The sequence below is a fragment of the Nycticebus coucang genome, chromosome 18, assembly GCF_027406575.1.
Source record: "Nycticebus coucang isolate mNycCou1 chromosome 18, mNycCou1.pri, whole genome shotgun sequence".
Taxonomy (NCBI): Eukaryota; Metazoa; Chordata; class Mammalia; order Primates; family Lorisidae; genus Nycticebus; species Nycticebus coucang.
The window spans coordinates 68598564-68742742 of NC_069797.1; the positions used below are offsets into that span (position 1 = coordinate 68598564).

The following is a 144179-nucleotide window of genomic DNA, read 5'->3' on the forward strand; positions in this document are numbered from 1 at the left end:
CTTTAAACTATAAGAACAATGAAAAGTTTAAAGTAAACACATGGCAAAAAAAAAAAAGATTTACAAGCAAATACTGAACAGAAGAAATCTGATATACCTATATTAATATTAGACACATCTGCCATTATGACCATAAACTATTATGAGAATAGTATCTCTATGTAATAATTCCAGACTTCAGTGTAGCAAATATATAAAGCATTCCAGTTATGAGATCTCTCAAAATATATAAAGCAAAAATTTGATTAAATTAAAAGGAGACACTGACCAGTCTACCTGCATAATGGGTTGCATGAGAAAAAAAAAAAACCCACTGCAGCACCTGTGGCTCAAAGGAGTAGGGCCCCGGCCCCATATGCTGGAGGTGGCAGGTTCAAACCCAGCCCCAGCCAGAAACTGCAACAACAAAAAAAAGAAAGAAAGAAAGAAAGAAAAAAAAGAAAGAAAAGAAATAAAGACCCACAAAGATCAAAACCAGCACCAGTGGTTAAGAAGACATTACCTTGCTATAATATTTGACCCTCATAGCACAAACTTTGATAGAACTAGGGATGAGATTTAGAGGCTAAGAAGCGATTGAATAGCCCTTAGGATTTCTGCTGGCATATTGAATTTTTCAACTGGTTGCATGTGTTCTATTCTTGCCTATACTAAATCTGACTTTTGGTTACTACTCATGAAGACCAGCCAAGTATTTATAACTTCCCTCCACTAGGTAAAACTTTGATCTCTACTCTAATCCCTCCACCCCGTGCCCAAAACACTGCAGGAGGAAGGGTAATCCTGAAGAAAGAAAAAGAATCAAAGTGGCGACGCTGATTCCTTTCTCACCACCGATCCCTGAACTAAGGGCATACTGGAATGGAAATTGGGAGAGAGTTTAGCATTGCTTCTGAGATAGAAGTTATAATTTGGACGTCACTGGCTTTTTCTTAGTTATTAAAGTGACTCTTAATTAACAAAATAAAACTGTTTAAATATTTGAAATGATCATAAAGCTTTGATAACAGCTTGAAGTATCAACCAGGGCAGGTAGCAGATGCAGCAGAGTATTCCAGAAGGAATAAATGAGTCACTTTATTAATATAACTGCTCATTGTTTGTGTTACTAGTCCATAAAGCCACATCTTGTGCTTGTTGCTTGTTGTTTGTTTGTGACAGAGACTCACTCAGTAGCCCTCAGTAGCATAAACAATCTTCAAGGCATGATGGATCTTTCTATAAATCTATTTTCCAGAGAGGGTGATTTATAACTATTATAACTATAGACCAAAAAAGATAAGATTTCTCTTTTTTTGTGAATGCAGGTGGACTTGAGAGGGCAGAAAAGAAAACAGTGGAAAAAATGTTCTACAACATGAGAAAAACCAGACACCAGGGGCTGAACAAATGCACGACCTTCAGTGTAAGGGAAGGGTAACGTCTGGGTCTCCACACCGCTCTCTAGCCTCACCCCTGCAGAGGAGTGTTGTCCATCTGGTGGGTCCTTTTGTCTGACACTGAGCTGATGTTACTGGTTGGTGCACAGGTCTGTTCCTCTCTCCCATTTTCATAGACTCCACCCCAATAGATAAATATTCCCTCCTCTGTCATTTCTCGCCCACCTCTTTTCCACATGTCCTCAACTGCACCCTAATGATTCTCCAGGTGTGCAACCTCTCATCCACTTCCCTGTACTTTCCCCTTACTCCTTAAATATTCTACGGAAAGTATCTGCTGGGATGTACCCTCTGCTTCACCTGATGTGCTAAATCCAAAACCATTACTGCCATCTCCTCCGAACAAACTTCCCTTTTAAACTTCCCCCTTTCTATTAGTAGAACTGTGACTGTTTCCATTTCCTAAGCTAGAAACGATGTCATCATAGCTGCATTCCTCTTTTTTACACTTCTTTTAATCTGCTATGAAAAACCACTATTCTTTAAAATTCAGACTCTCCTTTTTGGCTTTGGACCTTTGATTAGCACTTGAATAGGAAGGCATGGAGGAAGATCAAGAGGTCCAGACACACAAAAGGACGGAGCTAACAAATCAAAGTCATCATTGAGCAGAGTTTGAATGTGATCCCTGGAAGCCCAGTGATGAGCAGCTGACTTTTGCACCCTGTATTTCTATTTGCAGCATGGGCATGATATCAGCTTCAGAGGCATTAGTGGGGACTCAGTGAAATAATCAGAGGAAAATAATAATGCAGTATCTGCTACCTAGGATGTGCTCAATAACTCAGACTTGTCATTTTTAACCTGAAATCAAGGATGAAAGGCCCAGAATTTAAGATAAGCCAGGAAGCAAAACCAGACAAGAGCCAAGAAGGGACATATAACAAGTAGCCAAGGGAGGTACACGTTTGAAAGTCTGGAAGGATGATAAGAAATTTAAAAAAGTGTAATAATAGAGGCTGTGGAAATAAGGTTATTACAAAAGTCACGGCAGCATTAGAAGATGTCTACAGCATTCCAAAGCACTGTCCAGTCCATTCAGCCAGAGTGAGCATCAGTGAACTGTGGAGAGAGACACTGACCCCTCCGTGTCAGTGGTTCTCAGAGTGGAGTCAGACCAGCACCATCGACACCGCCTGGGCCCTTGTCAATCATGCCAGTCCTCAGACCTCCCCACGGGTCTAATAAATCAGAATCTCTGAGAGTGGTGCCCAGCGATCTCTTTTAACAAGACCTTAGGTAATTCTAACATGTTAAAGAAGAAGCATCACTGGTCTGTAATTTCTACTGGGGTTTAAACCAGTGCAACATGTAAGATGTCCCTGATGCAGGAAGTGGTCATTCCCGACTGAAGGAGAAAGCATGGCTAAAAATAAAAATAAAACATAGTCCTCAACTGGCGAGCATTGAACTAATCCCTATTCTAACTAAAAGTGTTTTGTTAGGTTATAAGTATGTAAAAAAAAAAAAAGAATTATAATTAGTTTCCTTTAAAAAGAAAAAACTGTTTGAGGTAAAAATGCAACTAGAAAAAAACTATAATTCTTAACTCTTCTAAAGAAACACAATTCCCAACAAGAAATCCATGTAAACTAAAAGATTTCTTCTCCCTCAATATTTTGAAATTTTGAGAAAAAGGATAAGTAAAGGCATACATGTATTGAATGTTTAATTTCCCCCTTATAAGAATGGGAGTGGGATTTTTTTGTATATTCTGCTCACACAGTATCCACAGCACCTACAAGCACCAGGACACAGTAAACATTTGAGAAGTATTCTTTGAATGGATGAAAAATTATACACTAGGCTGTGTTCCAGGTGGTCAGTACTCTCCTTTAATCTTCACATTAACAAAGCAGGTACTACCATATGTCCCATTTTACAGATGACACAAAGGCAAAAAGTAGCTAAGAAACTTCTAGTAAGATTTGAACTCAGTGGTAGCTCTAGAGCCCTCATCCATTATCCCTCAGCCAGGTTGACTCTTGTATATAAAGCCATACTAAACTTACACGAGGAAACACATTCCTCTCTGTTTGAATAAACTCCGTAAAGTCGAGAAGTCCAAGAAGGGCATTGCTAACAATTCCCATAAGACCAGGAAAACAATTCATTTTCTTGGTATTACATGCAACTGAAAATCTGTAATCCTTAAAAAAAAAAAAAAGGTACATAAATATAAGTTCAAAATGTTTAGAGTAAATATATTTATTGTATATTCCATATATTACCAGAGTAAAATCAGGGTGAGAAGGAGACTATTAATTTTGCTTTGACACTTCTGCCTTTTCTGAATTGGAACAAGAATAAATCATTTTGTATTAATAATTCAAGTGACTTGTTTTGTAAATAAAATGCATTAATATTTACTAACATGAAAAGATGTCAAAGATTTACATTTTATGTTGCAGGTCTTCAACATTATTCCAATTTAGAAAATACATTTTTAAGTTTTCAAATAATGGGTCATTCTCTATATGGTAAGTTTGTGTTTTTATGAAGGAAAAGAGTATAGGAGATATTTACCAAACTACTAGCTGTAATATAATACAGAAAAACTAAGAAACGGAATTGTGGAGAGAATTATACCTTCTATGTTTGCAGTCCCCAACACCAGGCCACACACCCATACTGGTCCATGGCCTGTTAAGAGCCAAGCTGCACGGCAGGAGTTGAGCAGGGGGCCAGCAAGTTAAGAAGCTTCATCTGTATTTATAGCTGCTCCCCACTCACCCCCTCACCCTGGTCCGTAGAAAAACTGTCTTCCATGGAACCAGTGCCTGGTGCCAAAAAGCTAGGGACTGCTGTTCTTTTTTTTTTTTTTTTTTTCCCTTTTTTTTTTTATTGTTAAATCATAGCTGTGTACATTAGTGCAATCACCTGTACCCATTCTAAGATGCACCATAGATGTGGCCCCACCATTACCCTCCCTCCACCAAAACCGTACCCCTCCCTTCCCCTTCCTTGGCCTTTTCCCCACAGTCTTGAGCTACAGTTGGGTTATAGTCTTCATGTGAAAGCTAAAATTTAGCTTCATAGTAGAGCTGAGTACATTGGATACTTTTTCTTCCATTCCTGAGATACTTTGCTAAGAAGAATATGTTCCAGCTCCATCCATGTAAACATGAAAGAGGTAAAGTCTCCATCTTTCTTTAAGGCTGCATAGTATTCCATGGTATATATGTACCACAGTTTGCTAGTCCATTCGTGGGTCGATGGGCACTTGGGCTTCTTCCATGACGTAGCAATTATGAATTGGGCTGCAATAAACATTCTGGTACAGATGTCTTTGTTATATTGTGACTTTTGGTCTTCTGGGTATAAACCTAGTAAAGGAATTATAGGATCGAATGGCAGGTCTATTTTTAGGTCTCTAAGTATTCTCCAAACATCCTTCCAGAAGAAACGTATTAGTGTGCATTCCCACCAGCAGTGTAAAAGTGTGCCCTTTCCTCCACATTCACGCCAACATTTCTGGTTTTGGGATTTTGTTATGTGGGCTACTCTTACTGGGGTTAGGTGATATCTCAGAGTAGTTTTGATTTGCATTTCTCTGATGATTAAGGATGATGAGCTTTTTTTCATGTGTTTGTAGATTTTGCATTGGTCTTCTTTAGAGAAGTTTCTCTTCAAGTCCCTTGCCCACCCTGAGATGGGGTCACGTGTTCTTTTCTTGTTAATACGTTTGAGTTCTCTGTGGATTCTGGTTATTAGACCTTTATCGGAGGTATAACCTGCAAATATTATCTCCCATTCTGAGGGCTGTCTGCGTGCTTTACCCACTATGTTCTTGGCTGTGCAGAAGCTTTTTAGTTTGATCAGGTCCCAGTAGTGTATTTTTGATACTGCTTCAATTGCCTGGGGAGTCCTCCTCATAAAATATTCACCCAGGCCGATTCCTTCAAGAGTTTTCCCTGCACTTTCTTCAAGTATTTTTATAGTTTCATGTCTTAAGTTTAAATCTTTTATCCAGTGAGAGTCTATCTTAGTTAATGGTGAAAGGTGTGGGTCCAGTTTCAATCTTCTACAGGTTGCCAGCCAGTTTACCCAGAACCATTTGTTAAATAGGGAATCTTTTCCCCACTGAATGTTTTTAATTGGCTTGTCAAAGATCAAATAACGGTAAATAGCTGGATCCATCTCTTGGTTCTCTATTCTGTTCCAGACATCTACTTCTCCGCTTTTGTGCCAGTACCATGCTGTTTTGATCACTATGGATTTATAGTACAGGCTCAGGTCTGGTAGCGTGATACCTCCTGCTTTGTTTTTATTGCTCAGTAATGTTTTGGCTATTCGAGGTTTTTTCTGATTCCATATAAAACGAAGTATTATTGCCGCACCCCCGGCATCAAGCCGTGGCGGGATGGCTCTGTCCGCGTTGTAAAAACTGTGGTAAGGCGGTGAGTGCTCCCCGGAGCGTTGCCCCCAGTCCCCCTGGCTTGCGACAGCAGCGCATAAGTTGCCTAGCATGCCTTTTAGTGAACGTAGGAAGTCATGAGGTGCGGCATAAAAGCCTAAGAAACCTTTACCCTGAAACCTGTCTGTTCAGTTGAATGACTGATTATTGCCTGATTGTTTTGAGAAACTAAGAATAAACACAGTGACTTACTGATCCACAATTAAACACAGCAAGTATGGCTGTGCCGGACTCAGTGGCTCCAAGAGAGCCTGTACAACAGCACGTCCCCACCATAAATGTCAGTGAATTGAAATAGTACATCGAGAGAATGCAGGCACGGCAAACAAGATGTTCCAACATGACACCTCCTGCAGTAAAACTTTACTTAGAAAAACATCTTACCTCACTAATTTTCATATGTAACACAAATCAATAGAGTAGTTTAATGTTTAATAAACAATTAACTATGAATCAAAATATAGTTACTAATTAGAGTAAAAATATATAGAAGTAGTCAAACATTATACATAAAAGAATATGTTCAGCTGTTTTTAAAAGAGATCATAAGAAACTGAGAACAATTACAGAACTAAGAGAAGTTACAAGCCTTGACATTCCTAGATAAGGGGAAGCAACCAGGTGTTACTAATGAAACCACTTCCTTAGAACAAAAACCTTGAAAAAATAAACCACCTCCCTCCAAAGAGCAAAACCTTGAAAATATACAGTGCATCAAAAGAATGTAAATACCACAAACAAGATGTTTCCAACCTGATATCCACCCACCCTTTCCCCCTATCTCTAACCTTGTCTTTCCTAACCTCACTTTCAATATAGTTTAGTTTTCATACAATATCCTTTTATTTCTCATGTTTCCTTCACACTCTAATCACTTATATGATTCATAATACACCTCTAATCATAACAACTATATATAATCATGAAAATAAAACTATGAAAGAAAGTAGTGTTGTATGTTAAAAAACACATTCAACTTTAGATAAAGGAAGCTGAAAAGTAACTGCTGCTTATCAGCTACCTCACAGCTGCCTTTGTTCCCCCTTGCGGGCAAAACACTGTGTAAGATAGATGGTTGAATGCTTACATTTGTAAGACAAGATAAGAACTTGTGACCACCTGCAAGTCATAAAAATGTCTTTTGTGATTTGTAATGCTTTGTCAAAAATGTATAAAAGACACTCTTAAAATTCAGTAAAGTTGCAGCTACTTTCCTCATCACTCGTGGTGTGTAGTAGTCTGTCAAATCACCCTGCGTCGACCTTCCAATCAACCTGAGCCGTTCGCCCTGAAAGCCCTCGGACTGAGACTCATTCGACTGGCGGTCCGCGACATATTATTTTTTTTCAAGATCTTTAAAGTATGACAATGGAGCTTTAATAGGAATTGCATTAAAGTTATATATTGCTTTGGGCAGTATGGACATTTTAACAATGTTGATTTTTCCCAGCCATGAGCATGGTATGTGTTTCCATCTGTTAACATCTTCGGCTATTTCTTTTCTTAGAGTTTCATAGTTCTCTTTGTAGAGATACTTCACATCCTTTGTTAGGTATACTCCTAAATATTTCATCTTCTTTGGCATTACTGTGAAAGGAATAGAGTCCTTGACTGTTTGTTTGGCTTGATTATTGTTGGTATAGATAAAGGCTACAGATTTATGGGTGTTGATTTTGTAGCCTGAGACATTGCTATATTCCTTGATCACTTCTAAAATTTTTGTAGTAGAATCCCTAGTGTTTTCCAGATATACGATTATATCATCTGCAAAGAGTGAAAGTTTGATCTCTTCTGACCCTATGTGGATACCCTTGATCGCCTTTTCTTCCCTAATTGCAATGGCTAAAACTTCCATTACAATGTTAAAGAGCAATGGAGACAATGGTCAACCTTGCCTGGTTCCTGATCTAAGTGGAAATGATTTCAATTTAACTCCATTCAATATGATATTGGCTGTGGGTTTGCTGTAGATGGCCTCTATTAGTTTAAGAAATGTCCCTTCTACACCAATTTTCTTAAGTGCTCTGATCATGAAGGGATGCTGGATATTATCAAAAGCTTTTCCTGCATCAATTGAAAGAATCATATGGTCTTTATTTTTAAGTTTGTTTATGTGTTGAATTACATTTATAGATTTATATATATTGAACCAGCCTTGAGACCCTGGGATTAATCCGACTTGGTCATGGTGTATAATTTTTTTGATGTGATGTTGGATTCTGTTTGTTAGGATCTTATTGAGTATTTTAGCATCTATATTCATTAGTAATATTGGTCTATAATTTTCTTTTCTTGTTGGGTCTTTCCCTGGTTTGGGGATCAAGGTGATGTTTGCTTCGTAGAATGTGCTGGGTAATATTCCTTCTTTTTCTATATTTTGGAAGAGGTTTAGTAGTATAGGTACTAGTTCTTCTGTAAATGTTTGGTAGAATTCTGACGTAAAGCCATCTGGTCCTGGGCTTTTCTTTTTAGAGAGATTTTTGTATAGTTGATGCTATTTCAGAACTTAATATAGGCCTGTTCAACATTTCCACTTCGTTCTGGCTAAGTCTTGGTAGGTGGCGTGTTTCCAGGTATTGGTCGATTTCTTTCAGATTTTATATTTGTGAGAGTAGAGTTTCTTGTAGTATTTGTTAAGGATTTTTTGAATTTCTGAGGGGTCTGTTGTTATTTCATCATTACCATTTCTGATTGATGAAATTAGAGGTTTTACTCTTTTTTTCCTGGTTAGGTTGGCCAAAGGTTTATCTATTTTATTGATCTTTTCAAAAAACCAGCTTTTGGATTTATTGATCTGTTGTATAGTTCTTTTGTTTTCAATTTCATTTAATTCTGCTATGATTTTGGTTATTTGTTTTCTTCTGCTGCGTTTGGGGTTGAAGTGTTCTTCTTTCTCCAGTTGCTTGAGATGTTCCATTAAGTTATTGACTTCCTCTCTTTCTGTTTTCTTGAGGAAGGCTTACAGTGTTATAAATTTCCCTCTTAGGACTGCCTTTGCAGTATCCCAGAGGTTCTGGTAATTCGTGTCTTGATTGTTGTTTTGTTCCAAAAATATGGTGATTTCCTTCTTAATCTCATCTATAACCCATGTATCCTTCAGCATAAGATTGTTTAGCTTCCATGTTTTTGTATGGGTATGCAGGTTCCTGTTGTTATTTAGTTCAACTTTTATTCCATGATGGTCTGAGAAGATGCAAGGAAGAATTTCTATTTTTTTAATTTTGCTGAGGTTAGATTTGTGGCCTAGGATGTGGTCGATTTTGGAGTATGTTCCGTGGGCTGATGAGAAGAATGTGTATTCAGTTTTTTGGGGATGAAATGTTCTGTAGATGTCTGTTAAGTCCAGATGTTGAATGGTTGAGTTTAAATCTAAAATTTCTTTGCTTAGCTTCTTTCTGGAGGATCTATCCAGGACTGCTAAAGGGGTGTTAAAATCTCCAACTACTATGGAAGTGGAGGAAATCGAGTTGCTCATGTCTGTTAGAGTTTCTCTTATAAATTGCGGTGCGTTGTGGTTGGGTGCATAAATATTAATAATTGAGATCTCATCATATTGAGTATTACCTCGAACAGATATGAAGTGTCCATCCTTATCCTTAATTATTTTGGTTGGTTTAAAGCCTATTGTGTCTGCGAACAGGATTGCAACGCCTGCTCTTTTCTGCTTTCCATTAGCCTGGAATATAGATGACCATCCCTTCACCTTGAGTCTATATCTGTCTTTTAATGTAAGATGCGATTCTTGGATGCAGCAGATATCTGGCTTGAGTTTTTGTATCCAGTCCGCCAACCTATGCCTCTTTAGAGGAAAATTTAAACCATTCACATTAATTGAGAGTATTGATAAGCCTTTCAAGAGACCGGTGGACATTTTTCATCCTTTTGCGACTGTGGAAGTTGGAATTTGATCAAAAATTTTTTGGGGTGGGTTTACTTTTGTGGTGGAGAATTATGCTGGTCTTTATGGAGGATAGTTCTAAGAATGTCCTGTAGAGCTGGTTTAGTTGTGGCAAATTTCTTCAACATGTGAATGTTGTTGAAGTATTTAATTTCTCCGTCATAAATGAAGCTCTGTTTAGCTGGGTACAGGATCCTGGGTTGAAAGTTATTTTGTTTTAGGAGATTAAAAGTCGATGACCATCCTCTTCTAGCTTGAAAGGTTTTAGCAGAGAGATCTGCAGTTATTCTGATATTCTTCCCCTTGTAGGTAATGGTTTTCTTTCATCTGGCAGCTTTCAGAATTTTCTCTTTCATATTAACTTTAGTGAAATTGATTATGATGTGTCTGGGAGATGTCTTATTTGGGTTGAGTCATGCTGGAGCTCTGAAACAGTCTGCTATCTGAATTTCGGAATCTCTTGGCATGTCTGGAAAGTTCTCCTTCATAATCTCATGGAGAAGAGACTCTGTGCCTTGTGAAGCCACTTCATCACTTTCAGGGATCCCTATAAGACGAATATTGGTTTTCTTCAAATTATCCGAGAGCTCTCTGAGAGAGTGGTATGTTTTTGCTCTCCATTTCTCTTCTTCTTTGAGGGTTTGGGAGCGTTCGAAAGCTTTGTCTTCAATGTCAGAAATCCTTTCTTGTGCTTGCTCCATTCTGTTACTGAGGGATTCTACTGTGTTTCTCAGATCTTTGAGGGATGCAACTTCTTGTCTCAATGTGTCAAAATCTTTGGTCATTTGGTCTTTGAATCCGTTGAATTCTTGAGATAACTTTTGGAATTCTAATTCGATCTTATTTGCTATCCAGATCCTGAATTCAATTTCTGACATCTCAGCTGTTTGTTTGTGGAAGGGGTCTTGTGCTGTTTCTGCCCCATTGATCCTTGGGGGAGTTGATCTACTCTGATTATTCATATTGCCAGAGTTTTTCTGTTGATTTTGCCTCATGATTATTTTTCACCGTTGCCTCTGGCTGTCCTCAGAGTTGAGGAGGTGTCTCTCCAAGATTAGACCCCAGCGGGATCACTCTATTGTTGTTGGATCTTTGTAGGGAGTGACCCTGTGTAGTTCCTCTGGGGCTGCTCTAGCTAGGGAGTTCTGGTTGTGGAAGCAGCTCCGGTTTGTGACACACCCAGATCCAGCAACAGGGCTGGGGGTGGTGCGCATGGTTCTGGGAGTGCCAGGCGCCCAGTGACTTTGGCACAGAGAGCCCAAGGCTCCAGCAGTCTCTGGCCAGGAGAAGAGCTCTGTGCAGAGGCAGGGAGGGCTCCAAAGGACACGCAGCTACCAGAGTCCCTGTCCAGATGAACGGGCTAGTGTGGAAGCTGGGAGGACACAGGAGGCAGGACGCAGGGTTGCATGGCTCCTGCAGTTCCTGGTCAGGTAATGCAGAGGCCCAGTGGGTGCGGGTCACTGGTTGGGGTCACTGCACAGCTCTTATGGAGGTCCGGGTGGCGCCAAGCCCAGGAGTTTGAGGTTGCTATGAGCTGTGAGGTCACGGCACTCCACCCGGGGCTACAGCCCAAGGCTCCAGTGTGCCCAAAACCATCTCACTCTGCCCCTAAGGATTAAGGCTGTAAGGCAGCTCAGTCCCTGCCTCTAGGCTGCCCAGTCATAGGTTACTTTGACCCGCCCAATCCTTGCTCTGAGACCCTGAGGGCAGAGCTTGCCGGGGCAGTTCTTTCACAATGGCTTCCTGTGCCCAGCTCAGTGGCTCAGTCTGGGGCCCCAGACAATGCCCAAAGTTCTTCACACTCCTGCTCAAGCTCTCCCCAAGGCAGTTCAACTGAGTGCCAAGTCCAAGAACACCGAAACAGTTCACAGGTAAGGCCTTTCCAGTTTGCAGTCTCACTGCTGCTTGTACTTACGGTTACCAGCGTGATTAGGTCAATCGAACACATGCAACCACTCGCCAGTTTTCCACTGTTTTTGTCCTCCTCTTGGGGTCCAGAAGTCCCTTGCTGGCTCCCTGTATCCACAAAGGGATGATTATAGGCAGATCCCACCTGCCAGAGATGCCTGGAGTCTTGTCTCCTCAGACTCGCTGTTCCCAGTTGCAGGGAAGCTGTTACTCGGCCGCCATCTTTAATCCAATCTGGGGACTGCTGTTCTATATTCTATACTGTAGTCATGTTTGAATTTTTCTATTAAAATACATTGCTTTTATAGTAAATAAATGACCCTGAATGATTGAGTTGCCCTTCTATAGTTCAAAGTATTAGAATGTGGCAAAAAAAAAAAAATCATGATAAAACTGTACATAATGGCAAACACACCTTCTGCTCACCAGACACTATGATGTCTCCATTGTGTGAAGGATCATCTGAGCCATTTCTATTGCTAAAGTCATCTACTTCCAAAACTATATCCTGACACAGTAGCGAATGCATAAGATCTTCGATATTTGATCCTATTGGAGTTGACAGGGTAAGGAAACAAGAAAGAAAATCAAGAAAACAAAAGTCAAAGCTTTAAAATAATAATCATTTCCTATATGTCAGGAAAACTCCAGAATAGCCTGGCAAACAACCTCACTCTATGGGGGAGTACACTGATGTACTCTGATGCTAGGACATTGAAATCTAGTCTACCATCCTCAGTGTAACAAACTCCTTTCAGAAATACATTCAGTTGGGCGGCGCCTGTGGCTCAGTCGGTAAGGCGCTGGCCCCATATACCGAGGGTGGCGGGTTCAGGCCCAGCCCCGGCCAAACTGCAACCAAAAAAATAGCCGGGCATTGTGGCGGGCGCCTGTAGCCCCAGCTACTCGGGAGGCTGAGGCAAGAGAATTGCTTAAGCCTAGGAGTTGGAGGTTGCTGTGAGCTGTGTGACGCCATGGCACTCTACCGAGGGTGATAAAGTGAGACTCTGTCTCTACAAAAAAAAAAAAGAAATACATTCATTTATTTTGTAATCCTCATAAAGTTAAAGAGAGTTTATTCATGAGAATTAAGATTGTAATTCTCAAAGAAATAAAATGTTTCTTTAATGACTTTGAAAAACTTTCCCACAGCCCTATAATATTTGTAATAATACATAATTCACATAAAATGCACCTTATCAGTCATGTTTGTTCTAGTAATACAAATCAATCCTAATCCGCTATCCATATCTCACTAACTTTGCAATGATATTTACAATACTAGTACCCTTCAAAACAACTTTACAAAATCAAGTGAACTTGATATTTGCCATCATGTCCATTATTTTCTTTAGAAAATGAGCCCATTAATTTCCTTAATTTGAAGCAAGCTGGATACACACCATTTTTCTCCATTATCTCTCAGGTTTGTGCTCTCTACAGATCTTTGATGACAATGTTTAATGATAAAAATTAATATGAAATTTAAGCCCTATTTCCTACCTGTATTATTAATGACCAGGCTGGTAAGAGACAGCTTCGGGAGTTGTTACAGAGAAAGGAAACACACCCTGGGTGTGTTCCCAGTGAGGAGTTTGATGAACTACTCCAGACATTACCTTCTCTAGAATAAGGGTGACAAAATTAACTCCAAATATCACTGATCTAAGTAAAATAAAATTAAAACCTAAGTCTGAAACTATTTTCCTCTGATTATTTAAGTCACAAATATATTATATAAATGTTAACTATAGAAATTCAATTTACATATATGGTTCTTAGATAAAATGAAACATACAGTGAGATTAATCTGAAAATTGGCTTAACATTTGCATAATGTGTTTACACTGCAAGGTGTTCAAGGGTAACAGAGTATCAAGAAGAAAAGGGGGATCTCCTCTGTGGGCTTACTGAGACAATTTAGGAAATAGTTTTATAGGATACCAGGGGCCTCAAATCGCTCACCTGGGTAGTTTTGAAGGGAAAGAAACCCTATTTTACACTATAGATTTAAGCCCTCAATGTGCACAAAGACAAGTAAAATTTCAACTTTCATCAGTTGTTTTTTACATATTTTTAATTTTAGTGGAACTAAATGCAATATTTAACACAGTATTTTTAGATCCTAGAACTCATTGCACCAGCTCAAACTGCAAATGAAATACTTCCAAGCAATTTTTCTGTCTCTCTAACAAACACAGGAGTATACTCTTTGCAATGACTACTTTCTCAGCAGACCTCCAACTCATCTCTTTCTCCCCATCAGCCTCGTATTTCATAGGAAAAAAAATGGAGTTTATTAGATAGAAACTCTTGCATCTTATCAAATGAAAAAGATTCACGATTTACTAATTCTCTTTTAATTTTTTTTATTCTTTAGACACAGGGTCTTGCTCTATCACTCAGGCTGGAATGCAGTGAAATAAAAATAGCTCACTGCAGCCTCAAACTTCTGAGCTCAAGCAATCCTCCCACCTCAGCCTCTAGAGAAGCTGGGACTAGAGGTGTATACCACCATGCCTGGCTAACTTTTCTTATTTTATAAAGAGATAGGGTATTGCTATATTGCCCAGGCTGGTCTTACACTCCTAGCCTCAAGCAATCTTCTTGTCTCAGCTTATAAAAGTGCTAAGATTACAGGCATAAGCCATTACACCCAGCCAACCTCTTATTCTTTCCTTCTGTTGAAATAGATAATAGGTCTTTGGTCCTATTATCTTCCAATTTTATTAAATTTTATAAATTAAATAAAATTAAATATAGTGAGTCCTTATCAATATTGCTCTGAATCCAATCCCCTCCACTCTCCATAAGACTTTGCTCAATTACTTCACTGTCCTTCAATTTCAATTAATTTCATTCTACTGGCTAATTATTCCCTCATCACTGAAGAATGTTCTCACATTCATTAGAAAATCAACTTTCCTCCTGACTTCACATCTCCTTTGAGCTTCCACTCTTTCTGTTTTCCTCCATAAGCCAGCACCAGTAAGAAAGTTATCTATCTACTATCATATCTTCTCTTGATAAAACTTTAATGACTTCCTTTCTGCCAAATTAAATGGATGCTTTCTGTTCTAAATAGTTATTCTCCCCTTAATTTCTAATCCCCTCATGTTTTCTAGTCTTGGCTCAAATGTGACCATTTCAATGAGAACAACACTAACCAGCCTATTTAGAATTGTAATGCTCCCACAACTCCCTCCCTCCCCCATTCCCCTTTCTACTCCGTTTTAATAGTCTGCCATGTAATTTATTTAGTTTTATATTTTTATTATTTATTATTTTCATCCTTTCCCTTCAACCAGATGTAAACATCACAAGGGCACAGCTTTGTGCTCTGTGTAGAAATTAATAAAACCAAACCTCCTAGAACAATGCCTACTACATAGCTGTCTTCAAATAAAGATATAATAAACCTGTACTATAATTATTGAGTGATTATTTAATTGGTGCTTTTCTTCCACACAAGATAATAAGTTTAAAGGCCTTGTCAGTTTTATTCACAGTAGGATTGGTAAAAACACTCAAAAACATGTTCAGTAAATGATTGAATTAATAGACTTATTTTCTTAACATCTGACCCTTTCTTTCATACATGAATAAAGAAATTTAAAGTGGTCTGATACTCACAAGGACAAAAGAGTTTTCCTTTCATGTCTTAATTTTAAGAAGTGAAGTCTTGTTACAGCACAGACCTGTCTTCTCCAAAGAGTTCCCTTACTGACAACCTTTCTCATTTCAGGAGGACAAAGAGCCTGTTGCACTTCAGACTCATTTCCAGTATCTCTTGTCACATTTACTTTCTCTTGTTTCCCGATGCCAGAATCTACAACCATGTAAGAATCCATTATAATAAGCTGTGTTATTTGCACCTCTTTAAAGACTTTTTTTTTGTAGAGACAGAGTCTCACTATTCTGCCCTCGGGTAGAGTGCCGTGGCGTCACACGGCTCACAGCAACCTCTAACTCTTGGGCTTACGCGATTCTCTTGCCTCAGCCTCCCAAGCAGCTGGGACTACAGGCGCCCGCCACAAGGCCCAGCTATTTTTTGTTGTAGTTTGGCCGGGGCTGGGTTTGAACCCACCACCCTCGGCATGTGGGGCCACAGGTGCCGCCCGCTCTTTAAAGACTTTTAAAATGATGTTAGGATATTTGAGATAACATCTCTAACAAGTTAAGCTACTGATACCCATAATCAAACCCTTTATAGTCAAAAGCTTTCATTCAAACAAACATCATGAATTCAATTGCAGTAAATGAGTAAATTAATGTTTGCAGTTGATGGAAGCCTTCTGAAAAGCACTTATTCTTTTATACAATAACAGTAGCTCTTTACTAAAAGATATTTTTGCAGAGTAAGTTTTAAGCGAAAGTACAAGGATAAATTTATCCAGTTGAGTTTCCAGAAGGTCTCTTCTGTCATCTAGAATTTTCCCCACAGATTTAGTTTATCATTGATGATTTTCATCCCAGTAACTATTTCAAGATGGTATGTGTTAAATAACGGAAAGCCATGAACTTTCCATTATTTCCAAGCTGACTGTTTGAATCCTACTTATACCACATATTAGCTGTTCAGTTTTAGCTAATCAATCAATTTCTCCAAATATCAGTTTTAACACCTGCAGCATACGGTTATTATGGGAATTTAAAAATATATAATCTAAGGACTGAGCACATGGTTGGGATATAATATCCTTCTAAATTCTTTTAATTATTATCATTGCAATTAAATTAAGGGTACATAATATCTTATTTCATTATTTGTGAATATTAACTATAATTAATTTATTTACTAATTAAGAGCACATTCTTATAAGCAATGGCAAGTAAGAGACAAAATGACAATTCATATAACTAGCAGAGAGCTTTGGATGTTAAGAAGAAATATGCCAGTAGCTGACAAGAGAGATAGACAGATGTCAGAAAGTAATCAGCCTAGCACCAAGACTGATCATATTACACATGAAATAATTATAATACTTTTAAAAGTGGACAATGCTGTTTGATATCAACTATATACGCTAGGCAGAAATACACATGAAATCTACAAACAGTGGATACATGGCCATTTTCTCTCTCTCTTTTTAATATTTTCTGCTATACACATATTTTTTATACCTGGTTCATCAATTGCTGATTTGCCTTGTAGGTTCGAGAGCACTTCCTTCAGAGCTGTCATGGAAATACCATAATTCATTATGTCCTGGTCAGAACATTTATTAAGGTCTCTATAAAGATCTAAAAACAAATAGTAATGAATTGATGCAATTAAAATTGCCGATAAGTACATTAAAATACTAATTTATATATATTACTCAAAATAGATAAATTTACAAATGTTTTCTTATTTAAGCATCACAAAAATCCAATAAAAGCTTTTCCTTAAGATATAGTCTTGGTCATTCAAATCAATTACATCATTTCACATCTCCATTTTGTTTCATAAACCTTAAAATCCCGTGTATACTATATAACTTGAGAATTTAGTGTTTTGTTTTTTCCTACCGAGATTATGAATTGATTTCTATCACATGAAAATAGTGTGCTAGTAGAAGTAAGCTGCATGTCCACAGGGCACAAGGATCAAGAGTAAAGTGATAGTCCACCTGTGGATTCTCTAGGGTCAGGAACACGCTCTAATAACTAAGCTCAAAATAATCACTGCATGATGGAAGAGTTTACAATCTACAGAAGAAAATCCACTCAATAGGTGGTTAACGAATCTATTGCTAAGGGAAACTTTAGAAACCACTGAAGTCCAACTTATGGCCTCCACTTTTTGTATTTTTCTGTGTTACGTTCTAAAAATTTCATTGATAAATTTTAAACCTCACACAGTGTAAAGTCTACGTTAAGATGAAAAAGCTATTCATTTTTGTGGTGTAGCCATACCTTTCAAAACTACGATCCTTCCAAGCATAAAGTAAGGCTGTGAAGACTCTAAGGGAAGAGAGTGGCTGATAGCTGGCGTTGTGCATGCAGGAAGACTCGTCCCTGAGGTGTCTGTGAATGCTTCGTGAGGTATAAAAAATAAAAAAATTGAGGTAAATGAGCAAATGAAGGAAGCAGGGAGATCCAAATCAGGGTAGAATCAACACTGGTCAGCAGAACATGATTGTAAGCAATGTGAGCAAGGGACACAGGTCAAAGCCAAAACTCAAAATTGCACAATGGGTGAAGGTATCCAAGGATGGAACACCCATCCCAGAGCTTGGAGAGGTTGGACACAGAGGTGGAAACAATGAGCATAAAATAATTAGAACTCAGAGCTGAAAGCTGCCCCTGGAAATGACAATCGAGATACCAAGAAGCTAAATAAAAGATTCAGAAAGACAGAAGACAGTGATTGGAACTGAGATGTCAAAGAGACTGGGCAAACTACACAAAAAGATGAAATGGCCACCGATTAGACTCCAGGGAAATGAGGGCTAGCAAGGGAAAGTTGATGGTAGACTAAGATTATACAGAAGCAAAGGAATTTGTCCTGATATTTGCTTACACAGGGTCAAAGGCCCGTACAGCGCAGGCTGGAGACCACAGCTGACTACCAATAGGTCCTGCTAACAGGAGCAGACTGGGTATGAAGGATGGTAGCCAGAGGCCTCCCACACATGACCATGACTCTCAGGTATTTTTATCTCTGTATATATCGAGTTAATGCAGCAATCTACAGAGCACAAAGATCTCTATTTGCTGAGTCCAGATACAAAGAGAAAGCTTTGAGGAAAAATCTCACTCCTCTTTGATTAAGAACCCTGAATTTCTTGACTTTCAGTAGCCAATATCTGGTTTGATTTTAAATAGATTTTACATGTCCTGAGCTACACAGTTTAACTATTTTCAAATATCTAACAGTAAGGCTTTTTCAATGCCACTGCTAAACTTGATTTTGAGTTTCAAATACCATTGGTTTATAGTTACTATTTATTATTTAAACTAATTAAATCCTTATATATTTTTGGAAATTCTTATAGAATGATAAGTTGAATAAGACTTTTTAAAAGTTAAGTTTGGGAAGAGTGAAATTAACTTTATATCATCTAAAATGGGACCTGGTCTTTTTTTTCTGCTGCACTTCCTGGAATAAAGCGTAAGTGGTGTGTGTGCTGTTTAAAAAGCCCCCAGGTGAATCTATTTCACTTCTCAACTACCTAGCTTTACTGGTAGCCCACATCAACCCCTTCACTGAATGTGTAAAGAGAATCCTTGCCTCATTTGAGAACCCCTAGCCAATAGGCTATGCAAATAAATTCAATTGCAAAACAAAACTTCAAATTAAACATGAGGACACAAAACACTGAAACATTGGTCATTGAACAACTCACCTTTCATAAAGGAAGCCAAGGCCACCCTGTCATTATCCTCTGTGTCGTGTTAGTCGCTGGTGTATGTGCCACTACTACGTCAGAGTCGTTAAACTGATCCACATTTCCCTGGACATAAGGAGGTTGTTCAGGAAATGGGATAGCCCTGAAGAGTTCTGAAAAGATGCACAAACACAGCCCTGGAGATGATGCTACCATCCATTCCTCCAGCATACAAAAGAAAAATGAGACTGGCTCAGCACCTGTAGCTCAAGCAGCTAAGGCACCAGCCACATACACCAGAGCTGGTGGGTTAGAATCCAGCCCAGCCCACCAAACAACAATGACAACTACAATCAAAAAATAGCCGGGCATTGTGGTGGGTGCCTGTAGTCCCAGCTACTTGGGAGGCAAGAGAATCACTTACGCCCAGGAGTTGGAGGTTGCTGTGAGCTGTGATACCACAGCACTCTATCCAGGGCAACAGCTTGAGGCTCTGTTGAAGGAAGAAGGAAGGAAGGAAGGAAGGAAGGAAGGAAGGAAGGAAGGAAGGAAGGAAGGAAGGAAGGAAGGAAGGAAGGAAGGAAGGAAGGAAGGAAGGAAGGAAGGAAGGAAGGAAGGAAGGAAGGAAGGAAAGGAGGGAGGGAGGGAGGGACGGAGGGAGGGAGGGAGGGAGGAAGGCAGGGTCTTGTTATAATGTAGTTCAGAACAGTGAGAAATACCCAAATATATATTAAGACAGACTATGTTGCCACATAGCATGACTTAATTTTAGTGTCTAATTTTTTTCTTTTCCAATTAATGTTTATTCTTTAAAGAAAAAAACATCCTTTTAAAAATGTATGACTTTGAGATAATGTAGGTCAGTCAATCTTAACCCAGGGATCCAGCATCCCTAATTGTCAAATCACCATTGATTTTACGCCCTCATAGGTAAAGCAACACAAGTACATAGCATCTCATGAAAGACATGCTCACAAAAATATTTAAGCTGAATTGAATTAAGCTTTTATATTCAACTTTCTGGTTTCAAGAAACGTAGATGATAAAGGGAAGAGTTAAATGACAGCATGAAGAATCAATCAGATAAAGAAAGAACTTGTAATATTCAACGGGAATAACTGAACTATTCCTAGTTTGAACAAACTAAAAGATATTTGGGGGGAAATTTAGGAATTTGGCTATGAAATTAGATGATTATAAGGAATAATTGTTAATTTTGTGTAGTGGGACAGTGGTTATGTGGGGGTATATGCCCTTAATTTTTTGAGATTCTAGCTGAAACAGCAACGAAATGTTGCATGTATTTGGCGGGGGGGTCGGGGGGAGACAGAGAAAGTAAAGATGGTAAGATGTCGGCAGCTGTCAACTCTGGATTGTGGATGTACAGAGTGTTCATTGTACCAATATTTCTACACTTCTGGACTGTAATATATTTTAGTGCTTCTTAAAATTCTAGTGGGTAACGGGGGCATTCTTCCTTTCTTTCTTTGGGATACCACATCATCCTCTTGCTCTTTTTCTCATCTCTCCCCACCTCACTCTCTTGACTATCTCTAATATAAAATAAACTTGTACTTTTATAACCTAAAAAAAGTAAAATAAAATTCTAGTAGGAAATAAATATAGATGTATCCTTCCTTAATATAGGAACTAAAATATTATATTGAACTTCTTCCAGAGAATTAGGTATTTAAAAGGATAATATGGGGTGGTGCCTGTGGCTCAGTGAGTAGGGCACCGGCCCCATATACCAAGGGTGGTGGGTTCAAACCCAACCCCGGCTGAACTGCAACCAAAAAATAGCCGGGCGTTGAGGCAGGCGCCTGTAGTCCCAGCTGCTCGGGAGGCTGAGGCAGGAGAATCGCGGAAGCCCAAGAGCTAAAGGTTGCTAGGAGTCCTGTGACATCATGGCACTCTACTGAAGGCGGTAAAGTGAGACTCTGTCTCTACAAAAAAAAATTAAAAGGATAATATGAATCCAGCTAGTTCCCACTGAAATGGTATTATTTCTAAACAGACTGCAGCCTCTCAGGGGTGTACAACCTTTTGGCTTCTCTGGACCACATTGGAAGATTTGTCTTGGGCCAGGCATTAAATACACAAACACTAACGAAAGCTGATGAGCAAAATAAAAAGAGGCCCGTGCATAAATTCCTGAAATCTATCACCACAGATAAGCAGAAAATTCCTTACATAATCCATATGTGGCCTGCAGACCACGGGTGGGACACCCCTGCATGATCAAAGCAGCCCCAGTTATACCTCGTAGTAACATGTAGCAAATTTCTACATCGTCATGTTCGTATCAGTATGCTAGTGACTCAACAGAACGCAAAGATGGTGACAGTCAGTGACACTGCTCTCTGAAACCACTCTATGTTTACAAAAATCATAGCCTTGAAAACAGATTCCAAAAAGTTCCCTAATTTTTGCTCATAAATATTTTCTCCCGCTTTACCAATGAACATAATCTTAATCAAAATACCCCCAATACAGGATTATCATTTGCCTATTTAAAAATCTATTTTATTTTGCCTAGCTTATCTTTTATCTCCCCCCTAACACTGAAGTTAACTAAACACATATCAAAATGATTCTGAGATTCAAATGGATTAATTATTGTGGAGAATGACTAGTTCTATTCTATACCATGTTACTTTATTTTTCAGGAGTTTTCAGATGAGTCCTTCAGTGTATTTCACCTTTTACCATATATAGTATCCTATTTTTCAAAATATATTATTCTGCATTTAGAATCCCAAATCAACTAGCCAATATAATTAAAAATTAAACTTTGTGAACAAAAATATTAACAAAAGTAGCCTGATACTACATTATGGAGTTTAATGTGTTAAATATGGGAAAATATATATTATATACCATACCAATAAGCTCTCTCTTTTTATTCTCCATTTTCAAAGAAAATTCTTGCGCAGAAGGGCCCGAGTTTGTTGACACACACTAATCTCTTTTTTAATCATTCTGTCCTGTTTATTGAGAAAGAGGGCAAAGTAAATATTGCAGAGCAATAACTTGGGGGGGGAACAAAAAATAATAAAGTTCAATTATACAAAGACTATGAATGCTTTGAAAGCATAGTTTTCAGAAGCACCAATTAAATGCTTTTTATGCCATTGCAGTAAGATGTCCAATCAGGATTTTTTATAAGAATATGAAGTATTAATGAATATCAACTGTCCTCTTAGCTGGTATTTCTCTCCAGACTTCATGGCTAGGATAGAAATGAAGGCATTTTCACTCTGGCCTCAGGAGTCACTTTTCTTATTTGAAATCTTAACATTATAACCACCTAAACTAGGTCTGTGAAGATGATATTAGTAATGTTTAAAAATGCACTTTACCCTTTACTTGTGAAAACAAATTTAACAGGAATAAAGGTCCTCGTTGGTCAGCAATTTGCCCATAAGAGGTCTATACTTACACTTTGGCACATTTATTTGACATCAAGGTAAAGCAAAACTGAATAACATGATAGTCATTCTTAGAATCCCAAAGACTTGATTTCTCTTCTTTAAATTTGTGGGTTCCCACTTATGAAGTAAGTATGTATGATACCCACAGATTAAAACCAAAACCATCAGTTGGCTAATATGACTGAAGTAATTGATTTGTAATAGTAATCCTTCTCCTTTGTCTTCAGTTCAAAATTTCAGAGATGGGGCAGTGGCTCAAAGGAGTAGGGCACTGGCCCCAAATGCTGGAGGTGGTGGGTTCAAGCCCAGCCCTGGCCAAAAACTGCAAAAAAAAAAAAAAAGAAAGAAAGAAAACAAATTTTTTCAGAGATGATCATTTTGTATCATGACTATCGTTACTTAAGACCATTTGGATAAATAATAATGGTATATACAAATTACAACCATCAGAGAACTTGCTATGTCCCCCTCCCACCGCCTTTTGTTAAAATAATGATAAAGGCAACAAATAGCAAAATAATCCCTAAATTTTATCTTGAGAAAGTAGAAACATTGAAACAACAATCTTCACTTATGGATGCAATCTTCACTTCAGGTCTGTCTGAATAGTTTCATAAGCAAACCACAAAGATATTTTCAAAAACAAAACAAAACACAAAAAACAGGAACACAGGAGAAAGCAGATTGTTCTGATGCTCACCTATTCGCAAGAAGTAAAACTTTCCAAAATCTCAAAAGGATCTTCAGAGAAGTGTCAGTCTGACAAATGAACTAGCAATATTCATCTACATTTCTGACTCTATTCCTTCCTTCCTTCCTTCCTTCCTTCCTTCCTTCCTTCCTTCCTTCCTTCCTTCCTTCCTTCCTTCCTTCCTTCCTTCCTTCCTTCCTTCCTCTCTCTTCTTTCTTTCTTTCTCTCTCTGTCCCTCTTCCTCCCTCTCTCTCTCTCTCTCTTTTTTTGAGACAGAGCCTTAAGCTGTCACCCTGGGTAGAGTGCTGTGGCATCACAGCTCACAGCAACCTCCAACTCCTGGGCTCAAGCGATTCTCCTGCCTCCACCTCCCAAGTAGCTGGGACTACAGGTGCCTGCCACAAGGCCCAGCTATTTTTTGGTTGCAGCTGTCATTATTGTTTGATGGGCAGGGCTGGATTCAAACCCACCAGCTCAGGTATATGTGGCTGGCGCCTTAGCAGCTTGAGCCACAGGTGCCGAGCCTTGTCTTTCATTTTTATCACACTAAAATATTATACAGCGAAGTTTAAAATGTGAATTACTCACCAGAACTACAACATAAAACATACAGTAATTCAGAACCATCTGAATAAGATAATAATTTTAACAATGTTAGTCAATCTGTTTGGCATTGGCTACATACTTTATGTCTTAAGGACCTTATACAGAATAAAAATTAAAAACAAATTTTAACTTACAGTCAAGAAAATAAGAGAAAAAACTTAGATGCATTTTGGATTCACTGGTCTCTTTTTGTCCAACACAACAGCTAAGAATCCTCCAAAGACTTCTTTTAAAACAGTTTTTATTCCGTTGGTCTCTTGAAAGGTAGTGGTCTGTGTGCACAAAGCCTGGTGATGCATTTTGTTGTTTTCTCCCCCACGTCTCCTTGCCCAGTTACCCTCCTGGGAGTGTACTGACACTGAGCATGTTAGGTTTTATTTGCTTACTGTTCTAGTTTTCTTGCGTATGCACAAAAGATTATATTTTTTAAAAACCTAGATACTGGATAAAAACATATTAGCTATTAGATTTGAGTTATTCTTTTTTTTAGAGGCCTTGCTCAGTCAGGCTGGAGTGCAATGGCCCAGTCACACCTCACTATAACCTTAAACTCCGGGTCTCAAGTGATCCTCTCAGTTTAGCCTCCCAAGTAGCTGAGACTATAGGCATGACCCATCACCCTTGGCTAACATGATTGTTATTATTATTATTTTAGAGATGAGGTTTTGCTATGTTGCCCAGGCTGGCTTCAAGGATCCTCCCACCTCAGCTTCCCAGAGTGCTGGAATTATAAATGTGAGCCACTGCAACCCCCATATGAGCTTTTAATAATTAAAAATTCAATAGCCAAGCCAAAATATAACAAGTTAAAAAGAAGTTAAACAGAGACAGAGGAAAAATGACAATAGCTTATCTGAGAAATCAGAATAATCCACATGAGAAAGCTTCAGAAACTTCCTGGCACTTTTGTTAAACGGCTCCTGGCACTGACTGATCCTTATGTGTTAGAAGTGTACAAAGGGGGTTAAAATGAATTCTCCCATTTGCTACTAAGAGCAAACCTATAAAATTGGTGCTATATTTTCATCTATTCTATAGATTTGAGAAGTGAAACTTAAAAGTGAAGTTATTTGCAGATGCTTAAAGGCAGAACCAAAAGATGAATCCAGAAGGGTGTCTGTACTCCAAGAGCCCTAGCTGTGAACTACCACTAAAAAACCATGCTAATCAAAACAATGATACCTAATATTCATTTTAAAAGTTTAATAACATAGACCAGTTAACAGAACTTTAATAATTATGTTGCATTTTTTTCAGCTACAACTAAAGTGGATATTCTTAGAAAGGTAAATAACTACCCTTTCCCAGCCCTGAAAATCTCTTTACAGGATTTTTAGCTGTAATCAATACATTTCTTCATATGCACACAGCAGGTGGTAACCATTCCCCTAGCTTCTGGCGAGTGCTGGCCATGCCACGCTTGGCATTCTTTGGATTGTAGCCACATCACTCTAATTTCTGTGCTGTTACCACACAGCATTCATTCTCTCTTTCGTGTTTTGTGTCTTCAATGGTACAGTGCCTCTTTCCTTCCACTCATTTTGAATTTAGTTTGTTCTTGTTATTCCAGTCCCTTGAAGTGCAATGTTAAGTTCTTTATTTGCAGTCTTTTCACTTTTTTTGTGTAAGCATTTATTTTTATAAACTTGTCTTTTAAAACTGTTTTTGCTGTTATCTCACTGGTGTGGGTATTTTGTATTTCCATTCTCATTTGACTCAAGAATTCATAAAGGGAAGGACAGAGAAAGGGTACAGCACTATCCTCCGTATTTCTCAATTGCACTAGCACAAGTGACTCTGGCTCAGTAGAGTTCGGCCTGGCTTCCCCGAAGGCCTTTCTGGCCCCACCTCTGCTCAGCGACCTGACACCCCTCCCTTTCCGGGAGTAGTTGGGTTCTCCGTCAGCACAGCCTCTGCTGCCATCTGGTGGTCACGGGGTTCCACCCATTACGTATCTGTCCCAGCTCTACAAACGTACAGACACCTGCAGCTTGCATTCTGCCACTTCCCCCTGCAGGATTAGAAAGAGTGTGTCTCATGGTTACTGAGACTTAAAAAAAAAACTGACCCACTAGACAAAAATATCAAAAATCTTACCTTCCATAAAAAATCCAGGGACCTTCCATACACTTCAGTGCTCAGATTTTTCTCAGCTGTCTTCTGTACAGATTTTGTGTCCTGAGTTGCATGGGAATGTCCATGAAGGCCAAAGTAAGATCCTGGGTTTGCATCTTACAGTAACAATATATACTCCATGTAACTATTTTAATGGTCATAATTCAGATAGTACCCATGGGATTTTTTTTTTAAAGATTCTTTCTTTGAAATTTCAAATGCAAGTAATGATATACAGATTTGTGGACCTGCCACACCGTGTTTATGAGTAGTTTGTATTTATCGCTCAATACGTAGGCTTGTAAATAATGACTGATACCTCTTTCCGAAAAGTGAGTAGTCCCAAACTAGGAACCTCATTAAGAAATGATTTAATAATGCATATAAATAACTTTACAAGAAGTAGATAGATCACAAAATAATCAAAAGATAACCCAAGATTAGCTTGAAACAACCCTGAAAGAAGAAAAGCATCCAAATAGAGACACAGAAACCATTAGAAGAAGTTTGCAGATAGTCTCTCAAACTCTGATAGGGTACATTTATCAAAAACTAAAAATGAAAAGACCTACTATCTGAGCCAATCAGAGTTAAGAACTTAACTTCCTTTGTGTACAAAATATGAAACTTTACCTGTGTATGGACAAACTTGTGTTAAAGATACCTTTCCACTGATACCTTTGGGTAAATAACCTGAATGTTTTCAACCTAAATCTATGCATTAATTCAGTATTTTCAAAATTTTCTCTTTCCATCCCAAGAGATATATGACAAAATCTGGGGACATGTTTGGTTGTCACTAGTTTGGTGGGAGTGGGGTAGTGGCATCTAGAGGAAAGAGACTAAGGATGCTTTGAATATCCTATGATACACAGAAGATCACCCCCCATAAAAAATATTCAATTCAAAATGTTAATAGTGCCTAGTTTAAGATACCCTGCATTAAATAATGGTGTCATTTTGGTGCAAAGCAGATTTCCTAAGAACAAATCTAGAACACTTTGGACATTAAAGGGATGATGGTAAAAGGTTATTGTTCTCTAGTAGAACATTACTGGATATCCTAGATTTTGATATATTCCCTCTGTGGAACCATGTCTTACCAATGCCTCCAGTGTACTAGCCATTTCTTACTCATCTAATCCACGAAGTTATCAACAGAACAGACCAGTATCATATTTTAAATAACCGGACAAAGAGTGAGAAAATGTTAAATCTAGCCTAATGCCAAGATTTAAATGTATTCTTTTGTCCATTAACATAGAACGTTTTTAATTGGAATGAATTCACCTGCCAAATCAGCAGCTGAATACTAAATGACATAAGATGCTCTTAATTTGCTCTTGCTGTGGTAGCACATCTGGTTAAGATTCCTAACTAGAAACTATTTGGTTGAATTTGTACTAATGTCTTCCTCCAGAATCTGATTTTTGCAGGGGCAAGATTATCATATGGAATTGAAAATATGATAAAGACCACCTCTCACTTGCATCTTTAGGTCTTTAAGGGTGGCACTGATTTGTTGCATTCCCTCCTCATTCCTTCTCCCAAAATAAACTTTTATTTTCTATCTTGGCCGAGGCAGTCTTCCCATTGTACTGGATTGAATAGTCTTCTCAAAATTCTGGTTCTTCCTGGAACCTCAGAATGTGACCTAATTTGAAAATGGGGTCTTTGGACATGTAGTAAGATGAAATCATACTGAAATAGGGTGGGCCATACGTCTAAAATGACTGAAAACTTTAGAAGTAGAGACAACATGACAGATTTACAGGGATGATGACCATGTGACAAGAGTGGAATTAAGCAGCTGCAAGCTAAGGCACAGCAAGAACTTCCAGCAAGGAAAGAAGCATGAAACCAATTGTTCCTGAGTGCCCGAAAAGCAACTAACCCAGCCAACACCTTGATTTTGAACTTTTAGCCTCCACAACGAAAGAGAATAAATGTTGTTTAAAGCCACTCAATTTATGGCACTTTGTTACAGCATCCCTAAAAAACTAACATATCCACTGTGATAGCTATTACTCTACTGACAAGGAAACAATGCAGTGGTTTGCCAACTCCCAGGTATGTCTATTCCAATTACAAATTCATGCACATCAGAGGAGTCTACAGACTCGTAGACTCATCATGAACTAGATTGATTAAGGCTAGGGTTTTATCATTACCCGGGGACCTCAAATGGCCCCTACTCTGACAGAGGGACCATGAGGATGCCTTGCATCTCTGGGTCTCATAACTCTGTATCAAACAGACCTTGAAATGTTTGGGCATTCTCCCTTCTCCAAGGTATAGTTTACCTCAGTTAAAGTTTATAGATTCTCGTTCAAGATCAGACTGAGCAACATAGTAAGATGCCATTTCTGAAAAACAAAAAGAATTAGCTAAGCACAGTGGTGTGCACCTGTAATCCAAGTACTCAGGAGGCTGAGGTGGGAAAATCTCTTGAATCTAGAAATTTGAGGCTGCAGTGAGCTATTTGACTGTGTCACTGCACTCCAGCCTGGGTAACAGAGAGAGACCCCGTCTCTTAAGAAGTTATTCCTTTGGAGGAGGCATGAGAAATAGATACCATATACATGTGCCATGATATTTCCGGGTTCCTCCAAGGACCCAAACTTCAATTAGTTACAGGTACAAAAACTTGCCTCAAATCCAAAAACTGGGATAACTTTTTGTTGAAGCAATTGCCCTCAACCTCCCGATCATCCATTACTTGATTGCAAAGATGGAATGTTACCCCTGCAGTCACATACTGCCTAGAGTCATCTAATCTGTTAAGTAGCTCTGTAATTGCAGGTCAGAGTCTTATAGCTGTTGTCAAAGACAAATCTGGTCTGATATTAAGGCAGTGAAAATAGTTTTTTTTTTTTTTTTTTGAAAATAGATTTTATGTGGTAACTATCAATGTTAGCATTAGGGAAAAGAGCTGAGTTCTTCCCTGATTTCTGCAGCAGTGATTTGGGGATTTTAAAGGGAGAATACTGGAAGAGGGATTGCAGGGAGACTTTGAGTCAGACAAGTACAACAGTACAAAGGGTTCGTCAGTGTAAATGGATGAGGCCAGCAGTGTTTGTTAGCTGACAGTTACCAAAGTTAGGATTCTACCCTCCCACAGAGACTGGGAGAGAGGCTGATCCTTCTTGACTGTGTCTTATTTTTTAATTTTTTTTTTTATATTTGGCTGCTGGTATGTTTTTTTTTTTCCTCCAAGTTAATGTGGTAGTACAAACAACCACGTCACAGTATTTGAATTTGTTAGATGAAGTCCCTCTCGTAGTTTGGTCCCGTACCCAAAAGGTTTGCCATACACCCCTGGATTGTGCCCCTTAAGGGAGAGCACACTAATCCCCCACCACAAGGAATGGTTGTTACGCCTTTGAGAGGAAAGCTTTGAGTTGCAAGAGATACATATTTACAACTATAAGCACTTTTTAGTAAATGCTCTAAAAAGGGAGAACAGAGGCCTATCAGGTGTTGGCTAGATCACAGTAAAATTTCCCAGGGCATAGAGCTTTCTCAGAGAAGTTTTTAAGTGGGGGGTGGGGTGGGGGAGATTGGTGGTCCTAGTAGGGACACCGCCTTATGCTGCCAGAAGCCATGCTAAAGTTGGATCAAGTCTCAGTGCAGGGGTTTGGACAGAGCTGTTATGTACCACCTGGTTTCTAGCCATTTAGCGGCACATAATCTCTATTATTCAGGATTTTCTCATCCCCATCGCTCTCTGTGAGCCCAGGACTATAATGGCATTGCCTATCATCAGCTCAAAGGGCAGCCACGGCTGACTCTGGAGATGTGGGTGTGCCCCTCCCTAGGACCTTCCTTGAATTTAGTCATCTACTGCATTTCCCAGCCTCGCATACTAGATCCACTCAAGCAGGGCTGATTTTCTGAGCCCTTTGATTGTTTGTTCCATCATGTACTATGGCTTTTTAGTATTTATACATAGCATTGTGTAGGCCATTATTTTTTCCATACTTCTAGAAAATATATCTCCTGGGGTTCTTACCAGGATGTTAAAAATCCTGCAAGCCACGAGAGTATTCCCTAATAAACTCTCACTACCTTTACACTCAGCACCACTTGATCCAGCACCCTGGAAGTCCAGTCCCGTGTATATCCTCCTAGCGACTGTAGGTTCATGTGACAAGGTCCTGCAGCTCTTGTGTGGTTTAGTCCCTTTCTTCCCTCAGCAAGACCAGCACAACGTTGGCCAAATTTATTTTATTATTTATCCCTTACTGGAGTAAATCCTGGAATGGGGCTTGTATTAGTTTCCTAAGTCTTCCGTACAGAATTGAAAGGTGAGGTCTCAGCTGGAGAAGTAATGTCTTTACTTCTGAAGGGGTAGAGATGGTTCATTACAGTACCACTAGAACCAGGAACAATGGGCTACTCTATGCACCTACAGCAAAGAAGTGGAGGGTTTGGAATGGCTTAGTTCCCAAACTCGAGCACTTTTCTGCAAGCACAGTAAAATAGTTTTTTTTTTTTTTTTTAAGTAAATAGTACCATATAGGGAGAATTTGGTGACTCTGTGATATTATAATAACTTGTTTTCATTTCTCCACGCTATCAAGCTTCCAAGGGATGGCTCACCCTTCAAAGTTGTTTTCCTTTTTCCTAGTATGTGTAAAGCTTTCTCAAGAGAAGCCATCTGGTCCTGTGTACTTTATAACTTCCTTCTTTTTAGTTCCTCGGTAGCTAATTTTGGTATGCTGAGTTCTGTTCTCAAATTGACTAGGTCTGGATAAGACCTGCGTCTCTGGCATGCACCTGCCAATGTCACCATGTTCTACTGTGGCAGGACCTCACCACATTTTCACCTCTACCACTAGATGCTCCTTGACTGGAGCTTATGAATGGGTTCCAAAACTAACAATGTTTCCAATGTTAATTTCCTTTGACAACCAACATCTCCACTTACGTATCTGATGAGTAACTCAAACTTAAGTTCAAAACTGAATTCCTTATCTTTTCCCTATAGCCTCAAATCTGAACTTAAATGGTCTTTTTCATCCACTTCATGATATTAATAGAAAACAGGGTTGGGCATTAATTTCTACTTTTCCAGTAGTTTAGACAAAACCAAACCAAAAAAATTTGGAGTCATCGACCCTTTTTCTCCTATACCCCATATACTAACATCTCTTCTTTCACACTTCCTACCCCCTACCTGACTCATCACCCCTTGCTTAATCAAAGCAGGGGCCTCCTACCAGGAGGTAATTACTCCACCACCATCCACACACAAACATTTATTCTTTTTACTTTCAGTGTTCTTTGGGACGCATTTATTTCCAACACAGCAGCTACATTCTCTCTCTTCAAATATGTCTTATGATTCACACCACTTCCCAGAACCCTCCACTAACTTCTGATCTCACTGAAAGTCCATAAAATGTCCATAGTGATTTCTTTGGTATTTCTCTGATGCCATCTTCCACCAGATCCCACTTGATCAGTTAGCTCAAACCTCACTCGTCCTGTTTCTCTCTCAACTGCACCACTCAGACTCTGCCTTAGGGCCTTTGCACTTGCTGCACCAACTCACCTTCTGACTGGCCTCACCTACCTGTTGCACTGCAGGAGTTTCACCTGTCACCCCCACTCCAACTCCAAGACTCCTTATCTCCTGTCTCCCTCGTCACGATTTAACACATTATATGTTAACGTGTCAAAATTTTATTTAGGCAAGTAGTTTGTATTGCTCTTATAATAAAAGCTCAGTGATGGCAGAGATTTTTGTCTATTGTTTCAATCTCCCTAGTGTTTAGAACAATGCTTGATTCATAATAGGCAAAGAATAAAATATTTGTGTATACACAAATAATAATGAAAAGCAGTCTTTGTTTGAACCTTAGAGACTTTGGGAACTATCATACATGGCTCTAAAAGATCAGCTAGTATCTTCATTTGGTGAAGGTAAATTTCAAAGCCTACATACTTGGTGCTTACAGCTATCCTTTTTAGGTTCTATTTGATTAGCCAAATAAAGGCTGTATCTACATATATTTGAAAACAGCTTCTAATTTTTGGCTTTGTAGAGAAAGATTCCCTTGGAAAGCAGAAGAGCAAATAACTTACTTGTTACCCCTGACTACTTCTAAAGTTTTCAACTATGTTCCATGTATTACCTACTTTTAAAGAATTAAAACAGATGATATCTTTCAAAATTAATAGATTCTAATGACACTAGAATTACTATTTCTTACCAACTTGCAGAAGCTTGAATGAGTATAATTTTGATCTCAATCACAAATTTAATTTCACATATACTGATGTGTGCATGTTTGAATACAGTGTATAGAAGCAAATACCAACTACATAAAAATTACATAATAATATCAATAGTATAATTTGGCCAAAGAAATGACTAGTCCATACATAAACAAGAGAACTAGTGCTCGATATCGTCTTACAGCTATGTGATATAGATATAATAAATAACACATAAGGTGATCCAAAATAATAATGGTTATCATCCTACTGGTAAAATAACTGTAATACTGTGGTTAATGACACGTAGAAAAGTTAAAAAACAGAAAGGGATAAAATTACAACCAGGGTAAGGGATTCATATTCATTAATTAAGGTTATACTTTCATGATAATAGAACTATCTAACATAGAACTTGGATACAAATCTAAGTTTAAAATTTGAATACAAATTAAAATACAAAGTAATTATCAAAGTTCCTTCTGCACTTGAAATCTCTACTCCAATACTTAAAAAAAAAAGTACTGGTAATTTTATTGTCAGGTTTTTGCTTCATTTTTAACTTGAGCCACTCATTATTTAATTATAAATATTAAACAACAATCCCTTGAAATATACAAAATGAAAGGTTTGTCTTAATTTTCAACTCACAGTTTATTACTTATATAATCTTATTTATTTGTCTTAAAGGGCAGCATTGAGAACTGCTTAAATATAACACATTCTAAATAAAAACTAAGTAAACTTTTATTAAGAATAACTGATAAAAAATTAGTCACCTGAGAATAATTCCTTCTTTTTATATAATATGCTATGTATCAGGAAGAAAATGAAAAAAGTCAACATTACAATATTAAAAATAAATTAAAAATAAGCATTTCTATTTTTCAAAAATCAATGCCTATTTATATGTTACATGAAAATGCAGCAGGGAATTTTAACAAATTCAGAGCCCAGTCAGAATGAAATGCTGAGTGACAAACAGAACAACAATAAAAAACACAACACTTACCCCAAGCACAATTATTAATTGTGCTCACATGAAAAACCTTAGGTACTACTAGCCAAGCATGTGTCATATTATGGCTAGAAATAAGGTATCTATCTTCCTTCTACAAGACTGCAAAATCTTAGAGGGCTAAAACTGATGGTCATCCTTTTATCCAAAGAACCCATTCCTGGAAAGATAGTCCCTAAAATGTTTGTTGAATTACTCTAAAAATACTTTAAAGATTAAAACCAATGAACTGACAAGATAATTTCTGCCAATTTAAAAGAAAAAACCCTTTTAAAGAAAACCCAAAGCCATGTACCATGACTGTACTGGTAAAAAAGTTAAGAGCTCACAAAGTAAAATATAAAGTACAATCATCATGTTTTTTCATTGTAACTATACAGTCACTCAGTAAAGCCCAGTCTTTACTTTTAAAATTCGATCATATATGAAAAATATAAGATAGAACACTTTTTATCCAACTTTTGCCTTTTATATGCATTAATTAGAAGTTTTGAGAATAGTAATTTAAAATATTTAAAAAATAAAGTGATACATATTCAAAAATGCAAACTGTACACTGTAAAAAACCTTCATATTTGACTTGCTGCCTCCTTTGTATCTCAGTTCACTTACCCTTGCTTTCAGAGAACAGAATGTTTCTATGAATAATTTAATTCATGACCAAAACATGTCACCGAGTATAAAATATTTTTAAAATCAATTTAAAGGTCTTTTAAAAAATGCTTTCAAGATCATGTATTTGTACATAGTAATCGTAAAGTAACCAAATGAACACAATGGATAAGAATGTAATTATGACCAGGCATGATCTCAATTTTACTTTGCGTTGATCACACATTCGCAAATGTAAAGTGAAAATGACCAAATCTACATGCAAAAGGAAGTAATTTCCTATGTTAATCATGCTTTATTTTAAGAAAATACAACTTTCTTAGGATGGTCATTTCCAAAAAAAAAAAAAAAAAAAGCCATTTTTAGCGACTGTTACAGTAAACTACAAATACAGGGTTTTTTTTATTGTTGTTGCTGATAATAAGTTAAAGTGTTCAATGTTACACATAGTTACAAAAAGGCATCCCAAAAGAATGGCTCCTAGGTATGTGTATGAATATTGATACTAAAGATATCTTGTAAAATTTATGGCACCATTTATCAATGACTTGCTTACAAAATAAAATATAAGTTATTAATTTACCTACAAAGGTGAAGATTTTCTTTCAATTTTGTCTTTATTATACTTACCAGCAGTAAATGTAAAATATTTAATAGTGAGATTCTCATGTAAAGAACCCAAAATTATAGCTTGGTATCATGAAGCGAATTACTGCCAACTAAACCTTACAAGGAAAAGTAACTTAGCTGTTAGTTGCAAAATCCGAGCAGGGACTTGTAAGATGGCTCACTTAGATGAGTTAGAAGACCTCTTAACTGGCTAGGTAGTTATCTTCAGGAGAGTTCATAGCAATTCCAAGAGCAATTGGGAAAAGTATCGGTCATATACCTTGTACTGAGAAAACACTGTTGTAAATCACAGATGTCTTATCACAACAGAGCTAAAAGTTCATTACATTTTGCCTACACTAAAGAATCAGTAACTTCATTAAAAGGATTTGGTTATTTAAAGTAACTCAAACCTTTTTGTTGTTGCTGTTGTTTTTAAGTCTCTGTAATGCAATTATTACAAAGCCAATATATTTGTTTTGCCAAGCTAATACTTTTACTTTGGTTGAAACATAATATCAGCTAGTATTATTTATTCTATATTATACCTATAGTCTATACATGGACTCTACAAGGAAGTATTTCTAAGATTATATTAACCGTACTTTAACTCTGTCACAGAGTGAAATTCTGGTTCTTATTAAAGAGAATTATGTACACTCCACTTTTAATTCTTAATTTAACCCCTAAAAGAGTTTATTTATATCCTATCATGATACAAAGTGAATACAAGGTGAGTTATTAAATAAATCTATACAATGATCTATTTAAAACTCTATAAGGGAAAAAGAGATTCAAATAATAAAGTTTGCCAATGAAAACAATTACCCAACAAATTATCTTATTCAAGAAATCAATTAAATGTGCCTTTTGCAAAAATGACCAAAAAATGATAGTGGTAGGAAAGAAGGTATATCTTAATTCCTCCACCTCTTCAGATTTCTGTCATTCTAGAATCAAAGATAAGAATTTTACATAAGATTCTATACACAGTCATCCTTTAATCAAAATAATTAAAATGCCTCTGCATTTTACTGTAACTTCAAATACCTAATTTAACTATTTCTAAAGTCACATAATAGGATAAGGTGTTACTTCATTTACTGTGATTGATCACTCCCACCCGGTGGATGTCACTTCCCTCAAACCTCTACATTGACATTTTCTAGTGTTCACACCAGCTTTTAAGGATGACAACTTCCATTCAAAGTCTCTTTAAGAAACAGAAAAGGAGAAGCAAGAAACTTTCACATTACTTTATGTCTCTTTTCTATGTACCTACTTCATATTAGTTTGTTATTTAAATTGGAACATTATATACTTATATAACAAGATAGTATAAACTTTTAAAAATGAAGTTAACTACTCAAAATAAATTATTCCTTTAAATCATAAATTCAGAAGCGCTGTATTTGAAAGGTAAATAAGATGACGTACAGACTACAGTTCAGATACAAACATGCAGATTCCCTTAATTATACGTCAATTTTATTTAAAGAAAAACAAAACACACAACCACAGTATTTCAAAGAAGCAGCTTAAAAAAATCCCAAGTGTTTTCATGGTTCTCCAATTACCATTCAAATGATCGACTTTTAAGACAATGTTAAAATAAAATGAAGAAGTTGAACAAGCAGACTGAGTGATACAAATTCAAAACACTACTCTGTCTTCTTGCGTTCTTTCCCACCAAAGTGTGCTGTTTAAAGTTCCACAACTATTATCTTCTTCCTCCTGTTCTTTAGTGAGTTCTACAAAGACCTAGACAAAAGGAAATAAATGAATATAGTATTCCATATCTCAATTATCTCAAAGAACTTTTAAACTAAATTAGAAATGGTATGTGCATAAGGCCATATTAACAAATATTAAAAGAAATATACTGATAATATTATTAAACAAGTTATATCCATTAATTACATGCAAAGATAGATCCTTCTATTCTATTTTAAAGAATGTTTTAAAAATGATTTATAAATATTTAAACAATGTAATTTCAGATACACTAATATGAAATACCACCATCAGGACTCACTTTATTTACCTAACTAAAAAAACTGAGCTGTTCAAAATAAACAAATGGGGCTGGGTATCCTGGCTCATACCTATAACCTGAGGCTGGAGGACCACTTGAACTCAGGAGTTCAAGACCAGCCTAAGCAAAAAAGACCCCTATCACTACTAAAAATATAAAAATTAGCTGGGCATTGTGGTGGATGCCTGTAGTCCTAGCTACTCGGGAGGCTAGGCAGGAGGACCACTTGAACATCAGAGTTTGAGGTTGCTGTGAGCTAGGCTGATGCCTTATGGCACCTCTAGCCTAGGCAACAGAGTGAGACTCTGTCTTTAAAAAAAAAAAAAAAAAAAAGCAATGGTGATTAGTTTAACTGAATCGTTCCATATTGTAACCATACAGCAAAACATCACATTGTACCCTACAAATGTATAGAAATATGACTTGTCAATTAAAAATATTAATTTAAAAAATAAAATCAAAAATAAAATTAGCAAATGAACCTAGTTATTTAAAACTTAACAAAATTTGAGATTATCCTATAACAGTACATCTCTGGTTCACAAGCTCTCCCTCTCTCCAACATAAACAATTAAAATTAAATAGTTTCTTCCATAAAATAATTTTTAAAAATTTAACTTTATGATACCTGTTCCAATGTTGCTTGAGAAAAGCTATATTCTTCAATGGCAAAAGTATGTTTAGCTATTAAAATATAAAAACAGTATTTTACTTATCAATATTTTTTTTTAAATAAAATGATAATAACAACTAAAGGGGCCAAGAATCAGCTTTAAAATCTCTGTACTCAACCTATTTAAAGCTGCTAAAACATGTTCTTTCCCCCTACCTTAAATCCTCTCTTCCCCACACCCACAATTTGTATCGCCCTAAGTACTATATGTTTGATGTTACTTGTCTCATTTTACCTTTTCTAATTATCTCCTACTTTCCCTCCTTTTTTTTCCTTGTTATTCTTTTATGATTTTCCTTTGATCCCTGTTCTCTCCCATTCCCCAACTCCACTATGTCCTGTTCTTGCTTCTTGAACTAGATTCTGGATATTGGTCATATCTCCCTAAGTTTTTCTACATAATTTCAGATTCTTCTGTGATCTTATCTAATACCAAATCTCAGGTGTTCTATTCATTCCTTGAATTTAATTCTCCCTAAGCAGTTTAGGTGTTCTCTTTCATCATAAAAACATCACCAGAAAAGCAGAAACTTTATTTTACTACGTGAACACATACACTGCAGGCACAAAAATAATTAATTAATGGTCTTAGTCCCTTCCCCCCAAAACCACAACAAACATTAATCTGTAGCTATAATAAGGATATATGAAATATCAAGAAATCTTTCTGTATTTGATATTCACATGATCATAAAAATCCAATAGTTATTTTGAAGAGTATTAGTAAACCAAACCTTAAAATTTGTTTCACAGTTTATAAATACCATAAAATAATTTGTATATGAACACTTGCCCCATTTGGTATCTAAATTCTCTTTACTGCCACCAACATATATATTCATCCTAGCTACCACTTATTTTTAAAATGCCAATATTTAATAAGCTTCCTTAAAACTTTGGGGAATGCTCAGCCTCCTGCATATAGAATTCTCTCTCCTGCTGCCACTGGAGTCTTAACACTATTGTATTAATACTTCTATGGTCCAGTATAAAATAAGGATTTAAGAAAATCAATGCTCTTGCTGCTGGAATGAACTGCTAAGAGATAACTAAGCCTGATTTCCTCATTGATGCAATTTGATAAACTGTCAGTATCTTGCCACAGTTTGTACAATAAATAAACTGAGCCCCCAGTTTTAAACTTTTAAAATAGAATTCTTTCATAACTTGAGAACTACTATACAATGTTTGTTAAACATGACTTACCTTCTTCCAGCTTAGAAAAAGACTGTGAAAGAGACTGAACATCTTCCTTAGGTATTTTATAGGCCAAAATAGAAGAAAAACTGGAGAAAAATAGATAAAATATAGAAAAACTCAAAAATTACTAATACTGTGTTGTAAAGCTAAAGTTCAAAATTAACTTAAAAATTTGTTTTTGATATTTAATTTAATAAAAATTGTTTGAAATAATAAAATATTTCCATGCAAAATGAAATGTAATTCTACCATTACTCTATTCTTTTAAATAAGAAATTTAAAAAGATGTTGAATACTGAAAGAGCTAACACTAAGGTAGACATAAAACTCCAGCCATCAGATTTCATTGGTCTAGTATTAGTGATAATATAGACACTATTGATAATATTGTAATTTTAAGACATTATTTTAATGTAAGACATATGTAAATATAGCCTATAAATGAAGAAAGAATTTTTCTCTTAATCCTTAATATTACCTTTTATGATTATTGCTTTATAAAGAAATACAACTATATTTAAGAAATGCAGTTGTTTAATCCTTAATATTACCTTTTATGATCATTGCTTTATAAAGAAATACAATTACACTTAAGAAATGTTTACCTTTCCTGGACGATTGCATTTGGGAAAATATGCTGAATTTCTCTTTGAAGGCGGTCTACTTCTAGGTTTTCTATCCAATCCTGTAATTTAATTTCCAAATAGTAGCCTTTTCCAAATTTGCTCTTTAGATGCTGCACTGTCCCAATGCATCTGAAGTAATTTTTAAAAGAAAGCTCAGATATAAAATGACTTGGCAGTTTCAAAGAGTAACTATTCACTTAAATTTCTATCATTTTTAAAAATATACTTTAACATTTACAGAAGTGTTACAGAGATAAGATAGCACCCTCACACATTCCTCATCCTACTATCACTATCTTCCATTATCATGGTGTATTTGTCAGAAGTGAGAAACCGATAGTGGCACATACTAGTAACTAAACTCCAGACTTTACTTGGACTTCACCGGTTTTCCACTAGTATCCTTTCTCGGTTTCAAGATCTACACCATATCTCACGCAGTTGTCACGTATTGGTCTCCAATGGTAGTTAATAGTTTCTTACTCTTTCCTTCTTTTTCATGATTTTGACACTTTTGAGAAGTACTAGCCAAACATTTTGGTAGCATATCCCTCAATTTGGGTTAGTCTGATGTTTTTCTCATTAAACCTGGGTTACAGATTTTGGAGATAATACCAAAAGAGCTAGAGTATCCTTCTCATTACATGATTTCAGGGGGTACAATGATCTATACAACATTGCTAAGTTAAGGTAGTATTTGTCAGGTTTCTCAACTATAAATTGTTTTCCTCTTTCTGTACTCTGTTCTTTAAAATAGAACAGCTAACCCCAGCCCAAATTTTGGGAGTGTCAGATCAGATTAAGCTTCCTCCTCTTGGAGGGGTAGTATCTACATACATTATTTGGAACTGTTCTGTAAGGAACACTTGCGTCTCTTTTTTCACATTTATTTAATTATTTATTTATTTTGGTAGCATAAATAAACCTAAATTGAGAGATATGCTACCAAAATAAATAAATGATTAAATTGGAATATGCTACCAAAATATTTATTTAAGTATTAACTCATATACACATATATTTTGTACTTGGATATAATCCAATCCAGTGCCTAACAATTTTTTAAAAATAACAAATATCACCAGGCGTGGTAGCTCACCCATGTAATCCTAGCAATTCGGAAGGCTGAGGTGGGTGGATTGTTTGAGCTCAGGAGTTCAAGACCAGCCCCTGTGCAAGCACCAAGACCCCATCTCAACTAAAACAGAAAAACTAGCTGGATGTTATGGCAGGCACCTGTATCCCAGCTACTTGGGAGCTAAGGAAGGGGATATGCTGAGTCCAAGAGTTTGAGGTTGCTGTGAGCTATGATGCCATTGGCAGTCTACCTGGGGCAACAGACAGAGACTGTATCTTAAAATAAATAAATTAATTAATTAAAATAACAAATATCATACTTGATAATAATAATCCAAGTTATTAAAATATTAAATCAATTCTAAATTCAAAGTAGCTAGCCATATTTTGGAAAAACTTAACATAAATCCAAGTAACTCTACAGAAAGGTGATTCAAAAAACTCAAACAACAGCAAAAAAACCCATATTTTAACATTTAAATATCTGTTACTTTAAATTTTTGAAATATGACATTTGAAATCTACCAGCCCTCTCTTTCCCTAAAAGGCATGCTGTTCAGACATCTACCTTAACTGCCCAGACACCATGATAGCCACTCTGTCACAGACAGCCTCGGCCTCCTCCATGTAATGAGTAGTTAGAATAGCAGCCCGCTTTTTGTTTTTGAATGCAGTTCGAATTGCTCGCCTATAAAACATAAAATTAAAAGATAAGAATAGGAAAACATGTTTGTTAATTAAAATATTGGGTTTTTAAAAATACAACTACTTGGTTAATTTAGCAAATTAAAACTTACTAAACCTAATTGCTGTAGCTCTTATGTCCTGCCAGACTATGATTTTCAATTCTCATTTATTTTCCCTTAATTTCGAAAACATATCTAATGGAAATTCCCTAATTTCAAATGTTTATATAGGTTAAAATTATAACTAATGAATCAGAAAAATTAATGTCTTTTCATGTTATAACAAAAATAGCCACAGAATCATAAGGAAACCTTAACATCCATCCAAACCAAACCTTATACTTTGTAGACACGGAAATCAAGGCTCATAGAGTTGTTTAACTAACTGGCACTTTAAATTACAGTCATGTACCACATATAGTAACATTTCAGTCAGTAATGCGCCACATACACAATGGTGTTCCCAAAAGACTCTACCACTGTGTTTTTTTCTGTACCTTCTCTATGTTTAAATATGCTGTACAGGTTTTTGGCCTAGGAGCAACAGGTTATACCATAGTTTAGAGGTGCATACTAGGGTAGAGCATCTAGGTTTTTTTAATTACGCTCTCTCCTGTTAGCACAATGAAATCTGCTGACCCACTCTCTGAACACATCCTTGTCATTGGGTGACACATGACTGTACTAGAAAAAGTTCTAACAAAAATTCAACACAACATTATTATGAGAAAAGTACTTCATAGATTAAATGACTAGTAAAAAACATTTTTTTTAATTATTTGGACAATAGATCTTTATTGTAATAATTACCCATATCCTTATTTCTGTTCTGAAATATATAAAAGATTATGAAGACTTCACAAAAAATATGATGAAGTTACAAAAGTAAAAAAGAACTCAAGAAATTTAAATATTTAAATTTTAATTATTCTTTTGTCCTTTGTACAGGATTTTAAATCAGGTTGTACATATAACTAATATGAAACTATTAAAAGACGCTGTTCCTTTCTTCTGAAGTGTGACACATGTAACGTGTCGCAAGTGTCATACTCACCACATGTGCTGTTTGGCTTTAGGGTCCATACCTGTAGACGGTTCATCTAGCAGAGTGACATGAGGGTTCCCCAGCATACTTAGAGCAAAACACAACTAGACAGGAAGAAAAAGAGGGGAGAAGGACTGAGAAGGCTTCACTAAGAATAATTCTGTCAACACAGTATCACAAACTAAACTAGCGACAAAATATAAACATATTTGTTTAATGAAAGTACCTTTCGCTTGATTCCTACTGGTAGTTTCTTTATAGTTTTCTGAAGATATTCTTTTAAATCAAGTACACTTGTTATTCTACAAAATGGACAATACAAAATGAGTGCACCACTACATACATAAATACACATCACTGACACTGTTTTCTTTAGAATTGTTATTCAGCTGAAGCTTATATTACATAAGAACAAAAATCTCCAATTTATATCACGTAAATTAATATCTTGATAAAATGGTTCACTTTATATTAAAATAAGCTTCATGATATTTATAGGTAATCGTTCTGTAATTAGAAATAGAAAAACTGCTTTTTCTATAGCTATCATACTTTTGTAAGGAATATATGAAAAAGTCTGCTCCCTGGTCTACAGGTATCATTCTTGCTTAAGGTACAAAAGTATATGAAAAAGTAATGCCATCTCTAAAAACTATGAGCTACAAAAATGCTTATTGCGAAAATTTTTAAATACAAAGGTAAACATTTCCCCCAAGTAACAAAAGGAATCTAAAGACAATTATTTTACCGGCTTATGACTTCTTTCAAGTCACTGGCATTCATTCCTTTCACAGCACCATAAATTTCAAAATGTTCCTGCAATGTAATGTCTGGCCACAGTGGGTTTATCTGAGGACAGTAACCCAGACACTTAATGGAATCATCATCTCCAGAATGATCTCCTAGAAATACCTACAGAAATAGAAAGCAATTTTTACTACTTTTGCTTAATTCACATATTAAGGAAGAGGCAAGTGGATTAACAGTATAATCAGGTCAGGTTTTACTCCTTTTTGGTAATGGAGGTCTGACAATTAAGTTCACAAATTCATCCTAGGGAAAGTGCTACATACCTCACTGCTGACTATCACAATGGTCACCTTTGGGGTATGTCCCCTGAGAAGATGTGCACCAATACCAATACCTAGTCCACTCTTCAAAACGAACTCTTTTTCTGGAATGGTCATCGAAGCTGTTTTCATATTACCCTGAGGTCCTCAATGTCATCAACATGTCTTCCTTTCAATATTTCCTTTCTCCAGTAAAGAAAAGGTCATAGGGGGCCAGATCAGGTGAGTAGGGAGGGTAGTGTTCACCGGCTAAAAACTCACTTCCTGACAGTGCCATATGAGCAGGTGCACTGTCATGATTCAAGTGCCATGAGCTGTTTGCCAAGATTTTCAGTTAAGATTTTCCTCTTTCTCTATCAATATTTACCTGGTGTGCTATGCTTCTCACAGTCAGCCAATGAACGTAATGATCAAGTCAATGAATTTTTGCAATGTTCTGTCAGTTCTGCTTGTTCTGACCACCCTGACCTCTCTTCCTCCATGACACTTTCTCTCCCCTCAGAAAAACATTTAGTCCATTATTACACTGCTGTTTTCTTCACAGTATTATCCCTATAAAGTTGGACTAACATGCCTCTGATGCCCACTTCCGCTCTTGCCAAGTTTAACAAGAAATTTGCAAATGTTAGTTCTTGTTCAAATTCCAGCACCAACATTCTTGTGACAGCACAAAGAAACACACAACAATAATGAATGCCACTCAGCAAGACAACGTCAGACGTCACCAACACAAACACAACTGGGAGACACTGGTATAACAGGGTTATGAAACCTCACTGAGTTGTTTGTATAGTTCTCCCAACATAAGAACATGGTGGCAAGTTTGCAAACTTCATTGTCAGACCTTTTATCTTAGTCAGAATGTGGTCACATGGACAGAAAAAGTAATTATAATGCGGGGTTAGGTGAGAAAACAAGTTGCAAGTTTAACTAGAATGATCAGAGGGGCTCACAGGAAGGTGGTACTTAAGCCGAAGAAGTAAGTGAATCTGAGTCATTTGACTTTCTAGGGGATAAAGTATCACTGAACACAGAAACCATCTTGGGCAAAAACTCCAAGAAAAAAGAAGTACGCCTAGCATTTTTCAGAAAAGCTTGCATCAGTGTGGCTAGTATGCAGTAAGCAAGGGAGAAAGAAGTGGGAAAAAAGACCAGGGCAGTTTTGTGAAGTTTCCAAAAGTGGTGACATGCTCGTCATCAAAGAATAACTAATGGCAGTGTAAAGATAAGCTACAGTATCTCCTGAAGTTAACACAAGCAGAAAGACTACATATATTGTGTCTGCATGGGTGTATGAAAATTTCACCATACACATTATTTTCACAGATTAACAAAAAATCATAATTTGACCAAGCTATATTAAAAATACTAAAAACATACATAAAACTAAATATCAAAATCTCATTTATCATTAAAAATTTATCTTCATTAATAATGTAAATCATATTCAACATATCCCACACTCATATATTATACCTGGCCTGAAGTTGGTTCAATATCACCAACCACAATATTAATAACTGTGCTTTTGCCTGCACCATTTGGACCCAACAATCCCAAGATTTCTCCTAAAGGAATACAAAGAAAAAAAGATCATTATATTCAAATCCAACTGAAAGCGGAAATTATTGTTCTGGAAAAGTTATTTAAGAAAAAAATAATACCAGCCTTTTTTCACACAGAAAGAGATGTATTTAGTTGCCACTTTCTTTACTTTTCTTGAAAGAAGAAAATCTTTCTTGTCCTCATATTCTTTATGTAAATTGCTGACCATAATGGATGGTTTCTAATAAAGGAAGTTGGATTTAAAAAGAAAGTTATAGAACAAATACCTATCATGAAATGACTAGGCTGCACATGCCTCATGTCCGTATCATAAGAACTATATTTGCTAATATAGGGGTACTGTACAAATATCCATTTATGACTAAAATCCTAGCTTATGCAAAAGTAAATACATGAAAACATTTTTTTCCAAGAAAGATTTTTTTCATATTGATTTATATGCAAAGAAAAATTTTTTTCACATGAATTTCCATACACTGGGAATTGACCACATAAAATTTAATCTGACTTATCAGAATGATGAAATTACCTCCTCACAACACTGGCAACTCATCAGCTCTTTAACCTTGAGTCTTTCAGCTCTGACATCTTCATCTTCATCTTCATTGTTTGGTGGTTCTGGAAATTTCCTTTTGAGGGGCTTTGTTGAAAGCTTCCTAAATATACAAAGACAATAAATTTTCAAACAATTAAAATAAAGAAATTCAGGTACTACATTTTTAAAAAGTTTGAAAAAACACACTAACAAGACATCCAGGATTATCTCTGAAAGGTGGAATTACAAGTGATATTTTTCAATGACTCACAGCGTCTGGATGGTATTACCTGAATTCATTCATTTACTGACAATATTATTTATAACTAATATGTGTCAGTATTATTCCAGAGAAAAGAAAATGAAAAAACATGAATCCTGTCCTCAAATGAAACTGCCCAGAAAGAGAAGACATACAGGGCTGAAGTCAGAACCCAACTATTTTTAAGGATAGGCAGAGGAAGGAGTGCTTGCAAAGGCAATTTTAAAGTAATAGTAAGAGGGGTAAAGAGGCAAAAAGGCGATGACATTATGAAAAACAAAGGAATAGGAAAAATTTTAAGGAGGAAAAATTAACCAAACTGAAGGCTGCAGATTAATTTAAAAAGTTGAGCCTACTAAATAAGGCAAAGACAAAATAATTATTAGTTATCTCACTAAAGATAATTATCAATGGAGAGATGGGGGTTAAAACCAAATTGTAGGACTTTACAGAGTAAATGACAGGTGAGTAATTGAAAATGGAAGGGTTTGGGTTTTGAAAAGAAAAACAGATGTGAAGTAAGAGTTCTTTTCCATATGGGAGAAAGGAGTACCTTTCTCCCTACTCAAAAAATATCCAAAGTACCCTATCAAGATCCAGAAGGGAAAGATTAAGAGAAAACAAAATTGAACAATGTTTTTAAATATACAGATAAGTGATGATGACTCAGATTACAGAGAGGGTCTGCATCCTCTGGAACTCAGAAAATGCAAGAATGACGGAAGATGTGAACACATTTATAGAAATTTATAATTTACAATTAATTTCTTCTGTTTTCTGTGATAGATGGCAAAATCATTCACTGAGATTTTGTGAGAAGAAGTGAGGTGAAGTGATTTTGGGAATTTAATGCAAAGAAAGCTGCAGATAACTACTGAAAAGAAAGATAAGGTGCCAACTACAAAAATGAGACAGGTTACCAAATGACATTAAAACAGACATGAATTTATAAGGGATATATAGTACTATCAAATGGTACTTTTATATTATGTCTTCCCAGTATATAATTAGATTCATCAATAATTATAATTTTTAGTGGACAAAGAGATATAAAAGCTGAGGAGGCTGAAATGGGGTTAAAGTGTTAACTCATGTGATCAAGGCTGGATAGAGGGAACGGTAAACATAGAGATTAGCTGTGATAGTCGGAAGGATAAGAAAAACTCAAGAATAAGAACCATAAGAGGGAAAGTCCAATAGAACAAGAAAGGTAGAAAGATGACAAGTTCTTGGTAAGAGACATTAAGATTTTACAGATGAAGTTATGATCAGTGATGGCATGACTTTAAAGCAAATAAATGAAATAAAGTAGATTCTGATACAAATAAATGAAGTAGAGGCAAAAGCCACTGGTTCGGGGAAATCAGCTGCAGGGCTGAAGGGTGTGTATCTATGTGGATGCTGAAGTCTCTCCCCAGTTGACAGTTAAAATAAGGGAAACAGGAAGAAAGAAGAGCCAGACAGTCAAGTCCTCAATGGAGGAGGAAATATCTCGTGGTTAATAGATAACCATTACACATTCACCTTTACTTCCCAATTGCCCATAGTATGTTAATATTCAGCAAATTTTTAAAATGTGAGAAATACTCTAAAAAGAAATTCAGAATTTAGTACTAATAGCTATATTTCAATGAATAATTCTTCCTTAAACTTAAAATAACCTGTAAAAAGAAAATATTTGTAACTCACTTATCTGATAAGGGGACTCATCTCCAGAATATATAAAGAACTCTTACAACTCAATAATATAAAGACAAATAAACCAATTTTTAAAGGATTTAGACATTTAAAAGATTTGCATAGACATTTCTCAAAAGAAGATCTAAAAATGGACAAGAAGTACGTGAAAAGGTGCTCAACACCATGAATCATCAGAGAAATGCAAGTCAAAGGCTCACACTCCACCATTCCACACCTGCTACAACAGCTACACAGAAAAGACACACAATACAAAACACTGGCAAGGATGTACAAAAAACAGAACCCTCACACCTTCCTATCAGGAATGTAAAATGGTACTACCACTTTGGAACACAGTCTGGCAATTTCTCAAAGGCTAAACAATAGGACCTAGCAATCTCACTTCTAGGTACCCACCCAAAAGAAATGAAAGTATGTGTCCACAAAAAACACTTGTACACAAATATTCTTGGCAGTGTTAGTCAAAATAGCCAAAAGTTAAAGCAACTCACTGACCAACTTATATAATATAAAGTAATATACTTTATTACTTTACCTCGTAATGTAGTAGCATATACAGCATATAATAACATATTACTCAGCAAGGAAGATGATAATGAAGTTCTGCTGGGTGCTTCACAGGGGCAAGAATCAATGAGCCTTCCATACATTATGCTAACTGTAAATCATAAGCTAGATATCACTTACACTGCCCAATTCCCAACAATTTTTAAAATATTTTCTGACAAATCAGATAATTTGCCAACATTAAAATAATGTGTCAACTATAATGAAAATAAATATAAAAGTTTGATGTACGGGCGGTGCCTGTGGCTCAGTCGGTAAGGCGCCGGCCCCATATACCGAGGGTGGCGGGTTCAAACCCAGCCCCGGCCGAACTGCAACCAAAAAATACCCGGGCGTTGTGGCGGGCGCCTGTAGTCCCAGCTACTCGGGAGGCTGAGGCAAGAGAATCGCTTAAGCCCAGGAGTTGGAGGTTGCTGTGAGCTGTGTGAGGCCACGGCACTCTACCGAAGGCCATAAAATGAGACTCTGTCTCTACAAAAAAAAAAAAAAAAAGTTTGATGTACTTTAAGCACTTAAGAGAATCACTGGAGTTTGGGGGCTTGCATTTTTCAAAACATGTTTCTATTGTTTCTCTTCATTAAAATGTATTATATAAATATTTAAAACTCTGGGCTTGCAGTAAGCAAGCACATGGGTAGAAATGAACATCATTTTTCACTGTGTACAGTAATGTTAATTTTGCAAAAAAATAAATATAAGATGGGGGGGGAAATATGCTGAGTAAAAGAAAACAAACAATAAAAAATAAAAGGACTACACATTGTCGAATTCTATTAACCTGAAAGGTTCAGAGTAGGGAAATGTGACAGAGGCAGAAAGTAGAGCAGTGGTCACCTAGGGCTGGACGGTGGGACAGGAAAATGACTGCTAATGGGTACAAAGCTTCTTTCTGGAGTGCTGGCAATGTCTAAAATTATGCTATTGTACAATCACATAACAATACTTACAAAAAAAAAATTAAAACTTAAAAGAAATGAACTGACCTGAAAAAGGGATCCTTTCTTATTGATCTGCCTCCATATTTTTTCTCAAAGTACTGTAAGAGGAAAATCCACAGGATACACTGCAGATAAGGCTAAAAGAAGAACATGTAACAGCTCATGACTAAATCATTTTCTTTCCTTTGCAGACAGAAAAAAGTTATATAAAGTTCCTTGCCATTACCAAAAAAATAAATCACAACAATGCTTGTCACAATAAAAATTAAAAATAAATTTTAATACAAAAGAATTATTTTTAGTAAATCATACAGTCTTCTACCTTGGTAATGTTCACTTATTGTTAAAGCCAAAATTGTAATTAAAACTAATAACATGTGAAAAGGCTACACATATTCAAGTGGACACATATGGTAAATGAAAGGCACTGCCACTGAAATGCAGATTAGCCAACACTAACTGTAAAGGCTATACTTGACTTTTATGCAACAGGAAAAAACTAAACAGAGTGGAAACCATACAACCAACCTATTGTTAAGGTAACAAGACAAAACCCACAAAACCACTTTTTATTATTTCTTACCAATATAACAGCCACCAAAAGCTTATCCCTATTCCATAGACTGTAAGTGTCCTCATTTTTTCGCATATGCTTCCATGAAATCTAAAACGAATTTGAAAATGTATATGCTGTGATATGAAAAATACTTGTATTAAAATGAAAAAATGTATTTTGTTCAAAAATGTTATCTTCTATAAATAAGTTAACTATTCATATTAATAACGTATATTTTACACTTAAATCTCCCCTGCCCAAAAATATTTCTATGAGGGTTGGTAAAAATTAAACAAATTAAACTGAAACTAAAAGAGCTGGGGGGGAGTGGAGAAGTTAGTAAGTAGAATTAATCACCAGTCTTAAATCAAGAATTCACAACAATTTTTCTCATCATATGGAATTTTTCTCAATTATTCAGGCTTAACAAAATGAAATTTTTTATTTTTTTCTTGGAATAAACCTTTTACACTTTACTTTATCTCAGCTCTTTATAGTATAACATACTATTTAATCCTTGAAAAACTCCTAAAAACAAATACTGACTGAAACTACATCACATTTCTAGTTATAGTTATGTACATCACTGTGAACATCAAAGAACATGTAATGGGCATAAAACTTAAAGACATACTTGAAAAGATCACACAATAATTTTAAATTGTTGCCTTAAAAATATTTAAATCAAGTAGCAGTATTTAACCTGATACATTTTACTATTTTCAGTCCAAGAACTAAGATCTCAAAGATTAGACAGTACTTACTGATGCTTTTAAAATATAAAAACATCTATCAGAACTACCTTTATGAAAGAAATCAGGCAACCCAGAAGTGGATAGACTGGAATGACTATACAAAAAATATAATGAAGAATAGTTGTAACTCTGTATCCCAAAAAGAAAGTTATTTCAGTGATTGCAATACAAGCCAACGCCGTCTAGAGAAAAGAAAAAGAGAAAACAAGTGACGAAGTGTTTAGAAATTTCACACAAACTTTTTTTCACACAAACTTTTTTAGTGCCTCAGCATTAACTATATTTTAAATCCTCTAATAAAACAGAGATCTAGAGATGATACTTAGTCCAGGAATGGAATGAATGATGCAGAAAACAGACATGTAAAAGAAAAAAAAAGCCACCAGCTTTCTATCTAAATTCTCTATGTTAAAAGCCACGCAACATTTTTCAGTATAACTAGGAAGAGTTCATAACTTCTTTTTTTTAATGATTTCTAAACACACTTTGAAGAGTTGAAATAATATAAAATGTGACTTACCACAGAATAGACAAATGACCAAAATTCTTTGGTATTTAAAATTTTCTTAAAGGTGAAAGAAGCAATATAAGTGAACAGAATAGTTGATGGAACATAACCAATAAGGCAAAAAACCTGTAAGTCAGAAATGTGTTATGTTTTTGTAAAAAACATATTTTTTGTAAAAATATAAATAAACAGCAATACATGACACAAACTATTAGTCATATTAAAATATTAAGAAATAATTATTCTACAATTGTATTCCTCAGCCAATCTTTCCAAAAACTAAAGCTCTAATTACTTGAAAAGTTATCATCCACACTTCTACTAAATTAAAAAAATTCATTCTTTTAATTTGTTGTTAATATATTCCTATTGCAGACATTTAAATGGAACAGGATTTACAATTTTTTTCTTTTTTTTTTTTTAGAGACAGAGTCTCACTTTGTCACACTCGGTAGAGTGCTGTAACATACAGCTCACAGCAACCTCCAACTCCTGGGCTTAGGCAATTCTCTTGCCTTAGCCTCCTGAGTAGCTGGGATTACAGGCGCCTGCCACAATGCCTGGCTATTTTTTTATTGCAGTTTGACTGAGGCCGGGTTTGAAACCGCCACATTCAGTATATGGGGATGGCACCCTACTCACTGAGCCACAGGTGCCACCCATGATTTACAATTTTTTATACCAAATCAAATACAAGCTCTCATTGTTTCATTATAAAAGAAAGTATAGCACTTTAACAACTTTGTCTCTCCATCAACTATTAGCTGCTATTTTAATATACAACATTTAATATATTTTGTAAAGATTTTGGGAAAACATTTACCATTTTATATGGTAACAATTAATTTATAGAGGATACCAAAAGAATGCATACACATTTTAAGAGAAAAACCTATCCTATTCATGCCCATTGCATGGTGGCGTTACCAGCACTGATTTGATTAATGCTGGGGGGTGTTTGTTTTATTTTTTTATTTTTTAATGCCATCTTTTGAATGAATGCCGTACTACACCCTGCGAGCATAATTCAATTCAACTTTGAAAAGTAAAATAGATAACATCTCTTAAAATGTTTAAACATTTTTTGGTACCCGGGGTATGAAGTCAGTATGATCTTTAGCAAAATTGATAGGGTCACATTCAGCACCTAGCTCTGTTTTCCCATTTTTCTATAAAAATTATCAATGAAAAGGTCTACTAGTCATTTACATCTGAATATGAATGCAAAACTAACTCTTCCTTGGTATTTTAAGCCATATTTAAAATTACAGAATAAGAACTTATTCTTTGTGAAATTATGTTCAGGCATAAGAAAAACTAAGACAGACATTTTAAGGAAGGAATACATTTAAACAGTCTTGATTATACACAAATAGGTGGTCTACATGAAAGACAACCTCAGTTTCCAGAAATTACTTTAAAATGGTAGCAAGCTATTGTTTTAAAAATTATTTATAGTAATATGAATATAACTGATTACATGGAATATATATAATAATTAAATACCTGCTTCATCTTCTTTAAAAAATTAAGAGCCAACTGTTGTGTTTATAGATTTTTAAAGAATACTTTATCTATAAATAACATAAGTACAACTGATGTTAACTTACCACAGCGAGAAACTTTACAGCATAAAAATATAATCCATAATGAAAAGCAAATAAGCTTCCTAGCATCAAAATAAGAACAACAAAAAATAAGGGGATGTCAACTATAGCTTGTCCAATCCAATATGCAGATGGCAAAAGACCTGAAAGTCTAAGTTGAGTATAAGCTTTGATCTAAAAAGAAAAAAATTTTTTGATTAAAATTTTAGACATTTATATACAAAATAAAAAACATGTAAATTACTTTAGTTTTCTTAATTTTATATTAACAAAAAAAGACACATTCCAAAACTATTAATAAATTAAATTACTAATTAAATACAAATTAAATATACATTGGCTCATTATTTTTGAAATGTAACTATTTCGACAAAATTTTTAAGAAATCAGGGTATAGTAACAAGATAAGTGAACAAAGTAACTGATGGAACATAACCAATAAAGCAAAAAATCAGTAAATCTGAAATATGCATGTATAAAGAACACAAAACTAAAATAAAATGAAAGGTGCCATTGGCATTATAGCCGTGCAAACAGTGATCAGCCAAAATATTGCATTTTTGGAAATCTGTGAAAATGATGGAAAACTATGTTTAAATAGAAAAACAGGTCTCACTTTTAAAAATTAAACTTTCATGAAAGCACTAATAAATTAATAAGTACCCTCTAAATTTAGGGGCTTTCACCTTCAGTGTGAAACTTCATACGCATGTAATACATCTGAAAGCCTTTTATGTATGCAGGTGTTGTACATAAATAAATGTGTCATTTCTACTACAAATAGCATTTTAATGTACAATAATAGTAAACTTAAATGACAGTAGTTTTCCTATCTCATGCTCTCATAATTTAATTTGAAATTTTAAAAATTGATTTCTAAAATTGTACCTGTAAGATACAGACAAAACTTGTGTTTATGTGTATAAATTACATAAAAGAGATGAACACAGAGTGAGATAAGGGATTAATTAAGAAGGGGAAAAGTTTTATCCTGAATGAATTCTAGGTATGTCAGACATATGTAAATCCAAGAACAAGTATAAAAATATAATTCAAAGGGTGGCGCCTGTGGCTCAAAGGAGTAGGGCGCCGCCCCATATACCGGAGGTGGCGGGTTCAAACCCGGCCCCGGCAAAAAAACTGCAAAAAAATATATATATAATTCAAATCAAACACAATTATTTTACATAATTCAAGTTTTTTACCATTCATACATTGCTGGTAAAAATATAAAATGGCATATGTACTCTGAAAAATAATTTGGTAATTTCTTCTAAAATTAAACACAATGCAATTCAGCAATTACACTCATGCATTTAACAGAGAAATTAAAACTTAGGTTCACAGAAAAATCTGTATACAAATATTCATAGCAATTTACAGTAACAAAAACTAAAAAGTTCTTCAACAGGCAAATAATTAAACTGTGACACATCTATACCATGAAATATTACTCAACAACAAGAAGGAATGGTCTATTGATACATACAAATTGGATGAATTTCCAAGGAATTGTGCTATATGAAAAAAAGCCAATCCCTCCTCCCCCAAAAAAAACTCCATTTATATTTGTTTTCTCAATTTGTATATGGAGAAAATTTATAAATGTGACTCCATTACAGAAATGAAGAAAAGATTAGTGGTTGCCAGATGTCACAGAGAAGAATGTCTACAAATGACAACAGGAGGGATTTTTTTTTTTTTTTCAGTTTTTGGCCGGGGCTGGATTTGAACCCACTACCTCCAGTATATGAGGCTAGTGCCCTACTCCTTTGAGCCACAGGCGCTGCCAAACAGAAGGGATCTTTTTGGTGATAAAAATGTTCTGTATCTTGACTGTATCAACGACAATGTTCTTGAGATATTTTACTATAACTTTATTAGATGCTATTACTGAGCTAAAATTAGTAAAGAGGACATAAGATCTATCATTTCTTACAACTGTGTATTAATCCACAACTATCTCAAAAATATTTTTTTAATTAAAAGGCCAGGCATGTAGCTGGGCGTTGTGGCAGGTGCCTGTAGTCCCAGCTACTTGGGAGGCTAAGGCAAGAGAATTGCTTAAGCCCAAGAGTTTGCGGTTACTGTGAGCTGTGACCCCACCACACTCTACCCAGGGCGACAGCTTGGGGCTCTGTCTCGAAAAAAAAAAAAAAAAAAGCCAGGCACGATTTGACCTTTGATAAACCAAACAAAAGCATACAATGAGGAAAAGAATCCCTATTTAAAAAATAGTGTCAGGAGAATGGTTAGCCACATGTAAAAGACTAAAACTGGATCCGCACTTCTATCCACTTACAAAAATTGACTCACAGTGGATAAAAGATTTAAATCTAAGACACGAAATGATAAAAACTCTAAAAGAAAGTATGGGAAAACTCTTAACAATATCAGCCTGGGAAAAGATTTTTTGAACCCATTGGCAATTGCAGCAACACCAAAAATAAATAAATGGGACATGATCAAGTGAAAAAGCTTCTGCACAGCTAAGGGCACAATAACTAAAGCCAGCAATCTTCAGAATGGGAGAAGATACTTGCATGCTATGAATCTGACAAAGGCCTAATAACCAGAATCTGCAAAGAACCCAAACTAACATACAAGAAAAGAGCAAACAACAGAACTTTCCACAAAAAAGATGAATAGCCAAGAAACACATGAAAAAAATGTTCATTGCCCTAATCATTAGAGAAATGCAAATCAAAATCACCCTGAGTTATTACCTAACCCCAGTGAGAATAGCCCATACCACAAAGCCCTAAAGCTGCTGATGCTGGTTTGATTGTGGAAAGAAAAGAACACTTATACACACTGTTGGTGAGACTACAATCTAACAGCCCTTTTTAGAAAGACATATGGAGCTACAAGTAGATCTTCTGTTTGATCCCACAATTCCATTACTAGTTATCTGCCCAGAAGAAAAAAAAATCATTTTACCATAAGGACATTTGCACTAGAATGTTTATCATAGTTCAATTCACAATTGGCAAGACGTGGAAACAACCCAACTACCATCAACTCACAAATGGATAAATAAACTATGGCATATGTACACTATGGAATACTATTCAGCCATAAAGATGGAGACTTTACATTTTCTGCATTTGCCTGGATAGATTTGGAGAACATCTTCCTAAGTATCACAAGAATGGAAAAGCAAGCACCCAATGTACTCAGTATTAATATGAAACTAGTAGATGAACTACTATATGTCCACACAAGAAAAAAAAAACAAAAAAAAAACGCAAATCCAAGGGAGAGGGAGAAGAAGAAAGGAGGGGGGAGATGGGAGAAGGGAGGGGGTTTGCAAGCTCCCCCTAACTGGTGCAATGTGGGGTATATGGCACCCCGCTTAGGTAAAGGGCTTAGCTACAACTTGGACTTTTACCTAAAAAAGGCAAACAATGTAACCTAATCATTTGTACTCATATATTAATCTGAAATTTAAAAAAAAGAATAAGGCCAGGCATGGCAGCTCACACCTGTAATCCTAGCGGGAAGATCTCTTGAGCACAGGATTTGGAGGTTGCAGTGCACTATGATGATGCCATGGCACTCTAGCCAGGGCAACAGAGAGAAAGCCTGTCTCAAAACACATCAAAAAAAAAAAAAAAAATGACACCAAAACCAAAAGAAAAATATATGTAAATGTCCAGTAAGCTTTACATTTGAATAGGGGGATTATGAACTTTTATTTTCTCTATACTTTATTTTCTAAATTACTATAAAAAAATGGATATTATTTTAAAATACTAAGATTCATGTATGCTTCTATACTGAACACATTTATTAATATTTTTTTTTCAATTAGGCTTTTACCATATTTTATTTATTTTTTTTAATTTTTTTATTAAACCATAGCTGTGTACATTAGTATGATCATGGGGCACCATACACTTGGTTCATATATCGTTTGACACATTTTCATCACTTTAGTTAACATAGCTTTTGTAGCATTTTCTTAGTTATTTTGCTAAGACCTTTACATTCCACATTTACTAGGATTCACATATACCCTTGTAAGATGCACCACAGGTGTAGTCCCATTAATCCCCCTTCTTCCTCCTCCCTCCCCCCTCCCCTTTCTTTCCCCCTTCTCCCTATTCTTAGGTTATAACTGGGATATAGCTTTCATGTGAAGGTCCTCAAAAATTTATAATTTATTTTTATTAAAAGCTATTAAATATAATGAAGCTTTTTATCCATCATACTCTATAAACTAATTTACAAACTTGTTTCCACTGAATGAAGCTCAAACACAGAGGATAAAAATTTTGTCTTTACCATTCAATACATTCTAGTATAGGTTAGAAGAAAGAGGCAAGTCAGTACACTGATTAAGTGTATAAGAATATAAAGATTAGTCAGTTTCCAAATCTTCCATTTCAATAGGACAAGTCAACCTGGGCAAGTTATACAAACACAGGAATACTCCCACATTCAACTTAATGATCTATAAGGTGGGTAACATAAAACTTACCACATAATGTTGTAAGGATTAGAGAATTTTTTAAGGGATATAGCAAGTGTCAAGAAACAAACATTATTTATCACAATAAAATTGTAATAAATGCATTTATACCCCAATTTACTCCATTTACTTATTCCTAAAATAATTATATGGTGACTTGCAATCATGTAAATAGTTTATTTTTTATATGACATTTCTTATTAGCAAACCAGGCCTGTGATTTTTTTAACTGAGCCATTACCTTATGATTCTCAGCATTTTCCATGGCAAAGTAAGGTGGCATTGCAGTAACAATGATTCCAAGCAAAGCAGTTTGAAAATATAGCTCAATTTTAAAAACTATGTCAGTAATTTCCTGGAAAACAATCACAGAATAAAAAAACAGAACTGAGAATCATTTTATATCATCTCAGCATATCCTAAAAGAATATCAAAACCTTAGAAAGAACACATCGGAATATCTTATAGTCTGTGAAAGAAAGGGTGGAAAATTTATTAACAGAGAAGATGATGGTAGACTACAGTACCAACTCTGCTACTTATTAAACAGCTATTTGGTTCTGAGCAAACCATTGTACTTCCATTTTCAACCAGAATAACCCAGAATACAACCAGTACAACCCAGAATAATCTGGCACATAACTTTAACTACACCATGTCATAAAAAAATAACATATAAAAGCAATCAGCATATCTACCAACGGGCCTATGCAATGATAATGAACATCTGAGAATGATCTTTGTTGTTGTTCTTTGGTTACATGGACTACAAGCCAGCTGGAATCATGGAGCCCTCCTTTTCTCCACTGGGAATAGCTATACCCTCACTCAGCTTCCTACAGAACCAAGAATACGTCCTAAGCAGGGAATGTGTCCTTTAACTCCCACAGGTCCCCATTTCCCTAGCTGCCCCAAGGATTCAGATGCAGCCAGTTAACTTTTCCAGACAACCAGTAAAGAGCTGGTACCCCAAATGCAGATTATTCGAAGGGCACTATATTATCCTCCACCCTCAACAAAGCCATTTTATTCTGTAAGGAGATACACCCACAGGATAGGGAAGGTACTCTGCACTACAACAAAAATCATACTGTGCCTAGCAGATAGCCTGGCCCTGGCACACCCCTCCATGGGATGATGTGGAAACAGAGTTCATCAATGCCTTGTTGATTTTAGCCTTCTGAGTTTTCCTATTTAGCAATAAGGCCAATTACCTAATCCATACCATATGACATTATACAATTTGTTCCAAAGTATCTCTAAGTAGATAGTATCAAAAGTGAACTGAACTACAGTATACCCAGCTGGTGTCTATACTAGAGAACTACTTGGTATATAGGGTGGAAAAAACCCACACATCTAGTATGTGATACTTTCAGTGTAGTGGGGGAGTAGGAAAAAACCTTGGGTTTTCCTATCTCAAATATTATCCCCATTACAGAATAGCACTTTTCACATTACACTATCATTGCCTGCTCATTTGTCTACTTCCTCCTCTATTCAGTAAGCTTCTTAGTCCCTTTTTCACTGATACATCCTAAACATTAGCAAAGTGCCTTAGTTACTGCAGACATTTCAGAAGTGTGGTTAGTGTGTCTGAATGAATGAGTGAATTTTAAGAGAAGTAGAAGTGATTATTGAAAATGACACGATACATCTTTGAATGCATAGTAGCAAAGCACCTTTATAAACAGATGATGAAAAGTATGGCAAGTATAGTGAACAATAATATGGAAATTTATGTTTTATAAAAGATAAAGACATGAGGGGAAAAAAAGAAACTAGTATCTTAAATAACGTGAAAATCAAAAATCAATAAAGGGCTTGGCAGAATGAGTTAAAGACTCAACACAATAAAAAAAGGAATGGCAAACACATAAAGAAAAAATATAAGTTTCAGTGAATAAAACTGATATATAATGTTTAAATAAATTAGCATTTTAATTTGAAGACAAGAATTGAAGGATTTAATTTAATTGATCCAGGCAGAGGATCAATACAGGTAATCTTAGCAGTATGGGAAACTGAGTGGGTGGACTGATGGAGCTCAGGAGTTTGAGACCAGCAAGAGCCAGACCACAAAAGTAGCCTCGCATGGTGGCAGGTGCCTGTAAGTCCTAGGTACTTGGAAGGCTGAAGTAAGAGAATCGCTCGAGCCCAAGAATTTGAGGTTGCTGTGATCTATGACACCATAGCAGGGCTCAAAACAAAAGCAAAAAGAATTGTGAATATGTACACATAAAAACACTTTTGTTGTTTTTTCTTTTTTTTTTTTTTTTGTAGGGTCAGAGTCTCACTTTATCGCCCTAGGTAGAGGGCCATGGCGTCACACAGCTCACAGCAACCTCCAACTCCTGGGCGTAGGTGATTCTCCTGCCTCGGCCTCCCAAGTAGCTGGGACTACAGGTGCTGACCATAACGCCCAGCTATTTTTTGTAGCAATTTGGTCAGGGCTGGGTTCGAACCCGTCACCCCCAGTATATGGGGCTGGTGCCCCACCCAGTGAGCCATAGGCCGCCACCCTAAAAACACTTTTAAAAAGTGTAAGACATGCTCGGACAACTAAATATCCATATGCAAAAGAATGAAGTTGGACTTCTCCCTACACTATACACAAAAATTAACTGGAAATGTAATAAAGGCCCAAATACAAGTGCTATTACTATAAAACTCTGAGATAAAAACAAGGGTAAGCTTTTTTGACTTCAGGTTATGCAAAAATTTCTGAACTATGACAACAAAAGCACAGCAATAAAAGAAAAACTATACATAAATTAAACTTCATCAAAATTGAAAATCTGTACTTCAAAAGACACTATCAAAACAGTGAAATGACCAGTGCATCTTACAAGGGTACATGTGAAACTTAGTAAATGTAGAATATAATTGTCTTAACACAATAACTAAGAAAATGCCAGGAAGGCTATGTTAACCAGTGTGATGAAAATGTGTCAAACTGTTTATAAAACCAATGTATGGTGCCCCATGATCACATTAATGTACACAGCTATGATTTAATATTAATTTAAAAAAAAGTGAAATGACACCAACAAACTGGTAGATAATAATTTCCAAATCTTATATCTGATAAAGAACTTCTACCTAAAATACATAAAGAACTTCCAATCATAAAAAGACAAATAACCAAATTAAAAATTAAGCAAAGGGTAAGAACACACATTTCTCAAGATGTAAGCATATGAAAAAATTCTCAACATCATTAGCCATTAAGGAAATGCAAATCAAAATAGAAACAAGATACCTTCTCATACCCACTGCTGGTGGAAATGGAAAATGAAGCAAACACTTCAGAAAAAAGTTTGGCTGTTCCTCAAAATATTAAACATAGAGTTACCACATGATTCAGTAATCCCACTCCTAGACATACACCCAAAAGAAATGAGAACCTATGCCTGTATAAAAAACTGTACTTGAATGTTCACAGCATTATTCATAATAGCCAAAAAGTGAAAACAATCCAAACATTCATCAACTGATAAATGGATAAATAGAATGTGGTATTCCACATAAAAATTCCATACATTCCACACAACAGAATATTATTTGGCAGTAAAAAGAAATAAAGTACTGATAGATCTTACAACGTAGATAAATCTTCAAAACACTATGCTACATACAAAAAGGCGAACAAAAAAGACCACATATATATAAAATGTTTAGAATAGAGTCATCAAGTAGACTATTGGTTGCCTCAAGCTGGGGACACTTATGGAGGGGGGAAAAATGAGGAGTAACTACTAATAAGTGCAGAATGTTTTTAGGGGGGGTGATTATGTCTAGAACTCATTGTGGTGATAGTAGCACAACTCTATGAACACAGGACACTGAAGTGCACATTTTAATGGGTAGATGGTGTGTGAACTAATTTCAATAAAGTTGTTTTTTAAAAATATGACAATAGAAAACTTGGTTATAGTAGGTATTTGTCCATTTATTTTTTAGCATATGAAAACCAAAGGGTGAAGAGAAATAATGTTGAATACTCTTCTGTAAACTTAAGTTGATTTTTATAATACAACAGTCTTAAAATTAAAAATGGTTGCTTGGGTGACTTACCAAGGTTCTTTCAGTACCCTAATACCTAGATTTTAGATAACTAATATTTTAAAATTACCTTAATGTTTCTTTTATGGTAACTATAAAAAATATTTATGTTTTATAAAAATGTATGTACCAAAAAAAAAAACCTCCTCAATTCTGAAGCAAACTAATACTGGGAAATCCTGAACACCTTCATGTAAATCATCTCCCACTCAAGTTTTAAGAAGACTAGGATACCTCGCAAGATAAATTTCTACAGATTTTGTTACTATTGGCTGGCTTTTAAAAGATACCATTATATCTATAAAATACATATTAAATTTTATCTATATTTGCTTACTTGAAAGAATGGAGTACTCCAGATCTCGATGGTTTCATTCACATTTAAACGATAAAGATAGTAGTTACTAATGATATTCATCAATACAGGTAAAGAATAAACCATAGTACTATTGAAAACCACTGCAAAAATATAGTCCTACAATAAGAAAAGAAGATTTATTACATACTACATAAAAATATACATAGGTATATTATTGCTATTTATCAAGCTTTTCTCACCAATTAAGTTAATTCTCATTGACTATACTAAAGGGCTGCTTCAACAAATCATAGAAATAATCGGTGACAGACAAAGACAATCTGGTTTGGAATGTGTAGATACTTTGATATTTTAAATAAGTACCTAATATAAAAATAAATGTACATTCCCTATAGCTTTCCATATTGATAATCCATCAAAGCATAAAAAATACAAATAAACACAACTAGCTTCAAAAGTAAAACTGATTTCTAACTAATGAGGTCAATCAGAAAATGATTAATTTTAGAAGAAACATTTTAAACTTTTATAACTCTCAAATGGTTATTCATGCATATACATTAGTCTTACCTTTTCTAACTGCATCACATTTAAAGCTGCACTATGGGGAGCAGCAGAAACATAGTCACTGTCATTAAACATGGTCACCATTATGTTCTGGTTTGTGAAAAAGCTAATAAGATCACTGATATCTGAGTCTGGTATTAGAAAACAAACAAAACAATAAAGAATTAGTTTAAATGAGAACTAAACATAGGATTTTAATAACATTGTGATGATCACTCTGTTTTTAGAGAAATATTTTGTTTTCATTAGCTAAGATGTGATTAAGAAAATTGCCTCTGGGGCTGGTCAACCTTGTTTCAAATCAGAGTTGTACCACTTACACTATTTGTCCTTCAACAAAGTTAGATAATCTGGGTCTCAGTTTCCTCTTTTGTAAAATGGGGGAAATGAGTAGATCTGCCTTCTAAGTGGTCAAGAGAATTAAATGACTGAATATAAATACAGAGTTTAGGACAAAACCTGGCACATACGATTTCTACAAATTTTAGCTGCCGCTGCTGCTACAACTATTTATTTACATTGAAAACTCAGCTATAGTATATAAAATTCTTAAATAGTGAAGATAAAAATCAATTTGACAATTTGAGATAACAAGATAACAGCTCAGAAGAGTACAGGACAGGTGTGGTAACATCACTGCCCAATGATGTTACTACTATTGATCTCTTATCTTTAGAGTACAAGAGTGGCTATGTATTCTGAGAAGACAACAATATTATAACTGAGAAAGTTTTATCATCTGTGATACAAAGAGCTCTGCAAGAAGGGTAAAATACTACCCAATATAAATACACACAGAGGCCAATAATTCCTAAAGGAAAAGTGGTTTTATTATGAATCAGAAATGGAGCTAGGAACTATGGAATACGTAAGCAAACAACGCTAATATAACAACATAATGAAAGAGACAAACGTTGAAAATACTATTATTTCTGTAGTTCAGTAAACTCAAAACAGAAATATTTGAGATACACATACAATTCCCCCAACACATAAAAAAGTCACAATTATCACAGTATAAGGTTCATGCAGTATTACACTTCAGCAACATAAAATATGTATTAAAACCAAAAACAAGAATTCTAAATGAAAGAAAAAAAATTACAAAATATAACATTCACTATTCAAGAGAAATTTTCTATTATTAAATGCATCTTCCCCCCCAAAGAATGAAGGTGATATAATATGCTGAGCACCAGATTTTAACAGTGAATGTAATAGCAATTTATCATCACCCCTAACACCGTACTTACTATTTTGCTGGGCAAAAGTTTTCAGTTAATAGTGAATTCAAAAAAATATACACACACATACACACATGCGTATATATTAGAATATCAGTGAAATATTAGGAAATGTTAAAACCCCAAAGAGCCTATGATCACAGAAAAGGTTATATAAAATGCAACTCTCTAATGTATTTCAGCAAGATTAAGTAAACTAAGCTAAAGCTTTTGGGATGCTGTACATGTAAATTTGTCAGAGTTAGCTAACTTTGATTTGGGCTTCAAAACCTTAGGACTACAAGCTATCAACAGAGATGGGAGATGTTGTAGGGACAACAGATCATGTATTAGTAAATTTCACATTAGATTTTAAAATTGTGAAAATCCAAATCCTATGTCAGTTTTATATTTTTGAGCTTTGGTCAATTTAAAAAAATTTTTTTTTTCATATTTGACAATTATGTAATAACAATACCAACAGCAAATTCAAAAATATCCATTATAAATTTAATGCATTTAATTACAGATATTTACATCTAATGCTTATTTTTCTTAGTTTGAACTAATTCTTCAGGTTTTCTGTAAAGGATTAAACATTTCTATGTAGATACATAACTGCATAAATATTATGTACTTTAACTCTTCTAAAGAAAGTTTTTCAACTACTTAATCACTTATCATGAGCTTTGAGATAAAACAGCTGCTGAGAAAAATGTCACTACTTTTAAAAAAGATAGTTTTATGATTATATACAGTATAAATTACAAAATTTAAAACTTAGGCCAATATTAAACACTTAGGCCAAAATCTGATTTCTGTAATACATTTTTCAGCATCAATACGATTAAGTATTTAACTTAGATGTCATACAAACCATTCCTTTACCTTAAATATTTTTAAAATCAAAATCTCTGGCCCACATCTACACCTCAAACCTATACCCCACCCAATACACATTAATAGACCTTTATACACTCTCACCAGTAGAATTTTGAAGAAGGAGACTTGTTTTGTATTTATGAGGTTTATCTTCAGGTTTTAGGAAATATAAATCTGGAGCAAGTTTGATGGGAACCACAGCATTTTTAAAGGAGTGATGCACCAAAAACATAAAAATCTGAACTGCAAAAAAAATTAAAAGCAGAAGTAACCTGAAAAGAAAAAAAAAAAAATACAGCTCAAGGTACATTAATATGTAACTCTATTAAAAAATCCTCCTTCACATTGGTATAGATTTAAGCCCCATTTAAAAAAAAAAAAAAAATCAGTGAAAAAACAAACAAAAAAACAAGAAAAAATACTTCAAAAAAATATACACTCTAATCCCAGAAATGATCTCATGACAATATTGGAGAAAAAGCCAATATTACAAGACAAAATTAAAGTATATTTGAGGTAAGAGTCATTCCTAAAGTTTCATAGGGCATATAAACACGGAGTTACACTATTAAAGAATAAGACACTATGTCTTAAATATCTGTCTCCATACTCCTGAAGGAAATAATGCCTTTGCTGTCTGTATTCTAACCATTTACTTTCATGTATTAACAAAAATATTTTAGATATAAGGAAAGAAATAGAAATACAATAAAATTTTGAATAATCGTGATCTTTGAAATTTAATCCTAATCACAACAAAACTGCTATGTCTACTCTCAGGAGGCAAATCAGGGTCTACTACAAATGCTCTTTTATCTGGAAGACAGCTACTTATCTGACAAAATACCTGATATCACTTGTATGTGATAAGTGCCACAACAAGTGGTTGGAGAGCTTATATGTGATAAGTACCACAACAAGTGGTTGGAGAGCTTAGATCATCACACTTTATTTAGCAATTTTTCTAATAGGCCATAATTTTTTTTAATAATTTTTAATTGTTATGAGTATACCTAAGTCAGCATTTCTAAAAGCATACTGCATTGAAGTTCAATTCCATAATAAGTTAATAAATATTTGGGGTTAACAAAGAATCACGATTAAATAAATTTGAAATTCCAGGTTCAAAAAGATGAAAAAAAATATTTATCATTTCTCATGAGTTTTTATATACTAATGAATGATTCCTTAATACAGGAAATATAAAACATAATATTTCCTAAATGAATTTGACCACAGAACACTTTTTGTTATAAACTGAATATCTGTGCCCTTTCAAATTTTTATGTTAAAGCCCTAACATCCTTTATTTGGAGTATTTGGAGGAGATACAACCGATTTAGATTAGAGAAGGTCATGATGGTGGGGACCTTGCAATAGGATTAGTGCCTCTACAAAAAGAGACAGCAGAGAATGCAGACCAGTGCACACCAAAAGGTCATGTGACCTCACAGCAAGATGGTGGCCTTCTACAAGCCAGGGAGAAAGCCTTCACCATGCTGGTGCTCTCATCTTAGACCATAAGCTAGCAGAACTGTGAGAAAAAAAGTTTCTGCCATTTAAGCCACCCAGTCTATGGTATTTTGTTTTGGCACTCCATGCTGATAAAGATACTTTGTTTTTTCAGGGAGTATTTTAATGAGAGTGCTGTTCAATTAAATAAACCTAAAATGCTGACTTAAATTTTTTTTTTTTCATTAACGCTTACATGGGACTAAATCAGATACTTGATTAACATTTGTTTGACGACAAACAAATCTGGTCAAAGAGTAAATATATTTATATTTCAAACATATAAAAATATTCTAATCATTTAAGTTCCTACTGTTACCATTTTGGATCTTACAAGATGGTATGTAAAGTAGTTAATGTTTATTTCCAAATAATTCAATGCCTAGGACTCCAGGGAAACCTGAGAGAAGCTAAAGCTAACTTAGAAGGTAACATTCTTATCCTAGATCTACTAGCCATACAGCCTTCATTATATTTCAGTTTCTTCATCTGAAAAATAGGGATGAAACTTATTTGTCCTGCTACTTACAAAAAAGGTTATAAACATTAATGGATATAAAAACAGTAAAAACCATAAACACAAAATAAAATTTAAGATACAATGACTAATTCAAAACTTATATAATTAGGGAATATTATCTGTCACTTCCACATTTTATAGATGAGAAAATAAATGCTAGTTTAAAGAAGAGTGAAAGTCTAACAGTACTATAAGCATAATTTTTTTCCTCTGACACTGAAAAAAGTTGTAATCTTTAAAAACTACATAAATTTACATACATCTACATTTTAAACATTAACATGATAAATCCTATCTGTATCCTTGAAAAATAACTCATCAGGCAGAAAAATGATTTATACTTACACTGATCTCACCGATTTACTTTCACGTTTCAAAGAAAGGAAATGAAACTTTGCTATTGTATACATCTGCTGTTTCCAAAGGCTCATGGTGCTCATTAGAGAACCCTTGGTTTCAGAAAGAATAAGTAAGCTCTGCTCCATTTCATCAAAAGATTTTGAATCCATTTCTTCATCTTGTGGCTGCTGAGTAAATACACTATAATCTATTTGCCAAAACAAAGTAAAACAAAAAGAAAATTTTAGTATTATTACTTAAGAAAGATGAAAATCTTTCTAAAGTATGTAAATGTTAAAGAAGCACATGTTCAGTGGTTATGCAGAACAAATGAAACTCTCGTATTTTGGCAATATCTATGAAAGCTTAACATATGAATATCTTCCTTATGACCCAGAAAGTCCCCATTAGGTACAAAACCAGTAGAGGTGTGTACACAGGGTTAACCTAAACACACGTGCAAGAATAGTCTTATGAGATCCAAAATACTCATAAACTGGAAAGAACCTAAATGACTATAAAAAAGTGAATGAATAGTTGAGAAATGCATAAAATAGTGTAAAACAATGAAAATGAACAAATGATTTTGGAGATACATATAACATGGTTAAGCTTTACAAATGTAATACTGAGTAGAAGAAGCCAGACACAAAAACAACGTCCTGTATAATTCCTCTTGCCCCAACACAACCCATGGGATGCATGCCCATGTTTAAGATCTTGTTATCTCCACGACTGTACAATATTCAACTTTTATGTGAACTTTTCCTCTGTGACTACACCCTAACATCATATCTTTATCATACAACTGATTTCTTTCTTATCTCCATGTCTGAAGACCTTCCCTGCCTTTACTTGGTTTTTCTATTAAGATTTAGCTTCTGGTTCAGTTTTTTTTCCTGCCAAAATCTGCCTTTCCACTTCATCGGCAGTCTCTGGAAGAGTTAAGAACCAAGCGCCCATTTCGATATCATTTCCTGACATTTCTGAAGTTGTACAGGATCAATAGTAGTGTGATCATATTATTAACCTAACACTTAAAAGACATAGCAAACTCAGTAATGTAAATAAGATATGTCATTCAGATTACTTTTAATATTTAATATAAATTTTAAATTTAGTGAAAATATTCTAAACGTATGTAGAATTAAAATTTCATGGTGTTAGCCACTTGTAATCCTAGCACTCTGGGAGGCCTCCGTTTCTACTGAAAATAGAAAAAAAAAATACCTGGACATTGAGGTGGGCGCCTATAGCCCTAGCTATTTAGAAGGCTGAGGGAGGAGGATTACTGAGCCCAGGACTTTGAGGTTGCTGTGAGCTAGGGTGATGCCACACAACACTACAGCCTGGGCAACAGAATAAGACTGTCCCCCCCCCCCAAAAAAAAAGTTTTATTTCAACTTCTTCCACAATTTGTAGAGGTGAATTACAAGCAGAAAGTCAACTTCATCATTTCAAAATTTTAAAAGAAAGAAAAACTACAAAATCACATACAGTAACTTTTCAGATAAATCTTCTTTGATCCAGACATAGTAACAGGAGAAAAACTAAGAACCCCAAAATACATTGCACCTCCATCAGTCACATTTAAACGTGAGAATCTAATATCATAAATGTATACCATTGTATACAATTGGCAATGCTGAAAAATTACTATTTCCACACAAGGCTGATCTTTTATAATTTGACTACCAAAACCCATGAATGATAAAATTCTAGTAATAATGTTCTGTGAAGTTTCAGATTTAGTTTATTATTTATTTATTTATTTATTTATTTTGGAGACAGCTCACAGCAACCTCAAACTTAAGCGATTCTCCTGCCTCACCCTCCCAAGTAGGCACCCGCCAGAACCCCCGGCTAAGACTTAGTTTAATATGACAGAAATTTATTTCATGTGGGATATTCAGTACTCTTGATTTCGGTCTCAATGATTTCAATCATCAGCCACTCAACATTCACGCAAAACACATAATCCCAGAGCTTCAAGTCTTAACATCTTTGAATTAACATCCCATTTTCCTTTACATTCCTGACCTACCATCACAAAATACAGCCAAAATTCCCACCTGGTTCCTTCTTTCCACAAACCTATCCCTTTCTCATTCTCAGGAATGGCAATCCCAACTTAGTTCTCAAGCTAAAAGCTTAGGAAAGGAATTTTTTTTTTCTTTATTGTTGGGGATTCACTGAGGGTACAGAGAACCAGGTTACACTGATTGCATCTGTTAGGTAAAGTCCCTCTTATAATTGTGTCCTGCCTTGAAGAGATGTGTCACATACCATGACCCTCCATCACCCTCCCTCCATCCCTCTCTCTGCTCCTCCATTACCCCACCCTCCACCATGTACTAGGTCATCAATTGCCCTCATATCAGGATTGAGTACACTGGATTCTTATTCCTCCCTTTCCTGAATTCCTACCATCTATCAGCAAGTCATCACTATGACCAAAAATATAACCCAAATCTATTCTTTCTCTATTTTCACTCCTACCCTATTCGAGTTGGAATTAACTGTAATAGTTAACTAATTAGTCTTCCTACTTCTACTCTTCCTTTACAATCCCCTTGTCATTCAACAACTAGGATGTGTTTTAATTTGTTTTTTTGAGACAGAGTTTTACTTTGTCACCCTCAGTAGAGTGCCATGGCATCACAGCTGACAGCAACCTAATCACAGCTGACAGCAACCTAAAACTCTTGGGCTCAAGCTATCGAGTAGTTGAGAGTGCAGGCACCTGCCACCACGTCTGGCTATTTTTACAGGTATCCAGCTATTTTTTATTTATTTTTTTTTATTGTTAAATCATAGCTGTGCACATTAGTACAATCAAGGGGTACAATGTACTGGTTTCATATACAATCTGAAATATTCTCATCAAACTGTTCAACATAGCCTTCATGGCATTTTCTTAGTTATTGTATTCTGCATTTAGTAGGTTTCGCCTATACCCATTCTAATATGACCCCACCCATTACACTCCCTGTACCCTAACGTCCCCCCTCCCTTGGCCCTTTCCCCATATTCTTGTGCTATAGTTGGGTTATAGCCTTCATATGAAAGCTATAAGTTAGCTTCATAGTAGGGCTGAGTACATTGGATACATTTTCTTCCATTCTTGAGATACTCTGCTAAGAAGAATATGTTCCAGCTCCATCCATGTAAACATGAAAGAGGTAAAGTCTCCATCTTTCTTTAAGGCTGCATAATATTCCATGGTATACATGTACCACAATTTGCTAGTCCATTCGTGGATTGATGGGCACTTGGGCTTCTTCCATGACTTAGTAATAGTGAATTGGGCTGCAATAAACATTCTGGTACACATCTTTGTTATATTGTGATTTTTGGTCTTCTGGGTATATACCTAGTAAAGGAATTATAGGATTGAATGGCAGGTCTATTTTTAGATCTCTAAGTATTCTCCAAACATCCTTCCAGAAGGAATATATTAGTGTGCATTCCCACCAGCACTGTAGAAGTGTGTCCTTTTCTCCGTATCCACGCCAACATCTCTGGTTTTAGGATTTTGTTATGTGGGCTACTCTTACTGGGGTTAGGTGATATCTCAAAGTAGTTTTGATTTGCATTTCTCTGATGATTAAGGATAATGAGCTTTTTTTCATGTGTTTGTAGATCGTGCATCTGTCTTTAGATAAGTTTCTCTTCAAGTCCCTTGCCCACCCTGAGAAGGGATCATGTGTTCTTTTCTTGCTAATACGTTTGAGTTCTCTGTGGATTCTGGTTATTAGACCTTTATTGGAGGTATAACCTGCAAATATTTTCTCCCATTCTGAGGGCTGTCTGCTTGCTTTACTATGTTCTTGGCTGTGCAGAAGCTTTTTAGTTTGATCAGGTCCCAGTAATGTATTTTTGATACTGCTTCAATTGCCTGGGGAGTCCTCCTCATAAAATAGTCACCCAGGCTGAGTCCTTCAGGAGTTTTCCCTGTACTTTCTTCAAGTATTTTTATAGTTTCATGTCTTAAGTTCAAATCTTTTATCCAGTGAGAGTCTATCTTAGTTAATGGTGAAAGGTGTGAGTCCAGTTTCAGTAATTTAAAGATCGCCAGCCAGTTCACCCAGCACCATTTGTTAAATAGGGAATCTTTCCCCTACTGAATGTTTTTAATTGGCTTGTCAAAGATCAAATAACAGTAAGTAGCTGAATTCATCTCTTGGTTCCCTATTCTGTTCCATACATCTACTTCTCTGTTTTTGTGCCAGTACCATGCTGTTTTGATCACTATTGATTTATAGTACAGTCTCAGATCTGGTAGCTGAACTTATCTCTTGGTTTCCTATTCTGTTCCATACATCTAATTCTCTGTTTTTGTGCCAGTACCATGCTGTTTTGATCACTATCGATTTACAGCACACTCTCAGGTCTGGTAGCATGATTCATCTCTTGGTTATCTATTCTGTTCCAGACATTTACTTCTCTGCTTTTGTGCTAGTACCATGCTGTTTTGATCACTATCGATTTATGGTACAGTCTCAGGTCTGCTGGCATGATTCCTCGTGCTTTGCTTTTATTTCTGAGTAATGTTTTGGATATTTGAGGTTTTTTCTGATTCCATACAAAACAAAGTATTATTTTTTCAAGATTTTTAAAATATGACAGTGGAGCTTTAATAGGAATTGCATTAAAATAGACATTTTAACAAAGTTGTATAGACATTTTAACAATGTTGATTCTTCCCAGCCATGAGCATGGTATGTTTTTCCATTTGTTAATATCTTCAGCTATTTCTTTTCTTAATGTTTCATAGTTCTCTTTATAGAGATCTGTCACATCCTTTGTTAGATAAACTCCCAAATAGTTCATCTTCTTTGGCACTACTGTGAAGGAATGGACAATTGAAGGAAGTCAATGACAACAGTCCTTGACTGTTTTTTCAGCTTGGTTATTGTTGGTATATATAAAGGCTACAGATTTATGGGTGTTGATTTTGCAGCCTGAGACATTGCTGTATTCCTTGATCACTTCTGAAAGTTTTGTAGTAGAATCCCTAGTGTTTTCCAGATATATGATCATGTCATCTGCCAAGAGTGAAAGTTTGATCTCTTCTGACCCTATGTGGATACCTTTGATCGCCTTTTCTTCCCTAATAGCAATGGCTAAAACTTCCATTACAATGTTAAAGAGCAATGGAGACAATGGGCAACCTTACCTGGATCCTGATCTAAGTGGAAATGATTTCAATTTAACTCCATCCAATACAATATGGGCTGTGAGTTTGCTGTAGATGGCCTCTATTAGTTTAAGAAATGTCCCTTCTATACCAATTTTCTTAAGTGTTCTGATCATGAAGGGATGCTGGATATTATCAAAAGCTTTTTCTGCGTCAATTGAGAGAATCATATGGCCTTTACTTTTTATTTAATGTGCTGAATTACATTTATAGATTTACGTATATTGAACCAGCCTTGAGACCCTGGGATAAATCTGCTTGGTGGTGGTGTATAATTTTTTTGATGTGTTGTTGGATTCTGTTTGTTAGGATCTTATTGAGTATTTTTGCATCAATATTCATTAGTGATATTGGTCTATAATTTTCTTTACTTGTTGGGTCTTTCCCTGGTTTAGGGATCAAGGTGATGTTTGCTTCGTAGAATGTGTTGGGTAGTATTCCTTCTTTTTCTATATTTTGGAAGAGGGTTAGTAATATAGGTACTAGTTCTTCTTTAAAGGTTTGGTAGAATTCTGACATAAAGCCATGTGGTTTTTCTTTTTAGGCAAATTTTGTATAGTTGGTGCTATTTCAGAACTTGACATAGGCCTGTTCAACATTTCCACTTCATTCTGGCTAAGTCTTGGTAGGTGGCATACTTCCAGGTATTGGTCGATTTCTTTCAGATTTTCATATTTCTGAGAGTAGAGTTTCTTGTAATATTCGTTAAGGATTTTTTGAATTTCTGAGGGGTCTGTTATTTCATCTTTACCATTTCTGATTGATGAAAGTAGAGATTTTACTCTTTTTTTCCTGGTTAGGTTGGCCAAAGGTTTATCTATTTTATTGATCCTTTCAAAAAACCAACTTTTGAATTTATTGATCTGTTGTATAATTCTTTTGTTTTCAATTTCATTTAATTCTGCTCTGATTTTGGTTATTTCTTTTCTTCTGCTGGGTTTGGGGTTTGAATGTTCTTCTTCTTCAGCTGCTTGAGATGTCCGATTAAGTTATTAACATCCTCTCTTTTCATTTTCTTGAGGAAGGCTTACAGTGCTATAAGTTTCCCTCTTAGGACTGCCTTTGCAGTATCCCAGAGGTTCTGATAATTTGTGTCTTCATTGTTGTTTTGTTCCAAAAATTTGGTGATTTCCTTCTTAATCTCATCTATAACCCATCTGTCCTTCAGCATAAGGTTATTTAGCGTCCATGTTTTTGTATGGGTATGCAGATCCCTGTTGTTCTTGAGTTCAATTTTTATTCCATGATGGTCTGAGAAGATGCAAGGAATAATTTCTATTTTTAAAAATTTGCTGCGGTTAGATTTGTGGCCTAGGATGTGGTTGATTTTGGAGTATGTTCCACGGGCTGATGAGAAAAATGTGTATTCAGTTTTGTTGGGATGAAATGTTCTGTAGATGTCTTTTAAGTCCAGATGTTGAATGGTTAAGTTCAAATCTAAAATTTCTTTGCTTAGCTTATTTTTGGAGGATCTATCCAGCACTGCTAAAATGTTGTTAAAATCTCCAACTACTATTGAACTGGAGAAAATCAAGTTGCTCATGTGTGTTAGAGTTTCTCTTATAAATGGAGGTGTGTTCTGGTTGGGTGCATAAATATTAATAATTGAAATCTCATCATATTGAGTATTACCTTTAACAAATATGAAGTGTCCACCTTTATCCTTCCTTATTTTGGTTGGTTTAAAGCCTATTGCATCTGCGAATAGGATTGGAATGCCAGCTTTTTTCTGCTTTCCATTTGCCTGGAGTACAGATGACCATCCCTTCATCTTGAGTCTATATTTGTCTTTTAATGTAAGATGAGATTCTTGTATGCAGCAGATATCTGGCTTGAGTTTCTGTATCCAGTCAGCCAACCTGTGCCTCTTTAGAGGACAATTTAAACCATTCACATTAATTGAGAATATTTATAAGCCTTTCAAGAGTCCGGTGGGCATTTTTTTTTTTCTTTTTTTGTAGAGACAGAGTCTCACTTTATGGCCCTCGGTAGAGTGCCGTGGCCTCACACAGCTCACAGCAACCTCCAACTCCTGGGCTTAAGCGATTCTCTTGCCTCAGCCTCCCGAGTAGCTGGGACTACAGGCGCCCGCCACAACGCCTGGCTATTTTTTGGTTGCAGTTTGGCTGGGGCCGGGTTTGAACCCACCACCCTCGGTATATGGGGCTGGCACCCTACCGACTGAGCCACAGGCGCCGCCCCACTGGTGGGCATTTTTAATCCTTTTGCGACTGTGGAAGTTGGAATTTGATCAAAATTCTCTGGGTGTGTTTACTTTTATAGTGGAAGGTTATGCTGATCTTTATGGAGGATAGATCTGACAATATCCTGGAGAGCTAGTTTAGTTGTAGCAAACTTCTTCAACACGTGAATGTCATTAAAGTATTTAATTTCTCCATCATAAATGAAACTCAGTTTAGCTGGGTGCAGGATCCTGGGTTGAAAGTTATTTTGTTTTAGGAGATTAAAAGTCGATGACCATCCTCTTCTAGCTTGAAAGGTTTCAGCAGAGAGATCTGCAGTTATTCTAATATTCTTCCCCTTGTAAGTGATGGTTTTCTTTCATCTAGCTGCTTTAAGAATTTTCTCCTTCATATTAACTTTAGTGAAATTGATTATGATGTGTCTGTGGGATGTCTTATTTGGGTTGAGTCGTGCTGGAGTTCTGAAACTGTCTGCTATCTGAATTTCAGAATCTCTTGGCATGTCTGGAAAGTTCTCCTTCATAATCTCATGGAGAAGGGACTCTGTGCCTTGTGAAGCCATTTCATCGCTTTCGGGGATCCCTTTAAGACGAATATTGGTTTTCTTTGAATTATCCCAGAGCTCTCCGAGAGAGTAATCTGTTTTTCCCCTCCATTTCTTATCCTCTTTGAGACTTTGGGAGCATTCGAAAACTTTGTTTTCAATGTCAGAAATCCTTTCTTCTGCTTGCTCCATTCTGTTACTGAGGGATTGTACTGTGTTTCTCAGATCTTTGAGGGCAATTCCTTGTCTCAATGTGTCAAAATCTTTGGTCATTTGGTCTTTGAATTCATTGAATTCTTAGACATCTTTTGGGCTACTGCTTGGAATTCTAATTCCATCTTATTTGCTATCCAGATTCTGAATTCGATTTCTGACATCTCAGCTATTTGTTTGTGCATGGGATCTTGTGCTGTGTCTGTCCCATTGTTCCTTGGGGGAGCTAATCTACTCTGATTATTCATATTGCCCGAGTTTTTTTCCGTTGATTTCACCTTATGATTGTTTTTCACCGTTGCTTCTGGCCATCCTCAGAGTTGGAGAGGTGTCTCTCCAAGATTAGACCCCAGCAGGATCACTCTATTGTTGCTGGATCTTTGTAGGGAGTGACCTTGTGTAGCTCCTCTGCGGCTGCCCCAGCCAAGGAGTTCTGGTTTGACACACCCGGATCCAGCAACAGGGTGGGAGGTGGCACACACGGTTCTGGGAGTGACTGCCGTCCAGTAACTTTGGCACAGAAGGCGCAAGGCTCCGGCAGTCTCTTGCCAGGAGAAGGGCTCCACGCAGAGGCAGGGAGGGTTCCGGAGGGCACGTGGCTACGAGAGTCACTGGCCAGATGAGCAGCCGGTGTAGAAGCAGGCAGGGTATAGGAGGGAGGATGCGGGGTTGGGTGGCTCCTGGAGCTCCTGGTTAGGGCGTGCGGAAGCCCGGTGGGCATAGGTCGCGGGGCCGCTCGTATAGAAGTCCGGGCAGGCACAGCTCGCGGGTCACGGCACAGCTCTTACCGGGATCCAGGCGGGTGCCGATTGTGGGTCGCAGGCTGGGGCCCAGCTCTTCCAGAGATCTGGGCGGGCGCTGGTCGCAGGTCGCGATGCAGCACTTCCAGATGTCCGGGCGGGCGCCGATCGCGGGGCAGCTCTTACAGAGGTCTGGGCGTGTCACAGTGCAGCTCTTCCAGAGGTCCTGCGGGCACCGATCACGTCTAGGTATTTTTATAGGTGGGATCTTGCTCTTGCTCCAGCTCAGGCTGGTTTCCACCTCCTGACCTCAAGTAATCCATCAGCCTTTGCCTCCCCCTCCCAGAGTTCTAGGATTACAGGCATGAGCCCCTGCACCCAGCCTAAAATGTGTTTTTTTAAAGGGACTTTACCTAACAAATGCAATCAGTGTAACCTGGCTTATTGTACCCTCAATGAATCCCCAACAATAAAAAAAATAATAATAAAAATAGAAAAAATAAAAATGCTTTTATAAAAACTTAAAAAAAAATAAAAAAATAAAAATGCAACTGAGGTCTCCTTTGCTTTACAACTTTCTAATGTTTTCAAGTTGCACTAACATATGAAATTCTTTTCAATATGTTCAATGGCAAAACATGATCTATCCTTTCAGAATCCCTCTGACTTCGCTCTGTAACATCTTTCCATGGCTCCACCTATTGGGGCATTTTTTTGTCCCTCAAAGACATCTAACTCATTTCTTAATAACTTTGCAGGTTAAATTTTCCTTATCTGTAACATTCTGTGCTAAAATCTTCAACTATCTGGATTTTTCTTCTCATCCAGGTCTCAGGTCAAATATCAGCTCAATGAATTTCTTCCTGATGATATAAGTAAGATTGCTGCCTTCCAAGACTACTTTGTTACTTTCTTCCTAACACCTATCACTATCAATTACTTACTATCACAATTACGTATTTACGTATTTATTTCTATCCTTCCATAACTAAAATAATATAATCTCACATGCTTACATTGTTATTTGTCTTGTTCACCCTTTGTATGGTTTATTTCATAAAATGTTTCATTAGTTTTTTTTTTTTTACCTGCTTGGTCAATTTCTGCTTCAACTTCCAGCTTTAAGAACACATCTTCCAAAGTTGTCATGGAAACACCATAAGAAATAACACCCAAATTTGAATGTGTGTCCAGAGCAGAAAACAAACCTAAAAGAAAAAGAAATAAAAGAATGGTGTAGAGTTAAGCATATCCTCATAAATTATTATAAAATATCCTTTGAAAGGGATATGATCAAATGTACTCTTTTAGCACAGTGATTCTTTGGCCTTAAGACACTTTTAGCATTCTTACAAGCTGCTAAACACCTCAATTAAATTTTGTCAAGGGACTGTATTAGGTATTTGTAATACTGACACTAAGAAATGTCTCGTAATACTTGAAATTAAAAATGAAAATGTTACTATATTAAAAACTGAAGGAAAAATTTATATTCTAATACACAGAAATCATTAATACTTATTCTTTTTAAGATAACAAAAATAAATCTAACAAAAGTTAACATGAATATTAAAAAACCTATTTTTTAAAAGAAAAAATGAGAATAGGACATTGTTTTATTTTATATTTCGGCAAATCTCTAATGTCTGTTTTAATAGAGGACAAATGGATTCTCACGTTTGTTCCTGCACTTAACCTACTGTGACGTTGGCACCTATGGTTCAAAGGAGTAGGGCACCAGCCTCATAAACCAATGGTTGTGGTTTCAAACATGGCCCAAGCCAAAAATTGCAAAACAAACAAACAAAAAAAACCCAAACAAACAAAAAAAACCTGCTGTGATAGAACACACTCCATGTAATCTCTGGAAACAGTGTAATAATGAAAATCTCAGGGTCAAAAGAACAAATAATATCTTGGTATTATCAGGATAAAGTGCTGACCTCATAAACTCCTTAAGAAGACTTAGGGTCCATCCCCTATGAGTTTCCAGAAGAAACTCCAGTGAAATATTGAAACATTGAAAACTCCATTTGAAATCCAGTGAAATATTATGACAATTTATCAAAGAAATATGAAAGGCAACAAAGTATGATAGTGAAAAATATGAGGTCTAGCACCAACCTGCCTGGGTTCAAAACTCAGCTCCACGGTACTTTCTACCTGTTACCTTAGGCAAGCTCCCGAAAACTTTCTTCTATGCCTCAGTTTTCTCATTTATAAAACAGAAGTAATAATAGTGTGAAATCTCACGTATTTGTTGAAATATTAGAATAATGATATAAACTAACAGTTGCAAAAAGCACAGACCAGTATCTAGCACAAGAACAATTACTATACAAATGTTATTAAGAGCAGGAGATAAGTAAATACAGGTAGACAGAATGACAGGCAGAGTACATTAAATTCACACATGTACTTCAATCCAGTTTTTTTTTTTATTAAGTTATTAATTTTGGGGGAAAAAACAAATTAAGCTACCATAAAATTAAAACAAATTAAGCTACTGGTGGTGCCTGTGGCTCAAAGGGGTAGGGTGCCAGCCCCACATGCCAGAGGTGGCGGGTTCAAGCCCAGCCCTGGCCAAAAACTGCAAAAAAAAAAAAAAGATAATAATAATAAGCTACTATGGAAACAAATTTTCTAATTATAGTATAAATGCTATAAAAATTTTATACAACATACCTATATCAGTAATACCCTTTTGGCTATTAAACAATTCCTAACTAAAGGAAGGAAACGAGTTTAAATTCCTCATTAAAAATATTTTTAAGTCTCAATTAAAACAATTCAAGGGTTTACCGTAGAATTTATTAGGAAATCACTAAACCAAAAAAGAACCTGAGAAGATACACAAATAAGCACACACACACACCTGCGCGTCGTACTCTCAGGAGGCCTACAAGGAACTGTAGGGTAATGGTTTTCCTTGACAACAAAGTAGACACAATTATTTATACTTGTTTACATGTTCTTAAGTATTTAAATTAACATATTAGCTACCATTTTTTGTTTGTAATATGTAAGAAAAAAACAAAGATAGCTTGTAGTATTTCTGGTTTTCAAGAACAAAATAAAAGCATAATTAAAATATTAACTCTGGCTACCTGGGAAAAGGAAATACTACACAGAGAAATAAACAAAAAGAAAATCAAGAAAACCTATTTCCAATAAAAGATCCTGGTTCAGAACCCAACAAACTTAATATAACTAATACCTGAAAATTTGTCCATGTCCTTGAAAGGCAAGCTATATACAAGTTGTTGGTCATTCTGTTGTAATAAAGTAGCTTCTGGTATATGTTGTTTAACCAGTGATGAAAGAGATTCTGTGGCACAGTATTTGTCTATGTGCATGCTAAAGAATACCAAAAATCGTGATTTGTTAATGATTACTCAATAAACAACTAAAAGTAAATTACAAAGGCTTTAAATTAAATTTAGTGCCACAAAATATGGTCACAAAGTATACTATGGCAAACCCCCAAAATAATAAAGTAGATCAAAAGTATAATAAAGAATAAAGGCAATGAAGAATTAATGATGGCACAGTCCTGGTGGCTCATGCCTGTATTAGCACTTTGGGAGACCAAGGTGGGAGGATTGCTCGAAGTCAAGAGTTCAAGACCAGCCTAAGCAAGAGTTGACTTCCCATCTCTATTAAAAAAAGGAAAATTAGCAGAGTGTGGTGGCATGCACCTATAATCCCAGCTACTCAGAAGATTGAGGCAGAAAGACTTCTTGAGCAACCAGGAGTTCCAAGTTGCAATAAGCTATGCTACACTCTAACCTGGGTGACAGAGCAAGACATTTTGTCAAAAAAAAGAAGGATACCTTAGGCGGTAGCCAATCCCCCATTTACTCTTGAGGAAAATTGAAGAACCAACACATTTCAACATTCCTTGTGATATAACAGCTTTCCTATCTGCAAAAAGAGAATTTACATTGTAATTTCTAAGTTTAATATAAACAGCATTTATATTTTATGGATAATCATGACAGACACCCATATTATACTTTTTTTTTTTCTTTTAAAAACAAGAGTCTCTCACTCTGTCACCCGGGTAGAGTATTGTGGAATTACAGCTCACAGCAACTTCAAACTCTGGGGCTTGAGCAATCCTCTTGCCTCAGCCTCCTCAGTAGCTGGAACTATAGGCGTGTGCCACTATGCCTGGCTAGTTTTTCTATTTTTAGTAGAGACAGGGTCTCACTCTTGCTCAGACTGGTCTTGAACTGCCACGCTCAAGCAATCCTCCCACCTTGGCCTCCCAAAACATTAGGATTACAGGTGTGAACCACCGCACCTAGAGCTCTATGTTATGATATCATTAAACATCATCAACCACCTCTTATGAGAATGGTAGTAAATGATCATCACCTATTTTTTAGATGCAAATACTGAGGCAATAAGAAAATGTATTGCTTACACATATTTCACACAGCTATTAAGTAACAAGGTACCCAATCGGTCTTACTCCATTAAAAATCATGTATTAAAACTGGGTTCTTTATGTGCATATATATACATAAAAATTTGCAGAAAAGAGTTAATGAGGCATGTTTGAGACTGCTATGCTTAGGCTGCTTAACAAGGTTGGCCCAAGACTGGTATATGGAAACCTGGATTTGGGGAGAGTTCCCAATTATTCTGTAAACAAATTTAGAATGGCTGGCTCGGCGCCCATAACACAGTGGTTACAGCTTCAGCCACATAGACCGAGGCTAGCAGGTTCAAACTCGGCCCAGGCCAGCAAAACAACTGCAACAAAAAAATAACCGGGCATTGTGGCGGGCACCTGTAGTCCCAGCTACTTGGGAGGCTAAGGCAAGAGAATCTCTTAAGCCCAAGAGTTTGAGGTTGCAGTGAGCTGTGATGCCATGGCACTCTACTAAGGGCGACATAGTGAGATTCTGTTACCAAAAAAAAAAAAAAAAGAATGGCACACTATCCCTAAACTAAGAAACAATATGGTTTATGATGAATACATGCTTTCCTTTTGAAAGTCTGAAAGTTTTATATATGCTACATAGAGGGTGCCTATGACCAGCACCATTAAGAATACTGTGTACTGAGTTTCTAAAAACCTTCCCTGGTAGACATTTCACACACGTTATTTATTACCTTTTAATAATGAAGAAATTAAGCAGAGGCAGTGCATGGTGGCTCACGCCTATAATCCTAACACTCTGAGAGGCCAAGGAGGATGAATTATGTGAGCTTGGGAGCTGGAGACCAGCCTAAGCAAGAGCGAGATCCCATCTCTAAAAAAACAGCTGGGCACTGTGGCAGGTGCTATAATCCTAGCTACTCGGGAGGTTGAGACAAGAAATCAATCACTTGAGCCCACGAGTTTGAGGTTGTTGTGAACTATGATGACAGGGCACTCTACCCAGGACAAATGAGTGAGACTCTTGTCTCAAAAAAAAAAAAAAAAAAAAAAGAAAGAAAAGAAAAAAAGAAATTAAGCACATCCTGAGTGACTTCATTGGGAGAAAACTCTTGGAAGCTTGTGCCCGGTTTCCTCCCAGACATTGCCCCATGTACCTTTTCCCTTTGCTAATTTTGCTTTTACTGTAATAAATCATAGCCATGAGTATGACTATACACTGAGTCCTATGACTTTTCCTAGAAAATCACTCAACTTGGAGTGGTCTTAGAAATATCCAACACAAAAACATATCATTTTAAAAATTTTTAATTTTTTGTGATGAATACATACCGGTAGGTAACAGCTTCTCTATTTACCCCTCAGGATTTAGTATCTCCATATTCACCTTCCCTTTGGCCCATGACCTTATTCTTCAAAAATAAAACAAAACTAGTGGCTCATGCCTGTAATCCTAGCACTTGGGGAGGCCGAGGCAGGTGGATTGCCTGAACTCATGGGTTTGAGACCAGCCTGAGCAAGAGCGAGACCCCACCTCTAAAAATAGCCAGGTGTTGTGGTGGGCACCTGTAGTCCCAGCTACTCAGGAGGCTGAGGCAAGAGAATCACTTGAACCCAAGAGTTTGAGGCAAGAGAATCACTTGAACCCAAGAGTTTGAGGTTGCTGTGAGCTATGATGCTACAGCACTCTACTGAGGGTGACAAAGACTACCTCAAAAATATATATAAAAAAATAAATAAATAAAAAATAAAAGCAAAAATCTCACCAGCAAGGATGTCAGCTTCATCCATGAAATGAGTACTGAATACTGTCACGCGACTGGCTTTTCCATATTTTAGAAGATTCCAAACAATATGGCGAGAACAGGGGTCCATTCCAGCTGTTGGTTCATCCAACAGTAATATCTGTGTGCAAAAGAGTAGGGAAGGGTAGAGAATCCTCAAAAAGCTAAAGTATTTATTATAATATATATATAAGTTTCCCATTTCAAGCCATTATTTTCAATCAGAAATATATGTAATCTGAGTTTTTCACCCATATTTAAGTTCATGTAAATTTTAAAAATGATGAGTTTGGCATATGAATATTTTCCTGGGTTTAATCCTAAAAGACTAATGTCTGTAATATGTGACTATAGTAACAATCAGATAAATAAAATAAAAAACATTGCTAGCATCCTTAGCAATCAAATTTGTACATTTAACAATTGGTTTTTAAGAGATGTTCTATTTAGTTCAAGGAAGCAATTTGTTTCAAGACTATTTTCAATTTTAAAAACTAGGTGGTAGGATTAGGAAGGCAAATGAATTAACACAAAACCAGAATCCAGCGTCACATCCGGCAGCCAGGGGAGTGTGGCAGGATGGTGGAGAAGAGGGAGGACTCATCTTGGCTGCGTGTACATACCTGGCTGTCCTGCACTACGCAAGACAAGACAGAGAACAGCACAAAAAACAAACACAGACACAAATAAAAGCAGCAAAACAGCAACAAAATGAACTATTTCTGATTTTTTTCCATTTTAAAACTTTGTGTGTGTGGTTTTTGGCTGGGGCTGGGTTTGAACCCACCACCTCCGGCATATGGGACCGGTGCCCTACTCCTTGAGCTACAGGCGCCGCCCCCATTTTAAAACTTTTATTATAAACTATGATTAATATAAATCATTCAAATTTAACCAATGTTATTTTTGACCATATTTCCTTCAGATCATTTTTTAAGGAACCAAAACATGGCAGATGTAACTAAAATCCATATCTTCCATTCCTTTCACAAAAAGTAACCGATATCAGAACTTTCTGACTTCAGTTTTAAAATCTCATTAATATGATGATATCCATAATAACATAATTGCTTTATGAATGTTTATATTTTACATAATGTATACCTTTCTAAAACCTGTTTTTTTTATTCAACACGATTTAAAACAATTTTATCTTTAAAACTAGCATTTATTTACCTTTGGATTCCCAAGAACAGCAATTCCTAAAGACAGCTTTCTTTTCTGACCACCACTTAATTTGTTAGCATGGTTGTCTTTGATAGCCTGCAGGTCTAAATCTAGTAAAACCTTCTGCACCTGTAAAAGTAAGGTGTGAATAATGAGATTTTAAAATCATATTTATGTAACTTAATGCTTGAGTATTTTAAGCATTTAAGTAATGTAAGTTTTTAAGTACTTTTAATATCAAATTTAAAAATGCTCCGGTAGTATAATTTGGACATCTGTTTATAAGTAATTTTGAAAATAAGAGGTAATAAGATTCTTGAGGGAAAGGTCTATTTCACTTTTGTGCCTTCCTGAGTAATGGGGAAGGAATAAGAAAGGATCATGGTGAAGTCACTGAGTGTACGGTTGGGGAGGAGAATACGAGGGATGGAGCAAGGTTGGGGAAAGAGAAGTGAAGGGAGAGATGAGACTGGAAGTGAGGAAAGAGGTGAGTATTTTCCAGATGAAATAAGAACTCTTTTATGTGTGCTAAAACATTTGGTTCAAATTCTAATTCCCTGTAATGACTTTTCAGTTTTATGGCTCAGGACAGGTTTTATATTTAGATTTTCAATTGTACAATTGTATTTCAAAAGGTTATTATTACTAATTTACAGGAAATAAATATTTCTATAAGAAAAACATACTTCTTGTATTATATTGTTGGCTGGTATTCCTTTGATTGAAGCCAGAATTGATAAATTTTCTTCTACTGTCAAAACATCAAAGTGTATATCTAACTGAGGACAAATGCCAATCATTTTTCTTGCTTCAAACATTTCATCTATTTCTGAAACTCTGTATCCATATATTGATGCAAATCCTAAAAGCACAATATATACTTCAATATATATTAAATACATTATATTAAACTGTATGTGTTTTAAAATATTCTAATAACTTATTTTGATGAAAGAGAAATATAAGGTAAGAATCAACATAAATTTAGAATCACATTTTCATTTCCATATTCCTATTTCAGTTATGTTTTATTCGCATTTTATTTTCCTTCCAAGTCATATTACATAGTAAAAAGAGCAAGAAACTAAAAGCTTAACACTAAACATAAAAATTCATTGGTACATTGTTTATACTTATCGTAGCAATTTTCCAGACATAAAATAGTAGAGGGATCAAAGAACTATAAATTTTATCTCAGCAAGCTATGCTACCTTCAGCAAATTACTGAATCGCTTTGAATTCCAGCTTTTCTCTTCTATAAAATCAAAGCTAATATATAAGAACTGTTACATCAATGTGATGGTATGTGGAGAATCATAACAAAAATCATGAATTCTTATAAAAATGAAAGATATTATGACTACTATCAAAGAGAAACACAATTAAGAAGAACAAAATCATACTAATTTTAAAAGCTGATCTAAACTTAAAAGGTTGAAATTCAGATTCAATACAATTTGGCTCTCTTACAAAGTAAAATATTAATTGTACTGACCCCACATTTGGGTATTGTGAAAATATGGGGCTATTACATTGCACTGTTACCTAATAAACAATCACATAACAAAACTACAAAGGTCAGACAATTAAGTTTGCAAACTTGTCCTAGAAAAAAGTGCTTATACCTCATTGCTGACTATTATTATCATCATCTTCAAGGTACTCCCCCTCGGGAGCTATGCACCTAGTTTACCCTTCAAAGCAGTCTGCAACTCTTTCTGGAATGGCCATCAGAGCTGTCATTGTATGAGCTCTGACAGCTAAGTTTGCAAAGTCATTCTAAAAAGAATGCTACATACCTCACTGCTGAATATCACTCTGTTTAACAGATGCCAAGGGCAAGTACTTCAAAAGTGATCATAGTGGTATTTAACAATGAGGCTGGAGAACTTAATCGTCCAACCTTTTTTTGAAGCACTGTTCCTAAAATTCTACCTTAGGATAGGAGATGATATACACATTTAACATTCTTTCCTTTTTTCTATTTCTGCATTTAGAAATCTTTATTCATTTTCTCAACCTAAAATAATAAAGTAGCGCTGACTGAATTCCCAGTTACTTAACTTATCCATCCTGAAAATGAAGAATAAACATGCACATATGTAAGTGATAGAAACATGTACAAAATTAGATCCCTTTAACTTGATTAAATGTGATAGAATCATTTTAGCACAGTGGTTACGGTACCAGCCATATACACCAAGGCTGGTAGATTTGAACCTGGCTGGGGCCTGCTAAACAACAATGGCAACTGCAATAAAAAATAGCCAGGCGTTGTGGCGGGCACCTGTAGTCCCAGCTACTTGGGAGGCTGAGGCAAGAAAATTGCTGAAGCCCAAGATTTGAGGTTGCTGTGATCTGTGATGCCACAGCACTCTACCGAGGGGCACATAGTGAGACTCTGTCTCAAAAGAAAGAAAATAATAATAATAACCAAATGTATGTAGTCAAAAAAAAAAGATACCGATACAGAAGTAGGTCTTGAATCATTGACAGAAGTCATTATACATTTATTAGATGAATAATCATTTTGTGACCCTTTGGTTAACAACACTAGCAAACTGAAGAAAAAAAAATTTTTTTTCTTTTAATCTGAAAATTCTCACCATCAGAAGGTGGGCACAGTCCACAAAGAATATTCATCAATGTACTCTTTCCTGTTCCACTGTGGCCAAGTAATGCAGTAATCTGACCCTCATATATGTCAAATGACAAATCTAGTTCAGGAAAAAAGAAGACGTAAAAGTGATTTTTACTTCTATTCAGACATGCCAAATAATTCATAATACTTATACAATCTTGAAGGCAATAAATTTATAGACATATTTAAAGTTATCAGCATATTTGATAGGTGTTTAAATAATTATTTGTTAGGGTCAGTGGTATAAACAGTAAGAAAGTAAGTAAAAATAGTTATTTGTTCATACAGTAAGATTTAGGAGGCACACAAAACATGTGGAAGGTTTTGTGTACTGGCTTTTGGGAATTCCCAAGGAATTTGTTCCCAAAGGTATTTACAGGCATTTTAAATACACTGGTAAAAAAACAGAAATTAACCAATAGTACAGGAATGGCTCGAAAGTTTAATTTAATGCATAAATATCATGGGATGGATATACTGTATAGAGATGAAGGAAGACAGGCAATGGAGGTCTAAAATTATAAACTAGAAATGAATTAGTCAAGACATTAAGCTAAGAAGGCTAAAATATAAAACAAAATAGAAAAAGTCTCACATCTCAATGCCAGTAATCCAAATTAAAAGAACAAAGGAAAATGGTGAACAAGAACACAGTTATCCTAAAGGTTCAGTATAAGAACTAAGGATACAGCAGAAATCCAAGAGAAGACTATGAATATAATTCTCTCAGAAGAGAGAGATACACTGTATCTGTATACTGTATACACAGATACCCGCATATGTAATCTGCGTATTTGAACTTACATCGCTTAGTAAGGCATTCCTTTGAGGTACAATAGTCACTTCAAAGAAAATCAAAAGCAAATTCAGGAGAAGGCAAGATGAGGCCAAAGACCAACAGAAGAAGATAGACAATAAAAATATATCTATAGGGTATCTATCTATTGGCACCTTACAACAAAACTTTTAAAATAACTATGATACCATCTTCATAAGCAAATGCTGGTAAACTAGAAACTATAAAAAAACTACCAAAAGTGAAAAGTCTGGGCACACAGCTCACGCCTTTTGATCCCAGCACTCTGGGGAGGTCAAGGCGGGCAGACTGCCTGAGCTCACGAGTTCAGGACCAGCTTGAGCTAGAGCAAGACCCCACCTCTAAAAAAAAAAAAAAAAAATAGCCAGGCATTGTGGCAAGTGCCTGTAATCCCAGCTACTAGGCAGGCTGAGGTAAGAGAATCGCTTGAGTCCAGGTGTCTTAGGTTGATGTGAGTTGTGATGCCACAGCACTCTATTAGGGTGACAAATTGAGACGCTGTCTCAAAAAAAAAAAAAAAAAAAAAAAGAAAAGTGAAAAGACAAAAATTTGAACAGATAAGAGAAATTAAGATTTTGAAAAACAGCTTAGCTTACTGATCAGACCCAACTAAAGAAAAAGCTAGTGAATAAGAAAAGTCAGAAAAAAATATCTAGACCAGCGGCAACCTGTGGGTTTCAACATACAGGAACTATATTAAAGGGCCCTGGCATTAGGAAAGTTGAGAACCTCTGATCTAGACTATCACACAGAAACAAAAGAATAAGTGAGATTACAGAATAAAAAATAAATGGGATAAAATGAAAAACTGTCACATGAAGTAATAATTCTAAAGAGAAAAGAGAAAATGGGACAGAAACAGTATTGGAAAATAAATGGCTGAAGATTTTTCTAAAACAGAAGACATCAAGCCACAGATTCAAGAAGCACTAAACACCCAAAGCAGAATAAATGAAAAAACAAACAAAACCCTGAAGTAAAATTATATAAAAAAAAAAACCCTAAAAATAGAAAGATCTTTAAAAACAGTCAGAGGAAAGGAAAACACAGTACCAACAACAGACTTATAATAAAACTGATAGCTCTCTTTTCAAACTAAACAATGGAAACAAGAGAATTACATTTTATATCCCTGAAAGAAAGTAACTGCCAAGATTAAAATTATACATTCACAGAAATCCTCTTCAAAATTAAAGGTGGAAGAAGATTAAAAAAAATAAAACCTGACAGAATATATCATTTACTCTCATTAAAGGAAATACTAAAAGATCTTCACGTACAAGGAAAATTATCCTAGATAGAAGATAAGAAATAATGAAGTAAATGATGAGGCAAATGTACCAGTAAATCTAAATGAACTTTTAAAAACATTATCTTTGGTTTAAAATACAAGTAGGATTAAAATACATGAAAATAAAAGTATATGAATTACAACATAGTTAAAAGTAAGGTCTTGGCCTTTTATCTGAGAAATAGTAAAGCACTAATTTATAAATCAATAATTAGTCAAAGATGTGTAACAGATAATTACTAAAAGATACATGTGTATAACTGAAAAGTAAATAAAAGGAGAATGAGAAACAGCATAATAAGAAACACCAAACTGCTTCTGGTTCAGCTAACCTTTTGGAGATAAGAGAACATAGAGAACAGAAGCAAAGCACCCCTCCCACGGCCCACTAGAGAAATGAGCAGGTTAAAAGCCATGAATATGAGGTCATACTAAAACACCCACCAGTCTCAGATAATCCTAAAGTAACGTAAGAACTCATACAGTCATTTGAAGACCTTAAGAAAGAGATTTCATGAGGGTGGAGTTCTGACTCAAGAATGTAAAACAGATACCTGCATGAGTTTCCAGCCTGTGGATCTGTCTATAAATTTTGGATTCAAGATTGCAACTTCGACTCTTGCCTGAGTTTCCAAATTGCCCTATACATTTTTGGACTGACCAGGTTCCACAGTCTCATGAAGCAATTTCTTAACATAATCCTGTCCAGCCCTACCCTCACACTTGTTCTGTGTGTGTGCATGTGTGTATTTTACTGGTTCTGAAAACTGTGACTAACACACTGCTAAACAGTCTAAAATTCATTACGAATCTCAGGACAGTTCTCTACGACAAAGAATTATCAAGACCAAAATGTCAGTAGGGCTGAGATTGAGAAATTCTTTATTAGCCTAAGAGAATGTTTTAAAAGCAACTAATACATATACACATGCATCATAATAAAATGAAAAAGATGTAGACTTTTGCAATAATTGAATATACCATCTTAGAAGATAAGAATTATTTGCTTACAACTTTGATGTTACTTTTATTACAATATTAATTATTTAAATAAATGAAAGGATCTCTAAAAGGAAGATAGAAAATTATGGTATAGAAGCTTAAATTTCCCACAAACTATGCAAATTGTTTTTGCCTTTGTAGTTTAATGCCATGGACTAAACACTAGGAAAGCTACTTACTTCTCAAAGCCTCTACATGTTCACCTTTCTTTCTGTATGTCTTCTGAATGCCATTGATTCTGAAAAACAGTTTTCTATTTTAAGCATTTTAGCAATTTATAAATGTGTGTTTACATGTACGATATTTTTCAGCAAAGCTGTCATATATTACAGGAATAATATAGAGTAACTTCCTACTAAAAGAACAAACCAAAGAAAGTTGACAATAATTAACCCTTAAACTCAGGGGTTAGAGAAGACAACCTCTCACACAGTCAAAAGTCTGCATGTAACTTTGGACTCTCCAAAAACCAAACTATGAATAGCCCTACCAATAACATAAGCAATTAACACATACTTTGTATGTTACACTGTATACTATATTCTTATAATAAAGCCAACTACAAAAAGAAAATGTTAAAATCCTAAGGAAGAGCACTGCACTATATTTATTGATACCATGAATGAACACCATCTGTTTCTGAGGTAAACTGCCTCATATGGTAGACAACAGTAGCTGCAGACCTTAATCCACAGATGAAACAAATTAACTTTTTCTTTTAATTCTATAAACTTGCTTCTTGGGAACAATTCTAGAATCACCAGAGGCACTTCCTATGGATCCTGTGGTGTTATTCAAGGTGTACTGTCCTGTGCTAAACACAACGAAAAATATACAAGAACCACAAGAGATGATTTTTTATTGCAATATGCAATTTCCTGGAGATGAACTGCTCACGAGGAGATAATCGATGACGTGCAGTGTTTTAAGCACTTTCAACAGCTGAGCTCACTCCAACAGGAGGCAACTATGAGATTACAGTAGTACAGTGTACTATAGTTAATTTTATGAAGTTATGATTGAATACTGCATGTTTCTATTTGTTTACATTTCTCATGACTGCAAATGACACCATGTATGGTTCAGTGATAGTGTCTAAGTTTTGATAAAAATTAAATTTCAATAACAGATTCGTATATTATTTTATGGCAGTAAATAATAAAGTAGACTAACATGTACATATATTTTATGTATTCATGACAAACTTCACTTTTTTTTAATTTCAGATTAAATTTTCTTTTTTTGGTATTTCTAAGCTACCTAGTTCACTTGCAAATTTTTTCAAATTATTGCAAATCTCCAAAAAATTTTCCGATATATTCATTGAAAAAAAAAATCCATGTATGACTAGACTTGTGCAGTTTAACCTCATGTTGTTTAAAGGTCAACCAAAATTATATTAAAGATGCTACAAAAGAAGGCTGGGCATGGTAGCTCACACCTATAATCCTAACACTCTGGGAGGCTGAGGCAGGTGGATCCCTTTAGCTCAGGAGTTCAAGATGAGCTTCAGCAAGAGCAAGTCCTCCTTTCTACCAAAAAAATAGAAAAACTAGCTGGGGGTGTGGCAAGCACCTGTAGTCCCAGCTACTCAAGAGTCTGAGACAAGAGGATCACTTGAATCCAAGAGTTTGAGGTAGCTGTGAGCTATGACACCATGGCACTCTATCTAAGGTGACAGAGTGAGACTTTGTCTCCAAAAAAAAAAGAAAGAAAGAATAGTATTCCTGCCTTAAGTACCATTTATTCATTCATTTTTCATGGCAAGTCAACATAAATAAAAATAAATGAAGATGGCCACGTACGGTGGCACATGTATATAGTCCATCTACTTGGGAAGCTTAGATGGGAGGACTTCTTAAGCCCAGGAGTTCAAGGTTGCAGGAAGCTATGACCGTGTCACACCACTCTAGACCCTAAGCAATATAAGAAGACCCTGACTCAAAAAAATATATAAATAAACAAGTGAAGTATTTGATTCAGGCAATTAATGGATTCCTTTTCGTCTGATTAATCAAATATTTGCTATATCAATTAAGGGAAATATAAGCCAAATTCCTTTCATGTCAACACACATTTCAAATTGTCCATACATGTGAAATGATTCCCACATTCCACCTTCAATTTTTTTACATTCTTTTTAAAAAAAAATTAATGATTTTGTTAATCACTTCAAATTTTACCCTTGACAAATCAAATCACTGGCCCACTGATTATATCTTAAATATTTTGACTCTGCTTTTATATGTTTTTAATTTAAAAAACATATTTATACTTTATAAATTTTTGCTTTTATTTATTTTCTTATTTATTTTTTAAATTTAGTACTGACTGATCTAGAAAAAATAATAATTTCTTTGGTTCTTAAAAATTAAAGTGATGTTTTAATTATGTCACAAATCCATAAAGGCCTATGAAATTAAGAGAGGATAATTTAATATGTTATATAAGACAATGTAGCAGGAATAAAATTATAAAATATTGGGAACTTTCCAGAATGCTCGGTGGGAGGCAGAGAAGTGGCGGCTGCCGAGCTGTGCACAGCCAGCTAACCGCTCCTTTCCGCTCCACTGCGTGGGCCTCTGCCCTCTCACCAGCTGTAGAAATGGTGAAAGAAACCACTTACTGTGATGCTTTGGGAGTCAAACCCAATGCCATTCATGAAGAACTGAAGAAGGCATATAGAAAACTGGCCTTGAAGTACCACCCTGATAAGAATCCAAATGAAGGCGAGAAGTTTAAACAGATTTCTCAAGCTTATGAAGTTCTCTGATGTGAAGAAAAGGGAGATAAAGGAGAAGAGGCAATTAAAGAGAGTGGAGCAGGTGGTGGCTTTGGCTCCCCCATGGACATCTTTGATGTTTTTTGGAGGAGGAGGAAGGATGCAGAAAGAAAGGAGAGGTAAAAAAGGTGGTACATCAGCTCTCAGTTACCTTAGAAGATTTATGTAATGGTGCCACAAGAAAACTGGCTCTGCAAAAGAATGCGATTTGCGACAAATGTGAAAGCCCAGGTGGTAAAAATGAGCAGTAGAGTGCTGTCCCCATTGCTGAAGTACTGGAATGCAAATAAGAATTCATCAGATAGGACCTGGAATGGTTCAAATTCAGTCTGTGTGCATAGAGTGCCAGGGCCATGGAGAACGGATCAGTCCTAAAGATAGATGTAAAAGCTGCAATGGAAGGAAGATAGTTCGAGAGAAGATGATTCTGTAAGTTCATATTAACAAAGGCATGAAAGATGGCCAGAAGATAACATTCCATGGTGAAGGAGACCAAGAACCAGGATTGGAGCCAGGAGATATTATCATTGTGTTAGATCAGAAGGACCGTGCTGTTTTCACTCGACGAGGAGAAGACCTTTGCATGTGGATGGACATAACAGCTAGATGAAGCATTGTGTGGCTTCCAAAAGCCAGTATCTACTCTTGACAACTGAACCATAGTCATCACCCCTCCTCCAGGTCAGGCTGTCAAGCATGGAATATCAAGTGTGTGCTAAATGAAGGCGTGCCAATTTATAAGGACCTTATGAAAAGGGTAGCCTAATCATCGAATTTAAGGTAAACTTCCCCTGAGAATGGCTTTCTTTCTCCTGATAAACACTGTTTGCTGGAAAAACTTCTACCAGAGAGGAAGGAAGTAGAAGAGACTGATGGAATGGATAAAGTAGAACTGGTGGACTTTGATCCAAATCAGGAAAGACGTCGCCATGACAATGGAGAAGCATGAGAGGATGGTGGACATCATCCCAGAGGTGGTAGTCAGTGTCAAACCTCTTAGTGTGCCAGTGAATAACACTCATTCTGGCATTTTACGTGCAGCAACGTATGAGTGAGGGACTGTAATCATAATATGCTCACTACTTGCTATTGTTTCTGTTTTAATATTCAACTATAGTAGTGTTTTAAAGGTTAAATGAAGAATAAATGCAAATATAAAAGCTCTGACTTTGCCCTGTATGTATGACTCTGGTGTGCAAGATGAAATTTAACACCTGTTAAATTTAATACCTGTTAAATTTAATCCCCTAGCATTTGTCAGGCCAAACCTTGTAACTGATTTCAACTGTGTAATGCTAGTTGTATGCACTGGCTTCAGTGTATGACCCTTCATTGTTAAGCTATGAAATTAAAACTCTGTATTTAACTGGCAATCAGACAAAGGAAACTTAATTTGTAAAAAAAAAAAATTATAAAATATTTATTTTGTTTTAACCTGAAAAACAGGAAAAGCTTTAAGATTAATTGTATAAACACTGGGTTTATTACTTTTAAAAATTTCTACTGAAATATAAAATTTCAAACCAAGCAACGACTTTATTCTAAGTGGTTGCAAAGAAAATAATAACATAAAAGAAAAGTAGCCCTTATTAACACCATGTTTTAATGTCATGAAGTGCCTATCAAATCTAAAATACCATACTTACGTACATCTTTAAAGTACAGGAGTTAAATGTGCTAGATTCCATCAGCAGTTCTTATACCTAAATTGCCAAAGATTGAATCATACCTTATGGCTTCTTTTCCTATAAATTCTGAAGAAACAGGCTCAATAATTTCATTTAAACTAATATTCCCATTAACATTGCCTTCTGATAACTCCTTATAATTTCTCTTGCTCTTTGACCAATATGATGGCTTCAGAAAATATAAAGATGATCTCCGTAAGCCAAATTCTCCTGAAAAATAAACATTAAAAAACTGAGTTACCATATTTAGTTTTTAAATCATAAAGGCAGTATTTGAAACACACGATGACCTACATGTAAAGTGTAGGTATAAGTCCACAATGTATATTTCCAAAGATCATGTTGTACACAATTTATCATTTTTGTCATTTAAAAATAATAAAGTCTAGGTATAAAGTGTTAAATCAATATTATATGATAAAAATCAGTTTTATTGACAAATAATTCTATTCCATATATAATTTCAGAGGTGCTAAGAGTTCACAGGGACATGAAGGTAAGTAAAGCATATTTTCTGTACTCAAGAAACTTACATCTTACTTATAGGTACAAGTATATACCAAACGACTAGAATACTAGAATGACCTTACTTGTAGGTACAAGTATATACCAAACGACTGGAATGCTACAATGACCTTACTGTAGGTACAAGTATATACCAAACGACTGGAATGCTAGAATGACCTTACTTGTAGGTACAAGTATATACCAAAGGACTGGAATGCTAGAATGACCTTACTTGTAGGTACAAGTATATACCAAACGACTGGAATGCTAGAATGACCTTACTTGTAGGTACAAGTATATACCAAAGGACTGGAATGCTAGAATGACCTTACTTGTAGGTACAAGTATATACCAAACGACTGGAATGCTAGAATGACCTTACTTGTAGGTACAAGTATATACCAAACGACTGGAATGCTAGAATGACCTTACTTGTAGGTACAAGTATATACCAAACGACTGGAATGCTAGAATGACCTTACTTGCAGGTACAAGTGTATACCAAACGACTGCAATGCTAGAATGACCTTACTTGTAGGTACAAGTATATACCAAACGACTGGAATGCTAGAATGACCTTATTTGTAGGTACAAGTATATACCAAACGACTGGAATGCTAGAATGACCTTACTTGTAGGTACAAGTATATACCAAACGACTGGAATGCTAGAATGACCTTACTTGTAGGTACAAGTATATACCAAACGACTGGAATGCTAGAATGACCTTACTGTAGGTACAAGTATATACCAAACGACTAGAATGCTAGAATGACCTTACTTGCAGGTACAAGTATATACCAAACGACTAGAATGCTAGAATGACCTTACTTGTAGGTACAAGTATATACCAAATGACTAGAATGCTAGAATGACCTTACTTGTAGGTACAAGTATATACCAAACGACTAGAATGCTAGAATGACCTTACTTGCAGGTACAAGTATATACTAAACGACTAGAATGCTACAATGACCTTACTTGCAGGTACAAGTATATACCAAACGACTAGAATGCTAGAATGACCTTACTTGTAGGTACAAGTATATACCAAACGACTAGAATGCAAGCTGACTGAGCTGAAGGCCTGAATGGTGCTGTCATAGGTGGTCTGCACACAGGCAGTGTTAAGAAAAATTGTACAGTTCATGGAGAAGACTTTAAAGAATTACGTAAGCAACAGAACAGAAAATGAGTTAGAAATGGTAGACAGTAATAAATGCCTACATAGCATGTTCTATTTTCTCCTTTCCCCACCAAAAACCTATACCCCTCCTTGTTTTTGAAATATTTATTCTTTTAGGTTAAACACGTTTTGCAGGAATCTCATCCCAATCACAGAGAAGATTCCAGTTGCTTTAAGCAGCACTTGGCATTACTCTGATGACTGTTACTGCTCTAGTCACATGCATGTGCCCAACAAGACAGAAGCCAAGGGCTTAGCTGGGAGAAGATGTTCACCCTCCATCTTCCACTGGACATGAACAAAGAAGCGTAACACCTTACTGAGTGCAGCCATGAGGAAAGCAAATCTGCCAGCCTGAAACAAAGGTGGTAAAAACAGAGACAGTGGGGCCCTGATGACAGAGTTCAGCAAGTCAACCGACTTGGAATCCATCTCATCTCCGGATTTCCTTTTAATTGAGAGAGTTAATTTCTCCTTGTTTAAGCCAATTAGAAAGGTTTTTTTTATTAAGAGTAGCTGAAAACAATCTAGCTGATACACTGAAGATAACTTTAAAAGGGTAAATAAGATTGTATAGATGGATATCAAGTATAACAAGGATGATGAGGACAAGAAAAGATTACATATATAAAAAGTGCTATGGAGGACATTAATACATAAAGAGTTTCTATTTGATTCATCAGAATATGCCCAGCAAGGTTTTTGACTAGGTAATAAATGTGATTTTATAAACTGGTGAAGCACTTAGACAAACTTGAGGTTGACAGCTAGACAGAGACACCACAATGGTCTAGACTAGTGCTGCACAATACAGCTTACCGCAATGATGAAAATGAATGAAAATGTTACCTATATTGTGCAATGTGGTAACTAATAGCCACATGTGGCCACTGAGCACTTGGAATGGGTCTTGTGCTACTAAGGAAATGAACTGTTAATTTGTTTAATTTCAATTAATTTAAATTTTAAAAAGCACATGTGGCCAGTAGTTATCATATAAGACAGTACCAGTACATAGCACAGACAAGAGTAATGAAGAACTCAAGGGGAGAAAAAAAGGTGTTGGATATTTAGTATTACTACTGAATCTAAGTGAATGGCTATTTTAGCCATAGATGCAGGACAGGAGATGAGGGGAATAAGAGGAGTTTCATTATTACCTCATAGTTTTGGACCTTCCAGGGTAAAATAAAATACTTTATTTTAAAAAGACTGACATAAAAAAGACCAAGTTAAGAAGGTCAGCTACAAACCTACATCTTTTAAAACAAATTGCGCTCCACCCAAAGGTTTACTGCAGCATAATTTATAATTCCAAAGATATGAAATCAACGTGTCTAGCAAATGAAGAGTGGATAAAGAAAATGTAGTATTAAAAAAAAGAAGAAAATGTGAACATTATTCAAGAACGAAAGAATGTCTTTCACAGCAACTTGGATAAAACTAGAGACTATTACACTAAGGCATCTCAGAAATGGAAGAACAAGTATCACATGTTCTCACTTATAAGTGGAAGCTTAATGGGGGTATACGTAGTATACGATTATAAAGTGGTGTAATGAACACTGAAAAGTAAGAAAGAAGGAGAATGGGAGAGGAGTAGGGATAAAAATATACCCATTGGGTACAATGTACAGTATTCTTGCGACAGGTACACTAAAAGTCGTTAAGTTCAGCATTATACCATTCATCTATATAACAAAAACCACTTGTACCCCCCAAATCTACTGAAATTAAAAGAAAGCAAAAAAACCTGATCTCTGTTACACAAGCTTCCTATGTTCACTAGTGGCTAAGGCCAAAGATACAAACTATACTTATTTAAATATAAATGAAAAGTTATAACAATGAATATGGCTTAGAAAAAAATTAAAATTAAGTTGACTATAGGTAGGTAAAAAAAACCCTAAAAATGTTTAAAGTAAAATTCAATAAGCACCCATTTACCTGGAATGACTTGATCAAGATAGATAGCCAAAAGGACATAGAATATACTATCAAGGGCTAGCAAGATAATAGTAATAATTAGAGGATATGGGCCTTCAGTCAAATTCGAAAATAAAGCACCTTTATTAAAATCTTCTAAATACATGACCTGAAAAATAGAAATATCAGCTTTATTACATAAAAATGATAAAAAAGCAAACAAAAACTATTCATTATATCCAGAGTAACAGTAACTAAGCCAGACCTTTTAATAAATTATATAGTTTATCAAATCAATAATACAAATTTATAAGGAAAATATTAAAGACTTTACCCAAATATAAGCTTACCACAGTTCTTTCAATAATGTTTTCAATGCTGTGCTCTAAACTAGGATACATCTACTCTGGTGGCACTTATTCTAATGCAAGTTATCAAATGAAATAAAAGTAAAGTATGATAATGATAATAAGTAATGCAAACAAAAAGGTTATGGTCTGTTTTGGAAATCAAATAAATCAAGTAAAATAAAATTATGTTTAGTATCTTTCTAGTACTGAAAAGGTAAAAAAGGTATTTTGATTAATGCATATTAATATAATCAAAAGACATTTTGATTATGGTAAAAGTATTCATAGTGAGTATATGTGACAGAGTAGAAAGAGAAATGTACCAGAGGTTGAAGCTTCTTTTAGGTACCAGCCCTGCCATTAAATGAATACAATTTTTTTTTTTTTTTGAGACACTGTCATAGTTTATAGCAACCTCAAACACCTGGGCTCAAGCAATCCTGCTGCTTCAACCTCCCAAATAGCTGGGATTATAGGCAACCACCACCACGTCTGGCTAATTTTTTCTATTTTTAGTAAAGACTGGGTCTTGTTCTTGCTCAGGCTGATCTTGAACTCCTGAGCTCAAACAATCGTCCTGTGCCTCAGCCTCCGAGAAGTACTAGGATTATAGGCATGAGCCACTGAGCCTGGCCATGCCAGGCTTTCTTCTGAGATAATCTACAAGTGGTAGTAATGTAACCAAGCCATAGAGCAATCAGGATTACCTGACATTTATACCAATGACTCTAATAGAGTTTTTGCAGTGACATAGACTAAGGAGATATAAGTAAAAAACAAAGAACTTATTAATAGAACATTTAACTGAAAACTTAAAATTGGAAAAAATATAAATAGGCTGGGAGCCGTGGGTCATGCCTGTAATACTAGCACTCTGGGAGGCCAAGACGGGTGGATTGCTTGAGCTCTGGAGTTCAAGACCAACCTAAAAACAGTCAGATGTTGTAGTAGGTACCTGTGGTCCCAGCTACTTAAACCCAAGAGTTTGAAGTTGCTGTGAACTATGAGGATACGACAGACAGCATTCTACCCAGGGCAGGCAACAAGGTGAGACTTTGGCTCAAAATAAAAGAATACACACACACACATATATAAAAATAAAACTAGATGATAAAATGTACATCAATACTCAAAAATCATTTCTTTTTCATGCTGAAATTTTAAAATAATATTTTACACATCAAAGAAAAATTTAGTGAATGCAAGATTAACATGTTACCTACCTGTGCAATACCAATCAAAAAAGTACATTGACAGAAAGGGCTGAAAAGCCATACTAATGATTTGGGAAAACTTTCCATAAGGATTATTAAAAGACCAATAAATCCAAACGCCACAGTGACAAGAAATTCAACTATGCCCACATGCCTTGATTTTTTGAAAAGAGGTGTCAGCATTAAAGCAAAAAATACCTATAAAGTATAAATATTCAGGTTAATATATTGTTCATATCACTGGCATGAAAACAAAATTAAACTCTGTCTATAAAAGAACATGCTACTTTCATTGAAAAATACATTAATTAAAATGTAACTATAATTTCAGTGTCTAAATACTATGGTATTTTATTTTCATATAAATAGTGATATACATTTTAAAAAATTAAACTAGCAAATACTAAAGACGGCATCTTATTAATGTATCTGTATCATAGGTAAACATAACCACCTCTACAATACAAAAGCCAGACAGTGATGTGTTTCTGCAGTTACATGTGTAAAATAAGTGAACAAACCAATAAATTAACAAACTTTTAAATACCAGACACATCTTTAAAACTTAATATGTTGATATTATACAAAACCAGTAAAAAAAAATACAGGCAATTGTATGTAGAACTACATGAGTTACTTAAATTTATCATTGCAAAGAGCAGAAAGAGTGTCAAAATATTTAACAACTGGACAATAAACGGAATGGAAACTAAAACCACTACAAAAACTGGTCACTGAAATCCAGCAGTCAGCCAAATCTACCAAATTAATACCAAGCCTGGTAAAGAACTACATTAACAAAGACACAGTTTAAAAATCATCATCCTATGGCATAAATTAACTTCAAACTTTCAGGATTTCCTGAAGAAAAAGGAAATAGTCTAGTACAAGACAATTTTAATTACATACATGGTTACATAAAAATGAAAGATTCAGAGGAATTGTATGTGAAAAACATTATGTGGAAAAAAATTAAATGTAGTACACAGCTATGACTTAACAATAAAAATAAATAAATTAAAAAAAAATTAAATGTAACTGAGACTGTTCTGTAACTTTCCTAAGAATATAACATGCTACATCATTTATCACTAAGTCATTTATCAATAACCGGGAAACAATTTATTACTACAAGTAAACCAAAGAGAAAGACTTTGCTGTATTATCAAATATTTTGAAAGTTCTTTATTTCCATTTCAATTTAAAATACTTACAGATGACAATCCATATAGGAAAAAAAGTAGAAATATTACAATGCTGCTACTTTGAGGGAACAGCAAAGAAGCTGTTGCAACAACTGCCATAAGAAGGGACATAAGAAAAATCAAACTTGTATACAGGAGAACCCAGGAAAGCCTAAAATGAGAACACAAATACGTTTATGGTCATGTATAGACTTTAACAGTTAAAAAATCATTTTAAACGAAATTTCATATTTATCTTAGCCATTTTAGTCTTACAATTGAGTCAACCTATTCATTTCTGTGTATGCTTGTGTACTGAAAATTAATACTCTAATTAAAACACAGCATTAGTTAAGTGATAGATGAAAGTGTAATCTCATATATAGATAAAATAAGTGAGTACTGTCCAAAGAATCAAAAAAGCTATAAAATTAATAGCAATTTATGCTTACTTAATTTATTTATTTTTTTTTTTTTTAAGAAACAGAGCCTGGTTCTGTTTTCCAGGACCTTGTTCTGTTGTGGCGTGATCACAGTTCAATGAAGCCTTAACCTTCTGGGCTCAAGCAATCCTCCTGCCTCAGCCTCCCAAAAGAATCTAATCTAGGATGACAGGTGCATGCCAGGACACCCAAGGAATTTTCTTCCCATGATTAATTTAAATCTAATAATCTCAAAATTTCAACAATGCATAACACCTTGAATTTTCTTAAAATACAGACTTTAATGAACCAGTGTAATAAATTTCTTTATGGTATGTCTTGCAATTAAACCTCTAATGACTTTTGTAAAGCATACACAATAAAGGCTACCTCACTGATCAATGACATAATTACATTTACACGATGTGAGAGCCACAAGATCAACAATGGATGCATTATTTTTACTCAAGATTTCTCTTGAAATCAAAGCTCAAGGGAACTGATACAGTATTAGTTTCATTTTACATTTTTTTTGAGTTAATACCGCATGACTGAATGCATGTTGTCATACAACAACTGAGTTAAGGCCAAATGGTAGCAAAATTACCAGAATTTAATCCATTATTTTACAGAGGCGAACTGGGCACTAAGAGAACAATGTGACTAAGTTTATCCAGCTACTTTTTCTCTACAAAATACCTCAATAACTCAATGTATCTTAAATACAATGACTTCTAAAATAACAAATTAAGGAAAAAAATTTGTAAAACAGACGATAATATTAATTCATATGCATAGTATTAACTTAACACCAAAATGAGCTTTAAAATTTTTCTTATTACATAGTGGGAAGAATAAGGAAAATGCACTCATATTTATAAAACATGCATATCTCTATAAAGTTATGATTAAAATGCCAATACATTCTTGTGTGAAAACATCTTTTTAAAATTTGTTTCTCTAGGCTTGGCGCCTATAGCTCAGTGGCTAGAGCACCGGCCACATACACTGGAGCTGGCGGGTACAAACCTAGTCCAGGCCTGCCAAACAATAACAACTACAACCAAAAAATAGCCAGGCATTGTAGCGGGTGCCTGTAGTCCCAGCTACTTGGGAGACTGAGACAAGAGAATCACTTAAGCCCAAGAGTTTGAGATTGCTGTGAGCTGTGATGCCACAGCACTCTATCAAAGGAGACATAGTGAGACTCTTGTCTCAAAAAAAAAATTTTAATTAAATTTAAAAAAAATTTTCTCTATTAAACATTTGCATTTTCTTCATCTTAATTCACCAAAATAACTAAAATTTAACAAAGAAAAGAAAAAAGTCAACATACTGCATATATGAACATATTATGAACTGGAATTACTTTAACTAAATTTTTAATATCAAATATGTGCTGAAATGTTAGGAGAGGATTCTAACAAGCAATTTCTAACTTTTCAAGATTTCATATTTTCTGTTTTCTAAAATACACAATACATGGAGCATGTCTCATGGATTCAAACAAAATCTGAAATAAAACTTAAACATGTATTGTCGATACAAACTTGCCAAATTCTTCTTCCCTTATGTTAAAACAAGCCACTAAGTTGTTGAAAGCTTACTGACTAGTCCAAATTCCAAGACAAAGGCAATCATCATAAAAAACAGAATCAGCAACTCATGAAGCTGGGTAAATATCAAAATTACAATCCTGAAAATGTGTATATTTAATAAAACTTTTAATTATACTAAGTATTAAATTTTTAATAACATACCAAAAGGCAGTGTCATGAAGTCCCATTATCTTTAAAAATTCTTTTATTTTTTTTTCTTTTTCTGCTACAATATGAATTGCCAAGAAGTACCCAAAAGGTGAAAATGCTATAACTAGGTATATTAAAATTACTCCTCGGGGGAAGGTATCTATTTCTACAACAGCAGTTTCTCCCATAATAACAGCTTTAGTTGACTCCAGCTCCTTCCAAAGAGAAACATTGGTCTTCAACTACAATTAAAAAATGTAAATACATTAAATTAACTCAGTTCTCAGAGTAACCTCTAATAAAATGTGACATTTATACTCCCAAATATACTCAGTAACATATTACAAACATACTCTTCAAAAAGCTATACACTTGAAATAAAGTGAGTGACCCCAATATCATGACACAGAACAGAATGCTGTTTTTAATTCATTCTGAAAGCATACAACAAAGTTTAAAGTTGGTGAGTATACAAACTTCGATTAAATAATTTGTCAAAGAAAATAAAATTGCACAATTATCTTAATCTGATAATTATGTACATTTTTTTCTCTTTTTTTGAGACAGAATCTCACTTTGTCACCCTCCATAGTGTGCTGTGACATCATAGCTCACACTCCTGGGCTTAAGTGATCTCTTGCCTCAGCTTTCCAAATAGCTAGGACTACAAGCACCTACCACAATGCCACCTACCACAATGCCCAGCTATTTTTAGAGACGAGGTCTCACTCTGGCTCAGGCTGGTCTGGAACCTGTGAGCACAGGCAATCCACCCACCTTGGCCTCCCAAATGCTAGGATTACAGTCATGCACCACCGTGCCTGGCCCAAATATGGTAATTATATGCATCTTAATAAAAGTATACATGTTCAAAATTGAGGCATTTAGAAATGATTATTAGTGCCATCATTCCTTTGATTATTTCAAAAATGTTCCACTGCTTTAAAATCTATACATGCAGCAGATATAGACAAAAAATAAAACTATCTGTGGCATGTGGTATTCCTAATATCCATCCTGCCTATTCATCCAGTATGGTCTGGTAGGCTGATGGCTAAAGTCTTTGTCTAAAACACAAATAGGTGCTAAAAAATCATCAATGTGGGCGGTGCCTGTGGCTCAGTCGGTAAGGCACCGGCCCCATATACCAAAGGTGGCGGGTTCAAACCCGGCCCCAGCTGAACTGCAACCAAAAAAAAAAAAAAAATAGCCGGGCGTTGTGGCAGGTGCCTGTAGTCTCAGCTACTCGGGAGGCTGAGGCAAGAGAATCACTTAAGCCCAGGAGTTGGAGGTTGCTGTGAGCTGTGTGATGCGACAGCACTCTACCGAGGGTCATAAAGTGAGACTCTGTCTCTACAAAAAAAAAAAAAAAAATCATCAATGTGATACATCTCACATTTCATTATCTTTATCTTAAATTTCTTTACTACTAAATTTGCATACTATTACATATCCTTAATACATTTACACTATAAGAGTTTGTAAGACAATTAATTCTACATGCATCATCTCTTTTGGTTATTAGGAATGCTGTCACGTGAAGAATTATCATTGTAGTCATTTTACTACATAGCAGTCTAACAACTAAAAGACACAGAACTCCTGTTCAGTCTTGATTCTAATTCTATCACTACTCATACATAGTCTGACCATATATAGTTTAGTAGAAAAGAATGTTAATATCCATTTTTGAAATTACAGTATTTTGAAGCACAGTAAATTTCAATAAGAAAAACCAAATAGAAAAAGAAGGCAGATACATAAGGAACATGGAAGAATGAAATGTTCAATTTGAAGAGTCAGAATTGATCTTACTACAGTCCAGCCCAGACACAAAATGAAGACCCTTCAAAATAAATTTCATGAAAATGTAACTTATCTTTTTTCTTAAAGAAATTGTAATAAGTTATGTATTTTAATATATTTTGTACATATTTTATACATTTGACACCAAACTAAATCTTACTGTAAAGCATTAGGAAATAATTATTAAAATAAGGTTTGGTTTTTGGTTTTTTTCCTTTACCTGTATAATGGCAGCATCGATGGATGCTTGTAAAACTGTAAACCCTGAGGACCAGTACTGAGCAGCTTCACATGACTTTGAACAGCCAGCTATAGGGAGAAAAATGAGAGACCTGAGATTTTATGCAACATGCAAGTGCATTTTTGTAGAAATAACATATGAATTACCGAAGTAATGTAATTAATCAACCTCTATAGGATAAAAGAAAATAAGCTAAGCTTTTGCCCTTTGAAGGCAAACAATATCCATCACATTATTGTTTATTTGAAATTTTTAAATAAAATGGTTACGTGTTACAATATTGAACGGTAAATAAATAAAAAATGTAAAGATAGAAACTTTTTTTTGGGGGGGGGAAACAGTAAGTCTTACTTTGATACCTTTGGTAGAATGCCATAGCGGCATAGCTAGTTTTTTGGGGGAGGGGGTTCCTATTTTTAGTAGAGACTAGTCTCACTCTTGCTCAGGCTAGTCTCTAACTCCTGAGTTCAAGCAATACTACCTAGCCTTCTAGACTGCCAGGATTACAGCTGTGAGCCACCACTCCAGGCCAGAAAGAAATTAATTATAGGCATAGTGACAGTAAGTTCCCTTTCTGTTTTAAGGTAAGTCATTCTATAATGACTTAGCTTCAGACTACTTCCAGATGCAAAGAAAAGTCAAGGTTAAGCAAACAAAAAAAAAGAATTTTCAGTATGGGCTATTTGGAATCAAGTCACAAATTCAGTATTTCTCACAGTGACTTTAATAATGTTCAATAAATGTTTGTGATGGATAATATTTCTTCACAGGTTTACTAACTGAAGGCTTTCCATGTTTCTGAAAACTTATTAAGTTCATTAGTGAAAGACCTTGACTTTTTTTTTTTTGAGACAGAGTATCCCTCTGTGGCCTTGGGTAGAGTCTGTGGCGTCACAGAAACCTCAAACTCTTGGGCTCAAGTGATCCTCCCGCCTCAGCCTCCAAAGTAGCTGGGACTACAGGTACCTGCCACAATACCCAGTTTGTTTTTTTCCTTTTTTAACAGAGATTGGGGGTCTCACTCTTGCTCAGGAACTCGAACTCGATCTCGAACTCCTGAACTCAAGTAATCCACCTACACTGGCCTCTCAAAGTGCTGACTATAGGCACGAGCCACTGCACCAGGCCCTGAGAAGACCCTCAGATTTTAAAGATTTGTACCATACCATAAATGAAAACAATTACATGGCAACAAATATAGATATTTAGAAACAGAAATTTAATTCAAAATACAATTTTGCTTGGGCAGCGCCTGTGGCTCAAAGGGGTGGGGCACCAGCCCCATATGCCGGAGGCAGCGGGTTCAAGCCCAGCCACGGCCAAAAACTGCAAAAAAAAAAAAAAAAAAATACAATTTGCCTTATGCTATCATAATATGTCAACATACTGAATTTAAATTGTTATATAAATATACTTTATATATATTAGACATAGATAGATATTTATCTAATCATAAATACTTTTATGCTATATTTGACATAAATTTATGATTAGATAAATATCTATCTATATCTAATATATATAAAGTATATTTATATAACAATTTAAATTCAGTTTCTCATCTGAACAAAAAGTAAATTTTAAAATGTCAATGTTGGACTACATCAAATTTTGCATTTGACCTCTAAGTAGCAAAGATAGGAATTTAATTGATCTTCAATAGTTTATTTAGGGCAATTTACCTCTTGAATCCATATAAATGGAAGATACTGGAATCATATCAGGAAAAAAACGGAGTTCGTAGGACATAAAGTCTTTGAAAACCACACCTACAAAGTTGCTAGACTTAGAATGACTGGATGCCAGCATTTCTTTTTCATTTGTATATTCTTCAGTAATTATGACTGCAAAATATTTTAAAATGTGGTTAAGTCAAAAATTAAAATAGCTTACTATAATATAGATCAAAATTACTGTTATTTTTGATGAATGGAATAGTTCGTAAGTACTTTTATTCTCTAATAATGAAGATAGCTCTTCCAAGAAAATACTAAGTAACATAATAAAATAGTATAATTTTATAGACTATTTAGCTATCATTTGGTTACAGAAGTTATGTATCAGTGTAATACTTAAATCAGAGGTTCTCAACTTGTGGGCCGCGACCCACAGGAACTGTATTAAAGGGCCGCGGCATTAGGAAGGTTGAGAACCACTGACTTAAGTCATGAAAATAATAAAGTATAGTAGAAAACAGTATACAGAATTTATGTTTCATCAAAAGACTGCTATTTCTCAGAACTTCAATGAACTGTACTAAACACTAATACTGAATACTTTTGATATCATCCTTTCTCATCTCTTTAAAATCCACGGACCAAAAGGCTTATTTTCACACAGACTCCCAAATTTAAACTAAGATTTCAGGCAGTAATGAAATTATAAAAATAATAAATAATTCAGTTTATTTGCTATCTTAAATAATTTCTTAATAAATGAATGGATATTTTAAGTATTTCTTCTAATGAAGAAAATTCCTTAATGTTTCTCAAAACTAAGCTTTTTTTTGTTTTGTTTTTTTGACATAGAGTCTCACTCTGTTGCCCAAGACAGAGTGCCATGGTCTCAATCCAGCTCACGGTAACCTCAAACTCCTGGGCTCAAGCAATCCTCCTGTCCTTCCTCAGTCTCCCAAATAGCTGGGACTACAGATGCACACCTACATGCCCAACTAATTTATCTATTTTTAGTAGAGACAGTGTCTTGCTTTGTTCAGGTAGTCTGGAACTCCTGATCTCAAGGGATTTTCCTGCCTGCCTCCCAGAGTGCTAAGATCACAGGTGTGAGTCACCATACCTACCCATAGTAACTATGACACAACTCTACTTTGAACAAAAACTGTCACTTAAATCCAGTATTGGATTCCTTTCTTAGAAGATATGTGCAGAAAATATTATAATCATTCTTTCACATCAGATAAGACCAACTTTTAAACATTTTATAGTTTTGTTACAGAAGCTTTAGAACACATGATGAAATGGAAAGGATGATGTATTAGAACTTAACTTCAACATTCATTAGCCAGGTAAGCAATTTAATTCTCCGAACTTTAGTGTTCTCGTGCATAATACCCAGCTAATCACTCTGGGTTGTTGTGAAGACCAAGTGAAGTAACAACTATGAAAATTCTTTGTAAATTATAAAGTATTACTTAAAAGCTAATGTGATTTTCCAGACCTTTAAGGTGGAGATTGAACTCTAGGGCTGACCTAAATGGAGGGCGTGTTAGTTCAACATCCTACCAGTCATGTTATCACCTATGTCTCTACACTGTATAACCCACTTTCAGATAGTTCTGTTGTTAAAGACAGAACTTTTTAAAAAAAAACTTCATATATTCCAACTATTTTTGTATCTTAATACACACTGCCTTGCATTTCTTTATACCCTGTAGACCCTTTCCTCCTACTCAGAACTACCAATGAATTTCACTCTAATCGTTTTTTTTTTAAGCATGCACGCTAAAGTCTTATGGCAGCCCATCCTACATGTGCTTAACATGATGTACCAACAAGCATATAATACACCCATAAGCTACATGTCCATTAAAAATATTAAATAGAAATAACTGAGAAAGAAACATGGAAAATGTTATTTGGCTCCTGACTATATAACTACCATCTTCCATTTAGTGTTGTACTATACGATAATATGATAACACATAGAAGTTAATTACTACTACCCTACATGACAGAATGATAATTTTGAATTCTGTTATTTAATCATTAATAGCGTAATCATTTTCGTCACTTCCTCCAGTTCTAGTTTCGGTTTACCTCGTAGCCACTTCAGGCTCACAGGCCCCTCACTGCTTACAGCACTTTCTAGTCCATTTCTTTGTGACAACTGCACACTAAGGAAAGCAGACTTAGGGACTTTGCCATGGCCGAAGTCTCCACTGGTAGGCACTACTTCAACTTATAACATCATCTCCATAAAGAAGTAGGGCAAGCTGAAAACATTACTGCTTTATAGTCATATTTTATTATATATTTCTAGCTTCTTTATTTTTATGTAAGAGTCAGAATCAAAATGAGATAATCCAAATCAAAATGAGATAATCCATCAAATCTTTTACTCTATACAAATATACTTAAACTATTCTGAAAAAGATCTAAGAATTAAATATAAACTATAAATATAAATAAAATATGCTTCTTGTAACCAAGAATATAAAATTCATGTTTCAGAAGAAACAAACATAAGGCAACAGAATTAAATAACTTTAATACTTTTGTAAACCTACACGCTGGTGGAGAAGCACATCTGTAAGTATTTAAGACTATTTACTAAGTAAAGCAAGCTGATAAATATTGAAAAGGCTTCATGTTATAAATAGAATATGTATACAAGCTCACAATACCATCAGGAAGGTGATCAGTAGACACTTTCTGCATGATGCTGCTTGTTATATCAGTCACTGGAGTATATCCAAGAATTAGGTTAGAGAGGATAAATTTGTCCATAGGATTAAGTTCTACATTAGGCACTTCTTCATATTTCTTATTTGGATGCATCATACTAATTAATATTAACCAAAATAAAAAAAATAGCGGAAAAAGAATTTCCTATAATAAAAGAAACAAAATGATTACAAAGTATAACAATTGCAGCAAAAATCATTAAGATTTCTATGCAAATAATGTAACTAATGCTAAGGAAAAAGATGAGAAAATTGGTTATCTGAGATAAAAAACTAAAAGCAAATTATCTCAAAATAATTATTATTTTGAGTATCTCACCAAACCCAACAGGCATATTAGATAATTTTTCCTTTGTGTTCAGTTTTACATTTCCAGAATCAATATCAAAAGTAGTATTTAAACATCTTATTGATATAAAACGTAGATTTACTCATATAATTTTAAAGCAACTTACCAAATATCCCTATAGAAATCACCATAAAAATATCTTTATTCAGCTCAGTCTTGAATCAGAAATCGTACTTTAATTATACCTATATTTATACTATTAAAACCATGAAGATGAACAATATATTTCCATCCTTTAAAATTATTACTAGCTAGTTAGCTAGAGTTCTTTTACCTTTTTTTTCTCTTTTTTTTGGGACAGAGTCTCATTTTGTCACCCTCTGTAGACTGCTATGGCATCATAGCTCACAGCAACCTCAAACTCCTGGGCTCAAGTGATTCTCTTGCCTTAGTTGCCTAAGTAGCTGGGACTACAGGCACCCACCACAACGCCCGGCTATATTTTAGAGACAGGGTCTTGCTCTTGCTCAGGCTGGTCTTGAATCTGTTGAGTTCAAGGTAATCCACCCACCTCAGCCTCCCAGAGTACAAAGATTATAGGCATGAACCACCGTGCCCAGCCGAGTGCTTTTTACCTTTAAAAGTAATGTATGCTATGATATGATTTTAGTCTAGAGTCTATAAAATAGGAGCTGTGGAAAATAAAATCAAGAATAATGTTCCACAAAGTTATTGTGGAATAGTAGTCCATGAAACAGAAAATCCATGCCTAAAGGTTCAAAATTAAGCACTGGTGTTAGAGAAATCAACAAAATGCAAGAATCATTATTAAAATTTTTAACATTTAGAAAGCATCAGGTAATTCAGTTATTTTTCTGTGACTAAGTTTTATTTTATAAGCAAAGAGAACAAAATAAATAAAATTATGTTAAAAATACATTTAGCAGAATACATCATCTCTTAAAGACATAAGAGGTCAAAGCAAAATTAACCTCAACAAAGCATAAGAGAAAGCCATTTAACTTACCTGAACACTACTTTTTTTAGTTCTGCATTTAATTAGGTAATTCTTTAGTAGGAGTGTTCTAGTCTGTCTCCAAACTCCCACCTCCCTAATTGCAGTGGCCATGTTTTCTCTATCCTCTCCCCTGGACAGAATGCATGCAGCAGCAATTTGAAGACTCTGAAAAGTAAATAGCAGTATGTGTAACAGGGAAGAAAGACCAGAATTTGAAATACTGCCAAACCAGCAGTTAAGTTTACTTTTATTTCTCCTTTGATACCCCTTAAACTAGCCACACTGAGAGCTCCAGAAAAAGCCTTCTATTTCTGGATTGCAGAAAAGGGAAGTCTTTGTAATTAATAATTTTTTTTTCTTTCCTGAATTCTCTTACGTCCCCATCTCAAGCAATCCTACGGTGGCAGTGCCAGATAAAAGGCTAGTGCAGTCAAAATTCTAAGGTAGGAGACTCTTCCTCTCCAGTCAAAGAAGCTATGGTTCCAAAAGGATGGGGCCAATCCTCACTGCTTTTCTTCTCTACCTTCTGCCACTGAACCCTGGATGTGGTGGTTGCAGGTGCAGGAGTGGACAGCATAATATATTGAGCAAATAAATCTTAGTTTTCTGACTGGAGAATAGGCAAAGCAGCTGCTAGGAAACAAAGTAGCAGGGAGATTAAATAAAAAGAATATCTGAAGAAAGCACATCAAAAAATTATTTATTGGCCATTTTGTGAAGAGACAAAGACTCAGAAGTTGCAGGCACGTTGTCAATCTCCAGCAGTACCCGGCTTCTCCCCATAGAACCCAGGAGTAGGAGACAGAATCAAATCTTTTCTCCCTCCCACCTCCTGTGCGTTTTTTTGATCTTCAGCTACATTTTTTCACTTTGTGAAGAACCTCATCAAACACAATGGCTAGCAATGTTACCAAAAAGACAGACCCTCGCTCCATGAACTCCTGTGTATTCACTGGGAATCTGAACTGGGAATACAATATTCATTGTACATTAATGAGAGAAACGCTCAGGCTGCTGTAGCAGGAGAGGATGGCAGAATGACTGCTGGCCAAATTTTAGATATTAACCTGGCTGCAGAGTCAAAAGTGATTCGAGGAAAAGCAGGAGACGTACAGTTCCTCTTGTGACTTGGACTATGACTTTCAACGGGATTATTCTGACATGATGTACAGAGTTACCCAGCCCGTGTTCCTCCTCCTCGTACTGCTCAGGCTGTGGTGCCCTCAAAACACCAGCGTGTGTCAGGAAACACCTCACGAAGGGGAAAAGTGGCTTCAATTCTAAGAATGGACAGCAACGTTCTTCTTCCAAGTCTGGGAAGTTGAAAGGAGATGACCTTCAGGCCATTAAGAAGGAATTGACCCAGATAAAACAAAAAGTAGATTCTTTCTGGAAAAAAACTGAAAAGGAGCAGAGCAAATAAGCAGTAGTAGAGATGAAGAATGATAAGTCAGAAGAGGAGCAGAGCAGCAGCTCCCTGAAGAAAGATGAGTCCAATGTGAAGATGGAGTCTGAGGGGTGCAGAAGACTCTGCTGAGGAGGGGGACCTGCTGGATGATGACGATAATGAAGATGGGGGATGACCAGCTGGAGTTGATCAAGGATGATGAAAAAGAGGCTGAGGAAGGAGAGGATGACAGAGACAGCACCAATGGCGAGGATGACTCTTAAGCACATAGTAGGGTTTAGAAATCTCATCCCATTCTTTCTTTACCTAGGCGCCTGTCTAAATCAAAATTTTTACCAGGTGCTCTCCCCCTAGTGTCTTTCGCACTGTTCTCCCCACGCTCCCCACCTTGCCCAGGTCAGATTGCCCTGCACCTAGTCCTACTTTCCCTTCCTTTGATGCTCCTAGTAGTTTTGTTAAGTCTTACCCTGCAATGGTTTGCTTTTAATTTTGATACTTCTTTATGATTTAACAATAAAAAGGATGTATGTTTTTTAAATTTTCAAAAGGTTATTTATTTGCTCATAAACTAACTCCCAAACTGGGCATATATGAATCTAATCCTTTCTGTATAACAAAGAATTAAGGAACTGAACTAACAGACAGACCCCAGCCAAGATCCAGACCGGTCACTGAGTGGCATACCCAGGACTGCACTGCAAAGGCTTTTGAAAAATAAATTAAAATTAAAACTACAGTTCAAAGAATATGTGTAGAAACCTTTAGTCTGAATCTAACTAGTTGACAGCCTACTAAAAGAAATTATCAAAGTTTTCCATAAAACTAAACAAATCTCAAATTCTCACACAATCCAAATTAGTTGGCAAATAAAATACGTAGAAAATAGCAACTCTACTAAGAAAACAAAATCACTGATGCCAAGGGCGGTGCCTGTAGCTCAGTGGGTAGGGTGCCGGCCACATGCACTAAGGCTGGTGAGTTTGAACCGGGCCTGGGGCCAGCCAAACATCAATAACAACTGCAACAAGAAAATAGCCAGGTGTTGTGGCAGACGCCTGTAGTCCCAGCTACTTGGGAGGCTGAGGCAAGAGAATAGCTTAAGCCCAAGAGTTTGAGGTTTCTTTGAGCTGTGATGCATGGTACTCTACCCAGGGTGACATAGTGAGACTCTGTCTCAAAAAAATAAAAAACAAAAACAAAAAACACTGATGCCAACGTTGAAATGATACAGAAACTGGAATTATCTGACAAAAATTTTAAAGCAGCTATTTAAAGAGTGCCTCAGCAAGCAGTACTAAGTAATCTTGAAAGCAATGAAAAATATAGCAAAGAAACAAAATGTAAAGTAGAACCAAATGAAAATTTTAAAACAGAAAAGCACCATAACAAAATAACAAGTAAATAAATAAATAAATAGAACTGAGCCTCAAAAGCAGAATGGAGACAAGAGAAAAAGAGTCAGTAAACCTAAAGATTGATCAATAGACCTTATTCAATCTGAAAATCAGAGAGAACAAAGATTTTAGATTTTTAAAAAATTAACAGCAACTGAGAAAACCTTGGCACAGTAACAAAAGGTCTAATTTTCATATTTATCAGATTTTAAAAAGTGAAGGAAAAAGTGTTATTGCTAAAAAATATTTAAAGACTTAATAGCTGAGAACTTCCCAAATTAGGCAAGAGATATAAACCTACAGGTTTTAAGAAACCCATACATATCAGAATTAAACTGCTATAATTAAACACAATAAAAATTTTTGAAAGCAAACAGAGAAAAATGATGCATTATCTATAGGCGAACAATGATTTGAATGAGATTTCTCAAAAGAAACTCTGTGGAGGAAATGGAATGCTCACACACTGCTGATGGTAAACCAAATGGTTCAGATGCTGAGAAAAACAATTTGGTGGCTCCTCAAAAAGTTAAAGGTAGAATTACCACATGGCCTCACAATTCACTTCTAGGGATAGGTCCAAAAGAAATGGAAATAGGGAACTCAACTGTGTACAAGTTCACTCACATTAGAAATAGCACTGCTCATAATAGCCAAAACGTAGAAACAGCCCAAAAATTCAAAAGATGAACAGATAAACAAATGTGGCATATACCCATAATAATTAAATATTATTCAGACATAAAAAGAAATGAAGTACTGATATATGTTACAATAACGACAAACCTCCAAAACACCATGCTAAACTAAAGAAGTCAGACACAAAAAGTATAATGTATGATTCTATTTATATAAAATCCCTAGAATAGATAAATCCACAAAAATAGACTGGTGGTCGCCAGAGGCTGGGAGAAGAGGAGAATGAGAAGAAAAGTATTTAAAGGGTAAGGGGTTTTACTTTGGAGTGATGAAAATGGATTTGATCTCAATAAATTATTTTTTAAAATAAAACTGTATGATCTAAATCACCGTACCTATATGTTTACCCTTTGAAGGACTCTGGGACCCTTTTTGCCTATGGACCAATTTTTTTTTTTTTTCAGGCATTAATACTTTATCTTTTATTTTTATTTATTTTTTTTATTAAATCATAGCTGTGTACATTGATATGATCATGGGGCATCATTCACTAGCTTCTCAGACCGTTTACCAAGTTTCACATATACCCTTGTAAGATGCACCGCTGGTGTAATCCCACCAATCCCCTTCCCTCTACCCACCTCCCCCTCCCTTCCCTCCCTTTTCCCCTTCCCCCTATTCTTAGGTTGTAACTGGGTTATAGCTTTCATGTGAAAACCCTAAAATGGACCAATTCTTCAAAGGTTTCACAACAGCTAAACTCAAAGAAGTGGCCAGAGTCTCAACTGCAATCTCTGTCATTCCTCTTCAAATGTGCTCACACCAATAATACAGGACCTCTGCATACTAAGAGGAACTGAAAAGGCAGCTTGGGGACTGTTAAACCTTCTTCCAGAGCAATTGGTGCTGCCCAGTTTTATATAAACCTACCTAATGGGTACTGATAGGACTCCCCTCCAGAACAAGGACAGTCTGTTTTAAGCTGGCTGATTATCTTCATCAAGATAAAGAAAGCAGACAACTTTTGAGAGACAGTTTGACGAGCATCCTCTTTATATACAAAGAATAAAGACTGGAAAGAATGTTTTTTCTATTTTCCAAGTAATATGTATTATTTATATAGTTAAAAAGTAATAAATTACTAGACAATGTGCGATAATGTAAAAATATTAAATACATTAAAAATAGCAAAACAGTCAAAAGTAGAGGATGACATAAAATAAATTTTCCAACAGCTTCATTAATACTTTATCACACTCGGTAAAGAATTGATAAGTACCTCTAGGCCAAAAAAAAAAGGGAAGGTAGAAAAGTGCACTCATTCAAAGATGAGTTGCTCCAAAACAAACAGAAACAGTAACCAATACAGCATAAACATGCTCGAGGTATCTGCCAAAACACATTGGCTGGATACTACTAAATTTTTAATTCAAATTGAATGTTGAATGTTTAATTCTTCATTTATACATAACAGTCCTTTCATAGAGTAGCTGATAGACTCAATATTTTTCCTTCTTTAAGAACTGCTCTCTAAACTCAAGGTTAAATCTCCAATGGCCTTCTCTGAAGTCCATGAACCTGCCCCCCTACTTAGAGCTTTTTAAAGCAAAACTCAACTCTACTCCCCACACACTACTGCAACACATACACAAACCATCACCACCACCAATACCTTCACAACTCCTGAGCTGGAGCAATTAAATTTTTCCTGGCACTATGGAATTTTTAACTAAGATACCCAGAGAATCAAAGTCATGGAAATCAGTTACCTTAATGATTATGGTTAATGTTTTAAAAAGTCTGTAAGACTAAGACTAAGCAAGTCTTACTCTTGCTACTAAGCTTTGTTCTAAAGTATGATACCTACTATGCTCAAAATTTGATTTTTCTTCCTTGGAGTGTTATCTTTCCAGTATCTTTTTATTTTCACTTGAGCAAACCAGAATCAGATCCTGTTTCTTACAACCAAAAGCATCTTTACCAATATAACGAAGACACCAAAATCAATAAACACAAGAACTAATAATGCCTGAAGTAACAGAATCTACTGCTTAACAGTGTGACATCTAAAGCCAAACCAGCTAAACATGAATCCTGTCTCTGCATACCAGCTTTGAGATCTTGGATTAGTTATTTAATTTTTTATGCCCAAATTTTATCTGTAAAATGAGTAAAAACAGTACCCACCTTTTGGGGTAGTTAGAATGACTAAAAGAATTAATGCATGTAAAGCTGAAAACTGTGCCTGGTACATGGCAAGGAATTACATATGTGTATAAAAGTATAACTAATATCCTCAGAGAAATAATACAGAATACCCATATTCTTGAAACAAGAATGATGCAATTTAAAAAAGACAATTAGAGAACTTGGAAATGAAATAATAGGCAGATAGAAATAAAAAACATGAAGATTTGGAGTAAAAGGCATCTAAAGACAAATTAATAATTTTTTTCTTTTTGAGTCAGGGACTCATTTAGAATGTATGAGTTTGTTTTAATTATTTAAAGTAAGAAATTTGAAAACTATCAATACTTATAAAATCTAAGGCATTCTTATTATAGTTATCACCTTTGTTAAAAACAGTGCTTTTATTAGAAGAGCCTATCCTCCCCCCAAAAGAAGTCTATGATTCATTTAATGTTACCATTACCTCCTTCAAGTATTTTTACTTAGTAAAACGACCCAGTGCACAGCACTAAGGAAGCACTAAAATACCTATGGAATAAACAATCCCTTTTATGATATAACAAGTAAAATAATCTTGAAAATTTTAAATATATTTTTACAAATAGACCTCATTTTTTAAATCCATGTTTATTTCTGTAAGAAATTAAGATTATATCTATTAAATTAAAAAACTGAACAATTTTGATGTGTAGAGCTGCCTACTAAGAAATGTGATCAGTTACCTTCTTAGCATCCTTGAAAGATTCCCAGAAAGGATCTCAGCCAACAATACATTCCCTACCTCCAAAAGATAACTGTTAGAGCTCATTTCTGGTCCACCCAAGCAAAAAGTTAAGGGAAACACACTAGCTAGTAGAGGCTTCTAAAAGTTGTAAGGGCCTGAGAAAGGTTGACTTTGGAGATTGAATCATGGCAGCTTTACTTCTTACTCATCTTTTGTTATAGATTAACTTATTTTCTTGTTCCCAGCTCAGATCAGACAGCACCTAGGATAAAAGACCCCTTGACTAATTACATCCTTCATGTGGAATGTTAAATATACCCTTCCAAAAAAGGAACACTGCCTATAACCAATAAACTGCTATAACTATGCACTAAAAATTCCCTAATTTTGTAGGGAAAATGATGTAATCCTCTTAAATTTCCCTAGACCTTGCTTATAAACCATCAAATCTCTCTGCTTCAGAGCACTGCTGTGAGCTATGATGACACAGAACTCCACAGAGGGCAAGAAAAGTGAGACTCCGTCTCAAAAAAAAAAAAAAAACAAAAAGAACGTATCTAGCACATGAAAGAAATTCTAACCCAACTCCATCATTGGCTTCTCAATAAAATAAAAGCACTATAAAATATGCCTCTTACCTTACAAATTAAAAATGCTCTCATCTTCTCTACTGTTTTTAAGTTTACTGAAGCTGATGCAAAACAAAATACTAGTTGTCAATATAACTTAATATAAATTTTCTGACAGTATTTCTTGCTGAAAACCAAAATAATGCATTGGTACACAAATCACAAGTTATCCAATAATCTTCCTTACATATGCTTCTAAAAGCCTGTGCTTAAAACTATTTTTAATTCAACTAATTCACATACTAGTGAAGATATGATTTCATAGACTATTACAGAATTCTTTCATATAATCACTCTCAAACTCCAGAGTGTTACCCAAATTGCTAAACCAGGTTCTTAATCTCACAAAGTTGAAAAATGAATTCACTGACAGAGAGAGAGATGGCAAGTGAAGCAAAAGTTATTAAGGGAGAATAGGAAACCTCTCACCAGAGGGTTAGGGGTCTCAAAACTGGTATCCGTGAAAGCTAAATGTTAAAATGGTTATGTACGCTGTCTAATCTTATCTTTCTCAAGCACAAGGGAGCGGGAAGTATGTTCCTTTGTGTTTCAACTTCTGGCGCCAAGAGCCTAAGATTTAAAAGTAAAACGAAATCTACTGTATGTCCTGAGGCTTCTACAAACTGGTTACAAGCCTCCCTGCTTACTTATGACTTTGATGGAATGTTTTGGTGTGGTTTTAAACGCAAAGCCTACCCTCCTGCCATCTGGGCTGCCTAAAGCAGGGGCGTCCTTTGACCTCAGCTGCCTCAAACACCCTGTGACTCTTCGCCCCTCAAGATTATAAATTGTATTCGTCTTGGTACTCTCGGAACACGGTAGTATAATACGCGGAATATAAAAGACACACAAGCAACACGCAATGTATTAATAAATGTGCTCTGATAGTCAATTTAAGAATTCTCTCTACTAAACCCTGTTTGAACAGCACATAATGAAAAACAAGTGCCTGTTTAGACTGATTTTAATACAAACTCCCTCAAAACCCTAACTGCCCTAACAACGTTGTCTCTTATGGAATTCCCTCCCCCCTCCAAAAAAAAAAGACAAAAAGGTAATAGTGTTCTCTGGGCAAACACAAAATGTAGTGGATAAAGCACCAGCATCCCTGGGTTGAAATCTCAGTTGCGTCTTTTTTTTTTTTTTCCTAACTCATTGCGACCTTAACAAGTTACTTAACCTCCTTGAAGCCCGTTCTCCACATCTGGCTTAAGTAGAGGAAATAACACCGGCAACCGCACGGGCTAAGGCGTAGCGGAGCTCCTTGCTGGAGTCCCGCGAATACCTGTCTCCCCTACATTCCCTCGGAACGCCCTCGGCGGAGGGTAAACAAGTTATCTCTTGTTATAAGACTTCGGATGCGTTTGTGCACAGAAAAGCGCCAGCACCGGCCCGGGGAGCCCCTGCCTCGGCCGCCGCGTCTGCAGCCGGGCCCTCCGCACCCGCCGCCAGGTCTGCACGCCCGCGCTCGGGGCTGCTCCCTCCCGGGACCTGCGCCGCGTCCCTCCCGCACTCCCGTGCACACGCTCCATCCCGACCAGCACCCAACCCCCAAGGAACAGCAAGTGCTCATTACGCAGTCGTGCGCAGGCAGGTCTGCTTTAGCAACGTCTGTTTTTGTTTTTTTTTTTTTTTTCCATCTCCCTCTAACGATGCTCTAAAGTGAGCATTGGCTCGACCGCGTCCAACCAACTGCGGCGCGGTGGGACAGCGCCGCCCGACCCGAGCCCCCCGGGTTCCCGCGGGCGTCCAGAGTCCCGACACCCACCCCACCGCCCCAGCTTCCCGCAGGCGGGGAAACCGCGCTTCCTCCGCCCGGCCTGAGGTTACTTTGCGGGTTCCCCTCCGCTCGCCGCCTCCGCCCCCTGCCCAGCCCGCGGCGCCCCGCGCCTCAGACCCCGACTTCTCCTTCTCCCGCCGCGACCTCACTCGCCAGCCCCTCCGCAGACACCTGCCGCCGCTGGTCCCCGACCCCTCGGTCCCCCCGGGCCGGCTGCCCACGCCGCCCTCCTCACCTCAGGCCCGGCGCCGCAGCGCCGTCAGGCTCGAGCGCTGGGTCTGTGGAGACCGGGCGGGTGACGAAGCTCTCAAATGAGTCAGGGCGCGCCCCCGCCCCCGCCCCCGCCGCTCGGCCCCGCGCGCTCAGCGCTGGCCGGATCGGCAGCGCGCCTGTACGGGAGAGCGCGCGGCGCCGAGGTCGTGCCCCGCCTCCCGCCAGACGCACCTGAGGGCGAGGCTCCTGGGAAACGCGGACCCGAGTACGGGCGCGCTCCCGCCGCGTGGCCTCGCGCGCCCCGCCCACGCCAAGCGCGCCGCGCGCCCGGAAGGGGAACGCACCTGGGGGCAGGGCGAGGGCGAGCGCGGACGCCCCGCAGGCCGGGGACCCTGCGCGCTTACCGGTGCCCGGGGTCTCTGGAGCCAGGCCTCGAGGTTCACCCCCAGAGCCTCGGGCGGCTCGGATCTTCCTCCTCGGTGATGGGCTAGCCTCTGTCTCCCTGGAAGCACCAGCAAAAACGCGGGCTTGAAGTCAGGGGCTGCAGTTTGAGTTGCAGCCCTGACGCCTTAATCTAGGCGGTGACCTTGGCCCGCGGCTCGCTCTCTGCCTCCCTAGCTGAACCTAGTTTTAAAAATCCTTTATCTCCTTGCTGGCCTGGGCATAGGCCTCTCTGATACTGCCTTTCTACCTCCTCCGCAGCGTCTGGAATGCTGTGTCCCCATTTCCATAACTGCAGCCAGTTCACCAGCTTCTCGCTGCCTTCGGCCCTCTGCAGACTGAGGATGTTTATAGTTCCTGACTTGTCCTTATCAAAGTCAGAGAATGTGGCAGAACTTGAGTTTTCCCAATGGCTTGAGACATACAGCATCTGTGACAGGTTGTATACAGCACTTATTTCGCTATAAATAGAAGGTTTTAAGTTTCGTTACTCAAAAATGACTTAATTAGTAGTCAAACGTTATCACGGGGTCACACCTAAGACATATAATGCACACCTTCCGAGTGAAGGGCAAAGTCATAACTTCAACCTGAAATGTACAAAACATATTATGGAATATATGTTCATATATAAATATATATATATATTACAGGAGTATATACTCCTGTAATATTCTGAAATTTAAGAGGAAAAAAAAGTTAGTATAGGGCAAATAAACACTCACAACACTAACATTAAATATTTTCCTTTCCAGATTTCTGTATGGTCACATTTCCTTGAACAAAGACTTAAAAAAAAAAAAACTGTCAATCCCATGTAATTCTTTTTTCATTAAATCATAACTCTGTGCATTTATAGGATAGTGTGTGCTGATTTGATATACAATGTGGACTGCTTATATCAAACTGATTAACAAAGCCATCACTTTACTTACTTGTGATGAATTCTACTCCACTCTTTAAGAGATTTGAAATGTACCATTGCATTGTGCACAATAGGTGAGGTCCCCCAAATTCTCTCCTCCCATCCTTCTTGCTCTTCTCTCTCGTGTTCCCTCTTTGTTTCTGGACTATAATTGTACTTTATCATTCTTATGAATGTGTAGGTGATTACATATTCATTTCATAATAGTATTGAGTACATTGGATACTTTTTTTCCCCATTCTTGAGATATTTTACTAAAAAGAATGTGTTTCCATTCCATTCAGGTAAACATAAAAAGATGTAAATCTCCATCTTCTTATAGCTGCATAGTATTCCATGATATACATCTACCAAACTAATGTGGCCTTTTTGGAAAGAAGTTTGGAGAATCCTCAAGGAATTAAAAGTAGACCTATTGTTTGATCCTGCAATTCCTCTACTAGGTATCTACCCAGATAACCAAAAATCATTTTACAACAAAGGCATTTGCACCAGAATGTTTATTGCAGCCCAAATAGTAGGGCTATTCATAATTGCCAAGTCATGGAAGCAGCCCAAATGCCCATCAACCCACGAATGGATTAACAAATTGTTGTATATGTATACCGTGTAATTTTTTTTAACTTATCTTTGTTTTTTCTGCTTTTCAAATTTAAACCAAATCTCCCCAACAGCCACTTGCTCTCTGTTAGTAAATTCTAAACACATCCAAAATCAAGGAATTAAGTTTTGCTTACCCTACTGAATATGAATTAAATAAGAATATTTATTTACCTACTAGAGGAGGAGGGTCCAGCCACCTGTCACTGTCAGCCAAAATGCAGAGAGGGGGTAAGTCCTCCAAACTTTGTCAGCAGGTCTGTGATTTTAGAGAACAGTGACAGTAGCTTCTCCAAGACTGTTCTCTTCTTCCATTTCCAAAATCACAGTTTTATACATAATGGTTCACACCAAAGAACACACTAATTCTTACTTTAAATAATAAACTGCACAACTCAGTGACAAGCTATTACAATATTTCCAATTCAAAAGGTAATTCTCTAAACTATTCAAGATGGGCATCTTTACAGGTGGGAGCTAAATTTACCAAACAATAAGAATGGCCCACAGGGGGTGAAGGTCACTTAGGACCAGGTGGACTGTGTCAGGTAGGTCCTAGCTTAACTGACTCACTCTTACTCTCTTTCCAAGTGCTTTCAGAGTCTTCAGAATCCATGATAATTAAAAGATCTGACAGTGGGAGTGGGGGAGAAAAGGAACAAAAATGTCTGAGAGAGGATGAAACAGAAAATTAAAGAAGGCTGTGTGAACTAAATGAAGGCTCCCCCTGAGGGGCTAATTTATGAAACCCTTCTTGGCCAAGGGGAATCCCCCAAACAGAGTTTTTAGCCATGATAAAAGAGATCAGACATGCCTCATCATGCCCCCCTTCTCTTCCCAGACATGTCTTTTGTTCGTTTGTTTTTGAGACAGACTCTCACTCTGTTGCCCTGCATAGAGTGTCTTGGCATCTTCACAGTTCACAGCAACCTCAAAAACCTGGGCTCAAGGCAGCACCTGTAGTGCAGCGGGTAGGCGCCAGCCACAGACACAGAGGCTGGCAGGTTTGAGCCCAGCGCAGATCCGCTAAAACAATAATGACAACTGCAACAACAACAACAAAATAGCCCGGCATTGTGGCAGGCACCTGTAGTCCCAGCTACTTGGGAGGCTAAGGCAAGAGAATCGCTTATGCCCAAGAGTTTGAGGTTGCTGTGAGCTGTGATGCCATAGCACTCTACCCAGGGTGACAGCTTGAGTCTCTGTCTAAAAAAAAAAAAAAAAAAAAAAAAACTCCTGGGCTCAAGTGATCCTCTTGCTTTAGCCTCCCAAGTAGCTGTGACTACAAGTGCCCACCACCACCACATCAAGCTAATTTTTCTATTTTTAGTAGAGACAGTTCTCTTCTTGCTCAGGCTGGTCTCTGACTGCTGACCTCAAAGGATCCACCTGCCTCAACCTCTCAGACTGCTAGCGTTACAGGTCTGAGCCATCCCACTGGGCCTTGAAGATGTCTTTCCTAACTCATTAATAGGCCTAAGGCTATGCAAGACATACTTGCCCATCCTCACTTATACCACTCACCGCTTGAGTGGGGCTGGTACTTTTGTCTCGGATTAACAGACCCTTTATCTTAAGCATCCTTTTCATTGACTCCTGATCTTTTACTAACTCTTTCAGCCAATTGTCAATCAAAGAATCTTTAAACCTACCAATAACCTGTAAGCCCCCTGTTTCTAGATGTCCCACCTTTTTGAGCCAAACCAATGTATGTTTCCCATGTATTGATTTATGACCTCAACTATAATTCCTGTTTCCCTAAAATGTATAAAACCCAACTGGAACCCCACCACTGCAAGTCCCCTTGCTCAAGGCTTCTTAGGTGTGGCTCTGGGACATGGTCCTCAAATTTGGCTCAGAATAAATCTCTGTAAATTATTTTACAGAGTACAGCTTCTTTTCCATCAACAACAACTAATGGAAACTATTCATGATATACTTTATCTCTTTTTGAAATATCTAAAACATTTTCATTACAAATTCAGAAGAATGTATGCCCAATGGCCTAGTAAAAAATGTGATAGATACACTTGGCAAAAATGTTACTGAACTATACTTTCATGCCTTCTTCCCAAAGGCATTTCTCACTACTGCCCTTTGAGAGAGGATACCCTGGGAAAGTGAGGTCTGAGAGAACAGAAGTCTTCTCAGGGAGGTCCCAAGGACCTGTAGGGTCTTCCCCTTGGTCACTCAGCTCTTAGGAATTTGTAGAAACTTAACTTCCCGAGACCTGGAAACGAATGTTTGCTTGAGCTTCTATAAAAGCCCAAGCCCACCTTCTCCAGCTCCATTCAAACTGACCCATGAGCAAGGTACCTGTGAACAAAGAGCTCTTGACTGGAGATAAAAGAGAAAAGACAGAGCCAGTGAGAGAACGCGGCCGTTTTTGGACTTTAGTCCGCTGTGACTCTGCTGGTGGATCCAAAGCCCTTCCTTCATAATCTTGGTGTTCTGGTGATTCTCTCTCCCCTCTGGGCCCTCATCTTCCTGCAACACTCTTAACCTACTTTAATTTCAGAAGTCTACTCATCCCTACAACTATTTTAGGCATTTGTTTCCTGTGTTCCTTATCCTCATAAATTTTTTTGAAATTAATTACCTGTCTTACACTTCTACGGTTCCTTCAAAATGGCATGACCAAAACCTAATTTTTTTTCCCCGTAGTAAATGATATTTTTATGATATCTAATATTATAAATTTTTTTATTTCCAATTCATGTGAGGATACAAATTTTTAGGTTACATTGTTCTCACTTCCAAGGTAAAGTTCGAGTTATAGTACAGCCCTTCACCCAAGGGGTGAGCTGAACGCCCTCACATTGTGCCCATTAGGTGAGAGCCTACCAATCATCCTCCCACCTCCCTTTTCTGTTCCTTTGCTCTCCTTTCCTTGCTAGGCTATATTGGTGTTTTATAGTTCTTGTGGGCATATAATTGTTTACATACTAGTTTCATATTAGTATTGAGCACATTGGGTATTTTTTTTTCCATTCTTGAGATACTTTACTAAGAAGAATGTATTTCAACTCCATCCAGATAAACATAAAAGATGTAAAGTCTCCATCTTTTCTTAAGGCTGTTAATATGCCACAGTTTGTTAATCCATTCATGGGTTGATGGGTATTTGGGTTGCTTCCAAGACTTGACAGTTATGAACTGAGCTGCAATAAACATTCTGGGCTCCACGCCCGTAGCTCAATAATTAGGGCGCTAGTCACATACAGCAAGGCTGGTGGGTTTGAACCCGGCCCATGCCTCCTAAACAACAATGACAACTACAACAACAAAAAAAATAGCCAAGTATTGTGGTGGGTGCCTGTAGTCCCAGCTACTTGAGAGGCTGAGGCAAGAGAATCGCTTGAACCCAAGAGTTTGAGGTGCTGTGAGCCGTGATGCCATAGCACTCTACCGAGGGTGACATAGTGAGACTCTGTCTCAATAAATAAATAAATAAATATGCTAGTGCAAATATCTTTGTGATAAAATGATTTTTATTCTTCTGGGTAGATAACTAGGACTGAAAGAATGGGATCAAATGAAAGTTTGACTTTTAGTTCTTTGAGAATTCTCCATACTTCTTTCCATAAAGGTTGTGTTAGTTTGCAATCCCACCAGCAGTGTAGAAGTATTACCTTCTCTCCCCATCCACACCGTCATCTGCAGATTTGGGACTTTCTGATGTGGGCTAATCTTACTGGAGTTAGGTGATATCTCAGAGTCAAAACCTAATTCTTCTCTAAAACCCCCATCACACCAGGCAACGTGATCTCACTCTCCTGTCAACTGCACACATGCTACCGTGTTGTTTACATCATTTTACTTATGTACCATCCTTGAATTAAACTGTAAGTGGTCTGAAGTCAAAAGCTTTTTCTTGGCTCAGCACCACAGACACTGGTGCTGGTGGGTTCAAACCTGGCTAGGGCCTGCCAAACAACAATGACAACTACAACAAAAAAATAGTCAGGTGTTGTGGCAGGTGCCTGTAGTACCAGCTACTCGGAAGGCTGAGAGTTTGAGGTTGCTATGAGCTGTGACACCACGGCACTCTGCCGAGGGGCAATATAATGAGACTCTGTCTCCCACCCACCCCCACCCCACAAAAAAATAAGCTTTTTCTTATACCAATTTAAATGTCCTGGTCTTTTGCATCATAGTTTATAGTAAATGTTGTTGATTACGTTATCAATGAGAAAATATGTCTTTAAGAAAGAGTATGCAAATGTTGTCATCATCCCCCCGAAACGTCAGCACTCACTCAACAAAATCTATCTAGTCATGGAAAGTGAAGATGTCAAATTCTTCTTATAGGATGAACGACAAAATTATGATGGTTATATAGTTGTGGGAATGATATAACAGAATACTAAATAAGACCTTTTAATAAAAAGATTGCTACAAATTAATATATGGGCTATGACATATTTTACTGTCTCTTTGAGCAGGTTATTTGACAAACTGTACCTTGTAAGCAATTTAGCCACATAATCTCAATCCAAATTTCCATAGTTACCAGATCCCGGTACTACATAAGCAGCTGCAGGGAAGATGTTCCTTTCTGAGGTTTTGTATCTAGGAAATAGAAGCAAGCCACACTGCTGGGTGGTCATGGTGGCAACCCAAATCCCCACATCTCATTAACAAATATTTTAGGCAAATCAGATGGGAATACATAAATCAAAGGAGTTGCAGACTGAGATTTAACAAGTTGCCTACCTATACAAAATTAACAGTGAACTGGAATTTTGACAGTATTTAATGCAGAGAAAAAGAATTAGCCTTGCTACCCTAACTGCCGACCTATAATCTAACATGCTGGGGAAAAATGGGTTCTACTTGTGTTGCTTTTTATTTGCTAAACACCAAAGCCTTATTTAATGGATTTTCTATTGCAGTTTTGCCAAAATTAAGAGTAAAATCATTAAATTGTTACAACAGTTTTTCCTGTGTCAAATTAGTACATTAGTTTGTGCGACTAACAATACATTGAAAATTATGTGGCCATTTTAAATGTTATTATTAAATACTATTTTTATTTTTTTTTTGAACATTTAACATTTCTATAAAGCTAAAAAAGATACCAAGGGTGGGGCAGCACCTGTGGCTCTGTAAGTAGGGCGTTGGCACCATACACCAAGGGTGATGGGTTTGAACCCAGCCCCGGCCAAACTGCAACAACAAATAGCTGAGCATTGTAGTGGGCGCCTGTAGTCCCAGCTACTGGAGAGGCGGAGGCAAGAGAATCGCCTAAGCCCAGGAGTTGGAGGTTGCTGTGAGCTGTGATGCTACAGTACTCTACAGAGAGTGATAAAGTGAGAAAAAACAAAAAGATACCAAGGGAAGAGATACAATCTCTAAATTCAGGCTTTAAATTAGGTAAAATTTCAAAGAATTTCAAATGGCTACTTTTGTTTAGAACAAAGTAAGACAATGAAATGGAGCCATGGCTGACACAGTAGATGAGGAATCAAGCATCTTTGCCAATAGAATATATCAAATGTGGCTGAAATTGTTATTAAATAATTTAAGAAATGATTAATTAATGATTGGTGGAGAGTTACATGGGAGAGATTGGAGAAGGCAGTTTCAGTTTGTTTGGTTTTCATTGCTACTACTAATATAATTATTATAATACTATTGTTTATAGTATAACAAAAACTTTCAAGTATTTTATCCTATTTGTTTCTCCAAAAAGAAAAATTAGTCAAGAAGAGTGATATTTGAAGAATGTCCAACCAAATTTAATATTTAAAAATCAACCAACCAACAAGTACCTTCCAAGTGCACAATATTCTTGCTTGATAAGAACCTCAACTTTCCAGGTGAAAAGACAAAAAATAAATCAACAATTGTTCTGAGGGACAAAATATAATTAAAAAGCATAAAATAGGCTGGGCATGGCAGCTCACTCCCATAATCCTAGCACTCTAGGAGGTCAAGGCAGGTGGATTCCCTGAGCTCAGGAGTTCAAGACCAGCCTGAGCAAGAGCAAGACCCCCATGTCTACTAAAAATAGAAAAACTAGCTGGGGATGGTGGTGGATGCCTGTAGTCTCAGCTACTCAGGAGACTGAGGCAAGAGGATCACTTAGGGTTGCTGTGAGCTATTCCGGGACATTCAACCCCAGGGTGACTGAGTGAGACTCTGTCTCAAAAAACAAACAAACAAACAAACAAAAAAAAACCCTCCAGCATCAAACAAGGGAGGATAATATCTATTCCACTGTTAAATCATATGGCATAAATTATAAACTGGTAAAGAGAAATCGTGGAGAGGTAGAGTTACCTGGTAACTTCAAAAGGAAAAGATAGGGAAATTGGTTTACTTAGAATAAAGAATGTTTTAGAGGGCAGAGGGAAATAAGCCTTTACAGGTTCTTATAAACACAAAGTTTGCGATATACCGAAAAGAATAATGTAAAGATAAAAGAGAGTACTGGCAAAATTAGTGTTTTCTTCCCCTCTTCAATCAAGAAGATGGACTTTAATGGGTACAGGTAAAACAACACAGAAAGAGAACTGAAACTTGAGGCAGGTGAGGAGGTAGTGAGAAAACCTCTATCTGTTTCAAATAAGGTCATGTTTCCAGGCACAAATTACATCCCACAGCTGTTTATGGGTAACCTGAAACCCACTGCTGTTCTAAGAAACTGCAAAAAATGAAAAGGATGAGAGAGCACCTGCTTTTCAATAAATATTCAAAAGGTAGGCAGTGGAAACTAGAGAGCAGAAAAATAAAATTTTAGAGTATGTAATTAAATGGATTAAAGAGTTGGGTGGTCTCTAGGAACCAGACTTAAAAAATGAGACCAGTCCTACATACCATACTTTTTTTTAATTTGACCTTAGAATTAAGATGGAATTTTATAGCCATAATATAAATTAATTTAGTAAAGCATTCAATCCAGTCTTTTATGATACTTTTGGGGTAAGACCCTAAGTGAGAGCTTGATAGAATGAGATAAATTCAGTTAGTTGGATAATTATATGCAGACTTTTGTTCATTTTTTTTTGAGACAGAGCCTCAAGCTGTCACCCTGGGTAGAGTGCTGTGACATCACAGCTCACAGCAACCTCAAACTCCTGGGTTCGAGCCATTCTCCTGCCTACGCCTCCCAAGTAGCTGGGACTATAGGCACTGGCCACAACGTCCGGCTATTTTCTTTTTTTTTGGTTACAGCCATCATTGTTGTTTGGCAGGCCCGGGCTGGATTCGAGCCCACCAGCTCAGGTGTATGTGGCTGGTGCCTTAGCCGCTGGAGCCACAGGCGCCGAGCCGCATATTTTTTTTAAATAAATTACAAAGGTGGAAATACAGGAATCATTGTGACTAAATCAGTGGATGAAACAAAAACTACATATGATAGAAGATGTGATTGAAGAGACAACCAGAAAACAAAATTATTTTAACAAATTAAACTCTGAGCTAAGACATAAAGGAAAACTTAACAAACTTATGGAAAAATTCTCCATTCAAATTGAAAAATAAAACTGAACGAAGTAGGATAGATTCTGTTTAGCCATGCAAAAAACATCCAGATTTTAGTGCCTGCCAAGATCAATGTGAGGGTAGCCTGTACCCCTAAACTTCTACTTGAAAAATGCTATCCGCACCTGTCTCCTTTTTTTTTATCCACTGGCCACTGTTCCCTTAGAATTCACTAATAATGACCCCCCAAAGAAGTCCACATCCTAATCTCTGGAACCTATGAATATGTTACTTACATGGAAAACTAGAATTAAGATGTCCAATGAAATTAAGTTTAATCAGCTGCCCTTAAAATAGGGAGATTATTTTTTTTATTGTTAAATCATAGTTGTGTACATTTGTGCAATCAAGGGGTACAATGTTCTGGTTTCATATACAATCTGAAATATTGTCATCAAACTGTTCAACATAGCCTTCATGGCATTTTCTTAGTTATTGTATGTAGACATTTGTATTCTGCCTTTAGTAAGTTTGAGTAATATAGGTACTAGTTCCTCTTTAAAGGTTTGGTAGAATTCTGATGTGAAGCCATCTGGTCCTGGGCTTTTCTTTTTAGGGAGATTTTGTATAGTTGATGCTATTTCAGAACTTGATATAGGCCTGTTCAATATTTCCACTTCATTCTGGCTAAGTCTTGGTAGGTGGCGTACTTCCAAGTATTGGTCGATTTCTTTCAGATTTTCATATTTCTGAGAGTAAAGTTTCTTGTAATACTCATTAAGCATTTTTTGAATTTCTAAGGGGTCTGTTGTTATTTTATCTTTACCATTTCTGATTGATGAAATTAGAGATTTTACTCTTTTTTTCCTGGTTAGGTTGGCCAAAGGTTTATCTATTTTATTAACCTTTTCTTTTTTTTTTTTTATTTCTTTTTTTTTTTTGTAGAGACAGAGTCTCACTTTATGGCCCTCAGTAGAATGCCGTGGCCTCACACAGCTCACAGCAACCTCCAACTCCTGGACTTAGGTGATTCTCTTGCCTCAGCCTCCCGAGTAGCTGGGACTACAGGCGCCCGCCACAACGCCTGGATATTTTTTTGGTTGCAGTTTGGTCAGGACCGGGTTTGAACCCACCACCCTCAGTATATGGGGCTGGCGCCTTACCGACTGAGCCACAGGCACCGCTCTTATTAACCTTTTCAAAAAACCAACTTTTGGATTTATTGATCTATTGTATAATTCTTTTGTTTTTGATTTCATTTAATTCTGCTCTGATTTGTGTTATTTCTTTTCTTCTGCTGGGTTTGGGGTTGGAATGTTCTTCCTTCTCCAGTTGCTTGAGATGTCCCATTAACTTATTAACTTACTCTCTTTCCATTTTCTTGAGAAAGGCTTGCAGTGCCTTTGCAGTATCCCAGAGGTTCTGATAATTTGTGTCTTTATTATTGTTTTGTCCCCAAAATTTGGTGATTTCCTTCTTAATCTTGTCTATAACCCATCTATCCTTCAGCATAAGGTTGTTTAGCTTCCATGTTTTTGTATGGGTATGCAGGTTCCTGTTGTTATTAAGTTCAATGTTTATTCCATGATGGTCTGAGAAGATGCAAGGAATAATTTCTATTTTTTTTTAATTTGCTGAGGTTAGATTTGTGGCCTAGGATGTGGTTGATTTTGGAGTATGTTCCGTAGGCTGATGAGAAGAATGTGTATTCAGTTTTGTTGGGATGAAATGTTCTGTAAATGTCTGTTAAGTCCAGACGTTAAATGGTTAAGTTTAAATCTAAGATTTCTTTGCTTAGCTTCTTTTTGGAGGATCTATCCAGCACTGCTAAAGGGGTGTGAAAATCTCCAACTACCACGAATCTGGAGGATATCAAGTTGCTCATGTCTGTTAGAGTTTCTCTTATAAATTGAGGTGCATTCTGGTTGGGTGCATAAATATTAATAATTGAAATATCATCATATTGAGTATTACCTTTAACAAATATGAAGTTTCCATCCTTATCCTCCCTTATTTTGGTTGGTTTAAAGCCTATTGCATCTGCGAATAGGATTGCAACGCCTGCTTTTTTCTGCTTTCCATTTGCCTGGAGTAGAGATGACCATCCCTTCACCTTGAGTCTTTATTTGCCTTTTAATGTAAGATGAGATTCTTGTATGCAGCAGATATCTGTTGAGTTTTTGTATCCAGTCAGCCAACCTGTGCCTCTTTAGAGGACAATTTAAACCATTCACATTAATTGAGAATATTGATAAGCCTTTCGAGAGTCCGGTGGACATTTTTAATCCTTTTGCAACTGTGGAAGTTGGAGTTTGATCAAAGTTTTCTGGGTGAATTTACTTTTGTGGTGGAGGATTACGCTGGTCTTTATGGAGGATACATCTGAGAATATCCTGGAGAGCTGGTTTAGTTGTGGCAAATTTCTTCAACATGTGAATGTCATTAAAGTATTATTTAATTTTTCCATCATAAATGAAACTCAGTTTAGCTGGGTACAGGATCCTGGGTTGAAAGTTATTTTGTTTTAGGAGATTAAAAGTTGATGACTATCCTCTTCTAGCTTGAAAGGTTTCAACAGAGAGATCTGCAGTTATTCTAATATTCTTCCCTTTGTAGGTTATACTTTTCTTTTGTCTGGCTGCTTTCTGAATTTTCTCCTTCATATTAACTTTAGTGAAATTGATTATGATGTGTCTGGGAGATGTCTTATTTGGGTTGAGTCGTGCTGGAGTTCTGAAACTGTCTGCTATCTGAATTTCAGACTCTCTTGGCATGTCTGGAAAGTTCTCCTTCATAATCTCATGGAGAAGAGACTCTGTGCCTTGTGAAGCCACTTCATCACTTTCGGAGATCCCTATTAGATGAATATTGCTTTTCTTCTAATTATCCCAGAGCTCTCTGAGAGAGTGATCTGTTTTTGCCCTCCATTTCTCCTCCTCTCTGAGAGTTTGGGAGCTTTGGAAAGCTTTGTCTTCAATGTCAGAAATCCTTTCTTCTGCTTGCTCCATTCTATTACTGAGGGATTCTACTATGTTTCTCAAATCTTTGAGGGCTGCAACTTTTTGTCTCAATGTCTCAAAATCTTTGGTCATTTGGTCTTTGAATTCATTGAATTCTTAAGACATCTTTTGGGTTACTGCTTGAAATTCTAATTCAATCTTATTTGCTATCCAGATTCTGAATTTGATTTCTGACATCTCAGCTATTTGTTTGTGCATGGGATCTTGTGCTGTGTCTTCCCCATTGATCCTTGGGGGAGTTGATCTACTCTGATTATTCATATTGCCAGAGTATTTCCTTTGATTTCACTTCATGATTGTTTTTCACTGTTGCCGCTGGCCATCCTCAGAGTTGTGGAGGTGTCTCTCCAAGATTAGACCCCAGTGGGATCACTATTGTTGTTGGATCTTTATAGGGAGTGACCCTGTGTAGCTCCTCTGGGGGTGCCCCAGCCAGGGAGTTCTGGTTGTGGGAGCAGCTCCAGAGTGTGACACCCCCGGATCCAGCAACAGGGTGGGGAGTGGTGCACATGGTTCTGGGAGTGCCTGGAGCCCAGTGACTTTAGCACAGCGGGCTCAAGGCTCCAGCAGTCTCTGGCCAGGAGAAGGGCTCTGCACAGAGGCAGGGAGGCTCCAGAGGGCACGTGGTTTCCAGAGTCCCTGGCCAGATGAGTGGGCTGGTGTGGAGGAAGGGAGGGTACGGGAGGGAGGACGCAGGGTTGCTCAGCTCCCAGAGTTCCTGGTCAGGGCGTGGGGAGGCCCAGTGGGTGGGGTAGGGGGTCCCTCCACAGCTCTTACCAGTCAGGGAGGGTGCGGATCGCAGGTCCTGGTGCAGCTCTTCCGGAGGTCCGTGAGGGCCCCGGGGCAGCTTTTACCGGGGTCCGGAGGGTGCTGATCACAGGTTCCAGCGCAGCTCTTCTGGTTGGGGAGGGTGCTGATTGCGGGTCCCGGTGCAGCTCTTTGAGAGGTCCGGGAGGTTGCCGATCACAGGTCCCAGTGCAGCTCTTTCGGAGGTCCAGGCACAGCCAAAATAGGGAGATTATATTTGATTATCTCACTGGACCCAGTATAACCACAAACACCCTTGGAAGTGGAAGAAAGAGGCTGAAGAAGAGGCCAGAGGGTTGTGACATGAGAAGAACTCAACTCACCCTGGGCTTGCCATGAAAAGTGGAGAAAGGAAAGAAGGAGCCTCTAGAAGTTGGAAAAGGGAAGGAAACACTCCCTCCCCAGACTCTCCAGAAAGGAACAGGGTCCTACCAACACCCTGATTTTACCCCAGACAGACCTGTGTGTTATACTTCTAACCCCAACCCTAACCCTAACCTACAGAATGGTAAGATAATAAATAAGGTTGTGGCAATTGGTTACAGCAGCAATAGAAAAGAAAAATGCTCCTTAGGATTTATTTTCATTGTCTGTATGTTAGCACTGTGATTATTTAGCTTACAAATGTCATTTCTTTTCTTCTCCCTCTCTCTAAGCAAGCAACAGGATGCCACAGAAAGGACAATGAACAATTAGCTGTTGTAGATTTCAAAACAGAAACTTAGTAACTGACGTGGTCCATAATCACGTATTACTCATAGTTAGCTTCATAATCACTAGTTTCCTAATTTGTAAAATAGGATTACAAAATAGCTGCATTTTTTGACCCTCTGGGTTGCTACCAAGAGTTTAAGAGATAAGACATGAGAAATAATAAAATCCAACTGTTAGGCTCATCGTATGTACTATTCACTGTTCTATATGGTACCTGTAGCCTTTTATTTAATCTTTATGACACATGAATTATGTACGATTGTATTTCCTCCACCCAGGCAGAGAGAAGTTAAATACTCTGAAAAGTATAAAGCACCAGAAATTACAAATAAATAGGCATCATAGAAGGAAACGATATACAACAATATTTTTTTACCACTGATAATTTTCTGCAAATATTTTTCTTCTTTAAGCTTTGTTGACATTAACGTTCAATATTTGTAACTTGCACCCTTCTTTCTATCACAGTTGCTTTCTTCATTAATCTGTCCCCTCATTCTGTAAATATTTGTGAAACACCTATTGTATGTCAGACACCATCCTAAGCATTTAGGACAGAGCTGAAACAGACATGGTGACAGCTCTGCAGGAGTGTAACCTGTAATGAGGACAATTAAATGGAAAGTGACAGTGGAGTGTGGTCACAGCATCACAGCACAGTGGTTTTTAGAAAGACGTTAGTGATTCATCCAAGACTTAGGCTGTGAGAGAAGGTTGTCCAAAGGAAGTCATATCTAAATTAGGATCTGAAGATACGTAGAAGTTAGGCAAAGAGGAAGGAGAGAACATTTCAGAAGAATAACGTGACCTCGGTATTTCAGCTTTTTTTCACATTGAGACGGACTTTTGTTTTCTCAACTCTCTCTAAACTCAGAGAGATCCTGATTTAATTCTGCAAATATAATTTAGTGTTAAGTTCCTGTTGTAAAATTCTCAAATATCTCATATTTAATGAGCTCTTGGTCTATAATCCATTTTAATCTGATCTCAGATTTTCTTAATCCAATAATCAAGCTATGTAATTACTTTGGACTAATTTATTTCCCTATCTAAGTAGAACGTGGCCCTCTGTTATGAGCTAATCATAAGATAAATTAGCAAGTGAAAAAATAAACAAGTAAATGTTTTTATTTAGAGAATTTCGTTCTTGTGGTTGCGTTCTTTTGCCACTAGATGGTACTTGGATGCCTGAAGACAAACATGCTGTTTCAGTTTACCGTCCTGGGAACTAGTGAAACTAACCAATCAGAGGACGTTCAGAAGAAGAACCTGCTCAACCTAAATTTTAAGGGATCCTGGTTCTGAAATTATCCTTACAAATTAATTCAACAACATCCTTTTTCTTTGGATAAATATAACAATAAGAAACTTTAAAATAAATTACTTTTAAATTTATTTTCCCTTCCCAATCTTGTACACTCACCATGCTTTATCTTCATTTCTTTATTTTTTACGTTCTAATAATATTGTCATTCTAACATTCTGATGTAGAAATTGGATATCTTAGTATGTATTTAAGGCCCTCCACCCTCCCAGCACCTTGTCTAAGGATTTTCCTTCAATATACTTGGAAAAGCTGCTCCCTCCCTCCTCTCTAACACTTCCACTTCCATTTAAAAATCTCAATCATTCCCTAACACATCAACTTTCCTTTTAGAAATCCCAATCATTCTGCAAGGCGATTTCAACTAACACCACCACTGTGAAGTTTTTCCCCTTAGTACTGCTAGAAATGCCTTTTCCTGGTTTCCTAGTCATTCTTTTTTTTTTTTTTTTTGCAGTTTTTGGCCACCTCCCACCTCTGGTATATGGGTCTGGCACCCTACTCCTTTGAGCCACAGGCGCCGCCCTCCTTGTCATTCTTTTAACAAGCTTAGTAATTTATTTAAAAATGAACGTAACATAAACTATTCTAAAGAGCTATCTGCATTTCTAAAACACTTGAAGACTTTCTGCCTTATGATTTTTTTTATAAACCTTTCTTAACCTCTATATTATATAATGTTTGCCTCTTGAGTACAGAGACTATCTTAGTCATCTATGTATCCCGAAATACTTAGCACAGCATTATTTATTGATTTTAATAGTGATAATCCCTAAAACTACAGCCTAAAACTCTAAGAATCAAAACTGCGATGAGGATTCTTAGTGATAGTATTTTGTGTCACTTGAATAAAATTCACTAGCAAGACCTGTGGAATCAAATCATCTTTTTGCCTAAAAATGACTATCATGGCATGAGCCTCCTGCCTCCTCCAAATATACAGAAATAATGAACAGAGTACAAGTATTTTAAACTCTAAAGCTGAGCTTAAAATAGAGAAAGCAAAGGCCTCAGATACCAGAAATGAAGAGGAAATTCAAAATCACCATAGTGAGAGCCAAGAGCTGAGGTTTTAACCCCATTTAGAACCACAGGACATAGTCCTAAGGCCACTTATGAGGAGCTGGGACTAACATTCCTGCATAAACTAGAACACTCTAAAGCAATAGTTCTGGACCTTCCTAATGCCTCGACCCTTTAGAACACTCTAAAGCAATAGTTCTGAACCTTCCTAATGCCTCGACCCTTTAGAACACTCTAAAGCAATAGTTCTGAACCTTCCTAATGCCTCGACCCTTTAGAACACTCTAAAGCAATAGTTCTGAACCTTCCTAATGCCTCGACCCTTTCATACAGTTCCTCATGTGGTGGTGACCCCAACCATAAAATTATTTTCATTGCTACTTCATAGCTGTAATTTTGCTACTGTTATGAATCATAATGTAAATATCTCAACACAGGTTGAGAACTGCTGCTCTAAAGAGTTTTTTTTTCACTTTTTTTTTGGAGACAGAGTCTCACTCTGTTACCCTGAGTAGAGTGCCGTGGTATCATACATAGCTAACGGGAACCTCAAACTATTGGACTCGAGAGTAGCTGGGACTACTGGTACCCACCACCATGCCCTGATATTTTTTCTGTTTTCAGTAGAGACAGGGTCTGGCTCTTACTCAGGCAGGTCTCAAACTCCTGAGCTCAAGGAATCCACCCACCTCACCACACGGACTGCTAGGAATACAGGCGTGAGCCACCACAACTGGTACAGGTTTTCACTTTTTGAGCCCTAAGAAGCTTATCTTCTAACTCAATAGTCTAGATTGGGTAGGGCGAGGGGGTAATGGTTTCCGTGAAAATTGCAGTCAGTTTTACATTATCATTTCATACTAGAATCCTAAGCTCAGAAACAGCCAGGCTCCCACAGAACCAAATGTAAAGATCCTTAATAAAGATACTTGCACAACTCAGAACAAAAGAGAACCCCAGGAAGAAACAACCATCCCTAAGGATGAGCTTGCAATAAAATTTGTACACAAAGGGACAATACGTAACAAAGCAGAGTAAGAAGACAAAACAAACAGAAAACTCTGCACTCAAGCAATTTAATAAACCAACTTGAAAGTGACTGCCAAAGAAAAATCCTTAAAATGATTAAAAACACAAACCGCACCTCTGAGAGGCCAAGGTGGGTGGATTGCCTGATCTCAGAAGTTCCAGACCAGCCTGAACCAGAGTGAGAGGCTAGCTTGAGGCCAAAAGTTTGAGATTGCTGTGAACTATGATGCCACAGCATTCAAGAGTGACAAAGTAAGCTAAAAAAAAAAAAAAGGACCAACCTGCTGATAGATATACTTCAATAAGAAAAAAAAAATTTAGGGAAGCGCCTGTGGCTCAGTGAGTAGGGCACAGGCCCCATACACGGAGGGTGGCTGGTTCAAACTCAGCCCCGGCCAAACTGCAACAACAACAACAACAAAAAATAGCCGGGTGTTGTGGCGGGCGCCTGTAGTCCCAGCTGCTCAGAAGGCTGAGGCAAGAGAATTGCGTAAGCCCAAGAGTTAGAGGTTGCTGTGAGCCGTGTGACGCCAGGGCACTCTACCCGAGGGCGGTACAGTGAGACTCTGTCTCTACAAAAAAAAAAAAATTAATCTGAAAGGAAGAAGAAAGATGAAGGAAGACATACACATACTAAACAAGGAAACTGAATAAAATGTTGGGAAATCTTAGAATTGACATATAAGTAATTTATAATAACCAAGAAAATTAAAATGGTATAATATGAAAGAAGAGGAAGTCAGGGTTGAATCGCATCTGTTTCCAAATTCTATTTTTTGAGAGGAGACTGCAGTTATTGAATGATTTGGGGGTATTGCAAAATTGAGTATGCAGGTTAAATTTTTCCAAAGTAACTACTTGATGTATTTGCTGCATCATTTAAGGATATTCAATTCAGGGCTAGAAAAAGAAAGAAAGAAAGAAAGAGAGAGAAAGGAAGGAAGAGGGAGGAAGGAAAGGAAAGAAAGAAAGGAGGGGGGAAGGGAAAGGGAAAGGAAGGAAGGAAGGAAGGAAAGGAAAGAAAGAAAGGAGGGAGAAAGGGGAAGGGAAAGGAAGGAAGGAAGGAAGGAAGGAAAGGAAAGAAAGAAAGGAGGGAGAAAGGGGAAGGGAAAGGAAGGAAGGAAGGGAAAGGAAAGAAAGAAAGGAGGGAGAAAGGGGAAGGGAAAGGAAGGAAGGAAGGAAGGAAGGAAGGAAAGGAAAGAAAGAAAGGAGGGAGAAAGGGGAAGGGGAAGGAAGGAAGGAAGGAAGGAAGGAAGGAAGGAAGGAAGGAAGGAAGGAAGGGAAAGGAAAGAAAGAAAGGAGGGAGAAAGGGGAAGGGAAAGGAAGGAAGGAAGGAAGGAAGGAAGGAAAGGAAAGAAAGAAAGGAGGGAGAAAGGGGAAGGGAAAGGAAGGAAGGAAGGAAGGAAGGAAGGAAGGAAGGGAAAGGAAAGAAAGAAAGGAGGGAGAAAGGGGAAGGGAAAGGAAGGAAGGAAGGGAAAGGAAAGAAAGGAGGGAGAAAGGGGAAGGGAAAGGAAGGAAGGAAGGAAGGAAGGAAGGAAAGGAAAGAAAGAAAGGAGGGAGAAAGGGGAAGGGAAAGGAAGGAAGGAAGGAAGGAAGGAAGGAAGGAAGGGAAAGGAAAGAAAGAAAGGAGGGAGAAAGGGGAAGGGAAAGGAAGGAAGGAAGGGAAAGGAAAGAAAGGAGGGAGAAAGGGGAAGGGAAAGGAAGGAAGGAAGGAAGGAAGGAAGGAAAGGAAAGAAAGAAAGGAGGGAGAAAGGGGAAGGGAAAGGAAGGAAGGAAGGAAGGAAGGAAGGAAGGAAGGGAAAGGAAAGAAAGAAAGGAGGGAGAAAGGGGAAGGGAAAGGAAGGAAGGAAGGAAGGAAGGAAGGGAAAGGAAAGAAAGAAAGGAGGGAGAAAGGGGAAGGGAAAGGAAGGAAGGAAGGAAGGAAGGAAGGAAGGAAGGAAGGAAGGAAGGAAGGGAAAGGAAAGAAAGAAAGGAGGGAGAAAGGGGAAGGGAAAGGAAGGAAGGAAGGAAGGAAAGGAAAGAAAGAAAGGAGGGAGAAAGGGGAAGGGAAAGGAAGGAAGGAAGGAAAGGAAAGAAAGAAAGGAGGGAGAAAGGGGAAGGGAAAGGAAGGAAGGAAGGAAAGGAAAGAAAGAAAGGAGGGAGAAAGGGGAAGGGAAAGGAAGGAAGGAAGGAAGGAAGGAAGGGAAAGGAAAGAAAGAAAGGAGGGAGAAAGGGGAAGGGAAAGGAAGGAAGGAAGGAAGGAAGGAAGGAAGGAAGGGAAAGGAAAGAAAGAAAGGAGGGAGAAAGGGGAAGGGAAAGGAAGGAAGGAAGGAAGGAAGGAAAGGAAAGAAAGAAAGGAGGGAGAAAGGGGAAGGGAAAGGAAGGAAGGAAGGAAGGAAGGGAGGGAGGGAGGGAGGGAAAAGGAAAGGAAAGGAAAGAGCATCAAGTTGATGTTTAGAGCATCAAGTTACCACTAAAGCCAGGCATGCTAGTCCCTGAGTCTTTCTGATAGAGAAAATAGGAATTGGCTCCAGCCACCTCACATCTGTTGGTCCTTTTTTGTTCATCCTCAACTCTTATCCTTATAACTACAATGTTAGCAGGAAAAGTTGATACTCTGAAGACTAGGAGAGAGGACATATGAACAATCTGTAATATAGAATTCAGGTAATCTGATCCTTCCATACCAAACGGCCAAACCAAACCTTCCAAACTGCCTCCATACACTATTGATCTATTCTGTCTCTTTTCCCTTGCCTCTTGCTGTATGCTTTAAATTGATTTAGTAAACAGTATAATTTCAGCATCTTTTTTTTTTCCAGATTCATTCGAGGGTACAAACAATTAGGGCACAATGTTTGCATTTGTTAGGTAAGATTCTTGTAGTTGTGCCCTTCACCCAGGGCACATATACTCTAACATTGTGCCCATTAGGTGAGAGCACTCCCCCCAGTTAGAATTAAATTGAGTTTTTCTCTTGTGTGGGCACATATTAGTTCATCTACTGGCTTCATATTAGTATTGAATACATTGTATACTTGCTTTTTCATTCTTGTGGTACTGTAATGAAGAGAATGCTATCCAACTCTATCCAGGTTAATACAAAAGTTGTAAAGTTTCCATCTTTCTTTATGGCTGAGTAATATTCCATGATATACATATACCACAGTTTATCAACCTGTTCTTGGGTTAATGGGCACTTGGGTTGATTCCACATCTTGGTAATTATAAATTTAGCTGCAATAAACAATTAAGTGCATTTGCCCTTATGGTAAAATGATTTTTTTTTTCTCGGTATATACCTGATAATGAAATTGTGGAATCAAACAGAAGGTCTATTTTGAGTTCTTTGAGAATTCTCCATACTTCTTTCCAAAGAGGCTGTATTAGTTAGCAGTCCTACCAACAGTGTAAAAGTGTTCCCTTCTTTCCTAACCATGCCAGCATCTGCAGCTATTTTCATTGGGGTTAGGTAATATTTCAAGGTGGTGTTGATTTGCATTCTCCGATAATTAGGGATGATGAGCATTTTTTCATGTTTTTTTTCATGTGTCTATCTTCTTCAGAGAAGGTTCTGTTCATGTTTATTGCCAGTGATATATGAAATTGTTTGCTATTTTTTTGTTGAGTAATTTGAGTTCTCTGTAGATCCTACTTATAAACCCTTTGCCAAATTAATAACATGCAAATAATCTTTTCCCATTCTGAGGTTGTCTATTTAATTATTGTGTCCTTAGCTGTGCAGAAGCTTTTTAGCTTAATTCAGTCCCATTTATTTATTTTTGTTGTGGTTGCAATTGCCGATGAAGATTTCTTTACAAAATCTTTCCCTAGACCACATCAAGAATTTTTCCCAAGCTTTTCTCTAGGACTTTTATCATTTTGTACCTTAGATTTAAATCTTTTATCCACATTTTTTGTTTTTGTAAGTGGTGATAGGTGCAGGTGCAGTTTCTTTTTTTTTTTTTTTTTTTTTTTTGTGTGTGGTTTTTGGCCGGGGCTGGGTTTGAACCCGCCACCTCCGGCATATGGGGCCGGCGCCTTACTCCTATGAGCCACAGGCGCCACCCCAGTTTCAGTCTTTTACAGGTGGATATCCAGTTCTCCCAGCACCAATTATTGAATAGGGATTCTTTTCCCCAGTGTATTTTCTTGTTTGGTTTATTGAGGATCAGATGGTAATAAGAGGCTAGTTTCATCTCTTGGTTTTCTATTCTGTTCCATATGTCTATGTCTCTATTTTTGTGCCAATACCATGCCGTTTTGATCACTATGCACTTGTAATATAGCCTGAAGTCCGGTAGGGTGATGGGTGTCTTACGTGGTCTCTGAGCCTTTCTAGTCTAGCCCCTTGGAAATGGGCTTGAAGGCCCCATTACATCAAAGTGATTTCTCAGTATTATAACACCCACAGGCAAAGATGTATAACTTGTAAATCAGTAATAGGAGTAAAAGGAGAAGAAAAAAAAACACTCAAATGGAAGACAAGAAAGGACTTTAAAAATTTAAGAAATAAATTTTAAATTAATCAAACTTGATTACCTTTTCTCTTATTTCGAAGGACAACTCATTTTTTGTTCAGATGCCTCCTCACATAATTCCTGACTGTTCCTGACTGGCTATATGGATACTGGGTTAACAAGATTCTTTTTTCTTTTTTTTGAGACAGAGGCTGATTTTGTTGCACTCGGTAGATGCAGTGACATCACAGCTCACAGCAACCTCAAACTCTTGGGCTCAAGCGATTCTCTGGCCTCAGCCTGCAGAGTAAGTGGGACTACAGGTGCCCGCCACAACACCCAGCTATTTTTAGACATGAGCTCTTGCTCTTGCTCAGGCTGGTCTAGAACTCCTGAGCTCAGGTGATCCAACCGCCTTGGCCTCCCAGAGTGCCAGGATTACGGGCCTGACACCACACCTGGCCTGGTTAAGAAGGATTCTAAAGCCAACTCTCCCTTTGGTGAAAAAAAGTGCCTTTATCTATTAGCAATGTCTGACAAAATGTAGAGAAAGTGAGGAGAAAAAATATGGGAAGCACATATTTATCTTTCTCAATCCAGGTTTCCTAAGCTTAAAAAAATCACCACCAATTCCCAAAGTTCTCAAAAAGTCAATTATATTTTCTTTTAGTGTTTTTTTTTTCAATTTGGTACTTTTATGCCTAATCTTTTACATAACTGAGAGAAAAGTTACTTTATACACTATTAATTCAAAAGAGAATATTATAATATCCACAACTGTATGAAAATCATATTAATATTTTTGTCCCTATGTAGAAAAAAAGGCACAATAGTATGCCTATAGGAGGCAAGAAATTTCAGCCTTTATTCAGTTGAATTCTACAAATGGTCATTGAGCTCTTACCTGTGACATGGACAAGGCACTCTATGAGAAGATGCAAAATTGAAAAGCAAAGGCCCTGTCCTCAGAAAACTGAAATGGTAGTGAAGGAGGTTTCCGTGTAGATGGTCAGGTGTGAAACAGCAGGTGTCAGGAGATCCTACATCCACCTGTACAGAGGATCTTCCACAAAGCTTTTGTTTGTATGTGGTTTCCATTATTGTTGATTGTCAGAACATGTCAGAGATCTGAGAAAGAATAAGTCTATAGATATATTAATTTTTGAGACAGAGTCTCACTTTGTTGCCCTTGGTAGAGTGCCAAGACATCACAGCTCACGGTAACCTCAAACTCTTGGACTCCAGTGATCCTCTTGTCTGAGACTCCCAAGCACCTGGGACCCAGGTGCCCGCCACAGTGCCCAGCTATTTTTAGTGACAAGGTCTTGCTCTGACTCAGGCTGATCTTGAATTCATGAGCTCAGGCAATCCACCTGCCTTGGCCTCCCAGAGTACTAAGATTGCAGGCCTGAGCCATAATGCCTGGCCAAGTCTGTGGATTTAAGGGGGCTCTCACATAATTCTGGTAGTTAGGCCAGATTTGAGAACAATCATAATAACTATTGTTATTAATATTTAGTTGAATAAGGCTGGGCACAGTGGCTCACACCTGTAATCCTAGCACTCTAGGAGACTGAGGTGAGTGGATCGCCTGAGCTCAGTATTTCAGCCTGAGCAAGAGCAAGACACCATCTCTCAAACTAGCTGCATATTAGTCTGGTGCCTGTAGTCCCAGCTACATCAAGGTCTAGACAGTGAAGTAGAGGGTCTTTTGTTTCTTAGTGCCTTTCCAACCTTTCGGTCCTAATGGGATGAGAATGTCCAGATTCTGATGTGCCTGACCCATCACTTGTGCCTACATTTCCTTTAAGAGACATATGTGACTCTACCTTGATGCTACAGAGGTGTTATTGTTAACTGTGCAGCCACTTTCCAGCTTTAATAGTTTCATGTTATGGATGGGAGATTACAACTCTTCCATGACAGCTAGCCATATTTTTTCTTGAAAATTTAAAAGAATTGATGATTGAAAGTGTCTAAGTCTGGCACTTTATAGGAGTTATTTACTGACAATACTATTTTCACTCAATTGTTATTGGTCTTCTCAAAAAAATTGGAAATTGATATTCTCAAAAAAATTGTCTAATTCATCTAAATTTTCTAATGTATCACTATAGATGCATGTAATATATTCTTAGAAAATTATTTTAAATTTCTTTTTTTTTTTTTTGGAGACAGAGTCTCACTTTGTTCTATCCAGTAGAGTGCAGTGGCATCACAGCTCACAGTAACCTCAAACTTTTAGGCTCAAGCAGTTCTCTTGCCTCAGCCTCCCAGGTAGCTGGAACTACAGGCACTTGCCACAACATCTGCTATTTTTTTAGAGATGAGGTCTCGCTCTGTCTCAGGTTGGTCTCAAATTGGTAAGCTCAGGCAATCCACCCATCTCAGCCTCCCAGAATGCTAGGATTACAGGCGGGAGCCACCACGCCTGGACTTAAATTTTTTTAAAGCACTGGTCACACCCATTTATTCCTTTAATCCTGATTCAGATAGCAAGTTGCTCGTCTAACTTGTTAGTGTTTATTAGTTAAAAAAAAAAAAAGAAAATGGGTTTATTTATGAATTCTATTATTTTGCTTCATAGAATTTTAGGAGTATTAAATTTTTTGCCTTTGTTTTCAAATAGTTTTTTTTAGAAATAGTAAAAGAGTGATGTGCTTCCTAAATCCTTGAGTGTATAAAAATCATCCTTTTATTTTAACAGATGAATCATAATTTGGCTGAGTGCAGAATTCTTCGTGACACTCTTCCCCTCTTCAAATTTTGTAGACACACACACACACAATTTTTGTTTTCTGAAGCATTTGAGACTAAGTTTTATACTGTGAAAAAATAAACTTTAAGGCTCCCCCTTAGTGACTGACTGACTGGACTCCTTCTTAGCCAAGAGGATCCCTAAAACTGAGCTGCTAGCCCTGAGCAAGGAGACCAGACAGGCCTCATCACGTCCCCTGTCTTCTTAGAGACGTTCACTGTGACTCATTAACAGGCCTAAAGCTATGCAAGTCCTACCTGCAGGGCCTCGACATGTGCAACAAACCACTTGAATCTGAGCACGCCTCCTGCAGTTTGTCTCTGACTAACATGCTCTTATCTTAACTCAACATTCCTTTCTGTTGACTCCTGGTCCAGAGCCTACCTCTTTCAGCCAATTGTCAGCTAAAGAATCTTTATTTATTTATTTTTTTTGAGACTAAGTCTCATTCTGTTACCCTCAGTAGAGTGCTATGCTGTCATAGCTCACAGCAACCTCAAACTCTCAAGTGAGAGGCTCAAGTGACCCTCTCATCTCAGCCTCCCAAGTAGCTAGGAAAACAGGTGCCTGCCACAACTCCCAACTATTTTTAGAGATGGGGTCCCACTCTAGCTCAGGCTGGTCTGGAACCCCTGAGTTCAAGCAATCCACCTGCCTCCGCCTCCCAAAGTGCTGGGATTACAGGTGTGAACCACCACATCCAGCCAGTTAAAGAATCTTTAAACCCACCTATGACCTGTGAGCCCTGTGCTTTGAGATGTCCCATCTTTTGTGGCCAAACCGATGTATGTTTTCCATGTATTGATTTATGTAATTTCTGTATGTAATTCCTATAATTCCTGTGATTCACCTGTAATTCGTGTCTCCCTAAAATATATAAAACCAAACTTATCACTGTGAGTACAGTTGCTCAAAGTTTCTTATGTTTGGCTATGGGCCATGATCTTCAAATATGGCAAAGAATAAACCCTTTTAAATTATTTTACAGAGTATTGCTTCTTTTCCATCAATAATACTAAACTTTTAGCCACTAAATGTTGAAATGGGAATTTTCTTTTATTTTTATTATGTATGTATGTATGTATGTATGTATGTATGTATGTATGTATGTATGTATGTATTGAAAAGTCTCACTTTTTTTACCCCCAGTAGAGTGCAATGACATCATAGCTCACAGCAACCTAAAACTCCTGGGCTCAAAGGATCCTCTTGCCTCAGCCTCCCGGAGTATCTGGGACTACAGGCACCTGCCACAACTTCTGGCTGTTTTTAGACATGGGTTCTCTCTCTTGCTTAGGCTGATCTCAAACTCATGAGCTCAAGCAATCCACAGGCCTCCGCCTCCCAGAGTGCTAGGACCACAGGCATGAGCCACCACACCCGGTGAGATGGGAATTTTCTAAAAACAAGAATAGCCTCCTACATGTGTATAATTATCAGTTTGCTTATTTTTAGTTTCTTTTATGAGAAAAGAAGTTCTATAAGGGCAGGAACTACTTTTTTCTTGGTTCCTGTTATCTGCCTACAGGGTAGGATGGTACCTTTCTTTTACAGAGGGATGAGGGTGAAGCAACATATTCATTAAAGAGCTAGAGATAATATATTTCAGACTTTGCAGGCCAAGAGGAAAAACTGAAGGTATTATATAGATACTTATATTACAAAAAAGAAAACAAATTTCTACTTTTTTGTTTGTTTGTTTTTGAGACAGTCTCACTTTGTTTCCCTCTGTAGAGTGCTATGCTATGGCGTCATAGCTCACAGCAACCTCAAACTCAAGTTATCCTCTTGCCTCAGCCACCCAGGTAACCGAGACTACAGGTGCCTGCCACAACGTCTGGCTAATTTTTAGAGGTGGGTCTCACTCTTGCTCAGGCTGGTCTTGAACTCCTGAGCTCAGGCAATCCACCTGACTCAGCCTCCCAGAGTGCTGGGATTACAGGAGTGAGCTACCACACGTGGCTTTAAGTTTCCACATTTTTTAAAGTTGATGTAATACAAGATATAATACATAATATTGGAATTTTAAAAATTGGGTATGGTTTTTTGAAATTCTACTAGGCTGGATTAGGGAGGAGGTAAAGGGGGGGCAGAGGGAGAGTCAAGGAGAGATTGCTCTGTGGGAGAAAAGACAAACCAGGGGAACAAAACAGCAGCCATGCTGGCCCCACTGATGCCTTCAGACCTAGGAAGGTTCCCAAGAATTCTCCTGTGCTCAGAGAACTAAGTCGTCCTCAGAATGCTTTTGGTCAGTTGAGGTCAGGTGAGGGGGAATCTAGGAAAGAGTTAAAATGTGTGAATGAAAAGGGAGGAAGCAAAGGGCATGA

The 144179-nt window shown here is 36.7% G+C and overlaps 2 protein-coding genes and 2 pseudogenes across 7 annotated transcripts; 2 read left to right on the forward strand and 2 right to left on the reverse strand.

The window, feature by feature from the left end:
* Window positions 1-3051: 3051 nt before the first annotated feature.
* Window positions 3052-17757, reverse strand: LOC128571188 (ATP-binding cassette sub-family A member 10-like). Of its 4 annotated transcripts, XR_008375694.1 has the most exons (5): window positions 17561-17757; window positions 16787-16906; window positions 15296-15491; window positions 12078-12211; window positions 11499-11770 (listed from the first exon to the last, which is right to left on the reverse strand). XR_008375694.1 is itself a non-coding variant. In XM_053570864.1 (4 exons), the coding sequence occupies exons 1-4, from the start codon at window positions 17586-17588 to the stop codon at window positions 3395-3397; spliced, it is 477 nt and encodes a 158-aa protein (XP_053426839.1). In that variant the 5' UTR covers window positions 17589-17757; the 3' UTR covers window positions 3052-3394. The 4 variants fall into 4 exon arrangements, 3 of the variants coding, with proteins under 3 accessions (XP_053426839.1, XP_053426841.1, XP_053426840.1); XM_053570864.1 differs by lacking the exons at window positions 11499-11770; window positions 15296-15491 and adding an exon at window positions 3052-3589; XM_053570866.1 differs by lacking the exon at window positions 15296-15491.
* A 17995-nt stretch (window positions 17758-35752) lies between these two features.
* On the reverse strand, window positions 35753-117427 carry ABCA5 (ATP binding cassette subfamily A member 5). 3 transcript variants are annotated; one of them, XM_053569667.1, is made up of 39 exons: window positions 117367-117427; window positions 108377-108532; window positions 107001-107205; window positions 104320-104481; window positions 102617-102705; window positions 100603-100832; window positions 98451-98592; window positions 97246-97434; window positions 95694-95841; window positions 92095-92263; window positions 87763-87821; window positions 84439-84549; window positions 82519-82694; window positions 81842-81961; window positions 80648-80786; window positions 78325-78415; window positions 77709-77848; window positions 75580-75699; window positions 65597-65798; window positions 63322-63491; window positions 61118-61245; window positions 60566-60703; window positions 56405-56518; window positions 51693-51863; window positions 50095-50208; window positions 49622-49756; window positions 48847-48927; window positions 48309-48400; window positions 44790-44916; window positions 44363-44480; window positions 44171-44262; window positions 42373-42536; window positions 41851-41926; window positions 41634-41728; window positions 40462-40581; window positions 38796-38945; window positions 38197-38276; window positions 36946-37001; window positions 35753-36043 (listed from the first exon to the last, which is right to left on the reverse strand). In XM_053569667.1, the coding sequence occupies exons 2-39, from the start codon at window positions 108476-108478 to the stop codon at window positions 35936-35938; spliced, it is 4923 nt and encodes a 1640-aa protein (XP_053425642.1). In that variant the 5' UTR covers window positions 108479-108532; window positions 117367-117427; the 3' UTR covers window positions 35753-35935. The 3 variants fall into 3 exon arrangements, with proteins under 3 accessions (XP_053425642.1, XP_053425645.1, XP_053425643.1); XM_053569670.1 differs by lacking the exon at window positions 97246-97434; XM_053569668.1 differs by lacking the exon at window positions 51693-51863.
* On the forward strand, window positions 90189-91365 carry LOC128570471 (dnaJ homolog subfamily A member 1-like; annotated as a pseudogene).
* LOC128570472 (heterogeneous nuclear ribonucleoproteins C1/C2-like) lies at window positions 109259-110038 on the forward strand (annotated as a pseudogene).
* Window positions 117428-144179: the final 26752 nt, after the last annotated feature.

Coding starts and splice junctions, on each gene's coding strand:
- LOC128571188 (XM_053570864.1), bottom strand. CDS start 17,588: ATGCTTGGAAGGATCGTAGTTTTGAAAG. Junction 12,212..16,786: donor ATCAGCAATTGATGAACCAG/GTATAAAAAATA, acceptor CAACTCCAATAG/GATCAAATATCGAAGATCTT. Junction 3,590..12,077: donor TAGTGTCTGGTGAGCAGAAG/GTGTGTTTGCCA, acceptor TTTTTTTTTAAG/GATTACAGATTTTCAGTTGC.
- ABCA5 (XM_053569667.1), bottom strand. CDS start 108,478: ATGGCCACTGCAATTAGGGAGGTGGGAGTTTGGAGACAGACTAGAACA. Junction 102,706..104,319: donor CATTTATATGGATTCAAGAG/GTAAATTGCCCT, acceptor TTCTCCCTATAG/CTGGCTGTTCAAAGTCATGT. Junction 65,799..75,579: donor AGCAGAAATTGACCAAGCAG/GTAAAAAAAAAA, acceptor TTTGGCAAATAG/ATTATAGTGTATTTACTCAG.